Below are 130,505 nucleotides of genomic sequence, written 5' to 3' on the forward strand. Positions count from 1 at the left end.
TACGTATAAATGTTCACACACACAGTCGTAGCACTATATTATTAAAAAATTATTCGCGAAAATAAATTCGGAGTCACATTTCTCGAATTTTCAAACATTATTTTAACATCATCGAGACTTCTCGCGTTTTTTAACGATGCTTTAATTAAAAATTATTCAATAATTAACAGCGTTAGATGTACTTCGTTTAATATGCGATGCTTACATATACACTTATACACATATATAACACTTTCCAACAGTAATAGACATACTGGCGCACATATGCATTTAATTTCTATAGCGAAAAAACACACATATACGTGTATACGCGAAATAAATTGAATATTTGTCATATATTGTTCTTACATCTTCCAATACTCGAAGAAGACTAATAATAAATTTGAAAACAATTACGCAGTGTACACGACGAATACCGAATCATCTTCCGAACGAACACAAAGATTAATATGTTTACAAGTTTGAAGACGAGATTTTTAATAGAATAAAAACGACAAAATTTCAGTGTAAGCACCGACGGAGGTGTTGAGTTATGTATACACATAAAAACATAAGATAAATAATGATCGAGAAACCGTTCTTTCAACAAGCTAAGCTTACCCTCTAATTCACCCTATTCTTTCTCAGTCGTCTTCTGACTTTCAACGAGACGTGTTTAACGCGAAATTAATTTAATATTTTTCTCTAATATCGTTTTCACTTTTCTTGGTGCTGGAAAAAAACATACAATGCACACTTATTGTAAAATCATTAATATTCAATATTTTCGTACAGGTTAACCAGAAACTTAAAATCTTCGTGTGACATCTTTATCGAACGATCGATTAATTCGATCGTTCGATATTTTTTTATTATTAAATAATAATTTTTATTATTAAAATTATCGAAGCAGTTTTTCCTATCTAAAAAGATAATTACATTTTTTTGTTATATTTAACATTGATTCTTTCTGATAAAATCTGATAAACTCTTTTAATATGTGTTCTGTCTTCAGAAATGATTTACAGCAAATATTGTACTATAATCTTTAGTATGTTTCAGCTTTTTAGATGTTTTATTTAATTTTGGTTTATGCATCGTCATCCTAAGGATATGAGACCTATTGTACATCCATCAATGAAAATTTGAAGTAAGTAAATATTTGTATACAATAATTCGACAAAACTTTCAGTGTGGTTTTCAATTATAATAATGATATAATATTAAGGGTTCATTCTGGTTTATACGCCGAAAAAAAGGCTATTTTCACGATTGATTTTTTTAGGCTTTGTTGGATACATATACATATGAAAGTTGTTGGGTATGATAAATACACTCTAGAAGTAGGAGAAAAAAATTTTTTTTATTGTTTTTAACATTTTTTGACATTCAAAATGGCTGACAAACGTGAACCCTTCAGAAGTAGGTATGCTGTTGACGGGCATCGAAATTTGAGAACGGGTGATCTAAAACAAAAAAATTGAACGATTTTAAATTCAGTATGACAATGGCTATCAAGTATGCTAAAACTATCAATTTTTATGAAAACAAAACAAAATGACGGCCATTTTCAAAAAAAAAAATCGTTGATTTTTTCGCACTTTTTTGTAGAAAAAAAATAGTAAAATTTAATATTTTGACTTGGTTATAGCATTCGAGATAGCCATTCATGTTTAGAGTATGTGGTTAAAATTTCAGAAGGATCGGTTAAGTAGTTTCGGAGATATTATGCCCGCCAACCGAAAAAACGTTGTTTCGAGAAAAACGCGTTTAAAGTTTCTTTTAACAAATTTTTAAAAAGTCTGACTTTACCTTATTCTGCGATGCCTGCACCATACAGTATGCCTTCTGCTTCTTCAAAATACTCATTTTTTTCCACTCTAGCCTTTTTTCGTTGTGTCCTGGCCTCTATCAAAGCTTCTCCGCTCAAACGATTGGCTGAGCGCACGCGCGTGTTGTCGCGGTTACTAGCGTAATTGACTGCGATAGGGCCAAGTTTTATCACCAAAACGTGCATTATTTTCAGTATTGGATCAAAACCTTCGTTGAATTTACAAGCTGCTAATTTACAAGCTATTTCAACAATTTTTTTACCATTAAATAGGTGTTTAGGCACCATAGCCCAAACGCATTTGTTGAAGCACTCATTATTATTTTGAGTGTGGCCACCTAAACATCTTTCAAGTAATTCTGTTTTTGTCAGGTCAACATCAACCTTTTGTTTTTTGCTGCTATGTTCATGCAGAGACATTTCCACTTACACCATCGCAGATGGTTTGTCTCCTCTATCTGTAATATCTCTATGTGTTTGGTTCGCAAAATAATATACTTAAACTGCTCGGATCGTTCTAAAATTTTTGTATGATAATTCTACATATGTCTACTTTCGATAAATGCAAAAAAAAATTGATTTTCTCAAAATGATAAACCAGAATGAACCCTTAATAGTATTGTTTTTTTTCTGTTTTAGATTGCAATCGTGCGTGAAGCAATGTACGGAAGTGTTGTATCGTTTAAATATAATTCAAATTACGGATGAAGATCACGTTCGTTCATTAATTCAATTCGTTTGTGTTACACGATTGTATTAGAAATTTTTCATATTAAATTGACTGCGAACAAAGCAGTAATTGTATTAGAGTTTGTATTAGAGACAGTGCATCAGTGAAAATTTAAAATAAAGTGTGTATTTTTTTGCACTTGCATTGACTGCGTGCAAAAGCAGTCATTGAATTAGTTGTAGAATCAGTGATCGGGCGTATAATAAATTAAAATTAAACGCGAATTAGAGTCAATGTTGTTCATTGTATAATAAAATTTCGGTTTTGCAATAAGAAACTCATCTATAGTTTCTTATTTTCGTTTATACCGCGTTATTAGATTCAAGCGAGATGCATCACTATGATGCCATTGAGCTTCATCTTATTGAAATGCATTGTAAGTATTCATATTTATTTATACTTTATTTGATTTTATTTTACATTATTTTGGATCATAGAAAACTTATCGTTATGTTTTATTGAAGTGAAAACTTCTTTAGAATAGGGAGTGATTTGAAAAATTGAAACACGGTCCGTCAGACAACGGAGCGGTAGGCGGCTCTGTAACGACCTTTAGTAAGAAGAGAAAAAGAGACAAACATATAGGATCCAGCCTACGAGAGAATGAGATAGAATATAGCTGTACAGTATTTCCTATTCTCGGTCTCCTATTTATGCTATGCTTCGTAGTTATCGCTCCTGGTTGTATATGTGTGTGTTTGTGTACGCTGCATACTACGAAGAGTGGCACATATTATTTCGATACTAAATGTTTGTGTAGATAGGAGCGATAGAAGGGTAGAAGAATAAACAGAGATAAGAACGTAGGTATGCGACAATAAATAGGGTACAAACGAACCGACAGTCGAAATAAAGAAAGAAGGTGCGTGGTCTGTTTTTTTTTTTTCACCAAACGTGTCATTTCTTTTCTATTTAAAAAAGTTTCTATTTTATTGAAAAATTAATAATTAATTCTTTATTTCGCAAATATAATTAATAATTATGAAATATATATAATAGAATATAATAATTGTATTGTCAGCAATAATTTACAAAAAAAAAAAAAAATGATTACAAGATACATCAGAGAAAAAGAATTAGACAACACTGTAAAATATTTTTCTTATATTCTTATAAATATCTAAAGACGTGTTTTTTAATTATAATGTTTACGTATTTAGGAAATTTACACTAATTTTTCAATAAAATAGAAACATCTTTAAATAGAAGAAACTGGATACGTAATAACAAAAAATAAACAATAGGTATATTTTTATTTTATTTCCAGTAAACATACATTAATGTATATTATTTCTGAAATATAGAAAAAAAATTATAATTAAAAAAATTAAAAAACAAATTAAGAAAAAAATATTTTTTTTTGTAAATTAAATAAATTATAAAAAATAAAACAACGTAAATGAATAATAGATTTTAAATTCGTTGTATTTCAAAACTCGATGAAACGAAAAAAATACGACAACAATTGTTCCCTTCTTTTCACAGTATCTTAAGGTATTAGTTACAACAACAAAAAGTACTTATGTGTGTAAACCCATAATAAAGATATCTCAAATTCACAGAAAATATGAAAAGCGTGAAAGAAAAAATTCATCTACCATAGTTTCCAAAAAAGATATATTATATCTACTTATTTACTTAGATTAGGACGGCGTATCTTTCAGTCGACAGACATTCTACAATTTTTTTTTTCTATTTATGGCTATCGAATTCAGCATTCCATCTTGATGCATAGAATTTTGAAAATTTTAGTTTTAGTCAGCTATCTACACCCCAAGGTCGGTTCTCTTTCATAAGAACAGAATTCTAAAAAATAGGAAAGGTCCGTTGAAATTTGATCTATATATATATATAATCTTTATTATCGATGCGATAATATTTATGTTTATAGTTTTGTAAAGACATGAGGTGTTTTTATCGCTCCTTCCCACTTTTCAAATCCTTTTGTTAAGGATACCTTATTCTGTCCATTAAAAAATTACAAAATACATCAGAGAAAAAAAATTAGACAACACTGTAGAATACATTAGAAGCAGATGACAAACTTCATTCAAAAGCAAGTAAATTACTGTCACATTTTTATTTTGCTTCAGCATAAAACATATTTGATTCATAAAGACAAAATATATGTCTATTAAATTTGATTTTTATATGTTTTTATAAAAAATATACAAAGATTTGTTTTGACCCAGGAATACAAAAAAATTTTATTATTAATTATAATATTTACGTTAATTTTTTAATCAAATAACATTTTTAACAGGCTGAACACCCAGCGTGAGTCGGTGGAGCTGACCACGGGAAAATTTGAGACTCGTTGTGTAGACAGTTCGATAAGCTGAAAGAGCGATACGATTCAATGCGTTCTTTAGATTTTTCGTTGTTCAGATCTTTATTTAGACAAGAGTATTTAGAGAAAATAAATTTGTAGTTTAAAGAATAAAGACGAGATATGTTATAAATAATATAGGTCTAGAGAGAGAGAGAGAGAAGTGTGGCAGATTATGTAGTTTAAAAAGCATTTTTGGAAAAGATCTCAATTAGATCTCTCGTTGCATTTGTACCAGAACCTTCGTTTAGTCCAGCAGTATTTTCCATATGTTTTTCGTAACGTCTTTATTTCGTGATTCCTAAAATGTTAGTTAGACAGCGCAAAAATTTAGATGAAAATGAGAAATCGAAAACCATCCTAACAAATAAAATTTTATACATGAGTTTCACAAAAAGGATATTTTATATTTACTTAGTTTACGACAAATTATATTTCCCTCAATAGACATCCTACGATTTTGGTGTCTATCTATGACTATCGCATTCAGTATTCTATTTTTATTGCATGTATTTGGAAAAGTGAAGTTTTTATTGGCTATTCCATCCACTAATCATACCGGTGTCTTTTGTTATATATGGTAATAATTTTAAAATAAATAAATACTACAATTATCTTACTGTTGAGACTGTGCATTCGTCTCATGCTCTTAAAACTTAATTTTTTGAAGGTTTTACTTCTAACACGTGTGATCTGCACACATGTTTTTTTTTTTATGTTGCGGATAAGACGATGGATCTTCGATGGATTTTTGATGGATAATCATTGGATCTTCTTTAATACCAAATCGAGGAACTCCCTGATCGTCAAACTATAATACTTGCTGCAAAGTAGGAGTGTTTTGGAGCCATCGCAGAACTTCTAATGCTAACTGTTCATGTTTCACATATGTGATATAAAAGTTGGTAACGAGTGAGTATAAAAATGTAAAGTCTCTCCGGTGCTCAATCATGCCGAGAATGAAAGGTCCTAATCAGCACGAGTTACTGGTTGTAATTATTTCAATGAATTATTGACGAGCACATGAGTGTACTTCCTTTTTTGGAATAACACATGTAAACTGTATATTCTATTGTATATTTTATTAGTTCTGGATAGGTCTTCTTGTTTCATTGGTTAAATTCAGTGCAATTAATTAACAGTGCAATTGATGAAAACACTTTCTTTTACTCTTCGTGTATGCGTTGAAATCGAGCATTAATTAATTTGACTTCGTCCAGAAAAGCATCTAATATTGTCTTACATGTATTGCTTCGTATCTAGTTATACATATAAAAGAGATACAGTTAGTATAGATTTAGTTTTAAGTTCTTCCCATATTAACAACTATCCTTATGCTAATGGTTTTATTTTTAAATTGACTTCATTCTGAAAACATTATAGTTATAGTTTTCAAGCAAAAATATAGTAAGCCAAAAAGTGTGCAAGTTTAAGTTGTCTATTCTCTTCAACATTTTCAATGATAATACGTGATGTGTTTCCCATTAAAAGAATTTTTCCAACCGAATGAGATAATTATTTTTCTCTTTTATTTTTCGTTAACATGAACGTAGAAACATTATTTATTGTTGAAATAAATTCATGGGGGAATAAATAAATACATAAATAAATAGATAAATGGAGATAAAACACGTTTAATATTTTCTCGAAGTATAAAAAGGGTGATGAAAAAACCAGAACTAACTTGTAAAATATTATCGTTCGATAAAGTTGTTGGACGATGAAAAACAGAAAGAAGAAAAGAGAAGAGAAGAGAAAAGAAAAATATGAATAACTCAATAAATACTCTAAATCCAAAGGAAAAAGAATAATGATGAAAGCATCGATAATTGACAATAATATTGACCTTCTTTTAACATATCTCTTACTCTCTCTTTCTCCCTCTCTTTTTCTCTTTCTCTTTCTGTTTTGTGACTATTAACGAAATGTAAACAGCTCGTTCGTACCGACTTTCGTGTTTTTACACTTTACAAGATATATAGTTGGACATATTAAAGTGAACACGATTGCGATTTACACAAATCCTATATGTCCACTTTGAATAATAAATTTAATTTGACTGTGCATTTTTTTCGTTATTGTAATGGCATATACATAATCGAATAAGTTAATCATAAAAGTTTCCATAAATGAACGCGTGCCTGTAGCAATACACAATTTCAATATAGATATGTTTTATTCATAACTATAAAGAAATATCATAGTTTTTTTATCAAAATGCATATATACACACAAGACGATGTAAAAAATGCGACGTAATATTTTTTTAGGCAAAGAAAAAGTTATTTGTGAAAATTCGTTCATTTTTTTGTTTGTTTGTTTGCTTGATTTTTTTCTTCTTTTTCGTGAAAATAAAATAAATTATTTTTATGTGCATTTTGACGAGAGTTCAGTTAGGATTTCTTCACAGAGCTGTTACGCGAAATACGTTATAGCTACGTTCTTTTCCCCTGCTTTTTTTTCTTTTTGCTTTATTTTTTTTTTTTTTCTTTCCAAACGCTACGTTCAATTTTGAGATGCCGGGTTAGCGTTTATCGCTAAAACACGCCGATCCTCTCATCGATCAATCACGTTCTCATCACTTTGATGCGTTCTCGTTCCCTTTCCACTTTAGGCTAACGCGTCGAAGGACAAATAGCAATTTGCGGAAATCAGAGACGGTGTGATGCTTTAAAAATGAAATTTTTCTCGACGAAGGGTGCGTTATAAAGGGAGTATTGAAATATCGTTTGAAAGTGTGCATGATCAATATGTATTATATACGCGCACACACAAGTACAAGTCTATCTCATTTGAAAAACTTCTTTTCGTATCATCGATTATGTAAAATGATGTTTAATAAGAATTCAATACGTTTACTTTGAATATTGAAAATCTAATAGAATTCCAGATTTTATATTCACAATATGTATGTGAATATGTGTGTATGTATTTGTATATATTATATTTATATATGTGTGTGTAAATACCGAAAATACATAATAGGATTTTCTAATTTTCTATAGCTATGCAAGTGCATACTTTTTATTGAAAATTAACGAACACAGAGAAAATGAATATTTCATACTTTCCTTAATATTTTCATCATAAATTACTGTTCCTTCCTTTGTCGAAATATCTAAAAGAATTAGTTACAACGAAAAATTCCTGAAAATAGATTTTCACAGAAAGGATATATATATTATATTTACTTAGTTTACAGCCGGCCAACTCAGAATCGTTAGGAGGACTCATTTTCAGTTGATTCATACATAATTAGTTACGTAAATTCAATTCATTAGACAAATTCAGCTTGTTAGTATAAATCAGTGGTTACTATTAGTAAGAAAAAAAGAAAATTAGGACAGATAACAATACAGGGACCACTCTAATCTGCTGTATAACGAATATTAAACTATATTTTCAATTCATTACAATTGAAATGTATCTTTTTCTGGATCAACTCCTTCCACCCTTACAACGTAGAAGTGGAAAAAGATAACATTTCTTTTTCAAGCAGAGTGTGAAAAAGTGTACACGAGAGTGTGTGCACAGTAAAGCAGTGAGAACCAGCCCACGATCGTAAACCGAACATTACGTATAATTATGGGTAAATGTTATTAATGCTATTACGTAAGTTTAATCTTCCAAACGGTCCATCATTCGCTAATTGATTGTTAACGGTATAGATTTGTTGTTACGTATTAACTATGGATCATTATAAATCGTTTAGAACGTTTCAATTAATTTTTTTGTGTTTATTTAATTGAGCTTTTTCTTAATCGTGTATTATGCTGGATTAATTCATGTTGAAAAATTTCAAACTCGGACTCAGTTATGCACATATAATCATACGATTTTCACATCCTGTGATATACTTTTATAAACTTTTACATCCTATAATTGAATAATAAAATAAAATTTGGATTATTACCAACAAACTCGTGTTTCAATTATAATTCGTAATAGAATAATGTAATACGATGTTAAGAATTTTTCAAAAAATCAAACAAATCTAATTATATGATGAATCTGACAAACTCGATTTTACAAAGAGACATCCCTTTTCGCTCGTCTTAAAATACGAAATATTTCAAGATAGTATCAGTCCCTTTGTGAAATTCTTACGACATAGATGAAATTCTCAAACGGGATCCCATGAAAAAGTGTAATAAAAGAAAAGAGAGAAGAAGAGAGAAATAAATAAAGATAGAAATAGAAATAAGGAAAAGGAATTCAAATGAGACAAATACCTAAATGTGTTGCATTGTTACAGTGTCTCATTAAAGTAACACATCTTAAATTCATTTCGTAACATTTTAATTTAAACAAATCAAATATTAAAATAAAAAATCTCAACCATTAAATTTCTAGTTAATTATCCGTTTATCTTAATCATCTGTTTGAGTTTTCTTTAAAAATAATACCTGAAAAAAAGAAAATACATAAAATTAGAGAAATAAAGAGGCAAATTTTGTTTAAAGAAAATTTCTTATCGAAGATCGAAGTTTAGCTTCGTCAAGCATGCTATCTTTGTTAGGATCTAATCTCTTTTTTTACACGTTACCCTCTTGGACAGCTTGCCAAGCTTAACCCGAAGCAAAGAGAAACCCTTTAAATGGCATCGATTATTCCAATCGGTAAGATATGCAAATGATCGTCGTCTCTCTCTTTCTCTCTCTCTTTCTACTTTTCCCCCGTATCTTTCACTATTGCCACATGTCACGCGCGACCAACATTTACGTCTCTCTCTCTCTCTCTCTCTCTCTCTCTTTCTTTTTCCTTTTCGCTATCTCCATATTTCTCTTTCTACGATAATCTCACGCAAGGCGTAACGCAGTCACTGTCGCGTGATTTACGTTTTCTAACGAAGATATACACTACGAATTAACAGAATCAACGTTTTTTAACTTACCAATTTAATTTCCATCTCTTTCTCCTTCTTTCTTTTTCTTGTACTAACTGGAATAGCAGATTGATCTTTTGGAAAAGAAAATAAAGAGAAAGAGAGAGAGAGAGAGAGTGAGTAAGAGGAAAAGGAAAAGAAGAAAATTAGCTTTAAAACACGTACATGAAACTTCCTTTAACAAATTCTTCAAATATGTCTCTCTCTCTCTCTCTTTTTCTTTATTTCTTTCTCTTATAGTATTTTCAAGACACCATTATATGTACACACACATACATTTATATTGAATCTTTTCTCCTCCCTTTTTCCCTCTTTATAAACACACACACGTGTTGTAAGTATATGGTATAATACCTACAATAGTGCGAAACTGCCGAGGGCAATCGAAATATCACGAACAGCTGCGAATCCCTTCTTCCGACCACGAGAAATGCCATAAAATCGTACGTGAACAAAACTATATAGCGTGACATCGTAAAATGTAGCTGTGAACAGAATTGTCTCTCTGTTTTCCCAACCTGCAATCTTTCTCTCTTTCTCACACTCTTTCCTTCATTGTTTCTGCATTGTTCGTTTTCTAATCAAACTTCAAATCATTTTAACAATAATTACATTTAACATGAAAAAAGTATACACGAGTAATTGGGAAAAATTTGTTAAAATTACATTTTCCACGGTTTAATATAAATGAAATAAAATTGGAAGAAAATTGAAAGCAAAAAATAAAAAATATATAGACGAATATAACAGTCGAAATAAGTGGTAGGTATAATAAAAAAAGAAAGAAAAAAAGAAGAGAAGAGAAGTGGGTGTCCCGGAAAAAGTGCATTTTTAGTTATAATGAAAAAAGAGAGAAAATAAAAATAGGGAAAGGGTTATATAAGGCTCGATCGATTAAAAAGGTTGGTTGGCTGATTGTGATGTGGTGTGGGAGTAAACGTAATCGGAAGACGAGTTAAACGCTCGCACCATTACTCGCATCGTATCGCATCGGGGGCTTCACGTTAACGCCACAGGTATATGATGGTATAGAAGGTTACCGGCACCTAAAAGGTCTTTGTTCTCTCCGCGGTTGGGGCTTTTACATGCTTCCACGTGCGGATCCATGAAATAATAGGATGGCCCTACTAATACCACTGACGACTACACAACTATGACAACGACGTAGACGTAAACGTAGACGTAAACGTAGACGTAAACGTAGCACATCTATCTTTACGTCTTTACAGTTCTATAGTCCTTGTTGAGTTCATCGTATATGTGATATATTAGGTATGTGTGTATTAGTACGTAAATACATTGTGCAGGTAAACGCATCCCTTCTATCGACACTTTCAGTTCCGGTCGAGCAAAGCTAGGTGTAGTAGGGTGCTTACCACCCCTTACAGCTTATACTACTCGTGAGTTTAATTATTCATATAGTAATTTCGTGCCATTGTCAGGGCTCTAATGGTCGTTGGCTTTTAATAAAGGTACTTCTATCCTCCTACTCTATCTATCTACCTTCCCTACCTACCCCCCTTCTGGATTTTCATTGTCACCTTCTCTACTCTTCTTCTTCCTTTATTCGTTTTACTCTTTCTTGGCTCATCTTTTGTTTTAGATTGGTAAGTCTCTTTTTTTTTATTTTAAGATCATTTTGCGATTTTGTTATAAAGAATAATTATAATTTATACGTATAACGTAACTTTCAAATACCCTTAAACCAGTATTTTAATAATCATTTCCTGTAAATTTAAAATAGGGGAAACTCTGGTGGGTACTTGGATTCTAAAAGTGGATTGTTAATTATTTAGGTTCCTTAGCTAAGATTCTACCATTTAAGCTTATTTAATCTTACTTACATTACTTAGTTAATAATTTTAAGGATTCCTTATCAGCTATTCGCTTCGTTATTTTATACTCTATAAAATTAAACGATTAAGGAAATAAAATGAATCGTTGGAGAATTATTAAAAGATTTTTATGGGTTGTAACAATTGTGAAATAAAAATCATCAAGGCTAAATCTTTCGATGCATCGAATTGAATTTAGTTCGAATTCTATCTAAATTTCATGAGAATCGTAAGGCGTTATGTACACGTATAGAAAGATTGAAACTACTCGAGATTTTACGATCACGCGACTCAACCTAGAAGTCGGGTGGTGGTGGTTTCCTAGTGACACCGGCAATTTATTTCAGCATCGAAAGACGCAAAACCTCTGGCCGGTTTAACGGATAACGATTATGGCTGGCGCGTTTTTCCGTTTCGGTAGCGATTTACGAGCGTACCTTGTCGAACCTTAGTAAGAAAGAGAGAGAGAAAGATAAAAAGAGAGAAAATGATAGAGAAGAAGAAGAAGAAGAAGAAGAAAAAGAGACGAAACGAGATTATAGGAGAACTTGGATTTTCTACGTCGGGGATATTTTTATCGTTCTCGAACTGTCGACGCTTTTGATGTTGAATGGAAAATGGTCGATCCCTAGAAATGTTTCTCTATATGAAACGCTCGATATGTTCTTTAGGAAGTGAGACTTATCGCACAATAAAATATACCCTATTAACTATCCTAACAGTAGGACGTTCCCTTCTAACATCGTTGATATATTATATTCCACGGAACGAATGTAAATGGTATATTCATAGTAAATATTTCCGTATATATTGTAATTTCATTCATAAAATTTTCGTAATATAAATATTTTAAAATGATAGGTGTAAGTTGTTGTCGAGAAAATTGGAAAGATTTTATAGTAGATAGGTTAATGCGTATCGTATGTATGCGAAGAAAAGAAATATAAGAAGTAGAAAAATATTATAATTATCATTGACGGAAAATAAGTTGAAAAAAATAAATAATTATTCGAACGAATTTAATATCGTATTAATAATTGATATATATATGGGCCGCGTATTTTGAAAGTGGCCCATCTCCATTTTAAAAACAAATCGAATTAGCTACCGTAATAGTTACATTTTTGCATGATCTTTTCATTCTGAAGTAATTTGTTACAAATATATTTAAAATCATGAAGATATTGTAACAAGAAAATTTACCGATCAACAGAATGATGAAAAGTTTATTTTGCAAGTGGCTTATCTCCATTCGTCATTTATTATTTTCCGGTTGCACATGGTTATTGTACAACTTTATGTTATGTAACAATAAAGCATTTGATTTTGCATATATCCCAAGTAAATACGATGATACTTTATTATTGTTAGTAAGTTAACGCAATAGTTGAGAGAGCTCGCACTTCCACGTATTACTCGAACGACGTACAGATGAAGAATAAAAAAGAACGAAGGGAAGACAAAAGGGACCCAAGACAAAAGAATGCCCAACCAAGCCAGAAGGGCGCCCCCACATCATTACCCTGTTGATAAGTTATGCACGGACCGCATATCGCCGTGTGCACCGGCACACCCATTACCGGCAATTATAAATAAAATGAAACAAAAAGATTTTGTAGTAACGAAATTATTATAAGACTCAATTTTTAAAAGGGTAAAGAATTCTGAGGAAGAATCAATAAACTGGTTAAAAATATGTTTGATGCGTTTTTTTAGAAATAAACCATATAAAATTTTCTATAAGACATCAATGAATGAGAATGATAATATAAAAGTCCTGAATTTATTACCACGTCGGGGAAGATAAAAAAAGTTCGAAAATATTCTATTGACAACACTATATAAAATGTCAGACAAATTACAACAGCAAAATTCAAGGAAATAATTGACCTATTACGATATATATCATCACAACATCATGATTTCTTCAAATCCCTTTCACACACACAAAATGTAGATGTGTAGTAAATTGCTTTGTAGGTTAGTTTGTAATTTTGTACATTATGTAGTTAAAAAATGTTTTCTACGTTATGTAGTTAAATTATGTTTCTAAAATGTTTAAAAAAGATATATAAAATAAATTGAGTCTTGTTTTTTTCAATTTGAAGCATATTAAATTGTGTTGAATGGAGTTAGGTCTCTTCGAAATATTATAATAAATGAAATTGTTAATTTTAACAATGGATTAACTCCATTCTTGGTTAGAAAACGCATATTATTCACTTAATAATTGCCACTATTTTAATAAGAAATATGAATTTAAAGCCTTTAGATACACTAAGCAGTATAACTCGTTAGTATCTTGTACGTATATTTTTCATTACATTGAAACACAAACCCTTCAATATCTCGATTCGAACATAAATAGAGGTAGGCCACTATCAAAATAGGCGACTCATGTAATTAAACTTTTTAGGTGAAACTAATCTTACATTTATTTCATTATTTTTCCATATAACATATTGTATATAATCTTCTCCAGTGAATACACACGCATACACGCGGCAAAATGTTGATACTTATCTAATATTTTTCGTTCTTTACCATCACACGAAGAAGTCTAACGATGTAAATAAATTCGCAGTACACGCACAACACCGAATAAACTTTCAAACAAAGATAAAGATAAACGTATTTATAAGTTCGAAGACGAAATTCTTAATAGAATAAAAATAAAACATTTTGGATTATAGACACTGACTGAGGAGAAGTAAAAGGTATGTTGACAGACAAAATATTAAATGATCGAAATACCGTTCTTTTGATTATTTCAAAATTACCTTGCCTTTCTCTTCGCAATTCTTATTCTTCTCTCTTCTGACGAAATGTATTCAGATCTTTAACCAATTTGCATACTACACATTTCTCTATATTGTTTAACTATTTATTTACCCTTAGGAAAATATTTTATATTACCGTTTTAATGATGCTTTAATAAAAAATATTTCAATATTTATTACCACTAAAAGTCTTTTTTCTTATATATTAGGTTTAATAAAAGGATGATTATCTTATTAACAAAATCTTAACCTATGCGTACTTTATTGTTATAATAGTAACAACCCCTCATAATGTTTACAGATTTATAGTTATTGTTATGACACGCTACCTTCTCCATACTTACTATTACCAGTTATACTAGTGATTCACGCGCAGTAGCCCAACTGCTAGGCTAGTTAGAAAAAATGCAAGTATTTCGAGTAAATGGCAAATAATATCATTTTTTAGCAGTTAAGACAAGTAATCATTAAAACAAAATTCTAGTGGTTTCCATAAAAAGAGGCAACTAATCAAGGCTACATGTAATATATCGATTTCCAAAAACTTATTAGATTATGTTCAAAGATTGTTAACGTGACTTAACGAATCCGCAGAGTCTAATAAACTCAAAAAACGTTAAAAAAATAAAATGTTTGAATAAATTATGACAATGAGACAAATGACAAGTAGACTACAGGTCCATGCTAAAAAATCTATGGGTCATTTGACCCACTGGGAAACCTATTTGGAAAGATGCAGGAGCATAAAATAATAACATTCAGCATTATGCCGTCACTTGTAAGCTGTCTAACTAAGTGCAGGTGAGAATTCTAAAGCATAGGTAGAGGGGATCCTTTTTGTCATATATTTTTGTACGGCATTCTTACCACCGATAGATACATCGAAAATAATGAGAAAACACGTAGTGCCGTACACATAGTGCGCCATAAAGTCGGAAAAATTTTTGATTTTCCAGCGATTTTCTGGGTAAATTTGGTACTATCATTTTGTATGGCGTCGGTTCCATACAATTTCAATACCTCTTCTAATTTATTATTCTGCAACGCCGTATATAAAACATGCGACAAGGAAGAAAAATCGAGGGTTGCAACCTCCCCCTCTTTAGTGGTCCTGGTGGGTGATTTGACACAACATAAAATTAATTTATTGTGAAAGTATTTTATGCATAGATATTCCTTATATATATACAACTATATATATATATATATATAGTTGTATATATATATAGTTGTATATATATATATATATATATATATATATATATAAGAATCCTTATATATATAATTCTTCTGTGTGTGTGTTTGTTCCTAAATTCCTCCGAAACGGATGGACCGATTTTAATGAAATTTTTTGTGTGTCTTCAGGTGGATTCGAAAATGGTTTAGATTTGCAATTCGGTTCAATTTAAATTGTTTATTTATATATTTCTTATTTATAAATTGTTATACAACAAGTTTATAGGTTGAAGTTAGTCGATATTCGAGTTATAGAGAATATTCGGGTCGATAATCGAAGTTTTCACATTCAAGAAAATATTTTGTAATTTCGTGTTATTATTGTGTTACAAAAAATCGTGTGCTAATTGAAATATTACATTAAAATCTAATTAGTGTTTGAAGAGTTTTGAAATGTGGACAAAAAACTATACATTTTGCAAATTTAGTGCGGAATTGAAGTGAGTATTTTATATAATTTTCTTTCAAATTTACACGTACGTTGATTAACAACCACCCTAACCTACAAATTTATTTGTGTAGCTAATTGATTTCATAACAAATTTTTTCAATTGTTTTTATTTAAATTAATCCTTTTTTGGAGATATTAAATAAAAAAGAAAGCAAAAAAATAAAAGTACACATTTTTTATCTAAAATTTGGTACAGTAAATCTTTTCAGTCCTTTTACTTAATTAAAATTTCATCTTTAATAAATTACTTATATTCGTTATGTACTATTTTACAGTATTTTTTTTTTTTTTTTTTTTACAGAAAAATGCCACATCTTCGTGGAAGAGCAAGAAATATTGGTCGACGTACTCGAAACGCACAATTGGTCCATGATCGTCAATTGAATAGAACAGTTGAAGAACACTCGACAGATAATGTAAATTTAAGATATCAAGTTGCATGTACACGTGCAACTGAAAATTCAGAGCAACGCAATCAACGTCTTCGTGCTAATACATTAAGACAACGAAAGGCACGTCAACGGGCGACCAACGCACACACAGAATGTAACCAACGGCAAATGCAAGATAATCGAGCATTGACACGAGCATCACTTCACTCATAGCATACATATACTCACACGCTATCGATTGGTCGTATTGTGATAAATGTACATGTAATGACGTTAGATATTGTAATTTTATTTTTTAATAAAAATTTTCATCAAAACAGACCAGATTGCTACAGCTTATTCAAAAAAGTTCGAAATTTTCGAATTAAAGACGTGTGTACAGGACAACGTCTGTCGAGTCCGCTAGTATATATATATATACAAATATCAATACAATAATAAATTTTACTCTTAGCTAATCTATAGATATGTAAATGAGCACTTATACACTTCGCATTCTAATCTCTTGATCCGGTCACCGACTCGTTCAGCGTCGAAATTCCATTTCGTCCACTTGTGTTGAAGGCGTCCTTAACACTTGGACGTGTACGTCCACTTGATATGTGGACAAAGTACGGTCTTAGATTTGCTTAAATAGGCTCCCCGTTTCTTCTTACTTTCCCAGTTTCTGTTTAGACGCGAAGAATAAAAGAACTCTCTTCCAAGTGTTCACTATAAATCTTTCACACACTTACAAACGGAGGCAATTAGTATTTTTAAAATAATTTAACTATTTCTGTTATTTTTTTGTTTTTTCAAGTAATCATGGGACAAATTACGACTGTTATTGCTTTAATAGCAATATTAATTATATTATTGTACGTAATTAAATATTTAATAGAAAAATTTCGTGAAATAAATATGGTGAAGAATTGTCCAGGCCCTAAGGCTTATCCAATAATAGGAAATCTGAATATGATTCTTGGTGATTCGAACGGTAAATTTTTATTTAATATTTATAATATCTACATTTATGCGATCGCTATTAAATAAATTTTTGTTAGATATATCACGTAAATTAATAGAATCGTTTGCAAAATATACTTCGCCATGGAGATTCTGGATAGGCCCACAATTAGTCCTAGCATTTGATGAACCTAAAGATTTGAAGGTAAGATTCATAAGATTTAATGACACTTTTTACAACTCGCTTAGATATGTTTAATTTTTGTTTATTATTTGTATATTATATTTTTGTCATGATATGTTTATTTTATTTAGATTATATTAAACAAAGATTCTGAATTTGAGAAAAGCCAGTTATATGACTTTTTGAAACCTTATATCGGTAATGGGTTGCTTACTGCTCCAGGTAAACTATACTTTAAGGTTTCCCTTTTCTTTTATTACTAAATATTTAAGAAAAAAGAACATTATAATATTAAAGTAAAAAATTATCTCTTATTTAAAGTGTCAATATGGGATAATCATCGTAACATCATAAATTCAACATTTAACCACCAAATGTTTCCAATTTATACGGACGTAATTGTAAAACATTCAATCAGACTAAATGAGATTTTAGAAACTAATAATGGAAGAAATATAGATATTTTGCATTATGTTCATCTGTGTACGTTAGACATAATATATGGTGAGACATGAAAATTCTAAAAAGTTTCAAAAATATGTATTGACATATTTAAATTTATGAAAAATTAATTTTTTTTGTACTGACAGATGCTCTATTGGAAAATGATTTCAATTTACAAAATAATCCGAAAAACAAACTTCAGAAATATATTACTGAGTAATAAAAAACAGAATATTTACATACTTGTAATATTAGGTTGTTCTGAAAGTCGTTTTGTTTTTTGCTGACGCAATAATTGCATTTGTTGATGCAAACCGACAAATAGTAACACATGAGATCGATGAGTGGTTAAATTTATCAAATTCAACTATTTATGACCACTTGAAAGGTTTAGGTTTAACCACGAAGAAAAAAATTATCTTCATTTTTACAAAAAAAAAAACGAAACGACTATACGAACCACCTAATATAACGTAATCTTAATTTATTTTTATTTACTTTGAGATTTTTATTCTTTATCTAGAGCGATGGATTTAATTATGCAACGGATTATGAAAATTTGGCTACATCCCAATGTTATCTTTAACAATTTATCTATAGGAAAGAGATTAAAATATAATATATCATATCTTGATAATATCACAAACGAGGTAAATATAAAAAGATCATACTTATTTTAAATTGTCTTTTTTCTTTATCAATATTTCATAGCTAAAACAAAATAAAATCTCACTCATATGCATAACTTTCATCCGTCAAGATCATTAAAAAAAAAGGAAATCAATAGAAGAAGGTAAAATTCTTCGAAAATCAAAAGAACTAAATGAAGGTAAGAATAACAAATTTATAAAACATTGTATTGTTAAAAAATTTATTGAAAGTAAGCTTTTATAACAATACTAAGCAATATATTATATATTTCTGATAATAAAGAAGATAACAGATATTCACTTCTCGATATACTATTTAAATCATTTTACGTGAAAGGGGAAATTACCCAGCAATACATGCGAGATGAGATAAATACAATGCTTATAACAGTAAGTATAGTCTATTTAAGATTGACGATAATTGCTTATTATTAATTAAAAACAAATAAAAAATAATTTATATTACTTTATAGGGAAGTGAAACTACAGCTATTACAATGTCTTTTTTATTTTTAATGCTGGCCTCCTTTCCAGACATTCAAGTAAGCACATATAGAAAATTTAAACATTATCTTATATTTAATCATTATCTTTTAAAAATCAAATGTATTTTTAAATAAGACTTGGATGATAAATTTGACTTTCCTGATTGCAGAATCGAGCATACGAAGAGTTGTACGATATGTACGGCTCAAGCGATCCGAAAGATGTTCCTATTAAATACAAAGATATTACTGAAATGGAATATTTGGATCGAGTAATAAAAGAAACCTGTCGTTTATTTCCTCCAGCTCCATTTGTTGGTCGAACAGCATCTACCGATATAAAAGGTATTTTTACATATAATCAAATATTTTTTATATATACATATTTTTTTCCATTGACATTATCTTTTTATGGAAGAATAATATATAATTATTTATCGTATCAAGTGAACGAGAATCTGGTAATACCGAGAAATAGCTCTTTGATATTTTCTATATTTACACTTCATCGTAAGGAAAAATATTGGACAGAGCCATTAAGATTTAACCCGGATCGTTTTTTGGAAAAAAATTATGATTCGAAGTGTTTTTTACCATTTGGCTCTGGCAAAAGAAGCTGCATAGGTAATAATACATTTTTATGCATTCTAGAAATAATATTCTAATAAGAAGATTATCCAAGTATATGTTTATATTGGTTTATTATTATGTTTTTTAGGGAAAAAATTTGCCATGTTCCAAATTAAAACAATAACTGCTAATATATTAAGAAAATTTATTGTTACAATAGATCATCCAGTATCAGTTAAAGATGTTAATCTGAAATTCACCGTAACTTTGAATCCAAGGGAACCTATATATTTAAGATTTTACAAAAGATGATATTAATCATAACTGTCAATACTATGTTCTCCATAGAACAATTATAATAATTAACTGAACAAATATAAAAAAAATTTTAAATACTATAAATTTTTCCAGTTTTTACTTAGAATATCGATATTCATAATATCTATTATAAAAGATGGAATATCAAAAACAGGCTGAAAAATAAACACATAAAATAAAAAGAAAATCATGTGTGCAGATCACACATCTTAGCAGTGAAACCTTCAAAAATCTAAGTTTTGATAGAATCAGACGAATGCACAGTTTCAAGAGTAAGATAATTTGTAGGATTTATTTATTAAAATATCATTACCATATATATACCAAAGGGCACCGGTTTGATCTCTGGGTGGAATAGTTGATAAAAACTACACTTTTCTTTGAACAAATTTTTTGAATTTGTTCAAGCTATAAAAATGGAATGCTGAATGCGAATATAATTCGTCGTAAAATAAGTAAATATAAAATATCCTTTTTGTGAAACTCATGTATAATATTTTATTTGTTAGTATAGTTTCCGATTTCTCATTTTCATCTAAATTTTTGCGCTGTTTTACAAACATTTTAGGAATGACGAAATAAAGATGTTACGAAAAACATATGGAAAATACTGCTGAACTAAACGTTCAAGTACTAAAGGTTCTAGTTCGAATGCAATGAGAGTTCTAATAGAGATCTTTTCGAGAAATGCTTTTTCAACTACATAATGTGCCACATTTCTCTCTCTCTCTCTCTCTCTCTAGAGACCCTTATTATTTATAACATATTTCGTTTTTATTCTTTGAACCACAAACTTATCTTCTCTAAATACTCTCGTCTAAATAAAGATCTGAACAACAAAAATATAAAGAACGCATTAAATCGTATCGTTCTATCAACTTATCGAACTGTGTACACTACAAGTCTTAAATTTGAACCACATGGTAAACTCCACCGATTCACGCTTGGCGTTCAGTGTATTAAAATGTTTTTATTTGATTAGAAAATTAGTAAATAAGTTTCCTAAATATGCAAATATTATAATTAATAACATAATTTTCTTATATATATAAAAATCAAACTGAATAGACATATTTTGATCTTTATGAATCAAATATATTTGATGAAGAAGCAAAATAAAAATCTGCCAATAATTTACTTGCTTTGTCAGCTGCTTTTAAATTCCTTGAAAATGAGCGTTTTAACGTTAAATTCTTAAAAAACTTTAACTAAATTATGATAAAACATGTGTGCAGATCTTGTTCTGCTTTCTTTTTATATGGGTTTTTTTTCGCATCGTTTTCTAGCCTCTTGTCATTTGTCTCATTATCATAATTTATTCCAACATTTTATCTTTTTAACGCTTTTTGAGCTTATTAGACTCTGCGGATTCGTTAAGTCACGTTAACAATCTTTGAACATAATCTAATGAGTTTTTGGAAATCGATATATTACATGTAGCTTTGATTAGTTGCCTCTTTTTATGGAAACCACTAGAATTTTGTTTTAATGATTACTTGTCTTAACTGCTAAAAAATGATATTATTTGCCATTTACTCGAAATACTTGCATTTTTTCTAACTAGCCTCGCAGTTGGGCTACTGCGCGTGAATCACTAGTATAACTGGTAATAGTTAGTGTGGAAAAGGTAGTGTGTCATAACAATAACTATAAATCTGTAAACATTATGAGGGGTTGTTACTATTATAACAATAAAGTATGCATAGGTTAAGATTTTGTTACTAAGATAATCATCCTTTTATTAAACCTAATATATAAGAAAAAAGACTTTTAACGGTAATAAATATTGAGATATTTTTAAAGTGAAAACTTCTTTAGAATAGGGAGTGATTTGAAAAAAATGCAACACGGTCGGTCAGGAAACGGAGCGGTAGGCGGCTAGGCAACGGCTACGATATTTAGTAAGAAGAGAAATAGAGACAATATAGACATATACAGTATTTTTCCTATTTTCGGTCTCCTCTTTATGCTATGCTTCGTAGTTATCGCTCCTGGTTATATATGTGTGGGTTTGTATGCGACTGCATACTACGAAGCGTGAACACATATTATTTCGATACTCAAAATGTTTGTGTAGGTAGGAGCAATAGAAAGAAGGGTAGAAGAATAAACAGAGATAAGCACGTAGGTATGCGACAAAAGTATAAGGTCCAAACGAACCGACGGTCGAAATAAAGAAAGAAGGTGCGTGGTCTGTTTTTATTTTACCAAAAACGTCGTATTTCTTTTCTATTTAAAAATGTTTCTATTTTATTGAAAAATTAATATTAAATTCTTTATTTCGCAAATATTGTAATTGACAATTACGAAATATATAGAATATATAATAATTGTATTGTCTGAAATATTTTATAAAAAAAAATTGATTACTACATACATCAGAGAAAAAGAATTAGACAACCCTGTAGAATACATTCGGAGCAGCTGACAAATTCCATTCAAAAGCAAGTAAATTACTGTCACATTTTTATTTTTCGTCTTCATAAAACATATTTGATTCATAAAGACAAAATATATGTCTATTAAATTTGATTTTTATATGTTTTTATAAAAAATATACAAAGATTTGTTTTGACCCAGGAATATAAAAAAATTTTATTATTAATTATAATATTTACGTTATAAAAAAATTTACGTTAATTTTTTAATCAAATAAAAACATTTTTAACAGGCTGAACACCCTGCGTGAGCCGGTGGAGCTTACCACGGGGCTGAAATTTGAGACTCGTAGTGTACACAGTTCGATAAGCTCAGAGAGCGATACGATTCAATGCATTTTTTAGATTTTTCGTTGTTCAGATCTTTATTTAGACGAGAGTATTTAGAAAGATTAGTTTGTGGTCCAAAAAATAAAATATGTTGTAAATAATAAGGTTCTCGATGTGTGGCAGGCTGTAGTGTTGAAAAAACATTTCTAGAGAATATCTTTATCAGATCTCTTATTACATTTTACCAGTACCTTTGTTCAATCCAGCAGTATTTTCCATATGTTTTTCGTAACGTCTTTATTTCTTCTATCCTAAAATGTTTGTTAGACAGCATATGAATTTAGATGAAAACGTGAAATTGAAAAGCATACTAACCAAAATAATTTTATACCTGAGTTTCAAAAAAAGGATTATTTATATTTACTTAGTTTCCGACGAATTATATTTCCTTTGATAAACATCCTACCATTTTGGTGATATAACTATCGCACTCAGCATTCCATTTTTATTGTTTGAATTTGGGAAAGTGTAATTTTTATCAGCTATTCCACCCAGAGACCATACCAGTGACCTTTATTATATATGGTAATAATATTATAATAAATAAATCTTACAATTATCTTACTCTTGAAACTGTGCATTCCTCTGATTCTCTCGAAACTTGGACTTTTGAAGGTTTCATTTCTAACACGTGTGATCTGCACACATGTTTTTTTTAACATATGTCGTTTATTTACCAATGGTAAAGTTTTAAAACGCCATAATTTGATTTTATAACTTATGTAAGGTATATATTTGGATATTAGAAATTGAAAAATTGAACAAATAACAAGTAAGTAACATAAGTACTGTAAATCTAAAGAAAAAAATTTATTAATTTTTATTTATTATTTTTTAATTACACAAAAGTAAATTATTTATTAATAAAATGTAATATTACAATAAGTATGCTTACGCAACGATCACACCTCTCTCGCAGCAAATGAAACGAATTTAAGACAGAGAATGACTGACCAAATAAACGAAATTTTATTTTTTTCATTGCTAAGCAACGAGGTTTAAGATTTCTGCGAGTGTATTGGACATGTAAAAAAAAATCATTTCCGAGTATACATATAAGACAGCAGTAAACAGCCAAAAATTCTCCGAGCGCACTTTTACGTCCATAGTCTATATCGATGGTTTGCGTCGGACGCAAGGCCACACCAATATTTTTCACTGGACGCACATTTGCGCCCGTAGCAGTCAAAGGGTTAAGAAAGATCTAGATATTATTTATATCGTCTACATAAGAAAAATCTAGATGTTAGTTTTATCGTCTACAATAGAAGCAAAACTTTACGGAAATTTATTTTATTGAAATTTCTGATTAGGAAAGAACATTCGAACGTCTTTGTGCACTTTTTCAGAAGAAAATTAAAGATAACAGAAAAATTCATAAAATAAATACCAACACATATATATATAAAGAGAGAAAAAAGAGAGAAAAAAAGAAAAAGAACGTTTTGTGAGCTGATTATTTTGTCTGAGAGATAGAGATAAACTCCTGAGGGATCAAGGGATGAAAACAATTTCCTTGCGGGTTCTCCTTCAAGGGACGAAAACAATCCCAAGGAAGTACTTTTGTTACTCCCGTGTGTTTCCATTATGGTTCATTTCGTTCTTTTCCATTCCTTTCCTTTCCTTTTTTCCTTTTTTTCCTTTTTTTCCTTTTATTTTACCTGTGTTATACATATCTCTTTTCTCATTTTATTTTCGTCGAAGTCTAATAACACAGAGGAAACTTATAAAGCATTTAGCAAATTCAAAGATAATTTATAGAAACAATCCAACACGGTGTCGCAAGCTGTTACTATCGTAAAATTCCTTTTCCTGGCAGTCCAGTGTCACTAAGAAAAAGAGAATAGAATTCTCTCTTGCAATACTGTAGAAAAGAAAATTTGAATAGTAGTAGTAGCCAGGTGCTACTAGAAGAAAGCTGACGATTCGTTAAACTAAAATAGAATAAAAATAAAATTACGAGAGAGAAAGAGAGATAGAAATTATTATGAATAGAAAAAATAAAAAAAAAATAGTAAAAAAAAGAATTGAAATATAGTATCTCATATAAGGAATTGAAATTAATAATCCTAAAGACTAAGAATGTGTGAGTGAAATAATCTTAAGAGTCTCTCGATTTTCGTGGATCTTGATCGTTGAGAATCGATCCGTACGGTTTAACCCCTTCCTTGGAAAGCTTTAGCAATGGATAGTCGTCTCTATCTGAATACTAATCAAGGAAGGAGAGAACAGCATCGAATCGACGTTTACGTCTGCTCACCGAGAATTGTTCCTGATCCTTCCTCTTGCCATTTTAGTTTGAAGCACCTAAATCGTGCTTCTCTTCTATTCTATTCTATGAGCAAAGAAGGACAGACATACACTGTGCTAGACAGAGATGAACGAAGGAAGAGTGGTGAAGAGAAGTGAGAAGAGAAGGACGATGAATGTACGTTCTATCGATGGCACGATAGGTATGGGAATCAATTAATGGTTGCCCCTGAACGACAAGAACCAAAGTAAGATAGACAGATAAAGACAGAGAGAGAAAGAAGGGAAGGAGGAATCTTCAAGTAAGAGATAGATAAAATAGAAAGATCCAGTAAGTACGTTTACGAGAACATCGGAAGACCGCAAGAAGCTCCTCTTCACCCAAACTAAGCAAACGCGTTACCTTCAATGCATATGCATCGACCACTTCCGGATGACCTAGTCGCATTAATTCTAATTGGATTTGCCATGATATGCGGAAACGCTTTTAGAAGCTAGTCTCTTCCTATTCAGGATAAAAACGTTTTATTCTTGTTCTCACCCTAAAAAAGACTTCTACGAAATTCATCTAATTCTCTTCTTCTTCATCTTCTTCTTCTTCTTCTTCTTCTTCTTCTTCTTCTTCTTCTTCTTCTATCATATCTTGAATTAGAGATTGTCAAGCTTTATCATTGGACTATAGTAAGGATTATAATTTTAATTTACCTTCTCACTCACATTTATCGCGAGCTAGGCGTTAAGCTAAATCTCTGTCTACTTTTTTGCCTTTTCGCATAAGTTTCAGATCCGAGTACGCTTACGCGACCAACGGACAAGGGAAGGCTTTTAACCGGCGGTAAAGCAATTACGTTTAATAAAGCTTGCAAAATTGAACTCTCCCTTCTCATCCAGAAAACGGTTTTACGTTGACTATTCACCCTGTTGTGTCCACTATCGTTATCTATTTCACACCTTCTCAATTTCATTTACGATTAAGCGTATTATAATCTAGAATTTCATAGTTGAAATAGATTTATGTAAATATTAGATAATAATGGATATCGATGTTTAATATTGATCTAACATTTACATTTTAAATAGATGAAAATCAAATTTTAGTTTTTGTTGTTTCAAAAGAAAAAAGATATCTAGTAGCGGATAATAATCTTGGTTTCATTCGTAACAATAGCAGAAAAGGTAGTAAAATAATAGAATGATTCAACTAAAAATTCCATCTATCGTGAATTCGATAACAATGATAGTCATACCTAAACATAAATTCACAAAAAAGAAAAAAGACCAATTCAACTTTTCGACATCGATTATTCCAAACATTTTTCGTTTCCTTTTTTTCTTTCCTTTGTATTTTTTTTCTTTTTTTGCTTTCATTCCAGGCCTTTACTATTTTTTATTAGCTTTTCCTTTTTTATCTTTCTATCTCTTACATAACTTCTTCCTCCAATATTATTTCGAGATCCCCCTTAAAAGCACTTTCGTTTCAAGGTACACCTCCTGTTTTGTAGGAGGAAATTTATGGTATTGACACTGGCGTTAGCATTAATAGATACCACAAAGGAGGATGGGTAGTATACATATCTCTCCTTTTCCACAGTTTACCCTCTTATTTAGTTATGCGTACAAACAGTAAACCAATATACTTATACAATTTCTCATACATTTACTAGCTTGATGTTTGATATCATTGCAAAAATTTAGTGATATAGCTAATTTGTAAAAAAAGAAATGAATACCTTTAGGATAATTAAATTAAAATTAATTTATCAAAATAATTTATTAGTAGTATTATTTACATTTTTGTTTATTTTTTGTTTTATCAAAGAAATAGTATTTTGTCTTTTAAATTGTTCTATTAAGAAAAAATTTGCTTTTTATTTTTAACATGTTCCTTGGTAAACTGCATTCGATTGAATGTCATTACAACGTGTATGTAATATATGTATACTGTTTCTTTACTATGAAATTTATTTTAGTTGTATTTGTAAATATTTAAAAAAATATAAAATTTTATTAAAACACGTTTGTGTGAATTGCTTACAGTACAAATTTTAAACGACAAATATTTGTAAATTTTCGTGACTGATTTTTAGTCGACCGGTTAAAAGCTAAAATAAACGAAAATTCTTTTTTTAATATACCAACCAATTTATAACCGCTAGCAATGTAAAGAATAACAACCAACTACGTAAAAGAAATATTTTAAAAAGTCATTCGACTTGATAATATTTGATTTAACAACGAAAATTTGTCGGTATATTTAATTTCTACGTAAAATCAATGACTTGAAACTTTTTGCTTAGTAGTAGTATCGCGTGTAAAACATCGCATTAAATAAAAAATACTGTTGTATAAAATTAAACTATTATAATATATCTTGTAATCACCGTACTAGAAAGAAAGTTGGAAAATTTCCATCCTATGTTCTTCTTGTTCCTTAAGACGATAAAAAACGAATACTATATTTGAATCTTTACGTTGTAAAGAATAGTTAAACATGGTCTACTTCAGGTCTAAGTACAAGAAAAGGGCAGTCTATTTACTCTTGGCTAAAAACTCTTAGTCGTTACTTACAGAACTACCTCTTATTGCATTATGTTATATCAAATGTGAGTCATTAAATGAAAGTTCTGTTCCGTTCTACCCTAAGAGTCATTAGATGAAACGTTAGTGAGGATAATTAAAGAAGTAGGAACACACAACGGTTAAAAACGTAGCGAAGTAGTTTGAACATTGTGTAGAAGGACTAAATCACGATAGGGAAAGAGAGAATTCTTTTTAAAAGAATTTTTTATTTAATGAAGTCTCTTTTTATATTTTTTTTTCCTTTTTTTTTCTTTCTCTTCTCAGCCTCAGATATCCGTCGTCGTCCTCAAAAATCCAAGATCAATTCTCACTTCTATTAATACTTTTTAAGAGTTTTATATCGATGAAGCAAAAAAAAAGAAAAAAGAGAAATCAGAAAATCCAAAAAAGTAAAAAAAAAAAAATAAGAAGTTAAAAATAAAAAAAGAATATTTAAGCAGATTTAATAATCGTTCGTACTCGGAGAATGAGGTAGAGAAAAGTGAAAAAGATAGAAAGAGATGATGAAGAAGACGCTTCAGTCTGAAAGAACTCATTGAGCCGACCATAATGAACTCGGAATGAAAGACGGATTCGGAAGTCGGGTCAGCACCCAACTATCTACCCCCGACTACTATGTCGATGAGAACGATGACGACGGAAATGACGGTGTTCTAGAAATCCGAACGATTGGAAACTACTTGAGAAGTATTGTCAAACGATTGAGAAAGATGAAGAAAGTACTCCCTGATAATATCGTATATTCTGAAATGAAAATCCTTTTAAATTAAAATCATTCGGTATTGCACATTCTTTTTGGTTTTTTTTTTTTGTTCTTTTTTTATTTTTTCAATTATATTAAATAATCGTAGTAATTTATTCTAGTTTAATTGCACAAAATTAAGTCCAATAATATTCCAGGAATTCATTCAATGATTTTATTTAATAGAATATCTTATGATGACCTTTGAATTATTTGACGTGTTAGCTTAAAAAATATGCAGTATAATCTTATTAACCTTCCAACAATTTGGCTAACGCTTGTAGGCAACTAGTATTAGGACCTTAGATGTGTTAAGGTTTATTCTCGATAAAATTGTTTTATTCTTAACTGTTTTTTTCTTTTCTTATATCTTATTGAGCACGCGTAACGATGTCGTAAAAATAAAAAAAAAGTTTCGAACTACTAGGCGGATTATCCAGCAAGTTTAAATTTTTTTTTCTTTGAACGATCGAAAAATCGGTTGCGTTTATAAGATACTTTCTTTTTTTTTTCTCCTGACGTGGCAAAATCGACGGACAAACCTCCCTTACGAGATACTCGCTTTAAGGATAAAAGGTAGTAGGAAAGAAAAAGAGAGAGAGAGAGAGAAAGAAAAAAAGTAGGAAATGGTTTTACGAGTAAGTTTCGCGAGCTCGTTCGATTTTATGAAATCGAGGATCGTTACTGGGTACCTAGAGTTTGCTGAGAAAAGGTACAAAATACTTGAAAAACCTTTTTCTGTTGACTTGTGAAAAAAAGAACCGATGACCAAAATGCGAAAAAGTAAATTGAAGAAAAGTAAGAAGATCAAGCAGGTACCAAGATATCTTACTTGGAATAAGGCTTGAAGAAAAGTGTAAGTATGGTGAAATAGAAGACTGTTGAAAGAAAGAGGAAGGGAAAGAAGGAAGGGCAGGTTTTGTAGTAGTAACAGCTACTACGGTACTTTACTAGGGTCTACGTGAACCGAATAAATGTCGATGTAGAAAATATGCTTCTTACAAATAGAGAACCTTTCGTTGGCCTTCCAAGAGATGTTAGGATCTTTATTTCATGTTCTTATAGCCTTTTCTCACTTCTTCTTATTTCTTCTTACTACTTCCTCTTCCTTTTCTTTTCTTTTTCTTCTATTTCGTCTATCCATCTTTAGTATTTTTCTTTACTCGAGTACAAACAATATCACGAACGATCCTCACGCTCCAAATAACTGATCGAATGTGTGAAAAAAAAAAAGAAAAGTCTATCTCTCATCTAACAGTCTCATACAATTTTCAAATACAAGATTTACGAGAATGTTTGTACAAGATGAAGAACAATTCGACGAGTGAATAATAAAATCCTACGTCTCAGCGATGTAGGATAAAAAAAAAAGAAACTATAAAATATTTCTCATATCACTTGTGTTTGGTCTGTAAGTAATTTTCCAGTAGAAGAATATTTATTAATCGATCTTTATATAATTATTATTCAGATTAAATTATACTTTTCATTTCGATAAAATTACAAACAAAATTTCAATAATATTTGGGTTTTATACGTAGTGGACGTCTTCAATTTTCATAAATATCTAGCCAATGAGATCTTCTTCGGAAGATCGGATATGATACCCTGAGCAAAGAGAAGTCAAGAGCAGACTTCTAAGAAAGAGGAATACAGGAAGACGTTTACGGTATCAAAGTCACTTGGGAGCAGTCCTACGAAATGGAACAAAAGTTGAAGATGCCTTTCTCGCCTGCGTATACGATTTTCTTATTCTTTCGTTTCTATGATACCTGCCACTGACACTTTACTTTAACCCCCATAAAGAAACTATTTTAGATTCTTTCCTCGATCCATTATTATGCGTATATGCGTACAAGACGCATTTAAATATTAGCTGAACAAGCTTATACGAATGTATATATATTATCATACATTCGTATGATTTAGTATGAATTAAATTATAATGTATTAATAAATCATGTATTATTAAATTATTTATATGTTTATTTTTACAAAAATTTATATAAAATCGTAACAAATATGTTTTTATAAATATATATAAATAGAAGAAAAGATAAAAAGAATTTAGCAACGTGACACATACGACAAGAATGCAAAAACCGTATACGAAATAAAGGTGAAAAAGATGGGGGATGGTAGAAGGGATAGAAAAAAATTTAAAGAAAAAAAAAGAATTAACAGAAGAAATCTTGCACGTGGCAGATAGAATAAGTGAGAGAGAAAAAGGGGGTGAGATGGGGGGAAGGAAAAAGAAGTAGACGCTTTTACATCGATGCAGAGCACGTGCAATGAAGGAGGAATCTGTTCGTACACGGGCACACCCTAGGTGGGATGCGTGCTTTCGTGAACAATCTATTCTTCTCTCTTTCTTTTCTTCTTCGAACATTCCCCCAAGTATTGAGAAAGGAACGCTTTAAAGCAACGCGTCCCTACGACAAGCAAAGAAAATATATATATATATATATATATATATATATCTTGAATCTGTCTACTTTTTCCAAAGAAACTATTTTCATATACATGGTACTATATATATATATATATATATATATATATATATATATATATATATAGATATATAGAGAAAAAAATAAAAAACTGCGATGCGAAGGATCTTCCTATTAAAATTAAGAGCTCATATTTGGTGAGAATTTTTTTAAGATGTCTAGCAACCCATTTTTCCGTGGCACTTGTAAAAAAAAAAAAAATAATTGATTTTTTTGACCCACCCTAATGTATATGTATATAATATACATCCATTTTAGTAAATCCTTATTAGCAAATTATGTTCTCTATGAAAGTTCATTTTACATAGAGTAAAATTAAATGAACCAAAATTTTATTGGATTATTATTATTGATTTTTATTTAAATGTAATATATATTTCAAAATATCTGTAATTTTAGTTTTACTTGTTACATACATCCATTTTAGTAAATCCTTATTAGCAAATTATGTTCTCTATGAAAGTTCATTTTACATAGAGTAAAATTAAATGAACCAAAATTTTATTGGATTATTATTATTGATTTTTATTTAAATGTAATATATATTTCAAAATATCTGTAATTTTAGTTTTACTTGTTTAGTGATCCAATTAATGTAATTTTACTTCACATACTTACATAAATATATACATAAATAATTTTGATAGGTAAATTTTATATTTTGAGTTAAAAGAAAATTCTTTAAAAATACAATGATGACTAGAGAAAACATGGTAGAGATAAAATTTTCATTTTACATAGAGTAAGATTATGTTAATCAAATTTAATAAAATTATTATTTTTGTGATTTTTATTTAAATATAATATATTCAAAGATATATGTAACGTTTTGGTTTTACATTTTTATTGGTCTAATTAATTTAATTTTCATTCACATACATATATACGGATATAAATATTTTTGTTAGATTATTTTGGCATTTTGAGTTAAAAGGAAAATTCTTTAAAAATACAATGTTTAGTAGAGAAAACGTGTGGTAGAGAAAAAAAGAATAGAAGTGAGAGGAAATAAACGAGCAAGGAGAATCGTAAATTAAAAGTGTGATGCGCTTAGAGTTTGGTCTATCCGTCTTCTCAGAAGGCGCCATTATTTAGGTACTCTTTCTTTCAGTATGTTCTCTGTCCTTTCTTTCCCGTCCACTTGATAAGTCTTCGAAATGTAAAAAACGAGGGCAAACGGGATAAAAGAAGAAGATAGAGAAATAGTAAGAGAAGGAAGAGAAAAAGAGAGAGACCGGAAATGTTCGAAAGGAAAACGAGAGCTACATGTTTTACAGATAGTTGCCCTTCTTTTTCTACTTCTTTCTCTCTCTTTCAACCCTTTTCTATTTCTTTCTCGTTCCACATTATTATTATTTTTCTTTTAAATGAATTACTTTCTTGTCATATAAATTTCTATACACAACTAAAATAAAATCCAAAATATTCACTGAACAAAAATTAATTGTTATTCTTTAATTGATATTAAATATTTTAATATCTAAAAATTAATCTTAAATATTTCTAAAAGCAAGGATTGTTGTTAATAAAAAAAAAACAAATCCTTCCTTTTCTATCTATACTACTACTACTTTACCTTTTTTTTCTCGTTTACGTCAAGCTGCCAACTTTCCACCCTCCTTTTCTTCACAATTCCTCGACATTTATCATTCACGCTCGTTTGTACTCATAAAAAGAATCGTTAACACCTAGAACAGATTTATTGTTGTTATTGTTGCTATTGTTTTTGTTGCTATTGCAGTTATTACTCGTTTCATATTCCTCTTCGCAAAAAAATAATCACCTAACCCCGATTGCTCTCCATCTACCCATCATTTCCCTCTTTAACATTTTTCTTTCATTTTTTCTTTGCATTTTAGTGTTTTAGTTTTCACGTTTCCAAGCGTGATCGAGTAAACCGTGCATAACCTTCCGGCATAAATGACTACATCCATGAAAAATACGGGAAATGTTCCGGGTCCCAGGATTCAACCAAGTCTCTCTAACAACAACCGCTTCTTGTTATCTCGTTTGCAACAACACTTCTCGAGTATTTGTACGAGCTGGATGAAATGATTAAAAAAAAGGACAAAGTGTTTGCTTAGCAAGTATACAACGATGTCACACTGATATTATCTCTACTTACATTTTTCACTTCTCTTCCATTTCAAATCGTCTGTTCTTGTTCTTCTTCTTCTTTCTTCGTTCCTTCCTTCCTTCCTTCCTCTTATTATCTTTTTCTTTTTTCTTCTTTATTTCTGTCGTACTTTTGAAACAATACACGATGTGTACAATTTTAGCGACAAGTAGTAGAAAAACTTTTTAATAGCATAGTCGTGAGAGTGAAAATTTCAAAAGCGACAAGATAAAAGATATCTACTCATTTTGCGACAAAAATACAAATTGCAAATAAGATCTTATACTGTCGTACTAAATTAAACCACTTGGCGAATTTGATTTTCACTCAAATATATAGAATACATCTAAGAGATTTGTTGTATAATAATCAATAATACTTTTCGGTGTATTTCTTTTCTCTTCTTCTTTTTTCTTTTCTTTCTTTTTTGGCATGGGAAATTTTAAATACACACAGCTGCCGTGGGGGTTTTTACAGAGTGAAAATGGATCAAGCTAAGGTAAACTTTGAATTTAATTTCCTTTAAAATTCTTTTCTTTATCGACACTACACTTCTTTTTTTTATTTAGATTTAAATAAAACGTAACAAAGATTAATTTTAATTCGATAAAAAATGAAACTCGGGTAATCGAATCCATGAAATACTTTTTTTTTAATTTTTCTTTTATATTGTATATTATTTTTCTTTTTCTATTTTTTAACATCGTTCACCAGACTATCATCGATCACGGGTATAAATTCTATCAGCTGTAGACGTCCACCTACTTATAAATATTTCACGTTACTTTTATACAGCTTATTATACTTTTATATCGCAGCGTACGAATCACTATTCCCGCAAAAATTTTTTTTAACAAACTCGTTCGCTCGATTTTTAACCCATACGCTTTGATCGTGTTTTTGTTATCACAAAAAAAAAAAACAGAAAAAACCCAAGTATCTATAATTGATGTAAAACTGTCTGTAAGAGTAAACTATGAAATATAACTAACCTCATTTGAATCAGCTTTAAACAAAGTTAACGAGACACATAATTTATAGGAATTCGAAATAATAAAATCTTTGATTCTTGGGACTGCAGGATAAATTGATATTAATAAAAAAAAATTGAAACCTAGGATAATAAAGACTCGTAGCTAAAATCGAACTTTTAATTTGTCTCTTCTTTTCGTAACAACAATGGTCTTCCTTCTTTCGTCGCGTTTTAATGTCCATGAGACACGCAATTGCGGAACAATCGATTTATTACTGTGAATTATGAGTGAATTAAGATTCCTATCAATAAGAAAATGAATGAGATAAGTTTTTCTTTTTCCTTTAAAAAATGAATTGTTTATTTATTAACAATTATTCTTTCTAGATTTTATTTTTATTTTTATTTTTATTTTTATTTTTATTTTTATTTTTGTTTTTCTGCGTTCCTTACAACGGTAAATAAATTATTCTGTAAAAAAGAAAAAGTATCCTCATTACTCAAGCCCATTCAAAACTCAAGATTTTAAGGCACAAAATATAAACCACCAAAGAGACTAAAGTAATGTACCTCTTTCAAACATTGCTTGAATAAGAGAGAGAGAGAGAGAGAGAGAGAGAGAGAAAAGGAGAGAGAGAACAACAAAAGCCAGAAAGTCTTGAATGAAGTCTTCGTCGCAGAATTGCATATTATGCTAAACAGAAACGCATGAAATTCTAGCACAACAGGATAAATTGACTTACGCAAATACCACGTTACAATAACTCTATGATAATTCACCAAGCGCATTGTTGATAGACTGCAAACAAGAAAATTCCACGTTGGAGGAAACTTAAATTTATCCACATTTAAACAACTGTATATATGCATGTAGTAATTATTCGGATATTTTTGTTCTTATATCAAAATTCATCTTGTGATTTACAATATCGATGAAAATTTTTATCTGATTTTTACGAGATACATTCATTTTTACGAATTTAATTTAATTTAAAATAAAATAAAAAAATAGACCATATTGAAACAAACAAAAATATAAATTCATATCCAGAAAGAATACTAATTGAAATAAATTTTTGTGAAAAAAAAATAAGAATAAGAAGAAATTTAACGATTATCCAGCTTTTAATTTATTTATTTTTTTTTAACATAAAATAAAAGCATATTCCCAATAAAGGATGTTTTCATATTCTGTTTATAACTCGTCATTAAATTGCATACCCATGGCTAATTTCGATACGCTTGATAGATATGATAAAGTAAAGAAAGGGTTGGGGTAGATGTTTCGATTTTAGAAATTGTCTAGGTTGATCTGGATCGGTCGTTCCATGAAACGAGTGTCTCTAACAAACGGTAAGGGTCAACGTTCATAGAACCGATTAATGTACCAAGACGAACGCTACATGTCCCTTATCTCTTACCCCGAATGTAGTTTTCTTCTCTTGAACATTAAAATAAACTTTAACCCTGATAACAAGATTTTTTGGATTTTAGACTTTATTTATAATTTGGAATTTAGAAAATCCAATCTTATTAATGTAAACAAATTAAAGAATCATCGAAGTATTTTTTATATAATCGAATTATATAATTACATCATACATGTGTGTTTTAATTTTAATTAATAATTTATAAAAAAAATATTAACCTAATACTTATATGTGTGTTTTTAATTAATACGATGCTTGAGTGCCATATATTTATTTTGTATAATGCACAAAAAATTTGTATAATTTTTTAAAATTAATATTTAATAAAAGACATAACAATCTGATTGAATTATTTGAAAATGAGAGAGATGGAATTTAGAAAGTAATTGGATTTCTTTCATAGGAAAAAAATAATAGACACTTTTTAGTTCCTCCATTCGCATAACTGTCGACTCGATAAAACGTCTCACAAGTAGCCCTAACAATTCCACTCGCTCCCCTCTTTCTCGCTCTTTTGCTCTTTCTCAAGTTCGCGTTAAGTCACTTATACCGTACGTGCGAACATGACTTTCTTACGACTTAGTTCGTCGATTTAAAGTCACAGATAAGTACACTTCGGTAAGAAACTTATGCCGTGAATTCTGAAGAAAGTTGCTAGGTATGTGTGTTGTTTGCTCCCGAAAACTGGGTCGTTGTATACGATTGACGAAAATCTTGAAAATTGTAGATACTCGAGACTTCCGATCATTGCTCAGTCAACTAAAATATATTTTTATAATCTTATAAGATTCAAAAAAAAGAAAATCATGTGTGCAGATCACACGTGTTAGAAGTGAAACCTTCAAAAAATCTAAATTTCTAGAGAATCAGACGAATGCACAGTTTCAAGAGTAAGATAATTATAAGATTTATTTATTATAATATTATTACCATATATAATAAAGGTCACTGATATGGTCTCTGGGTGGAATAGCTGATAAAAACTACACTTTTCCAAATTCAAACAATAAAAATGGAATGCTGAATGCGATAGTTATAAATAGACACCAAAATCGTAGAATGTTTATCAAAGAAAATATAATTCGTAACTCGAAACTAAGTAAATATAAATTATCCTTTTTGTAAAACTCAGGTATAAAATTTTATTTGTTAGGATATTTTTCGATTTCTCGTTTAAATGTACATTTTTGCTCTGTCTAACAAACATTTTAGGAATGATGAAATAAAGACGTTACGAAAAACATATGGAAAATACTGCTGGACTAAACGAAGGTTCTGGTACAAATGCAACGAGAGATCTAATTGAGATCTTTTCGAAAAATGCTTTTAAACTACATAATCTGCCACACTTCTTTCTCTCTCTCTCTCTCTAGACCTATATTATTTATAACATATCTCGTCTTTATTCTTTAAACTACAAATTTATTTTCTCTAAATACTCTTGTCTAAATAAAGATCTGAACAACGAAAAATCTAAAGAACGCATTGAATCGTATCGCTCTTTCAGCTTATCGAACTGTGTACACAACGAGTCTCGTTACACAACGTTAGGACCCGTAGTAAATTCCCCCAATTCACGCTCGGCGTTCAGCCTGTTAAAAATGTTTTTATTTGATTAAAAAATTAACGTAAATTTCTTTATAGCGTAAATATTATAATAATTAATAGAATTTTTTTATTCCCAGGTTAGTACATGTTTTTGGATATTTTTTATAAAAACATATAAAAATCAAATTTAATAGACATATTTTGTCTTTGTGAATCAAATATATTTTATGCTGAAGCAAAATAAAAATGTGACAGTAATTTACTTGCTTTTGAATAGAATTTGTAAACTGCTCCTAATGTATTCTACAATGTTATATAATTCTTTTTCTTTTATGTATCTTGTAATCATTCTTTTTTGTAAAATATTTCAGACAATACAATTATTATATATTCTATGTATTTCATAATTATTTATTATAATATTTAAATAAACTTTACTTCTATCTCAGCTTTCTTGTTTCTTAATTCTTATTGACTTCTCTACCCGATTTTAGAATTTTATATTTCGACATCTCATATTGAATAATCCGGTTTTTTATTTTTTTCTACATTTTATTTTTTAGCTTTCTCTTTCATATAGATCTTTTATTTACATTGCATTCCTGCCTCGTGTCGATTGTCTCATCATTATAGTTTACACACAAAGTAAATCTTATTAATACCTATTGAATTTATTAACCCCTGCCGACGTCACATTAACACTCTTTGGAAATAATCTAATGATAATTGAGAAATCACTTTATGACTTGTAGCCTCGTGTAATTAACCTTTTTTATCTGAACTACTAAAATTTTGTTTTAATGGTTATTTGTATTAACTTCTAAAAAAGATTTTATTTGCCGAACTGTTTGCCCGAACTATTTACGTTTAGTCTGACTATCCTCCCAGTTAAACTACTGTGACTAGTTTCTCTGGTATATCAGCGAAAGTTATTATGGAAAATGTGGTGTGACATGACATTAATAAAACATCTGTAAAAATTATACAGGAGTGTTACTATTATAAAGATAAAGTCTACATCATTTTTTAATTTTTCAATAAAATAATGACCATTCTATTGAACATCGTATATAAAAAAAACACACACACGTTTAATGATATTAAATATTGACAAATTGTTTATTGAAGCATCGTTGAAACATTGAACATAGAATATTCTATTAAGGGTAAACAAAAAGATAAGCGATAAAGAAAAATGTGTAATACATAAATCGGAAACACATCTGAATACTTTTCGTCAGAAGAGAGAAGAATGAGAATTGCGAAGAGGAAGATGAGAATATGTGGCAATAATCAAAAGAACGAAATCTCGATCATTTAATATTTTGTTCACCTATCCCTTTTTTACATATTTATTATTTATATACATATTTTTTGTTACAGTTTCATTTTTATTATATTAGGAATTTCGTCTTTAAACTTATAGCAACACATTGATCTCGCTTGAGTTATCTTCAAGCGACGGGTGATGTACGAACGATATTATATAAGTTTTCGATTAGAAATTTCGATCGTACGCTTATCTAATTAATGTTAATTTCTATTCGAATTAGTTTTCAGAGTTCGAGCGTCTATCCCGTAGAGAGTTTCGAGGGGCTAAAACGTTCACGCCTTTCACCACTCGTATCCCTATTACATGCGCTCTGCTAGGCCCATGTAGTGAGAATATACGTGCGCTATTCTTACATTAGTCGCGTACGACGATCGAGTCGGTGACCGATCAAGAGACTAGAATGTGAAGTTTATAAGTACTCATCTACACATCTATAGATTAGCTAAAAGTAAGATTCATTATTGCATATATATATACGTGTAGGATTGGGTTTAGTGTAGAGGTGCAAGATTAGCGTACACTCAGTTTAAACCTGCTGATAAAATATATGCATTTAAAAAAGGTATTTAAAAAGATACAATAAAAGCTTCACAATCTTATAATAACAACCGATATAAGCAACTGAACTTTTTTAACTGAATTACGACGAAGAACGACTGATGACGACTGGCGACTGGCGACTACTCATGATGACTCAATATCCGCTCCTTCATATCCATCCGCACGTTATTCTCGAATTTTCCAAAACGTCCGGTCTGATGCAATAAACAAAGCATCGGTATCGTTCGAGAACCTTCCAGACTAACACAGTCTTACACAACTTAACAACTTACAAAAACAGGCCACACACCTTCTTTCTTTATTTCGGTCGTCAGTTCGTTTGTACCTTATTCTTTTGTCGCCTACCTACACACTTATTTCTGTTTATTCTTCTACCTTTCTATCGCTCCTACCTACAAACAGGTTTAGTATCGAAATTATTTTATATGAGTCCACGCTTCGTAGTATGCAGTTGCACACAAACACACACATATACAACCAGGAGCGATAACTACGAAGCAAAGCATAAAGAGGAGACCGAGAATAGGAAAAACTATATAGCTATATTCTGTCTCATTCTCTCGCAGGCTTAATCCTATATGTTTGTCTCTTTTTCTCTTCTTACTTAGAATCGTGGCCGCTGCATCGAATCGCTGCATCGCTGCCGTGTTTCATTTTTTCAAATCACCCCCATTCTAAAAGAAGTTTTTACTTTAAAAGTTGATCTCTTAAAAATTTCATTTCATTGGAAGCATACAAATCATCATCATACAAATTGCAACATCAATATTATTTCAAAAAAGATCGAATTATGAGAGAATACAATATTTTTACATATTTCGAATGTCGCTTAAAAAGTTTTCTAACAAATTGCAACATCTTCGATAAAACTATCGCATCCCATAAGTTAAAGAAAAAACACCTTAAGAAAAATTTCTATTCGTGTAAAGTCGTGGTAAAGAATAAAGAAGATCTATGAACATACAAGAAAAGATACATAGGAAAACTCGTAAGTCTAGTGAGAAACGTTAGTCTCGAGTCGACTTTCGCGTCGTTGCACTCGCTTGAATTCGCATAGTCAGACTGAATAACGGAAAAGGGGAGGGTTAGTTGTTATGGTAGTGGTGGTTCAGAAAAAGGGTGTTGTATCGAGATCCTCGCATATCGAAGACGATGGGATCACACTTCCAAAGTCATTTGGAAGTTGGAATAAAGGATGGGGTTCAGGTATGGAGAGAAAGGTTTGTAAGGTGTATAAAGATACGGGAGAAGAGAGAAAAGTGGAGGGGGAGGGGGAGGGACGATTGAAAGAATGCAAACGTGCATGCTGAGGTAGATCAGCGAAAAGAGAAGGAAACGTTAGGGGGGGAAAAAGGAGAAACATTTGGTATATCCTAGTGACAGTGTTTTCCTCTTGGATGTAAATCGTAGTAGAAATTTCAAATGAAAGAAAAAGGAAGAAAAATAAATGGAGAGAAAGAGAGAAAAAGAGTAAAAGAGAGGGAGAAAGAGAGATAAGAAGAGACAGTGTAGAAGTGGATGGAGGATAAAGAGGAAAAAAAGAGTAAAAAATGAAAAAGATAGAAGGAGAGTTATAAAAGCAAGAAAAGAGGGTTGAGTGGGGAGGGTAGATTTGGAAGGAGAAGGAAGTACTCGACTAGGAAGCATTGCTCGGTGACGCTTTTCGAGGTGGTTTCTGTCGCACGAACGAAATTGCGGCTGTTTATCTGAGCCAACCGACAGAAATTCCATTTCTTCTCGTGCCGGCATACCGACTCTTCGTGGCATGCACGCAAACCTTACACATAGACTCGAATACGTTTCTCAACGTTTCTATAGTTGTATAGAGGATAAGAGAGAAAGAGAGAAAGAGAGAGAGAGAAAGAGAGAAAAGAATATATAGTTTATTGTGTGTGGATGTGTGTGTGTATCTCGAGTAGTCGCGTTCGAGTCGTTGGCACTCTTATTTATTTCGTTTCATTGCATACAACTAGCGATTCTCACACCGAACTAAATTATGTCCCTCACTATATATATGTATACATGTATGTGTATATGTGTAAACGTATGTATGCATTTAGGTAGTTCGTTAACAATACATGAACACACATTAGATTCGAAATAGAGTTTGCATGTTACCTGTCAATAAATACGACGTCGATTTTAAAGTGGTAGCGTTTTATATCTGACATGTAACGGACACTTTTCCATGTCCTCTTTCTTTTTTCTCTTTCTCTTTCTTTTTTAGCAATGGACTCGGAAGAAAAAATATCATTTATATATATATATATATATAATAATATATATCTATATATGTATATATAGATATGAAGTATTAGCGTAAAATGTGTTACTCTTTTAAATGACGCGTTCCATTTTATTATAGTTAGATCAAAATTTATAGGACGGTTATATTTCTTTTCGTAACTAACTTTTCCTGGGTTTATATGTATCAAGCGTGCGGATTTAAAAATGGATACCAGGGGTATGGTATAAAGTTGCCTCGAATATTTCTGGTCTATATTATCTTGTTGTTTTTTGCTTTGCATTTTTATATGTTTGTTTAGCTTTTTATATTTTTATTTTTTTGTTTCATTTCGTTTTGTTTTGTTTGACTTTCCACCTCGTGTATTAAGCGATCCCAGATAATTTAGATTTATGACCATCCGTAAAGATACGTTTCCATAAAGCTTGTGTTATCAGTAAGAATAAAATACCTATACGAATATCCTATTCGTTAGTATTGCAAACATAAATATCTAGAATATTTTTTATTTTCATTGGCAGATTAACTAATAAGTTTAGTTTTTCATAAAAGAATACAGAAAATGGTTGTTTTCATTAATATTAATATCAACTGATCATATCGTGTCCATTGCTTTTGCAACGTTTCTTGCAAAATCTGAAAAAAATATAGTGTTAAAACCATTTTCCGAAGTATTTAAAATTCTCATGAAAAGTTGATTACTTTGAAACTTGAGGAAAAGGAAAAGTTCACTAACTGAACATTTGTTCGTTCCTTCGTTCTCGTTCGTTCACGTCCGTTTGTTCGTTAGTTAGTCAAGTTCTTCTTTTGCCCTTTGCGTTCATTAACCGACAAGAAACTTCAAAATCCTCTACGATCTTCCTTCCTTTCTCTTTTGCACCGAAAAAAACGTATTCGCTGACTCAATCGTTACTTACCTCCTATTCTCGATTCTATTCTTTTCCGCAATAATCATAAAACGATTATTTCATTTGGTTCTATTTATTTTTCTATCTTTTGGATTACTTTCTTTATTTTCTTCTCATATTCTCTTTTCTATTATTTCTTTAATTACCTTTCTCGTTTTACGTGTTGAAAATAATTACAGCATTCAAAACAAAACAGTCATGTATTGTTAAAACTTGTTGTTTTATATGGAAAATCTTTTTGCAAAAATAACTATTGTTCAATTCTATTCTTATGACTCATCATTGTTAAGGATGGAAGAAAGCTAGTTGTTACTCGAAACGAATACACCAAGGACAAGAATATTGTTCAACAATAATTGTTTTCCACTTGATGAGTTTTTAACTAGAAATCTTCGTATTATTGTTTAACCCTTCGTTGTTCATGAATTCATTGGTCTTGAATAAAATACATTATGAAAATTCATCGTATAATATTTGTGTGAAATATTTTTTGATAAATTTTACATAGAAATGAAAAAACTTAATGCACGAGAAAATTCATTATTTTATTAAACCATGCTAACTATTTTTTGGCTTTAGATAACTTAATATTTTTTTAAATTACTAAAACTTTGTTAAAAAAAAAACTTAGCATAATGTAAAATGAACATTATTCTATTAAAATATCAAGTAACAGAGTTTTGCGAGACATTGACTCGGAGAATGATTGTAATCATGTTCCTGTCATATTTTCTAAGGGAAAGAAACTTTTGACAACTTTTTCCACTCGTCAGATTTCTAATACGGGACCATCTCTTTTCCAAGGAGGCATCTTGTCCGTTCAGTTGTCGCTTCATTATTCACCCGCATTCTTAGAAAGGAGATTACAACGAGTGTCTTCGAAGGAATCTATCTATAAAAAGAACCATCAGCAATATTCGACTGAAGTATTCTTTGATCGATTCTTTTTGTACTAGAAATATCAAAATTACTAAAGCTTTCAAATTTAAAGTCTTAAAATGTCTCCATTACAGCACAAAAAATTATTATTTTGTAATCACAACGGTGTCCCGATGTTCGATACGAAGATTCACTTAAATAGAGATTGACTTCTCAATTATATTTAAGTTAAAAAATTATTTTTAACTTATTTTTAAATTATTTTTAATAATTATTTGCCGGTCAACATTTTCAGTAGTTATTTTTTATGACAGTATTCGTTTAGATATCCGATACGAGAAAAATTGGATATTGATAGACAGATATAATCTATAGATAGATCCGATAGACAGATTGACTTTTTAAATTTGATAAGTGATTGTTAACGTTGTTGGGCCAAACTTGTAACTAACTTAGGAACGTAGAATATTCTATCTCAAGCAGAGTGATTAACTTAAGATGTAAAGTAATACCACTGATCCTTGAGTTGGGTCGATGCGATTACCCCTATCGTAGTAACCGGAAGGCGGCTTCGGCTCTAACCCAATTAAATCGTTGCAAGCGTAATTCGTGTAGAATAGGCATCACACCTTACAACGAGAACAGTTTAGCTAAGTGACGACATTAATTGCTACTTGGAAATATATGTGCGATCGCTACACTCTAATTCACATTCCTAAATACCTAATGATCAACATTATACAAAAAAAAATTACCAAATAGTTGGGTTAATGATTAATTCGATATATTTTAACCCTTATCGATCATCAGGTTTTCATATTGATTATTCTCACTTAGTTATAAGTAGTTATATTATTAATTAATAAAATCGTAGATAGGCAAAATATATAATAGTTTTATCGCAGGAATGAGTGTGATAGGAATTCATAAATAAATAAATGTACACAAATTTACAACTTGCCTCGACATAACAATTCTCAAGAAATTGAGAAAAAATCCTAGACAAGAGAATACTTTATTTCAAATGAAAATTACACAATTATATAGTGATTTGAAGATAGATTAAATAGAGAAGGAAATAACTCAAATATGTTGCTAGGTACCTTTTTTCGCATGCTTGAGATCTTTCTTACCTTCGCTAATTGACTCCAAATAAACGTGGCCAAAACGACACGTGGTCAGTAAACGCGGTCAGAGCAATTCCTGATCTTAGCAGCGGCAAAAGCCGACTCGTGGTCAGGAAAAGGGCCTAACTCTTAGAATAAAGCTACATGAAGGGTGGCTGTACAGATTTCTTACCAAGGGTTAAATAGCACTAACACCACCATCATCAAATATAAAAATAAAAAGATTAAGTAAACTAATGAAAATAAATTGTTATCTCAAAACGTATATTCTTTTTCATATTGTTTAATAATTAATTATTTAAATAATCCCAAGAATAGAGTGAAAAAGATATTAAATTTTTATATTCATATAGAAGATTTTATATAAGTCCGAATTAAAAACAATATTTCTTTATATTCTAATTAATCATCACTTTGTATTTTAATTAATCAAAATAAAACGATTAAGTAAATTAATGAAAATAAATTGTTATCTCAAAACGTATATTCTTTTTCATATTGTTTAGTAATTAATTATTAAATATTCCCAAGAATAAAGTAATAATGTATTAAATTATTACATTCAAATAGATCTTATATAAGTTAAAATTGAAAATAATATTACTTTGTATTTTAATTAATCATTGCATATAAAAATGAAAGGATTTAGGAAAGTAATGATAATAAATTGCTAATTCAAGATATACACATAAACCAATATTATTTCATAATGTTAGATATTTATTAAATATCGAGAAAAGAACAACCAAAAAAGTAACTTAAGATGAAGTTATCGAAAAAGCTCGAAAAGAAGACGTTAAATCGGATAAAACGAAGTTATACTATTCGTCGTCGTTACGTTAAAAGAGAAGATCTCGTTTGTCAGCTTTTCAAATAGTATTTCTTTGTCTCGTTCGTAAAAGAGTGAGTATGACAAAGAGAGAAAGGGAAAGAGAGAAAGAAAAAGAAAGATCACGTTGGTAAGCCTGCTTGCTTCCTTGCTTGCTTGCTTGCTTGCTTGCCTTTCCAGAAAAGTCCAACGTTTTTACGGGGAAGTAAAAGTGGAGCGGAAGAATGCAGTAGCTGAAGGAAGAAGAAGAAGAAGAAGAAGAAGAAAAAGAAGAAGAAGATGAAGAAGAAGAAGAAGTTAGGTGCACCGAGTAACGGGAGAATGCATTTACCCTGGCGAGCCGATGAAAGGTCGAGCGAACTGCCCAGTGAAAGAGTAGAAGAAAAGGGATGAGGAAAAGAGAATAAAAACAGTCAGATCGAAGGGCATTAAGAAGAATTCCAAGAAAATAGCGTAAAGAATTCTCCATCGTGTACACCTATGAATCTACATATGTGTGTGTGTGCATGTGTATATCTATATAATACGTGTGTGAACACGTCCAAGTATATGTATATGTGTATCACTGTCCTCGAAAAAAAAAGTAACGTTAGATCGGGGTCGAAAGGAATACGAAGAAAATATTGCATTTTCTTGCAATGCGGAAAAAATACTTACGCGTTATTCATCGAAAAGAAGAATTTCTTTTCTTTTTGTTGTTTGTTTTGTTGTGTGTTTCTTCTCTTTTTGTAATTTCAAAGTCGACGAGAAAGTTTTCTACAGTCGGTTAAAAATGCATTTGGTTTTTCTATTTCTTAATTTTTTGTTTTCTTTTGTTTTCTTTCTTTACTTTTCTTTTTTCTTTTTTCACTTTAGACAAATTAGAGGGAAGTTTGTGGTCAGAAAAAGAAGAACGGAATGGAAATACGAGAATCATTTAGTTTGTTTTTTTTTAGTTTTGTTTTAGGATAAATGTTGAGATGTACAGAAGAATTTCATTCGAAAAATTAATTAATGACTAGGAAAAAAAAAGGGAATTTCGGGAAGAAAAGAAATAAAACAATATTTCTTTGGATGTTCTTTCGTATTTTTTTAACTTCGTTTTCAGGATAATAATGAAATGTAATAAAGTCTATGCGAAATCAGGATTTAGGCATAAAAATTAATCAGAAAAAGAAAGAAAGAGAGAGAGAGAGAGAGATAAAGAGAGAGAAAGAACTTTTTGTCAGTCTTCCAATGATTAAAGGAAATACAACGAAAAAGCAAATGAAAATAGAAATAAAAGTAAATGTTACCTAGATTTTCCTCGTACATCCCTGCTCTATTTTTGTATATAAAAAATGTCATTCGAAATCAGAATTTAGGTATAAGAATTAATGAACAAAAGAGAGAGAAAGAAAGAGATAGAACTTTTTGTCAGTCTAGCAGTGATTAAAGGGAATACAGGGAAGAAACAAATGAAAATAGAAATAAAAGTAAATGTTACCTAAGTATTTCCTCGTATGTTTCTCACACCACTTTTCGATGTAAAAAATGTCATTCGAATTCAGTATCGATTTACGTATAAGAATTAATGATTAAGAGAAAGAGAGATTTTGTTATAAGTTCAACAAAGATTAAAGGAAAATTCAATGAAGAATCAAAGGAAACTTCAATGAAGAATCAAAAGAAACTTCAATGAAGATTAAAAGTAAAACGTTACCTATGTGTTCTTCTTCATTCTTTCTTCGTTACTTCATTTTTGACTGTAAAAAGAAAAAAGGAAACAAAAAATCCATCTCATTCTCTAAATCAGATCGTAGGCATGGAGTTTGTAACAAAAAAGAAGAAGTAAAAAGAGATATAGAGTTAAAGTGAATTAAAAAGAAAAAAAAGAAAGAATTATCTTTCGTGCACTCTTGTTCCTTCTATCTGTAAAAATTTTCGAATCTTAATTGCAGAGGAATGGTGTTTAATGGCGTGAAATATTGGTTAGAAAAAGATGCTGACTCTTGTCGCAACCGAGAAAGCTTTTAATCCGTTGGTGGAGGAACTTGTGTGAAAAAATGCTGACCCACTGATTTCACTGCCAATCCGTTAGAGAAACGCGCAAGAGAAGAACGGCGCTTTTTGAAAATAGTTTAACGTGAGAATAGAAGAGAATAGAAAGAAAGAAAGAATAGAAAGAAAGTAGAAAAAGATGATAAAAGAGAAAAAGTGACAGACAGTGAGACAGATAAAATACGAGATAGAGAGAGAGAGAGAGGGAGAGAGAAAAAAGGGGAGAAGGAAAAGCGCGGGATATGCGCGTCAGGGCCGTAACTTGGGGTTGGTATTTAGTGGGGCGCAGGCGTCGGAAAATAGGAAAGGATCCCCTCAGTCTTCGAGCGAACCCGATACGCGCGGCTTCGCTTCATTTCGTTTCGCTTTCCATGTGGAGTATCGAAAAATCCATTACTCGACTACTAACTTTCTTTCTCACGCGTATCTTCCCCCTCCCACTCCTCCTTCCTCATAACAAAATCGTATTACAATAGATAAACTAGACTTCTTCTAATAATAATCTATGTACATTTAATACACGTATTCCTAATACCTAATAATAAAAAACAAAAATTAAAAAAAAAAACAAATAAAAAGCATACTTAGGCATAATTTTTGTTTTTCAATTTCATCAATAATTATTATTTTATTTTGTAAATATAAATCGTTGTTTTCTTCTTCTTTTTCTTCTTCTTCTTCCTAGATTTTATCTCTTCTTTATTCCAAACTACTTTTATTATTTATCATTTATATATTTGTTTTTTTTTTTTTTTTATTAAGAGAAATCATTTTTTTAATCATCCTTTTTTTAAAATAAAGAATCTTACTTTATTTATTATAACTTGTCTTATGTGTTACACGTTATATTAGTATCTTTTTAAATTTCTAATTGTAATTTTGTACTTTACTCGAATTTTAATTTGGTTTTAATTTTTTTTTCTTTTATTTTTTAAGTAAAGAAATTAGGAGATACTGTCAAGTAGTAGTAAATTTTCTGTCTCAGTATGACCTGACCGAACCGTGCTTAGTAACAAATACACTGTAATTAACTCTTTCGATAATAGATTAATCATTACGTAGCGAAATTCGGTTGAGTAATTTCAAGTGCGTCGGTAATATTCGCTGACGCGTGTTAAATAATTAACGTGAACTCTCTCTCTCTCTCTCTCTCTCTCTCTCTTTATTTCTTTCTCTCTCTGTTTCTCTCTCTATCTCTCTCTCTCTCTATCTCTCTCTTTCTCTCTCACTCTTTCACTTTCTCGCTCACTCGTATGAATATATTTTGAAATATTGTGATAATAGTTTAACCAAATTAGATCGTGCTTTTATTATTATTATTATTATTATTATTATTATTATTATCATCATCATTATTATCATTATATGTAAAGAATAAAAAAAATTAAAGCGTTTTACTTTATATTTGACAAAATTTAAACGAAAACTTCAAACATGAAGAAAAACAAATTGTAATCTGAAGAAGAAGAAGAAGAACAGTAACAAGGAACAATTTTGGGAAGAAATCATTGATACAATAGAAAAGGAAGCATTTGTACGAAGGTAAGCAATCAAGTATACTCCATAAACGAGTACGTACTTAAAATTTATAAAAAAAAGAAAAAAAGAAAAAAAACTTTCTTTATACTTGAGTTACTTTTATTCATCTTCTGAGATCTCACTTGAAACGAAAGGAAAAAAAATGAAAAGACAAGAAAGAAAGAAAGAAAGAAAGAGAAAAAAGAAAAATAAACTTGAGAGGTTTAGTTAAACCACTTTTCGTGTACTCGACACTTTTTATTATAATTCTTAAGAACGATCGATAACCTACCCTTATTGGTGTGTAATAACTCGAAGTATGGTTGGGGTAAAAAAAAATGACAAAAAGAAAGGAAAAAAAAGGAAGAAGAAAGTTTAGCATTTAAGAGTCCAAAAATTTTTTTTAGATTAATTTTAGTAATTTATAATATTTTATAGGTCAACAGAGCTACGTGTTTGAAAAGTTAACAAAAATTTTATTTCGTGTAAAAATGTATTCTTACTTTTTTAGGTAAACATTTAATTTAATATCTTCATTTTTTATTTTTTTTTTTTGACATTTAGAAGTTAAATTTTATTAAAGATGATTATAATATAATTGAATTGTATAAACAAATTAAATTAAAAAATAATTTAAATGTTTCTTACAATTATTATTAAAGTTTTCAAAATGGTGTGATAAATTAGGATGTTTGGTAATTTGAAAAGATCGAAAATCCTGTCGTCACAATAAAAGTAGTTCGAAAGCATCAAAAGAAACTTCAGTTCTTTAAGTAGAAAGAGAAGGAAAGAGAGAGATAGAGAAAAAGAGAGAGAGAGGAGAGAAGAGAGAGAAAGATATAGGAGGATTGGACTTCGACGTTAGAAGTTGAGTTATGGCTTTTTCATTCTCCCCTTTTAAAAGACGTTTAGAATCCTCTCTGGCACGTAAGGGCACACAGGATTGGTTGCTCAGGCACTGTGTGGCCAAGAAGAAAAATGAAGTGTTCGAGTATACCTAAATGGAATGAGAAATAGAAGCAGAAAAAGGGAAAGAAAGAGAGAGAGCGAAAGATGGGAAATTATTGATCTCTAAAAAGCAAATACGGGTTCGAAAAGGATGGAGATTCTTCACGGCGTGACGTGAAAAGCAAAATGAAAGAACCCCCGTGACAAATTTCTTTGAAACGAGTCACGAGCCTCGTACAAGAACCGCAAGTACAATTACTAACACAAATACGAGTTACAACCACGGGAGTTAAACGTATGCAGATTTATTACTGCTAGTGAAAAAAAAAAACAGAATAAAAAAAAAAAAAAGAAAAAAAAAAGAAAGAAAAAAAGAACTTAGGTAGTTATGCTTGCCTCAGGTTGCTGGAAGCTATCAAAAACGTTCTTACTTTCGTGGATAAAGACGTCAAGATATACAAACACCCATATACAGCGACATTTATATCGTGTCAGGTAAAAACTGTCTTTGTATTTTAATGTAAAAATGTTTTCTTTTTCTTTTTTTTTTTCATATTTTATATACGACCACCTCCAAATTATTTAAAACATTTTTCTGGTCGACGTCATTTACTCACGTCATAATTTTGTTAACTTGCATAAATTTTGTCCAAAAATTCATCGATTTTTCCAACTATTAGTCGATCAAAGTTCTTATGTATCTTTGAAATTAAAATTTCTAAATAAAAAAACGTTTGAACGAATTTTGCACAATCCTTACCAATACCGTGAACTTAATTTAATTACTTCACGATATATCACCTTTCAAATCTACTCCAATATTATTGACTTATTAGTAGTACGACCAGAGATATAAGATTATAAAGTAATTTACCGAATAAAATACGAGGAAACTTTTTCCCTAAGTCTGGGATATATCGGAATGATGTGGGTACGTTGTAAAATCGAGGATTAACGTGGGAATTTTATTTTTTTAACGACTTTCAGTAGTACGATACGTGCCACGGGACACTCGAGAACTAAGAAAAAAAATATCTTTCTAGTAACAACGTTACTACCACTGTAACACCTTTACCTTTACTGCAAATGTAACTGCAACTACAACTGCTGTTGCAAATGCAACGAACGCGATGCTTTCGCGAAAAATAATAGGGAATCCAATTACGTATGAGCCAGTGGCACATTTTCGTAGAAAATAATGTCGAAAGTACCTACCTCGTTACACTAACGAAAGGATTAGGGGGTCGAAAGGTGGAAAAGGAGGAGAGGAGTTGGGGAGGGGGCTTACTGAAAAAGTAGGAGAAAAAGAGAGTGCAATCAAGAACTTTACTTGTAGATTTTTAATCGTCATAGTAATCAACGAGTTAACTGCCGTAGAAATCGTAACGAGTTTCGCGTAGTCCAAACGGGGTAAAAGAAAGCTTACTACTGTTCGACTCGATTTTCCCTACCATCTTGTCTCTTCTTTCTCCTTCTTTTCCTCCTCCTTCTCTTCTCCTCCTCCTCCTCCTCCTCTTTCTTCTCATCCTACGACTACTACTACTACTACTATTACTTTCACGTCTAATTATCTCGACTTACTGCTGCACTTTTAATTAGACATTCATTGTACATTTCCGGTCATAAAGTTTAGTCCTGCGTTACGTTTATTGTAACTAAATGAATACTACTACTACTACTTATCGTTCTAGCAATTCACGACTAGATTAGTTATATTTCATTAGGCTTTTTCTTTTTTTCTTTCCTTTTTTTTCTTCCCTCTCTCTCTGTCTCTCTTTCTTTCTTTATTCAGTAAGGTTAAGCAACAAATAATGCAAAGTTAATTTGTAAAGCTCCTTATTATGTTTTTATTACAAAATTTTAATTTTTTTTCTATGCACTTCGATAAATATAATATAATTCACGATAATTTTATCTCAATAAAAATTTAATAATATTTTATATTTAAATAATCTAACGTCTAAAAAAATATTTCGTTGAACTTACAATACTTGTCAGTATTTTATATTTAAATAAATAAATTTTTATTTATTTAAATTTTCCTTTTTTTGCCATCCCAATATGTTTTTTTCTTTTTTTTTCTTTTTTTTACTTTTTTTTTTATTTTTATTCGTATAGAAATATATTTCTTCAGAAAACATAATTTGTGTTATTTTGTTAACAATATAATCGCTTACCTTAAATATCGACACAATTTCATGTTTCCGTTATAAATTACATAACGATCGATTCCCACCTCTCTCTCTCTCTCTCTCTCTCTCTCGCCCATAACCATTCTACATTACTCGACAAAGAAAAAAGACTCCACGAAAATATAAATGATTTGACCCGAAAGTGTCGTTCGATTTAATAACCGTCGGACGTTCACTACGTGACTAGATTTCTCTAACACAGAAATTCTCTACTATAGAGGGGGAGGAGAGGGTAGGGGGCAATACCAATGGCCTCGAAAGCTCTCATTTTGAAACAATTTTTTTTTCTTTTTTATACAAAAAGAATGTCTAACTTTTATAAGTCTCTTTCTTTCTTACTTTCTTTCTTTATTCCTTTTTCTCTTTTTCTTCTTTTCGTTTTTTGCTCTATCACCAAATCTTGTTAAAAAGTCGTTGATAAAACTTTCTTAAACAAATTCATTGAATTCGAGAGAGAGAGAAAGAGAGAGAGAGAGAAAGAGAGAAAAAAAAGTAAATCGTCCGAGAAGGAATAAATATTTTTAATATCTATGAATTTTCGTCTCATTTGAATTTACAAACAGGAAAGAGATAGGAGGAAGAAACTATTACTCGGTGCATATGTATAATATATATTACACCCACAGATATATATATATATATATATCCTCATGTAAGTAACGTGCGGAAACATTCGTCAACATGCAAATGCAAATGCAACGTGTGCAAATTTCACGTACAATGTTACGTGAAATCACTTGACGACATTTACATGAGAAATATTCTATTTGAGATATCGTTCAACTTTTAGATAAGAGTGGAATTTACAGGGTGTTTCGTATAACATATATACATATATATATATATATATATATTTCTTTTAGTCTATCAACGATAACAATCAAATTATTTAAATGGTTTGTATTAAATAATTCATCCTGTATATGCTCATGTTATTTGAACAATGATGCCAAGTTTTATGTAACGAACAAAGATAAAAAATTAAAAAAAAGAATATAATGGAAATCAGTGTCTTGTTGAGTATAAAAGCGGGACAAAACTAAAGGTAAAATTAAATGGTGTTTCTAAACCCTTCATGTATCTTCCCCATCGTCAATTTCCGTTGGATATTCTTTCGCTCATTCACTGATTCGTTCATTCGTTCGTTCATTCGTTCATTTGTTAGTTCGTTCGTTCATTCGCTCATTCATTCGTTCATTCATTCGTTTCTTCGTTTGAGTAACGAACATTCAACAACTATCATCGACCGAGTAATCCCTTCTAGCGCTATCGTTCGTTCCGTCACGGAAACGAGAGACGCAAAGTAAACAGCTTAATTCTCTCTCTGTCCATCTTCCTTGGAATTTAATTACAACGTTGAATTCCCTTTCTACCGCATACAATTGCTATTTTCATCATTTAAAAGGCAACTATTTTTCAATACTATTCTAACAATTCTAGAAATTAATTATACTTAACTGTACAGATAAAAATTGTTTGACATTATTGATTATTTTTTTGTTAACTATATATAATATTATTGTAAACTAAATAAAATTTTGACATTATTGTTTAAACTTACTTTTTCATTAAATAATAATATTAAAAATATTTTTAAATATTCGTCTTGAGAAAATTATTTTTTCTTCTTCTTTTTTCAAAAGAGTGTACTTCTCGATATAAATTATAAATAAAAATTCTTAACCTATTAACCGGGCGTAACGTATAAATACGTCAAACGTATTTTACGTATTTTATATATAAATAAAATAAAAAATATATATTTCGAGGTAAATGCATAAATTAAATATATCATCCAACCTGAAATATTATTTTGTTTTCAACTAATTTTCCGACATCGTACATAATGTGTTAATTTTATTTAAAAAAAAATAAAACAAAAGAAAACCATAAAATACATAAGTGAAGTAATATAGTGATGAACCCAAAAGAAGAAAAAAAAAATAAAGAAAAAAAAAGAAACAGTTACACAACGGAAAAGAAGGTAAAATTCCGGTCACATCTGCGTCGACTTACAGAATCCTTGAATTTTGGGATCGCTAGCAGTTTTCTCCGCGAATACGAATACGAGGAAAACTCGGAAAATCGGAGTTCCGAAAGAAAAGAAAAGAAAAGAAAAGAAGAAGAAAAAATAAGGAAGGAAAAGAAAAGAAGAAGAAAAAATAAGGAAGGAAAAGAAAAGGGAAAGAAAAAAAAAGTTTGGGAAACAAAACATGGAAGGTCTACGGAAATCTTGTGGATCTTGCTCGCATTACTTTTTCTCTCTTCGAAATGGGCAGTCGGTGGTTGGAGGGAGGGTAGGAGACGGGGAGGGGGTTTAGAACGTGGCGACCACTGTTAGAGGAGAACTCGACCATGGAAAATTTGAATAAAACTCCGGACGAAAGTTAGAGAGAGAGAGAGAGAAAGTGTCTTTTTTTTCTTTCTTTTTTCTTACTTTCTTCTTCTTCTTCTTCTCAGTCGTCTATTTTCCCCCTCAACCCCTCGGCAAGACCCTCACATTACCCTTTCTTTCCTTTTCTCTTTCTTACTTCAACCCACCCTCTCTGACGCAAAAGAAATGCAAGTTTTTCAACGGGAAAGTCGTAAAGAGTCGCGACCGTGTTAGGGAAAAATCGCACACACTCGACTTTTCGACGTCGTCTCGACATCTGCTTTCCGAATTGCGTTTTCCTTTATTCAGCTCTATGTTTCCGTAGGGTTAATTCAATGAATATTCAAACAAAATTTTCGATTTTTTTTCTCTCGATAGAATTTAGAAAGAAAGATTATTATTATTATTTGAAAGATATTTCTCATTAATGCAAATTTATTCGTAATATCTCAATAGGTCGTTAGAATCAGGTTTGAATAACGTATCATTAAGATAAGAAACTGATGAATCAGTGATATAATTCGTTGATATTTAATGTATGTTCTTTTAATTGATCTTTGATAAAAGGAAGGAAACGAAAGAGAAATAGATAGATAGAGAGAGACAGAGTAAAGAGAATAACCAAAGCTTCAACATTTCCTTCCATCCATTTTCTCAAGTTGTTGAGAATCCACCTCAAGTATGCGTGCCGCAGTCCCCAGCAGCAAGTTGCTATACTAACTTGTCGTTTCCGACCAAGGAGAAGGAATCCTCTTCTCATTTGTCCAATAACCCACGAACTGGAATATTCCATTTTCTCGAGTTTCGCACTTCTCTTGAGAACCGCGAACCAACCAACCAACCACCCAGCCAACCAGCTAGCTTGCTTACTAGCTTGCTTGCTTGCTAGATAGCTAGATAACTAGATACCTGCTAATCCAAAGAACTAAATTCTATATCTATCTATATATCTTTCTATCTATCTATCTATCTAACTAACCTAGTTGAACCAAGCCAGAAGGAGAAATTTCTTTTCGAAAAGAAAATAAGGATATATCCTTGATCGTAGATAGAACGCAGATAGATCGTATACCACATACGGTATCCTCCAGGGCTATCTTCTACAGTCACTCACTGACCGACACCCCAAAACCACTGGGAGAACTATGTCCCATCTATAACACTCTTCGATTTAAGAAAGAAATTCAGGATTCGATTACTTTTCCAAAAGATTTTCAATATTTGTGGACGCTTAATAAACTCGGAGAATTTCTTTCTTTCTTTAAAATATTCTTTTTTTTTTTTTATCACTTGATAACTATCATTCGGTATTCAATTTTCAGTTTTCTCTATTAAATTAGGTATCTATTGGTTGGTATTTAATTTTTATTCTTTGTTTGTTGTAACTGTATAACCTATGACTGGTATCAGGTTAATCGTATTTTTTTACTTTTTTTTGACAACACATATTATATTTTAATACATAAACACACAATACATATTTGATTTTAATGTGGTTTTAATAAAGTTTTAAAATGAAATATATATAGAAACATTTTGCATTATAAATTTTTATAACACACAACTGATTGTGGTCACAAGTTCGTGTTCAATTGATCTGGTACTTACCAAGTTTTCAACTTCTATCGTGAGCGATCGGTAAATTATTAAAAAAGTAATTGAATGTTGTTGACTTGAACCCGATGTTGTTTCTTAATAACATAAACTTTTTTCTAGTCTTTTTCTTTCTGTTCTTAGAGCTTACCGATAATAACGATAATAGATTTGCATAATAAAACGTTGATACGTCACTACTCACAAAAGACGTTATCACCCTTCAGATCTTAAATATTTTAGATATGCGGAACAAATGGCAAGTGCCATACGTTAAGTATTATATTTATCTACGGAACTTTTCCAATCCCTTAGGAAAGGAATACAAAATCGGAGATTCTTATCGGTTACTCTAACGATTAGCATAAATACGTTTTACGTATTGATCGTGTACTATAATATATTATACTTTATGTCAAGTTAAAAAACATAAATTTTATTATTTTTATATTATATAGTAAAAATAAATTAACATTTATTGATTGACGAGAGAAACTGATCATCCTAAAGAAACAAGATACCCAACCATGATACACCCTAGTAGTAGTAGTAGATGTAAATCTATCAAAGTCTGACGAAACTTGGTACATAGAATTTACTCAAAGTCTGAACGTCGATTCTAGGACGCTTACCTTATTACAGGTACTGGATCAATGTCCTGCTAACTCAGCAAACCAATCCTATAGCAAATACCTCAGTGGTCCATTACGAAACGGGTCGTTGATTCTCGTAAAAGAAAATAAACCCAACTAGGGTTTTAGACCTATCCCTACTTTTACGACAAAAGATCCTACTTCTTTTATCTTATCCAATTAATTTATTTTTTCACATTCCCTGGAGGAATCGCAAGAATGTTATTTTGAATTCATCGAAAATAATTTTTCCTAAATTAAAGATTTTATCTGTTTGATAAGATTTAATCATTTTCTGTGATATTTATTTTGCATCAAATTTCTATTTCACGTTTATCTGACGCACAACTACCCTCAAAGAATGGTAAATCTCGTAAATAGATTTAATAAATTTAACTGGGTCATCAATGATATATTTTAAATTCGTGTTCGTAATGTATATTTCTCTTATCGCTACAAACCATCCGAAATCAGTTCAATAAATACTTGATAATCTCACTAATATTTTCAGATAAAAATAACTCACACACGCACACATACACATACACATACAAATACACACACAATATTACACTTTTTGCTTCGATCTATCATCGTAATTGCCAAAAACCTTTTAGGAATTATAAAGTAAAATGTATAAAATAAGAGAAAGAAAGAGACAGAGATACATATATAGATATATTCACTTGGAATTGTGTGAAATCGTGTGAAATCGTGGTAGAACGCGATCGTGATCGTAAGAGCTGATCAACTTGGTAGAATCTATGCGAGAAAGAAAGAGAGAAAGAGAGAGAGAGAAAGAGAAAGATAGACAGCAAATGGAAAGTTTCCGAGTAGAACTTTGTGTTCCACAGAGGAAGTTAACCAGGACGATCATTAGCATAGCTGGGGATGAGTTTCGGTTAATTCCGTGGTTAGCACCCAGTGCCACCTCGTTACGGCCACCCTCCAAAGTGCTTCCCCATTTTCGGTGAGTCCCCGAGGACTTTGCGTACTTTTACTCGCTGCGTATCGTCCTATGTGGCAACTTAAATGGAACCAACTCGATATACATGTATGTGTGCGTGTATTACTCTTATTCGTGTATTTATCTATGTATGTATTCATGTATGTACATATGTACTTATATATTAACCAACCATTACCTTCAACTTTACACATGGACCATTTACTTTTTCACCTTCGCTTAACATATATTTTATTTCTTTTATTTTCTGCTAAGTTCTATTTTACTTTCTTCTTTCTTTTCTTTCTTTCTTTATTGTTAGAATTCATTACCTTGTATTTTGAAATTTTACAAATAACAGTACTTGTAAATTATTATCAAACATTGTAGATGAAAATTTTACTTGGTTTGAAAATAACCGTATAGTTGTGTATATTATAAGTAAATGACAGGTAGATATACTGATGTACAACTGGGAATAGATCGTACTGTAAGCTTAGTCGAAGTTATATATAAGTATCACTTTGCTAGAATACGTATATGCGGGCATCAAGTAAACGTCAATAGTTCCATTAATAGATAACCGTATAAAGACAAATATCTATCAGTGTGCAAAGCGAATTTTACGACCAAAAATAGGAAATATTTGCATTTACCTATTATTTCGTTTTAAAACAAGTTTGCCAATTATTTTTCTACATTTTAAATTCATTTTTTTTCTGTATTCTTCAACATTCAAATTCTCTTCATTGAAATAAATCTGTAAAAAAAAAAAAAACATTGAAATGGTTTAAAAAAAAATAATCTACCTATCTAATTTGTTTGGATTTAGCTTTTTATGTTAAGTAAGTCAAAAGTAATTGGACGATACTCAAATAGGATATTTAACTAACAAGAAAAATATTTTTTGGTTAGTTGATATGGTCTAGGAAAATAAATTAAAATTTTAACAGATGTTACATCGAAAAGCGAACACGTACGTACTACATGCTCACATATAATCTACGATGTTTCCAATTACAGTTGGTCAGAATTTCGTTAACAAGTCGGAGCATATTTCGGACATCTGTTCGCCGGAAGGATCTCTATGACGTCGAGTTGAACTTATTAGAAATTTTACTTGTATCTAGATAACCAATGAAATTGGCAACAAATATACATACCGTGTCATAGCTTTTTTACAAAATACACGCATATCTTTTTGTAATCGATTTATAATACTGCATACACAGTCAGTATGTCATTCTTTAACGAAAGATTTATTTACATTCTAATTCATATTATTATTTGATACAAAATATCACGATTAATTATAATAATATTAATTACTTGTAAAAAAGGCTAATTTCATATTTTTCAATTTCAAATTACAACGAATATTCGTGGAATACCTTAAATATGAAAATCGCAATTTTAATTAACTTAAACATTCTCTTAAGTATAAATATTAGAATTATTAATTGTAATATTACGGTAAAAAAAATTTATTTTAAATATTAAAATTACTGTACACAAACCCCGAGATACTTTCGGTCAAGTTATTACACAATTTTATAATTTGATAATCTAATTTAATCGATTCAATTGTATACTTTAGAGTTGCAAAATACTAATGAAATTCGCATTGTGATATTTTCCGATGATAATTAATTAGACTGGTCATTAGTAATTTAAGATTCGTAGGAAATCCTGAAAGTAAACGAGTTGTATCCGTTAGTCCATACGAATGGAACTTGTCTATCGATTTATCCATCTTGATAATGGATATCGAGTCAGGATACAAAGCGTTCGATGACCGGTCGTGGTACACGTTACGTCAAAATAGGAGTGTGAGTATCATACTATTGAACAGAGAGAATAAGAGAGAAAGGGGAGGGGTGAGAGTGACAGAAGGGAGAGGGATAGAAAATAGTGTACACCGATACGACCGCTAACCGAGCGAATGATCGGTTGCCCCTGATCGATCGTGATGCATCATGCCCGTTCTCGTTCGTTTTCCATTTGCTGCTTTTAAAATCGTCGTGCTTTCGAATAATTCGCTCGTCGTGTATAAAAGCTTTCACTGAACGCCATTTTTCTAAAAACCTTAGCTCCGATTCGATCACAAACCCCAACCCTCCAAGCCTCCACATACCCTCCCCCCTCCCTAGCCAATCCCGATTCCCCCACAAAAAAAAAAAAATAAAAAAAGGGAAGAAAAAAAATAAATTCGGGTATATATTTTATTTTTATTTGTCTTTTTATTTTTTGACAGTTTTGATAAAACTCGTTTTCATTTCCATAATAATTTTTTTTTGTTCCCTCGTAAACAAAACAAAACAAAACAAATCAAAACAAAAAGAAAAACAAAAAAAAAACAGAAAAAAATATGACCGAATAATTTCGGAGAAGTGATATTCGTCTGACGATTGCACTTTTTGACACGATTGTACGGATATTAAAAACGGGGAAATTATTATTCCACGGGTGGGTTATGTAAATGTAAATATCTGTTTACTTCCTAGGGGAAAACACTAATGCAACGATGTAATATCGGAGTTTGGTTACCGTTCGATAGAAAACTTTCTAACGCGGATTATCGAAGTAGATTTAAATTGCAATCTTTATTGTGTGTCGGAGTTTAAAATACTGTATTTCTTCTTCTTCTTTTTTCTTCTTTTCTTTTTTTTTTTTTTTTATTAAGCTATTCCATACAGTCAGCGAGTTAGTACCTAAGTTCTAACATGGAAGATACTTTGAAATAGGTACTTTGAACGTAAATCTTCTTTTACATTACCGTAGTAAAACTCGAAAGTAGTATGATAACCAAATGCAAATGATTGGTAATGTACAATAACATTTAGAGTTTCAGTTTGCCAAATGTAACTTTGTCTTGTTTTTTTTACATATAATCGCATTTTGTATGGACACGTTTTGAAATTAAAGTAGTCAGTTCATTTTCATTCTCTCGTTAAAAATCCTTTCTCCAAATATTATTTTTATTATTTTGTTCTTCTTTTTTTGTTTCTTTGTCTTTTATTTTTGTTTGTGCAATAGAATATTGTTTCAAAAATATATATGTATATATAAATGTATAAAAATATAAGGATCCTTTTACTCGTTAATTAAAAATTGTACGTTGAAAAAGATTAGATTACATTTTCTTGTTCTTTTCGAGATGATTTAAGAAAATATTTATATCCTACACACGCGTTTACGTTTTCCTCTTATAAAATGTAATTTGGCGAAATGGTTGGTCGTAGTTGCTCGTTATCGAAGCAAGCTGTTGCACTACGGTTTAAGAGCTGTGATTCGAGTCGTACGGTAAACTCACTACACAATAATGTTCATTTTTATGTTTGCTGTATTATTATCTTGCGGTTAACAAGTAGTGCAGCATTGTATAGTATACTACCAGGAACTAAAAAAAGTATATCATATTATTAGGACTGGTAAAAAATGTCACCTTGCATTTATAAGTTTTCTTTTTTTTCATCATTATATTTTTCTCGTAACGCGTAGAAAGAAATATTACAGTTTTTATTATCTTGCGGTTAACAAGTAGTATTTTACTTTGATATAGTAAGATAATAATAAAAAAATAATATCTCGTGTACTTTAAACTGCTGAATGTTAGTTTACATGTTTTTAAACTATTAGATTTTATTGAATAATAAATAGAAACAACAAATTAGAAAATAGTATAATAAATATATAACATTATTTTAATCTAAATTTTATTGAAAATCGTAAAATATTCACAGACATTTAATAATTCCGCACTAAAATCATAAAAAATGCAACATTGGTTTGTTCGGTTTTGCAAAGAAAGAATTCAGGACAGTTCTCTTGAGCATAAAAAGAAAGAATAAGAGAAGCTGACAGAAAAGTAGAGTCGAGTCGAACTCAAAAGACGTTGTCGATGATGTTTGAAGGGGGAACATACGATCGCGTTTACACACGCTGGGAGAAAAGTATATCCGACAAATCGTGACACCTGTTCCCAATGGAAAAACCCTTTTTCTAACATCCTTTATAAACATATTTTTCTTGTTTTTCCTTTTGGCTCAAAATGTACATTTGTTAACTTAATTTATAATTGACAATATTTCTCGTTATAAGATACACACACGAAAGAAATTATGTTTAAATATGACAATCCACAATTATAAACGTGTATTCGTCATTGTACAATTAATGATATTTAAAATACATTTTTTATAGAATTTCCTGTAAAATTTGCATTTGACTATAAGTTTCATTGTCACTTCGTGTCTACTTAAAATGGTACACGTGACAAGGAACGTATTTATCAAATATTGTAATATTATTTTATATTTTTTTGCATACAAAAAATACATCATGTTCAAATTTATTTAAACAAAAACAATTGAATACAAAATATAAAAACGCCATGTATTATATCACGTCATTCACGTTTTTATTGAGCAACAATAGGTTGGACGTTAGAAAATAGCACGTGTTTGAAATTATTGATGAAACGGTAGATATTTGGTAAAATAGAACATTGAAAAATCGTGGAACAAAATGTCGACACGACGTTCAAAATGTTGACATACGATATTTCGATAGCAACCGCTAAACTCTTCCTGGTTTCAAACCGTAAGCCATAAGTTACGCGAACTAACTGCTCATACACGAGCTCATGTTTTAGCGCTTTCAAGTTTTATGCATCCTACCGGACTGTTTCTCGATGGAGGCGAGAGATTTACGATCTTGTTTTCTATCCTTCTCTCTCTCTCTCGTTCTTTCTCTCCCTCTTTCTCTCTTTCTAACTCGTCTCTTTCGTTTCCATATTTCGCGTTATTACAAGCTCATACTTTTAAATCGAAGTGCCAACGCGAGTAATGTTAAGTGTCAAAAGTTAAAAACAATATTTTGTCTCAAAGATAAATTTATTTCCAGTCGAACGAAACACACGTGTGCACACACACACACACACACACACACACACACATATGCTCAAATGACCCAAATTCTTCGACGATACGCCAATATTTGTTACACTAAAGAATAAATGAAATAAAATAAAAAAAGACAAAAACCTATATAGGTTCCTAGAGTATCCATTATAAACATTTGTCAATGTTTTTTTTAGGACACTAAGCTCGAGTTACAACTTGTCGATTTATCTTTATGATCTAAGCGAATATTACACTAGCAGACCCAACTAACAATTCTCTTTTTCTATTTTTTTTTTTGTTATTTTTCTATTTTTTTGTTTTAGTTTTAGTTTTAGTTTTGTTTTTGTTTTTTCTTTCTTTTGGATTCACGTTACAACGATTCATAATGCCTCAATTTTTGCTTTGGACATTTTTACGATATTCAATTTTCGCGCAGGATTAAAAATATCGAAGAGAGGAGCGATCAATGATACGTTTCGTTAAGAATTACTATACCATCAGCCCGTTATGTATATTAAAAAAAACATGAACTCTAAATGTACCTTAATTGGATTTTTCGCATAATTTTTCAACTTTGTCAAATTAATCGTCTTTGTTTAATATTTTTAATTTTCTTTTTTTTTACTTTTTTAACAAATGGCAATTCATCTTCTAATATTCGCAATTAATTTTTTAATCAAAGTTTCCATCATCATCAAAGATTTTTCTTTCGTTTTTTTTTGTCATTATTCAAAGACACACACACACACACACAGGCTTTTAAACAATTTATTGCATTAGATGATTAAATATTAACACATTCCGTGCTAAGCCCTTTTTACCTGATTTGTCATTCAGGTCATTTAATTTTGCTTCAACAAAATCAACCATTACATGTAATTATTAATTATTGTAAATATATAACAATTAAACAAACTTATGTGTTTTGTTCTATACTGCATTTTGTATAATGCATCAATATTTTAATAGGAATATTTTTGTACAGAATTAAATTTATTATAAACATATATTTTCAGCGCATTAAAGAAATATTTCTAATGGTAAATGTACCACCGGTGATATACGTAGCACGAAACGTGTTAAATATTCGATTTCGAAGTGAGAATATAGTCGGAATAAATATGTTGTTTCGTACTTAATGTTGTAATATTTAATATAGTAACGGAATATTTTCGGATTATTAAAAATAAGTATTAAATATTATTTTTTATCACAACGAATGGAACGAATTTGGAGCTCATTTTATCTGTTTCTTTTTTTTTCTTTGTCTATATTGTCTTCATCGACGTAAATTTGTATTTATAACATCAAAGAGTTAGGAATATATATTTAAATGGGAACCCTTTTGATGAAAAGGGTTTAAATCACGTCGCGGAATATTTCGATTTTAATTAAACGTTGCATTTGTGAACGAACCCAAGGCCGATAGTTAACAGGCAGCGAGCGTTCTAATCGCTTAATGCGCCGAGCACGACACGTTTACGCGCATTTTTATGCGTCCATTAAAGGTCTCGCCAGTTTCCGTTGTTTCGACTATCGCGCGCAATATTTTATCGTGGAAAACTGTGCCAAAGCTGGCCAACCAGCTTCGTTGTGGTACGGTGCGGTGCTGGCCTTTTGCAAAAGAAAGAAATAAAAATGAAAAAAGAAAGAAATAAAACAAGGAAGAAAAAAAAATAGTACAATAAATCCATTCACTTACGGGCTTTTAACGTTGCATAAAGTATGTTCCTATGAACTAACACGCACACACACGCAGACAGACATACACGTTTATACATTTAGACAACAGACACGTGTGTGACATTTAATTTGAAATTATCGATCTTAACAATTCATAGATCTAACTTTTTCTTTGTTTTCTTAAACAAAAATAAAGTATATAATAAAGTTAAAAGCATTAGAAGGATTAAAATTTATTTGAACTCGACTTGAGATATAAATTTCATGAACGATAACGATCATTGTAATGTTAATAATACCTAAGTTCTAACACTTTCTCTCACTCTCTCTCTCTCTCTCTCTACCTCTCTCTCTTTCTCTGTTAGTAAAAGGATAACGATAATGATAACGGTTACGATAACGTAGACCGAGATAAATTTCGACGCGGTTTTGTGCACATACATTCAGTCGAGAAAGTACGCCTTAAAGGGAATTACCGATACCGTATCTAGATCCTCCTGAGAACTCTCAGGAACATGGTTATCGTTCAACGATCGTTAGAAGACGAGAAGATAAAAATTTGTCTTACTTTTTTTCTTCTTTTTTTCGGACAACTTAACTTTTATCGTTGTAAAGTCATTTCAATTTTTTCTCTTTCTTTCTTTCTTCTTACTGTGCCTTAGTAGTAGATTTCATACAACTTCATTAATTTAGATTAGAAGCTTAATAGATATTTGGATACTCGAATTAAATACTCGAATAAATGACAAATATTTAAAATATTTTTTATGTTAAATTATGTTATTATACATTTAACTCTTTGCCTACATTTGACGTATCAGTACGTCATGCATTTGTTTGGGCAAAGACGCACATGACGTTCTGATACGTCATTGTAACTGAGTGAGACGAGATTTAAAAAGTTCATCTGGTTTATTTCAAATTAATGTGCGTAATTTTTATATTATTATAATTAATTACTATAATATTTAATATTATTTAAGTTATTAGAATATTTCAAAGTAATTTTCAAATAAATGTGTAACCCCTAAAGGGTTAAGATAAAGATAAATCAAAAGAATATTTTTAATTGGAAATCGATGAAGGATAAAAGGGTTGAACAAAAATATGGAAAAAGAAAACAAAAAATCAAGTTAAATTAAGAAAGTTAGTTAAAGTGAAATATATTCATGTTGAATTTCGTTTATTTCTTATCGTTAGATCGTGACCATGTAACGTTCCATGTCACGACATTGTGTCACTGGTATCGACCTACTTTTAAGCGAAACCCGAACCAACGGGTCATTTAACATGTTGCATTACGTATGACAGGATTACAAGACACACAAGAGGTCGGTTATTAATTCGATGTATGCATATACGTGTGCATGAAAGCATCATGTATGTATGTATATGTGTATATATTTTGGACGTCCGTGACGAAGCTTTCTCTCTCTCCCTCTCCCTCTCTCTCTCCCTAATTCTCTCTACGGATATGATATCAATAGTTCGACCAAACAAACGTTTAACACAATATTAATGTAAAACGTTATAATAAATGCAGTTATATATTCAAAGATGTAATGTCAAATTTTCTAGCACGAAAGTTAATACTTTAACATATATACATAGGATATATGGAAATATACAGGTAGACGTGTTGATAAATCTGAGAAGAGAAGAGGGCAAGAAAGTTGGTACTGTATCACGTTATGTAAGATTCTTAAGAATTTATAAATGTGTTAGATTTGTAGTAAGATTTACTGATCGATCTAATCACTACTACTAGAATACATCAGCTTTGTGACCCAAATGATCTAGTTTCTTCGAATCTCTCGATTGAGGTCGAACACTTGGATTTCACATGATCTATAATGCAACGCTTTTTCCAAATTAATCGGAATACGAAAGAATAAATTATCAAAAAGTAATAATAGTATATATATATACATACGTATATATACATTAGTAACAACAAGAGTAAGAATTTTTATATATTTGTTTTTTCTTTTAAATCAAATTAACGTATTTCATGATTGCAAGATTTAATTCGAATAGGTTTATCTAAAAGTTTTTACAGATTGAATGTATGGGGAATTAAACATAAATAATGAATTAATAATTCCAACGTATGTTAGTTTATTAAATAATAGTTTCACTGATATCAGTTGGCGTTGCATAAATTCATTTTAAACCGTTAGAACTTTACGAAGACGTTTATCCAACCGCTTCATCGACCACTAGCCGATTACTCAGCTTTTCAGAGGAAACCATTGGTTATAGACCGCAATCCGATTAATCAAATTTACGGTTTTTACCCGTGTCGTTTTCTGTTAAAAAAGAAAGAAAAAATAAGCAAAAAAAGGAAAAAAATAAAAACCAAAACCACACAATGTTTATTTTACAATTTACTCATCAAAATATTTCATTTTATATTTTCATTTTGATCTTATACGAAAAAGATTACATATATATATATATATATATATATATATATATATATATATATATATATATATATATATTATATTTTACATATATATATATATATTTGTTTTAATCTAATCACGAAAACGTATAACAATTTAGAAGAAGTTTCTTGTTTATCCTGAACTAGCGTAATCCTAACAACTCTCTTGTAACACGTAGGTACCTATAACAAAGCCGACCACAAAGGCAGACGTCGAGTTTGGTATTACTGGTTCTAAATCCTGTCGATCCTATCGTGTATCTTTCGTGTATCTTCCGTAAACGAGATTTCTCCGATGTATCCTTCGTTATATCGTTTCTCAAACGATATTTTCCTACCCCTCTTCTCTTTCACCCACTAAACCCCCGCTCCTCCCATCACTTATATCCATTGTTCTTCAATTTTATTCTCCAATTTAATATCGAAACGAAAATCTGTATCTTATTCCTTTATATCTTTTCTTCAATGTGTGATAAGGTTGAAGTGAGAGGTGGGGTGGGTTTGGGTGGGCAAATTTTCATTTCTTTTTCCAATTTTTATGAAGAAATACATTTTCTTTCTTTTTTCTTACACCTTTAACTGCTCCTCCCTCTCTCCTTCACTCGTTCGGTCATTCTCTTTTTCAATATAGTAACATATATACATATACACACATATATATACAGGAGTTCAGAAAGTTTGTCGTTATAAGTCGAGAAAGAAAAGTGGATTGATTTCTTGTATAGGGAAAAGTAGGAAAAAAAAGAGAGAGAGAAAGAAAAAAAAATGGTATGAGATCGAGACGTGACCAAGCTGTTCTCGATAGGGATAATTTGTCAAAGAACAAAACCCTGAAGGAAAGAGTCCTTCTTCCTTAGCGGAATTTTCAACGAAAAGTATATATATATAGTATAGTAGTAAGAATTCTTAAGAGAGAGATGGTTCTTCTGAGAGGAGGACTTTAAGAAATGCCTTGCAATCGTAAATCCTAACGATTCGATCGACGAAATCTTTTTCTATCTTTTCGTTTTCTTTTTTTTTTCCTTTTTTTTCTTCTTTTATTTCCTCTTTTTTATTTTTCCAATTTTTTTTTCTTTCTTTCTTACTTCTTTAAAGAGAACTGAGTGAGACTTGGAAATCGAGATTCGAGGAGACACACGACGAAAAGAGGTTAAAGAAGTAAGCTCGTAGTAAGTAAGTATTCTTATCTATGAGGATAAAGAGAGAGAGAGAGGAGAGAGAGAGGAGAGAGAGAAAGGAAAGTAGAAGGAGGAAAGTGGGGGTTGACGGGGAATGGGTTGAGAAAGCTATGTCGTCTTAGTTGATAAAAAAACGATCTAATTCGATTGGACTTCTATCTTCTTTTAAAGTAGACATTCTAGGTAAGGAAGATAAATCAGTGGATGTATGTGAAATTTAAATGATTTTTTTATATGTTAGAGAAATATTTATTTTCTTTTTTTTTTTTAAGGTAATACCTTGGTTACTTCATTTCTTTTTTTTTCTCTGATGGTTTCTATCATTCGTTTAAAATTTTTAAGATATATTTATTTATTTATAAAATGTCCCAACATGTTCATTTAATTTTCATCTTTTCAATATTCTCGTGCCAGTTTGGTTAAATGCACTCGCATAATTTTTTCTTACTGGAATTATTAAGAATATTTCAAAAAAATACTTACAAAATTATATCGATAAAAGATACTACATAAAAACAAAGAGGAAATTTGTATTAAAATTAATTTGACTAATATTAGAGAGAAGGAAAACAAAATTGGTATATTTGATTGTTAATTGATTAACAAAAATAATACAATTTGATTATTTTTGATTTATTAAAAAAGCTCTAGACATTTTGTATCAGACAAATTAACTTTCTTTTTATGATTATCATAAATATTCATCAAATATGTACTTACGAACATTTTTCATGTTTCATGATAATACATTTTGCGAAGAAAAGTAAAAAAAGAATATCGAAAAAGTATCATCATAGTCACGAACGCTTAACGCTATGAATGGAAGGGTGCGAATATTACTTTTCCACCCTCAACTTCCAACATATTTTCCTTCGTATCCCGTTGTCCTCGTAAAATCTAGGGAAACATATTGTACTTGACTTTTTTTCTTCTTCTTCTGCTTTTCTTCTTCTTCTTCCTTTTCTTCTTTTTCTTCTTCTTTATCTTCTTCTTTTTCTTCTTCTTTTTCTTCTTCTCTTTCTTCTATTCTCCCATTTTCCCCTATCTTCCCTTTTCTTAAACTGGTCGTCTTACAGACGCTGATGTGGCAGGAGCCTTGAAATTCCGCCTCTTCGTTCTCGTCTTTCATTCCCTGGTCGATCTGTCGAAACGCAATCTCAGGAATTCTGCTTCTCGTGTTTGACATCGATAGGAAGGTACACATGTCCCTCTTCGTCCTACTCGTTGAGAGAATACCACAAGGAAAAGGGGGAATCTGAGAAATGAGAAGGAAGGGTACAACTATCCTGAGAGGAGTATATATATATTGATAGACCACTACAATACCCTTTAATGAGTTCAAGTTTATCTCTACTATATGATAGTAATACCATATTTTTATAATTAATATAGAACAATAATTGGCCAATTATTTTCATCAAAAATTTAACTATAATTAACCATTTGCACTTGTGGCATTTTTATTTCGGACGAATCAATAACAACTCGAGACTATTTTCAACATATTTTATAAATTTCTTACAGATATCTTGAAATGATTTTACACAAAATTTAACTTTTAAAACTTGCATATATATTTTAACATTTTATATATCTTTATACTTCAAAAAAAGAACATTTGTTAAACATTGAACATTAACATTACTATAACCTCCACGTGCTGGATTTAGAACTTTTCATCCCTTCTACATTTCTTTCATAAATAAGTAATACTTCTGTTTTTTTTCATCTAATTGCAAGTAAAAAAAAATTTTGACTCAATTCTTCACAAATCTTTTTAAAACTTTATACCCCTCTGCATAATAGGTTCTAAACATTTTTACCCTCTACATGCTAGTAGAGTCAATACTTTTCAGTTCTTCTATATATAAAATACTTTTATTTATATTCCATGTGTGTAATTGTTATGTCGTACATTACCCTCTAATTATAATCTATAATCCAGATAATCGAGAACGAAATAACAGATACAATTCTATTACCTTAATAATGTTACATACATTTTTTTAATGATTTAAAATCTATCAATACATGCATGGATGTATACACGCATGAATTACTTTTTAATATTCATCAAACTGTAATTAATAAACATATTTTTATATCCCTGAATTCCCTTTTCATTTAATCCAATTTCGTATAACAAAATATAGATTTTTGTGTTTAAAAGAAAATAATATTTCCTCTACAACAGGTCTCGACTAATAATGCAAACGAATTTGTAACAAAAACTTCCTAATTCCTTTTTCATTATTAGCATGAAATAAAATGACGATATCCGGTCAATTAATTTCTGTATTCTTAAAAAAAAAACATAGAAAAAAGCCCCAAAAAAAGTAGAAAACGATAGCAAAATGTGTTGTGTGGCAATAGTAATGTTCACCAAAAAAGAAATCGACAAAAAAAAGACCGGTCAGCGATTCGACGATTCGAATGACATTTCCGACAATTTGAAAGTCGTCGAGTTTTCTCACTCTTTCGTGTCCTCCCCCTCCTTCTCCCACTCTCTTTCCCTTCTCTTTATTTCTGTCACTATTTTATTTACCATGAGTACTTTACCTTCGAATCTCGTACAACAACAACAACTATTTCTCTCTCATTCAGTTTCTTTTTCCAATTATTTGGAGAAGGAACCTAAAGAAGAAAATGAAGGGTAAGGGGTGGTAGAGGGGAATTAAGAGATGGAAAAGTAACTTCGAGTAATAAAAAAAAACTTTTAGCGAGGCGAATAAAAAAGTTTTCTTTCAATTCGGTATAAAAATCTAACAACCACAACAAACCATGGGATGGATAATGAAACGATGCGTTTTTTCGAACGCGTGCAATCCACGACCCAGCCAATCGTTTATATCGATCTATTTGCTTTCCAACGATTCTTTCGAACACTCTACGCAGAAATAATAAAAGTGATTTTGTATATTTATATTGTAGATAGAACGATGGTTTTTAATAATAAAAATATCAAATTTATTAATAACATAAATTAAATATTTTGAATTTATATCGAATATATTTGAAATAATATTATCGAAGTGTTATTTTCTATCTTTTATTATTTTTTATTATACAATTGTAAAAATTAAATTGATAATTTGATAATTTTAACAAATAATTATATTATATGAACTTCGATAAATAGTAATTCATATTGCGTTTATCACGAGACAGAAAGTACGTATACGCGTTCATTAATTTTTGGAAATAATCGAATTTTTTCGACTTTAATTCACGATTATTTCAAGTTGGATCTCATAAAAAAAAGATATATATATATACAGGATGAAATAAAAAGATAAAGAGAGAGAGAGAGAAATAGGGAAGAAGAAAACGATATGGCGTTCACAATGCTCACAATCTATCGCGAATTCTATTTTTCTCCTCGTACTAAAAAGTGTTCGAGTTTGTTCGAGTGAGAGATACGAGTGGTACGAATACATGTACACATATATCCATATATATATATACATACATAGTTATCCAATAAAGATAAAAATCGTAGTGATCGCAATTTTTGTTGCATCGAATCGGAACATACGAACGAGAATTCGATCATTAAACCGAACAAATCGAAATGACTGGAACGATAGTACGGATACGCTAGCAAAATTACAAAATCGGATGGTTCTGTTCGACCATTAAATCTTTTCTATATTAATCTCGATATTATTATTAAAAGAAATATACGATCGGATAAATTTAATAAGCTGACAACAAATGAAATAAAAATCATTTTTACAATTTTAATCGCACTCTCCTTCTTTCTCGCTCATCTCGTTTAATGTAAAAAAAAAAAAAAAAAAATTGTGTAGAGATAAATCGAAACGTAAAGTTTTTTAATTACTTTTATAATTTTTATAAATTAATTTGTTACTCATAATAAAAATATTAGGTCTAAATTCTTTTTCTTTTTTTATGTGCAAACAATAATTAACTTGCAATAAATTTTTTTATTTATATTAATATTATAATTATTATCGTTATGATTAGCAAATTCTCGTTTGATCACTAAAGTCAAGCAACATTGGACACGATTTGGCCTTGGATTGAATGACCGCTTGGTAAAATCGAATTATCCTTATCTAATTTAACATATAATAAAATAAATTGAATTAATGGGCTTAAAATAAACACGTTTATATAACTACGTTAGATAAATAATTCTCGACAAATTACTAGTAATCAAACAATCCAGGTATCGTTAGTAAAATGGATGAGTTACTCGTCCGAAGAAACAAAACATAAAATCCAAGCGGTAAAACCACGTGTGTCCATTTTCAATTATATTGAATAAGTATGAAAAGGTATTATTAGTAGAAAAATAAGTCTCGAATCGTAAAATTAAAAAGTAAAAAACACGAAGACAATTAAAATCAAATAAACATAATTATTATAATAAAAATAGTTAATACTTTATTCTTAACAATGTACAGACAATTCAGAAATTTGCGAAAGAGAGAGAGAGAGAGGAATTTAATGGAATAATTAATTACGAATAACGAGTAGTAGGATAGAGAAGTGTCGAAGGCTAAACTAAAGTGTCAGGAGAGAGGATAATTGACACGCGACGCATAGAAACAGCCCGTTAACCCTAAGTTCGACTACGCAACGATACACGCCAGGTTCACCATTGGTCCATCTAGCAATCCAGTTGCTGCTCCGTTTCCATTGTCTATGCGGGAACATCAACTAATGTTTACCCTTGCTTAACCATACTATACTACCTAGACTGCAATTACTTCATTTGACGTAGTATCTCCACATCCATATCCTTCAGACACATATACACACGCACACATGTATATGCACAATAGCATACGAGTTGGTCCCTGGAGGGCTTCGTACCCTAACGGCGTTCACTCTGTCTGGCAATATCGTTTATATGCGCCGTAAGAGACGAACTCGTGCATATATCCATATCCATATGCATGTATGAGTGTATGTAAGAGAATAAGGACTAAGGAGTAAGCAAGACAGAGAAAGAAAGAGAATTGATGAAGGGTCATAGGGAAAGAGGATTAACCTGAACAATGGACATTCTGTTAATTACAATCATAATAACTAATAGCATAAAAGAAGATGAGAATAAAAGGGACCATTAGATTTCTAACATCCCTTTACCTTCAAGTATCAACCAAGAGTGTCCGTTATATCATTGAGTTGTACTACTTATCAATCCAATTCAATGCTATTGCCATATCGAAATATACTAATATTATGGTTTGAAGATTTTAATCATGTCGAAAAGTACACAAATTATTGGTTAAGTTCTAAAACTTTACCAAACAGTTATTTGTCAAAGTTAAACACGATATCGGATTGATATGATATGCAACAGTCTTTTTCAGAGTTTAGATTAACGATTATTAAACTTGTCAATTTAAATGATTTTGATATTACCACTCATTTTGGAACATACCATACATACATATAGATATTTTATACATAAACTCCCTTTTGGTTGTTTATTTAAGGAAGAAAAGGGTGATGGTAAAAGAAGAATAAGGCATCGTGCTTTGGATACTCAAAAGTTTTCCCTTAGAAAGTTTTCTTTTTTTTTTCTTTCCCTAAAGGCTCACGTCGTTTCGTGCCTGATAAGCCCGATCAAATCTTCAAATACTTTTCAAACTTCCTTTGAACTTCTTTTAAACTGCACCACGTACTTAACTTTCGAGAGAAGAAGAAGAAGAAGAAGAAGAAGAAGAAGAAGAAAGAGGAAAGAAACGGGGGAGAAAAAAAAGAACACGTTTGAAGCATAATTAAATTACGCTTCGAGGGGTGACTTTTTTCAAGTGGTAAAAAAAAAAAATGGAAGAAAAAAATGTCCCGACCAATTTTTGTTCTCCTTATTGTGAAATCGTGCAGTGAATAATATTATATATGAAAGATTTTCTTTCGATCTTTTCAAAATGTATATCTCTTAAATTAAAAAACAAACGTACGAACATAAAATACGTATTTTTGCAAAGGGATTACAAACAAATTACTCGTAACTATTGCTAATCGTAAATATACGCAAAATACGTTTTAAACGGAAAAATTGAAAAGTCTTTAATTAAACTCGTATAAATTGGAAACTTAAGTTAAAGGGGATTGAAAACAAAACGAAACGATTTAAAATCCGATTTGCGAAATAAAACGAACAAGAAAAGAGAAATCAAAGAGAAAAAGATAGAAACGTAAACAAAAGAAGTATGCGATTAAGTGAGAGAGAGAAAGAGAGAGATAGAATGAGAAATGAAGAGAAAGATGTCAAGGGATCGCCGTAGGGCGTGAACAAGCATCCTCTTTCATTATGACGTCCCCAATAAATCCGAGCCCTCAGCGGGGGAGAGGGTTTGCCATCCTGTCGACGTTCGTTGGCTGACATCGACAGCTCATTACATCGTCAAGGAGACCGCTAGCTCACTCACTCGCATACTCACGATCCCGTGATATACATAATTCAAGTATTCCCGCGTGTGGCTTCCCCATCACGCGAAGACGTTTCCTACAAGGGCTTCCCCCTATCTCTCTCTCTCTTTTTTTTCTTCTTCTTTTTTTCTCCCGACAACAACGACGACGACGACGATGACGACGACGACTTGACCTCAGCTTCTTCACGTCAGGCTTTAACGAAATACCATAAAAAATGAATTTACATTTATGGGAAAATAATTCGGTTTTTTTTTATCTTCATTTATCTTTTTCCTTTTTTCGAAGGAATTCTTTTGAAAGGAACATTTAATAACGATGAGAGAGTAGAATTTTAATAACTTTTATGATATTTGACGATTCGATCATGTGTACGTGTTATCAATCCTTTGCACTCGAGGCCTTTTTTGATCGGACGAATCAACAATTCGAGTCGATGTAAAAATTTACTAATTTTGTACAGCTATCTTACAATTGATTTCAATATATGAATTAACGTTTACAATTTTTATATTTTAACATATCATATACATATATTTTTATATTATAATCAAATAAGTATATATATCAAAAATATCAATATATATCAAAAAAGAACATTTGTTAAAACATTAAACTCTCTATTGTTGTTTCGTGTGTGATATTTTATAAAACAATTTCACAGATGAATCTCTCCATTATACGAAATTGCAGTTCATTCTATGACCTGTTAATAATTATATAATATTATTATATTTAATAATAACATATATATATTAATAATATATATAATTACTAAAATGTAACAGAACTTTTATCATAAAATATATAACAGTTCATAACAGATGTTTTGTTTTTATTAATGTTAGAAAAATGAAATATTAGTTATTAGAAGAAAGAGTCGTCCTAGATTTTCGTGGTACGTGTCATCTTGAATATCTACTACTACTTACTTCTATTCTTATTTCTTCTTTCTCTCTCTCTCTCTCTCTCTCTCACACACACACACTTTCTTTCACTTTCTTTCACTCTCTTTTTCTTTTTAAAGGAAGAAAAATCTCTCCATATGTTACCAAGCCTGGTAAGGTGACGGAACGATACCAGCTCTGTGTAAGATATTATATTGCCTTCCTAACAATGGCGTTCACGGTATCAGAAGCGGCAAGAACGTATTACCGTTAATATATCGACGCTCACAGGGATCGATAATTTCGCAAGACTCGACATTAAATCACGTTTTTTTCTCTCTCTCTCTCTCTCTCTCTCTCTCCCTTTTTCACCCTTTCCTTTTCTCTCTTTCTTTTCATACTCGTTAACTGGCACTTCTTTTGTAATATATTTTTATTATTACTTATAATAAAATTTTTTTTTCCTCCCTACTTTTTGCACAAATTATTTGCCATAAATGGTATTTTTTTTTTTTTTTTAATTTTAATTGGTTACGATTCAAATTTTTTGTCTTCATACTTGAACGTCGAATTATTTATACTATATTTATATATATGTATATGTACATGTGTGAATCTGTTGATATTCAGAATTTGCATTCGAAATAAATTTTCATTTTAGTTTAACGTCCTACTCTATATTCATTTAAACTCGTATTTGTTATCACCGAGATTCTCTGAGAATATAGATTTATGATAAAAATAAGTTTTTAATAATAACGATTATTTTCTAAAATAGATTTTTTAAATTTTCTTAGAAAGATTTACTTTGTTTTTTTTATTAATCATTCTTATTAATTGGTAACAGAAAATATACTGTAGTATGAGAATAATTTTAATAGATCATTACAAATTAGATTATACCAGAGATAGAAAGAGAGAGAGAATAAAAAAAAAGACAAATTGAATGAATATTTCATAAGGACGTTGAAAATTTAAAGAGACCTTTTTATGTTCGTACTTAAAATTTTACAACGCATCACGTTGTATTTGTCATAATCAAGAAAAAAGATATTATCTTTATAATTCTCGAAAATATTCCCAATTTTTTTTCTCCTAGATAAAGATTATGATACCAAACTCGTTTTTAGGCAAAAAAAAATAATAAAATAAAGCTTACAATTAGGGTAAAAAAAAAGAACGAGAAAAAAAGAAAGGAAATAATGAAAATAAATCAAGAATCATATGTGTGAGAAAACTACCACCAATTACGTTATTAATGAGAATTGAAATTATCCTTTAATGTTCTTTTTGTTTTACTCTTTCTCTCTTGCACATGAAACTAACACATCTACACACCCACATACTTACCTTCGTATAATTTCATTGTACTGTCATTGAATATGTTCGTCTTCGCATATAAAATATGAAACGGTGAGAAGAAGGAAATATAATTCAAATGATTGGGCGCGCGCTTGATCCAAGATTAATTCGTCGCAATTTACGCCTCGGTCACCCAACGCATCCACCCATCTAACCCCCTTCCCTCCCTTTACACAGACACACACGTACAGAGAAACTACCCTACGGAAAGCCTTCCACGAATATACCATTCATATATATATATATACACAGGACACACACACAAACACACATTCATGCAACCGCAAATCAATGTTAATCCTTTCCCACCGACATGAATATTCGTACTTCGAAACGATTTGCAAGCACGATTGTAAATCGACCTCCACTCTGCTAGACTTGCATGGTATTGCATTGCATTGCATTGCATTGCAACGCATTGCATCGCATCGAACGATATAGAAAAATTATGGAAATGACGTAGTGTTTAGAATGTCTACCAATTATAATCCTCTGAACTTATGTACTACAAATATATACGTTTGTTGTATATTGATGTATACGTATATGTATGTGGGTGTGTGAGTATGTATGTATATATATAAATATAATATCGATAAGTTTACTGGATATTACACAGTACATATTCACATAAATTTTAAATAGGTCAAAGATAAGTACTCGATATTTTCAAATGCGTTTGCAAGAGTACAGAAATATTTACGAAAGTAAAGATGTATGAGTATGTGTATTTTGTTTGTTTGTATATGTGTGTGTATTGTGTTCGTGTGTGTGTGTGTGTGTGGGTGAAAGAGAGAGAAAGTGAACAAATCGATCGAAACGAAAATTTAGATTCTTGATTCATCGACGAAGAGAACAAATTGCGCTCTTGGGAACGTAATTGGTAGTAACCAATTTATCGTACTTAATTGAAATTCGAAACTAACCAACAACTAATCTCTTATCTTTTTTACTATTGTCATATCTTTCAAATTATGTCTATTAATTTTTTATTATAATAGGAAAATAGGATGACGGTAAAACTTGTTCATTTGTCCATTTACTTATTTGCACATTTACTCATTTGCTCATTTGTTCATTTGTTCACTTACTCCTTTATTGATTGCTCATTACTAATTACTCAAAGATACTGGTTTCTTTTTTTGATTTTTAAAAAACTAAATGGAACAAATTAGATACATAAATTATAATAATTTATTATATATTATTTCGCAATAGGTTTATAAAACTAATGAAACCTTTATAAAAGGGAAATGAAAGAAGGTATTCTTGATGCGTTGTCAACGTAATCTTTACTACAGAAAAAAAGAAGAAGAAGGAAAATGAACCTATTATCGTATTCCGTGGGTGGTTGAATAGACCTTTTATAATCCAAGCAAAGAAGATTCGGGAAGAGAGATTAAGAAGATATCTGACAATAAGGAAATTGCGTACCATCCTACCGAACTTTTATCCACATAATACATCGTCTAAGAATATTACGTTTAATCCTTAGTATTTTCTTTTGTCGTAAAAAAAAAAAAGAAAAAAGAAAATAAAATAATAAACGTTTACGATATGTTCTTGCATAATGATAAAAGAAATAAAGAGAGAGAAAGAGAAAAAACGAAAATGGAAAATTTTCCTAGAACTTATTAATAATTTTTTTTTTTTTTTTATGAAGTCAGTATTAAACATGAATAAAAGAAAAAAGCATAATATAAGAGAAATAAAATCGATAATAACCTTAATTTACTCGATCAAGGTAATAGTATAGAAACAAAAGAATAGAAAGAGAGAAAAAATAGGAAAAAAAAGAAATCAATTATATTTGATTCCAAAATAATAAATCGAGAAATGATTTTTCGCGTACGATGAAACTATTTATTTTCATTCTTTTTTTTCTTTTAACACAAACTGTATCCTTCGACCAAGTTTCTATCCTACACCCCTTTATCCTCGTTCTCCGAGTCTTCATTTTTCTTCGAATATGTTTTTTTGTCTTTTTCTTCCCCGACTTCTCGTCGCGAGAAAAAGTTTTTTTCCTCGTACGGAAAGTTCTGTAAGTGTGAAAAAGAAAGAAAAAAAGTGAGAGAGAGAAATAATAAAATTGAGAATTCGTTCATCGATCGAAATGACAGAAAAAGACGAAATGAACGAGGAGAGGAGAGAAGAGAGAAGAAGATGAAGAAGAAGGGAAGAGAGGAAAAGTTAATAATTCGCGAGAGAACATCGAAGGGGATAGGATAAATGCAAATCGTAAAGCACGATGCGACGGTGTGACGTTGCATGAATATTCGCGAGCTCGCCGCAGGCACGATTTACGATCCGTCACGGATAAGATCCGTATCTTCCGGATGTGTACGAAATATACTATGCATATATATATATGTATATACCTATTCTCTTTTTTGCTATGAACATTTTGAAGAAAATTATTTCGACGAAATATTTTATCTTAAACAATTACTAGAATAATTTCATTATATTATTCGAATTTTTTCTAATTTAATTTAAAATATTCAAATGATTTCTTACATTTCATTTCATTTTCAATGTTTATACTAATAAACTAATTAGGTATAAAAAGAAAAAATAAAGTGTTCTATAAAGTAAGTTTTCCACTTATATAAAGATAAATTATAGTAAGAAATAATAAAATTATAAGTAAGATATTCTAAACGTAATACCTGATTTGCTATTGGTCGAGGATTCATTTAAGAAATAACAAAAGTTTAATGATAATTGGCATTGCTGTGAAAAATAAACTTCATTCTAATATAATAATAATTACACTCAATATACAATTTTTCGAATTTTCAATATATTATTAAAAGAATTATCATTAAGAAAAATCCTGATCGTCATATTTGCAACATTAACGATATGAAAATACCCTAATATAAAATACTCAAGATAATTATTCCTACAAGTGATTCAACAGTTTCAATAATGGACCATGGAAATTTTAGAAAGATAGAATCATTTGTTCTATTATTAAACTATTAAATATTATTATTAATCGAGTGATTAATTCAATGATAGCTATAAACGTTTAGAGAACAAGTACATTTTCAAAAATGATGCTCGTTTTTAATCATAATGATGAAATTAGCCTAACAAGTATTGCACAGTTTAAATCGAGAATAGTCGAGAAACGAGGAGACGATTGTACGAAGTTCGCAAACTGCATACTTTTGTAGAAGAGAGAAAGGGAGAGTGAGTGAGTGAATGAATGAATAAGAGAAAGACAGAGAAACAGAAAGAGAGAGAGAAGGAGAAAGAGATAACAACAATACGAACACTGGGAACATAACGAGACGATGATTATGCGCTCCGTACGTTCTGCGACAAATCGTCGCTAATGCGAGACAATTTGCATTAGCAATTACTCGATAGGACGAGTAGTATGTAACTGCATCCGTTTAGTTATGCAGACTCTGCAAAATTAGGATAATAAAGAAGAATGTGTACATATATATATATACAATTAGCTTTGTTATGCGATCCGCCAGGAATTCTATTATTCCGAAGAGGAATTTCATGATTCACCGATTGAGAAGTCTCACCTAGTAAAATTAACCCTCTATTCGAAGGATTACAATCATTTTCCATAAATCCATAAGATGAGAAGGAAAAAAATGTATCCTCTGTTATGAGTCCCATTGGCATAGAAATGAAATGAAATTCTATATCATTTAAAAAATATTCTTTTTTATTTTTTTTTGTGTTTATTACATGGAACAATTATATGTATAAGATTAATAAACAACCCACGAAATATTTACATTGTTAAATATTTATTTATATTATAATAATAATAGAGAATAAGTAATATTTTTTAAATAATAAACTCGTAGTTAGCTGTACAGATTATGAAAAAAGATAATGAAAACTTTGAAACATATGGTATGACGAGGATGTAATATAACATATTTGTTTTTATTATAGTTTCGAATTATCAATCTTACTTACAGATTTTAATTTACGAATGTATCCAATAATTAACAACATACTATTAATTTCAGTAAAATTTGAAATTTAACATTTCAAAAATTTATGTTTGATTATATGTGTATTAATTTATTTAAAAAATTGACAATGATTACTCTAAATTATAGAATTGAGTATAAATAAATTAATGAAATGATGAAGCTCTTAATAATATGATATATATATATATATATATATATATATATATATATATATATATATATATATATATATGTATATATATTTATCATATATACATATATATACACATATACATATATCGATCTCTCATAAATAATTTAACATAGTCAAACAAACGTTATTCTCGTGACCATGTGCAAACATCTATTTCAAACATCATTTCGAAAGGTAAATGTTTTATAGAATAAATTATGAAGATTTTCATCTGATTACCCATACGCAAATCGAATAATGACAAACTATAGAAGACGTGAATTTGACCGAATTGATTTATCATTATTGATACATATACATCAGTTATCTTTTGTGGTTATCGTTTAATCCGGAAACATATACAAATTATGATTATAATTCTTCCACTATATTATATTTTTTCTATTACAGAAAACTTCACATAAATATCCTCGTTGATTATGGAAAGTTGAACGAAAATGGTGTTGAGCGTGTTGCTGCCTCTACTACTTGTAACAACTTTAATTTATCTCATACATACTACTGGTAAGTATAATTACAATAATAATTACACTAAAGCGAATGAAACTTAATTAAAAATCATATTTAACTCGTTCAATCGTTTTAGAATACACCATAAAAGCTTCTATATGGTAATATAGAATACAAAAAACAATTTTCAAAACGAAACCTTTATAAAAAATAAACACATAATTTGTTTAGACCATAAAATTGAAATTTTATTTCTATTTACCAATCAAATAAGAATAATAGTATAATTAAATTTAATTCGAAGATTAATTACATACGACGAAGAAAACAAAAACTAGAATTCATCAATAACGTAAGAAAAAGTGAAAGAAATATGTAAAGCATTTCTTGTGTGTTACTCGAAGAAAGTATAGGTAACCTAGGTAGACTAGGAGAATAGAGGGAATAGTTCGACTATCTTCATCCAGAGGAAACATCGACCACGGCGTAGAACTTTCTCAATTAGTGGCCCAGCCTGATCGACCAAGAGCTCATTCGTATTCACGATGAAGCCACGATTGTAGCCACGATTGTAGCCCAGAACAGGACGATAACTCTCTGTTTCCTCCTTTACTTTATTTTCTATCTCTTTCTTACTCTTACTAACCCTTTCTATATATCCCCGTTTATCCCCCCCTTCTACCCTTTCAATCCCTTTTTATCCTTTTCTATATTTTCTCTTTATTTTCTATATAGGTTACTATCAAAATATTTTCTATCCACTACTCTCATTAGTTCTCGTTTTATTTAACATTTTCTCTCTTCCTCCCCCTCTCTTTATCTCTCTCTCTCTTTTTCTTGTTTCATTCATCTCGTTTTCTTTTACCATCTCTCTTTTTCTTTTCTATTTCTCTCCGTTTGTATCGTTTTCTATGATTTTAGTTTTCTTCATTTTTTTGACCTATCAGAGTTTTATTTAACATTTTCTCTCTCTCCTCTCTCTCCCTCTTTTTCTTGTTTCATTTATCCTTTCCTTTCTTCTTTCTCTTTTTTTTTCTCTTTTTCTTTCAATATTTTTTTTTTTTTTTTTTTTTTGATATATGTATCCTTTTCTATGATTAGAGTTTTTTCTTTTTTTATCTTTTTTGGTCTATAGGAGATAGACCCCATCACTCAGAAGGACGACAGAAGATAGACGACGATTGAAGTTACATCCTCGCGAAAATAATTAGGGTCGCTGCTTTTAATTACTCGTCCGTTCGTTTCCATCCATCTACCATTTCCTTCTCTATTTCTCTATTTCTCTATTTCTCTATTTCTGTAGTAAAGAACCGAACGAGGTAACCCGTCTTTCTCGACTCTATGCAGGACCATTCTCGATCTGGTCTAACGGACGTGCTTTAAAGCACCAAGCTTTCATCTCTCTCTCTCTCTCTCTCTCTCTTGCTCTCTCTTCTCTTTCTCCCTCTATTTCCCATAGTATCCAATACCAAGCTAAGAATAATATCGGGAATCGAAGTCAAGCGTGAATCCGAGTATCAACGTCGGAGAAATGAACGTTTAAAAAAATTACTATTATTACTATTTCTTTCCTTTACCCACCATCACCATCACCATCGCCATCACCATCACTGTCCTTTCTTTTTTTTTTATCTCTTTCATCTATTTTTTTTTCTTCTTCGTAAAAATAAAGAGAGAGAGGAAGAGATAGACAGAAGGAAGGAAATCGTTACGTTGAAATGAATTTAAAAAAAAAAAGAATAAATCAAATAAAATAAAATAAAATAAAATTTTTATAAGCGGTGAAAAATACGGGAAGGAAAAAAAAATAATTTGTAAAGAATTTTTCTACAAGATTCTCTATTCTACCAAGGATCCTTACCTTTTACTCTCTTCAACAACCCCCATAAGTCTCACGTTTAATACTGAATTTTTTTCATCTCTCGATTTCATTCGTTGTCGCCACCTCTTTAAATAGTTTCCTTTTTCTCTTTAACTCTCTCTTTCTCACTCCTCTCCCCTTCACCATTTCTCTCTCTTTCTCTTTCCTATTTTTTACCTTTTTATTCATTGAAATGCATCGGAAAACGCGATTGAAATACCGGTTGTTTCTACTTGAATAAATTTCAACTGAAAGTAAGAAGAATGAGAGATCTTTCAATGTAAAAAGAAAAAAGGAGAGAAAGAGAGAGAAAGAAAGACGAAACGGACAACTTTCTTTTTTATTTGCTTTTTCCGCCTCTCTCTCTCTCTCTCTTTCCCTTTCTCGTTTTCACTCTCTTTCCCATCCCCCTTATTTCACTCATTGTCTTTCTCTCTCTCTTATTTTCTTTACTAAAACTCGATTCGTTTCCTTTACGTTAGATCTCCTCCGTTGAGTTTTTTTTTTGTTTTTCAATCTATTTTCTTTCTTCTTCTTCTTCTTTTTTTTTTTCTTGCAATCGAGCGAAGAAAAGGCGTTAGGTCGAGAACCAAATAAAAACCCCATCGTACAGATAAAAGGATTCCGAGGAAAATCAAAAGCAACATCTTTATTATCTTTCTATTTTTTCTTTTTTTCTTTCCCTCACACTATTCTGTCAGTCTTATTACGAATGAAATTAAGGAAAATACGATTCGATTCGTTGTTCAGATTAATTTGTAAAAACGAATAATAAGTACGAAATATATTGAAAAAGTTTAAACGAAAGTAAAGAAAAACGGAGATACATCGTGTTAAATTTCATCGTTAACGATCCAACTAGATTTTTCTTTTCTCTCTCTCTCTCTCTCTCTCTCTTTCTTTTTTTATCTTTTTGTTTCTCATTCTGTAACGTCTATGTAAGAAAGAAACTCGCTCGAAACTTTTCTCTCGGTTCGAACATTACAGCAAAATTCTTTTCTATCGTTTCCAACACCCCACTCCACCCCACTCCACCTCTCACCCCCTGTATTTACCTACCTACCTACACTGTATTCCTGTTCTACATTTTTATTGTTTCTATACTAAAAGAACTTTTTCTGTATAAGATAAGGGTAACATTCTCGTATAAGAATCACCCACTACCAAACATTGTTGATTACAATCCCGATGTAATTGTATTCTCACCTAACCGTAAAAGTAAATATTATATTATTATTTTTACTATTACGTTTAGAAATGATTACGAATTGTTAGTGTATTCTCTGTACAAACAATAAAATAACTCTAATATAAAGCTCTATATTAGCATTGCTCTATCTTAATACATTGATCTAACTTCCTGCTGACTAATTAGTTCTACAAACTTTGTTACGATGCGAATCGTAACTAACAATAAGAACGTTCTATCACTATAACACTAATTAATAATTAGAAATTGTTTTCTTAATTGAATTCTATTCGATTTAATGAAATCAAATCTGTAGCAACTCGATAATTATTTTATAACATAAAAATCATATTTTATTTCTTTTCTTTTTTTTTCTTATTATTAAAAAAAAAATTTATTAAATTATTAAATTTCGACAAAGTTAATGCAGTAAATTGTTCGATTCAATGATTCAAAAGTTCGATTTTACTAGTGAAGAGAGGAAGAGAGTGCGCATTTCAATGTTCATAGCTATTCTCTAGCTTCTTATTAGGAAGGAAAACATACAGGAGAGTGAGAGTATATATGTGTGTATATATGTATATACGTATGTACATATATGTATATGTGTATGTATGCACAGCAGCACTTTCCACTTCTCTTTAAGAGGCCACGACGGCGAGCTCGTTTGCATCGTTATTGACTACTTCGAAGAACCGTTGCGAGCGGATCTCCTACTTTTGCCAATCCCCCCTTACCCTCTCTACCCCTTTCCTCATTCCTACGTACCTCATTGTCAAACGTGTGCACTCGTGCTTACCTCAGGACCTGGGATACCATACTACTAGTGTAGTAGTTCTATTCCTAGCACATTGTCCTCCTACCATATTATATTTACCCACCATCTTACACTTGCTGAACTAAAAGTTTTTACATTATTCTTTTTTTTCAATTAATTAATTAATTAGTTGACTAATTTTATTTTTTTCCAAACTTTGTTATCTAATTTTTTATTCATTTTAAAACATACGAACCATGAAACTTTATCCCCCCACGCCAACCCCAAAAAATATACGAGTTGGTTAAAAGTAATAGCAAGTTATTTTGTAAAAAAATTAATTATAACTTTTTCCGACAACTTTTTAAATTAATTATTATTTTTCTTTTTTTCTGTTATTTTTTAACATCGCAAAATCTCTCGTTCGTCCTAGAAAATTTTTTTTGTCCGATTTCGTAAAACTTATCTCGTGAAATTTTTTATCTGATGCTAGTAGAGCTTTTGGTACATTGTAATAAATTTCTTTTTATTTCTTTCTTCGTGTTTTTTTTTTTGTAGTAAATTTTATCTGTTCTCTTTTTTGTTTTTTATCATTTATGTTGTATTTACATGAAAAAATAAATTTGATTAATATTATATTGTATATAAACAATAACATCGAGCTCCTCTTATCGTACCTTTAAATGAATTTTCATCGATATAGGATTTACATAATTTGTATCTCTTTTGTATCGTAATTAGATAATACTTTATCAAAAAGCTTTCTCCATTCATCCATACCAATATCATCGTATATCCACATTGAGCATCAGACCGCGATAACTTGTACGAGGAAAGAGTTCGACACGGATTACATCTCTCTTTCTCTTTCTCTTTTTTTTTCTCACACAACCTATCATGAAATGCATGCATCCATGCAATTTCATAAATCCTTTCGCACGTTTTTCTGACGAGCTTCCATCACACTGATTACTATCGTCACACGTATACACTTGAATCGATGAACAACGTATTTGTAGAGACAAAATATTGAAAAATGAATGTAATGAAAATTTCGAAGTAACGTTTTAATATATACACGGTAAAAATATATTTCTTTTCTTTATATTCATTTCTATTAGCTTTTATTTATCCGAACGTTTCTTTCTATTTTTATTATCAACACATTGTAATCATTTTTATTATTTTGTAGCTTATTTAAAGTATTTGACATTTATATTAATTATATTACTTTATTTGAATTTTTATCGATCTAGTACGACGTAGTATTTATATTTTATGATCATTTTGTAACTCGCAGTGCTTAATGTTTACTTTAATTATCGTTTTATTCGAATTTTTATCTATCGAGTACGATCTCGTATTTTTATTTGTATTTTACTATAATTCGTAATATTTTACATTTAAATTAATTATTATTTTATTCGAATTCTTATTGATCAATGCTAATTTGGTATTATCATTCGTATCATTTTGTAATTTGTATTATTTTATATTTATTAATATAAACAACATATACATATATATTGTCGAGTTTAAATATACTTATTATTAGATCGATTATAAATGAAAAAGAAAATATAAGTTATTAGAATGACACATAATAATATAACAAACAAGTGGCAGAGTGAAGCCACAAATGTACTGCGAATTGACATTAAAGCATTCGGAATGTGAGAGCAAAGCACGATTAGGCAGTGACAGCTAAACGATAATTTCGCGCAATGGTTCGACGGATCACTAAATGAACCAACAGGTTCAAAACCGATACAATATCCTCTATATTTTCGAATGAACCGTCAAACGAATCACCACCACTACATTGCATCGACCTCGATTGATTTGAGTTTTGTATATGTGAGAACCGAGCTATTACCATATACAATTATTCCTTATATATATATGTAAATATATGTGCATATGTATATGCCTGTATGTGCATTTATTGAGAAAATTTTACCATGTATTCGTCTTCGCATACATAATATATTTGTAGGTGTATGTATGTTAATGTGCATGTATATTTCTATATCATATGTAGAGATAAAGAAGTGTATCTGTTTGTTGTGTATTTGCGTATATTCGATGATCGATTTGATAGTAACATAGCGAGTCAAAGCTTTCTCTTCTATATAGAGATATATTTCTAGAGTTACCCTTTATCCCTTTTAGTCAAAGCTCTTTCATCCATTGATCGTTTGTTCGTTTTAACTCCTCAGAGCTTAACCGATAGGAGAATTCTTAATAATATATGTTGTCTATGATTTCTGTCAACTATATAACCTGCATTTGATCCTTTTGATACTAAACAAAGATCAAGAATAATCCAAATGACAAAATTCAATTAATATATTATGAAGTCCTTTTTGAAATATTTTAAATTCATTATCAATTTATTCCTCGTGAAATATAATAATTTAAGCTTCATTATCAGCTTTAGTCATCGTTAAATAAATTTTACTCATTATCAATTTATAATCCTCTTTAATTATTATTATTTTTACTCGCAATCAGATTGTTTTAAATAAGGTATATGAACAAAATACTAATAATAATGAAAAAAATGATTTATGTTGTAGCTGAGTAAGATGAAAAATATGAACAATTTTATATTATAAATAAATTTTTTGAAAAAAGAAAGAGATAGAGAGAAATAAAATAAGAATGAAAAAATTAATTATATTAGTCTTTATCTAAAATTTCGAATTTCAAATGAAAAGTTTAAAAAGAAATAGTAGAAAATAGGTTGGTTTACGAGCGGTTAAAACAGAGACACTCGTTTTCCTTAATCGAACAAAGCGTATCCTGTAGAATGAGTTAAGAGATAATTAAGGTGATTCGCGACACTCGTTTCCTTCGTAATGGCATCGTCCAAGCAGTGAACTAAGTTTTCGCGAAGGAAGCATCTGGAGACTTGTTCTCTTCCAATTTCATTCTAATCGACTTTGAGATCGAGATAGAGCAAAGCTACGGATAGGATTTGTAAGAGAAAGATAAAAATAGAAAGGATAGGTAGTGAGATCTTTTCCCATGAAGTATTTCGTTAATGAGAGAAAATGACAAGAAAATATTTGCTAGATAGAAAAATAAAACATTAAGCTTATATATATATATATATATATATATAAAATTAGATTTAACTAAGATTAATTAAAAATATCTTCTTTTGAAAATATCATTCTAATTTAATTCGAAAGAACTTGTACTTAAGACAATCGTTTATAATAATTATTTCAATTTAATTTTCTTTTATATTTTACAAGTTTACAGTTTTATTCTTATTGTCATTATGATTAAGTAAATTTTATTTTATTCGTTTAAAAATAATACATAAGAAATATTAAATTTATTTTTAATTTTTTTGACAAAATGTCAATTTTTTTATTATCTTTAAGAATATTTATTATCTACGTACTTTTTTTTATAAGAATTATAAAAACTTAACAATTTAACTCGAAATATGATATCCAACAAATTGGTTTATGAATATTTTGTGGTAGAAACCCATAGATAATAGACTTATCAAAATGTGAATATAAATGTAAGAAGAAATATAAGTATCGATAGGGATAACCAATGGAATTACATCGTTGCTTTAGAAAGAAAAATATCTTGTATGATAAGAATTCAGATCAGATCTCAAGAGACGTAACCCATATAAATATAAAGGTATATTTTTGTCTTTTATTTTTTAACAGACCGAGATATAAGTTATTTAAATGTTTTTCTATAAAAAAAAAATTAAAAAAAAAAACGCATGAATTAAGATTTCCTCCCATTGAAATATATTTATTCTCATTAATTTTCAGAGTTTAATAAAATGATGATGAAAAAAAAAGAAAGAAAAACCCGTATAGGTAAGAGATTTAATAAGGGTTAGACTAAAGGGATTTAATTAGGAGAAAATTCGTAAAAGATTTCATCTAAGGGTCTTGAAAAGGGTTTTGTCGGGTCTTAGCCAAATAGCGCATATAGTCCGTTGGTAGTCCGAGTTAATTCCCTCCCACTAACTCTCCACTGCCTCCCTCCACACTCATACCCACCCATCCAACCTTACCCCACCTGACTAACAACATCGAGAGATAACGTTTCTCTGAGTCGGGGGATTGAATTAAACAGTGTAAGAGTAAGTGAATGGGTGAGTGAGAATGAGTGAGATAGTAAATGTTGTCCAGAACAGCCTGCACAAGCTAGGCATACCAACGATGCAAAAAGATAGACAGAGAAATAGACAGAGAAATAGAGAGAGAGAGAGAGAGAGAGAGAGAAAAGGGGAAAATGGAAATGTTAAGAGAACCAGAATTTTAAAGTATCCGCTTTAATAGCTAATGCAATTTAAGGAAAATCTCGTCAAACAAGATGGCAGTTTCTCGCGTTACCAGTAGACACTGTGGTGGTTTAGAGAAACATATAGCAAACCTACCACAGCCATGAAAGGGGCCCAGAATCTGAAATTCTGCTAGCCACCAACGCCACTGTGGCTAACGTCTCTTCCGTTTGCATAGTTAAAGGAATAGCTCGTGTAATTACCGAAGTCCTGGTTTACTGCTAATTACCATCCCTGTTTGTGTTATTATTTTATTCGATTAGTTTGTATATATAATTTTTACTTTTTTCCTTTTTTTTCTTTTGTTACTTCTTTCTAAGAAATTAATTATTTTATCATAATATGTATCACATTGTATTTCAAGAAATTTTTGTCTACTTCGTATTGATTTGTTTCTTTTTCTTTTTTTTTTTCGATATTTCATTCACTCCTTTGACACATATTTTCATAATTCTTTTTCATCCGTTCATCCAAATGGCAGAGATCTTGTCAAAGAAAGGAAAGAAAAGACTTAGTGATTCCATTATCGATATATATCCACTAGAAAAAGATCTTTCAAACAGAAAAGTAATAATATAATATAAATATATTGGTAATAATAATATAAAAATAATAATATAAATAATATAATGTAATAATATAAAATAAATATATATATATATATATATATATATATATATATATATATCGTATCGTTCGTTTGCATAAAATATCAAAAAAAAAGTAAAATAACCTTTTTTTTTTCTCGTTTCCGGTCAACAAATACATACAAAGAAAATTTCTTTCCCCTATTATTTCCTCGTGGTGTGTTAATGTGACATTTACAATAAATTTTATCATACACCCACAATATATTTACATAAAATTAGTTTAATGTTAATCAAACACGAGAAAATACCTAGAATACGTTTAAATACATAGACAATATTTTCCCAGTGCTATTTTTCTTCATGAATTTGTATCTATAATTTATATTAAATAAATTATAAAATAATTAAATCAATATTACACATGTTAGAGTTAAATTTCGTTCAAATTCATGTTTAAATAACTAGTTATTTAAAATGATTATAATATTTACATATACGTGTAGAGCTGTTTCGCGTCGAGGGCGTCGTTATCTCTCTGGCCTAGTATAAACTCTCCATTACCCCCCGAGAAACTCCCTAGAACTTTCCAAGAAACTCGAGGTATAATTAATGGGCTCTCACATTGATCGACGACTTTGGAATAGCAAATCCCAAAAGGCAAAACGCATCTATAGATCCATTAAATTGCTTACCTACTCACATGCTCGCATACACACACGCGCACACATACACGTATGCATACACCCATACAAATTTCGTTCGACCCGAATCGTTCAAATAAAATGTCAAATCTGATAGTAATTGGATAAACGTCAAATAACTAATAGGACAAAAAAATAAATTACAAATAAATTCCACGAAGGAGGAAGATGTAAAGTGAGAAGAGGAAGGGGGATGGGGATTAGGGACAATATAAAATATAGCAAAGACAAGAAAATCGTTAGAAAGTAGGTAGGAAGCTTAGTTTAAATGTCAAATGCTGTAAGGCAAAGCAAATAAATCCAAACTCGAGAAAGTTTTCGACCCAAACAACAAGCCGACGAACTTTACCAATATACCGCAGGAGTAAAGTTTTAGCGGTGAACGTTTATGTCTCCTTCTCTCTCTTCCTCTCTCTCTTTCTTTCTCTTTCTAACAAACCATTTCATTCCACGTTTTGTCCTCAGACGACGACAGTCGGGAGAACATTCGAGAGAAATGCTTGAAATGAGTTTACCTGGTACTTTTTGTTTTTTTTTTACTTTTTTCTTTTTTCATTTCGACCATGTAACAAGTCTCCACTTAACTCTTAGTGTACATAATCCCGTAGCAAACGTGTTAACTTCTCCTACTACCATAAACGTTATAATATATAACCTTGAATGTGGAAAAATGTATTTTAAAGTTTAATATGGCTTGAATTAAATGTTAACTTTCAAGGACTGCACATGAACGGTGTAATTGGGAAACGTAAAAATTGTATCATGGTTTGTTTGTTAGATGCAGTAAATACTATAACCACCACCACCACCACTACCACTACCACTACGGTAGAAAATGGAAAAAATGATGATGATGATGGTACGAAGGATGTTATCAGACGTGGTGAACGCGTGACAGATATCCTTGCACAAAATGGTGGTACTGCTGTACTTCCTTGCATGTTTACTCATCCTGGTATAGTAAGTAAATCATTTTATTTATATTTAAAAAATAAACACAATTCTAAATGGAATAAATAGAATTGTGATCAACGTCGAAATTTATATTTAATATGTTTGACAAATATTTAAATTTTTTTATTATTTATTTTTATATTTTAATCATCAAGGAAAAACATCGCGTTGATGTTAATATAATTTGAAATTACAATTAAATAAATTTGTTTTTAAAAATCACTAAAATTATTATTATTATTATTATTATTATTATTATTATTATTATTATTATTATTATTATTATTATTATTATTATTATTATTATTATTGTTATTCAAACTTCCTATTGGTAGGGGAATAAAATATACCAACAGTATCCTCTGCTTATCATAAAAGACGACTAATAGGGGTTGAGTATTGGCTTGACAACCTAAACTCGTAAAAAGTCACTTGTTGAGAAAACTTCGGGAAGAATAACTGTGCTGATTCTTCGATTCAAACTTTTTGAAAAGAAATTCAATTCCTTCTCTGGGATATAAATTTTATTGGATATATAAATTATTTTTAAATTTGAAAAAATAATCATATTATTATTTGCAATCATAAGAAATAATTTTTCATCATTTTTAAATGAAATTATACACATGTGTAATTGTAGTCTTATGAAAAAACATAGATTAAACAATTAAAAAGAATCAAATAAGTTTACAGTAATTTATACACACAGAATTAGAAAAATTTTTTTTCAAATCATACAACGAAAGAAACTAAAATTTTTATGCACGTACACGCATGTATCCATAAGGCTACAAATTCTTAACTAATAAAACAGACTTAACATTCTAACACTTATATGTTAGAAGAGTGATAAAAATTTCTTTAAAAAAAAGAGAAAATCAATTAATTACATAAATACAAAAATATACAACAAATCCTATCACACATAATAAAATAACACATAATATTACATAATAAAATTGATATAACACTCGAAACACTTAAAATGTATGCACAGAAAAAAAATAAATTCTTCCAAATCAAATTCTTGAAATAACGCGAATGTAAGTGTGCTCAAATGTGCACAATATTTACAAAAAAAAAAAAAAAAAAACAAACGAAAGAGAGAGAGAAAGAGAAAGAGTAAAAAGATAGACATTCGTTCACAGTAAACGTAAATAAATAATCGAACTGGCCTACTGGTGTATTCAAGCCAAAGGCTAGTTCTCATGAGAAAGAAGTGTAGGGTCGAGAAATCGCAAGAGTTGGAAAAGCACCTTCCGCGAATATATTACATGCAACGAACCTTGGCAAGATGAAAGGGAACTCGCTTAAGAGAGAGAGAGAGAGAGAGGAAAAAGTGGGAAGGGGGAATAGCAAAAAGCAACGTCTTTCGTATAGAAGTACGTCTAGGAGGGCATCCACCCTCACCCGGACGTAATTTCTCTGCATTAATGTTGCAAGTGTCAAGTTGGCTCTCGTCGAAAAACTATGCCACAAGAGTAAACTCCAGTTCGGCTAAACTACAAGCTCTTGTTCTTCAGCTTCTCTTTATCCAAAGAAAGAGATAGGGTAAGAAAATTGTTTGCTAGTATTACATATTATCAAAGCAATATTAATAAAAGTATTATATTATGTCTACCGGAAACTTCTGTCCGTTTTTAGAATAAAACAAAAGTAATAAATTTTCATATCTCTTGAATTGACTAATATTTATTGAGTAATATAATTATCATCATTATTTATAACTTCTTCCCACAGGGTAATGACAATTTGTATATTGCACTTTTAAAAAATGTCTTATCCCTAGACACGTAAAATTGAACAGGTGTTTGTCAGAACGGACAGAACTTTACGGTAGACCTAAAGTTGTCTGTGAAATAATACGAGCCTACGCCTCGTAGTATGCAGTCGCATACAAACACACAGATATACAACGCTTAGTAGCTAGAAATGGGAATTACAAAACACCACACAAAGAGAAGATCCAGAATTGTTAAAACTGTCTAATATATTCTATCTCATTCTCTCACATGCTCAATCCTATAAGTGTATTATGTTCATCTTTTTTTCTCTTTTTAGTGACTTAGCGTTTCGTCATTTTTTCTTTTCATCGTTTCATTCATTTCGTTTTTAAATCACCCCGATTCTAAAGAAGTTTTCACTTCAAAAAATATACTTCATTTAATGGAATGAATATTGAAAAATAATTCAATAGGAATGAAATTGAAATGGAATGTTTTTGTAAAAGGGTTGTTCATCTCATTGTAATGCACTCAATCGTGCTTTACGATTCCTTCCGGAGTTTAAAAGCAAGCCACGGGAGGCAAGGAAACAAGGAAGCGAGGAAGCTAGCAAACAAACCATGGGAAACGCGTTCTACTCCCTCTCTCTCTCTCTCTCTCTCTCTCTCTCTCTCTTTCTTCTTATTTGATCCTTCTTCCTTCCACCTCGCATGGAAATAAGTTCGTCGTTGGACGGTGGCCGTTGGCTTTTGCTTCTCTTTGAAGCGGTCAATTTCAGACCGGTGTGCTTCGTTCGACGCCGCGGGGGAAATTGCACGAGAGAATTGCATTTCCTTTGTCCTTTTAAGCTCTCTTGAACGTTAGTATATATATATATCTCTCTCTATCTCTATCTCACTCTCTCTCTCTCTCTCTATATATATATATATATATATATATATGTGTGTGTGTGTGTGTGTGTATATATGTGTGTCTTGCGTCATGAGTAGCTTTGATCCTCTGTTGGTGACCATTACAACTAGACAGGAAGGATACGTGGAATTGATTTCCACTTTGCAACATTTCCAACGAAGAATATGTTTACTTGTTGACGATTAATAATTCAGATATTACTGATCGCCGTTTGCATAAATACTCATTTTATTATTTAATGTTATTCTTTTTTATCAACGTTTCTTTTATTTTTAATCGACATTTGTATTTACATTAGATATTATATATTTTTTACGTGTCATAGAGTTAAACGAAAATTCTTGAGATTTAAAATTCGAGACTTCGTAAACTAATGTTTGTTTGTAAAATATCTAAAAACATTAAAAATCTCATACAAATGGGAGGATGAATACGTTATATTTTACAGAGTTTAATATTTGTTTAATAATTTTGTATATATGTATAACGAATGCTAACTTTTTACTGAAATAAATAAATCAGAGGGTCAGTGAATAATTAAAATATAAAACTAAAAGAATTTAATAAACAAAAACGCGGCAGATTAAAAAAAAGAAAAAACGAGGATAAATTTGAAGGAAGAAGTAGTAGGTAATATCGAATAGAAATTATTTTCGAAAGATCGATTGAGATGTTTCATCGAGGGTAACAAAGAAAACAGTTTAATGCACACCCACCTCCTCCCACCCGATGCTTCCTTTCTTACTCATTCTCCTCTCTTCCGGAATTTCCCCGTTCCGTACTGCTTTGGAACGCACGTGCATCTGACAGGAGTTAATTACACCACGAGATAGAAAGAGAGAGAGAAAAAGAAAAATAGAGAAGAAGAAGAAGAGGAAGAGGAAGAGGAAGAAGAAGAAGAAAAGAGAACGGGAAAGGAATTATCGTGACAATGCGACGACCACCTTCCGTTGAACCGAAGATTCGAATTGGCCGAAAAGATTTTTCCCCTGAATTCTCTATCTATCTATCTATCTATCTATCTATCTATCTATCTATCTATCTATCTATCTATCTATCTATCTATCTATCTATCTATCTATCTATCTATCTATTTTTTTATCTATCGATTTATTTCCTTTTTTTACTTATCTCTTTTACTTTTTTCATTTCTTTCTTTCTATTTTTGTTTTCTCTCTTTGAGAACTCGCCAAGCTCCAAATAAACGCACGGCGTATCGGATTACGGTCGAACACGTCGAGAAGGAAAAGGAGATTAAATGTTTGTACGACCCAATTCCTGTGCGAAGCTCAGCACTCGTTGGCTAATCGTGCGATTTGTCTCTAGTCCTTTCGTCGATCGCCACTTTCTTATCAAAGAAAACCCCTATCTTCAGTTTTTATAATTGAAATTAGTTCTAAAGTGTATGAAAATTAATACACGTGGCAAGGAACATATAGTACAACAGTATTTTTGTTTACTATTATATAATACTATAAAATTAACATTTATTTACTGTATCACAAATGTTCAGAACAAAAAATTTATCAAAAGAAAAATCCCCTTGTATCGAAAAAAAATTGCCATCTTTAATTACATAAAATTAAATTCCAGCGAGTACTAAAATTGATACAAGTGACAAGAAACGTATAGTACAATAGTATTTTTCTTTTACTATTATAATACCTTTTTTTTTTTTACACAATTATTAAGAAACACAAAAATTGTGGAGAAAAATTTATATGTACCATTACTTGTTTTTTTTCTATTCTAAAACTGTCACATACATATGATGGTCGGATTTTCTAAACAAAACCAGAACGTCATAAATGTGATGTTGCTCAGAGCGTATATTTGAAAAATACATAGATCTGTATTCTACATATTTAAATATCGATTTTTTTCTATTTTTATTTTAATTTTTGTTATTTCGAGTCTTCACATTGATAACCAGTTTCAATAGAATGAAATTCTATCATATTTTAATTACAATATATTTTAATTTAGATCCCATTGAAATATTTTAGTATTTAAATATTTACCATGAAATTATATTTACATTTTTTCTATCTTTTTCTGTATAAATATATATATATTTATTTTTTCTTTTCTTCTTTTTACATTTTTCGTTTCTCTCGGGTCAAACTTTAAAATACGAGATAATTTATTTCACAGTCGTGTCTTCTCACTAAAACTTGGTTCATCCATTAGAAATAAGAGAAACAGGGTCGAATGGTAAGATGCAAGGAAAGATCATCGACTCGAAAGATGAAAATAAAGTTTAACAGCACTCTTCGTGCTGTGGAAATCTATCAATTCAATTTTGAAACCCCCAATATGTATAAAATATATATATATGAATTCTCAAAAACTCCGATTCAAAAGTTAAACATTAGAATGGTTTTTACAGTACGCACCATATTTACTACACGTTCTAAAAATATATAGTGTACCATACTCCACAAAAAATTTCAACCTATTTACATTCCCGAAGCATACGAGCGAAAAATTCGCTATCGATATTTTATCGAACTTCGTCGAACATGAAACCCCCTCAAAAGAAAAAAGAAAATATATATAAAACAATATATTTTTAATATTTGTCAAAAACGTTGTAAAATAAATAAAAAAATTTAACAAATTCACTCAAATTTACTACACAAATTATTTAATATAATAATTTAATATAATATATTTAATAATAATTCACGAAATGAATAAATATATTAATAATAATCTTTCGAATAGAAACTTATCGTGAAATTTATTCCACTATTAATATTATTAAGATATTTTATAATTAGAATGTTAAATTATTACACAAATGTGTGTTCCGATTGAATGTAAAAAAAAGAAGATATTAATTATTTTTATCGAAGAGTTTATTTTTTCCTCCCCATTATAAATGAAAATACAACCCCCTAATGGTTATTGATCATGATTATTGGATCGTTCGATTTAACCATTCGTTTCTTTTCCTTTTTTTCCTGTTTTCTTTTTCTTTTTTTTTTTTGTGTCGATGACAGATCGTCGACAGTTGTCTTGATGGGCTCGTTCGAACGAGAGGGTAAACGTTCGTCGGGAGTGGTAAATGGAACCTTTACCGAAACAATAGGCAAAGAAACGAGCTTACGGAAATAGCCCACTTAACAATCCCTCCGCAATATATACACGGTTACTGACATTAATGGCTAAGACTTTTCTTACTGACAATGATTTTCTCCGTTGTATTTTAATGTCATTGTCTTTTTACTACCCCCTCATTTAGTATTATAATTCATTTCTAGTTTTATTCCCTTTAATTAAATGCTTTATATATATATATACTAGTTGTGTTGTAATTTTAATCAACATCAATTATTGTATTTCATTCGAAATTGTATAATTAAAAGAGTTACCAGTCTGGAAATTGCAATAGAAAAATTTAATTCGTGATTCGAGTTGGGTGGAGAGAGAAGGGTAACACATTGGAATGCCTTTGAATCATTTTTTGATCTTATTTCATTTCGTTTAAGGGGGGATATACATTTTGAAAAAAAAAAATCGATTTTTTTTTATTGCATTTTCTAAAAGTATATCATTTCGAAAGTATTCTGTCAAAATTTTATAAAGATGTGACCTTTATTTATGGAGATATTGTAGACGAAAGAAATAATACGTAATTCTTTCTTTAATTTATCTCCTGTTGAAACGCGTTTTTCTCGAAACTATGTTTTCAAAGTCGGTGAGTAAGAAATCTCACAAACGGCTTAACCGATTGCTTTCAAATTTTAATCAGTTATTAAAAGTATAATAGAGAACAGATTGAACGATAGGTTTTTTATTTTTAATTAATATTTTTTTTTTAACCGATAAATAGGCGTTTTTTTGGTGAAAAAACAGTACTTTTTTTCAAAAGTGCGCCATTTTGTTAAAAATTAATATTTTGGAAAAGTCGATCGTTCAATCTGTTAAGACACATCTATACAAGGTATTTGCATTGATTTTGTTTATTTCAGATGATCCAATAAAGAGATTCTTTACTCACTGCAAACTATCTTTTTTTTTTGGACACCACGCAGATTGGTTATAACTCGGTTGTGTCTAAATATTTTTACATAAAAAAATTACTGTATTATCTTCAAACATGTATATTTTGAACTAAAGATTATTCGTCAAAAAATATAAAGCCAGTTTTCCAAAAAAAAATCGTAAAAAAAGCGTTTTTTTCGGGCCTCTAAAGGTATATCCCCTCTTAATTACTCTGACGCAAAATTTGACAATAAGATTGTGGTGTAGAAGTTGCAATAAAAAAATTTTATTCGAGATTTAGACGGAACACGTTGGATTAACGGTCTTGAATAATTTTATGGTTGAATTTTGTTTTATTTTATTAAATCTTAGTCATTTCAATCCAAGTTAATATTGACTTGAACAAAATTTGTTATAATTTACACTTAATTTTATATTTAAAAAAAATTACTGCGATGTAAAACTACATTGAAAAGAAAAAAAAACAAGAAGAAAATTTAAATGATATTTAATTCTCTTAAATCAAAATATCAAATTATTTAAAAAGAAGATTAAACATTAATAAGCGTCAAATCTTCTTAACAATAATACAATAAACGCGATGTTGTCACTCGTTATAAATTATCAGCCCAATAAATATTCATTATAAGCTAGAAAACATTTAATAGAGGTAACGTTTAACGATTAAAACGATTAAATTGAATTTAATCTTCCTTGAATATATGTTTCATGAATCATTAATCTCGATAGTTTTGGATCGATCGAATCTCGAGTGTAAATTCAATTTTATCAAATAGCTCACGTTTCTCTTGCTTTCGACATTCCTAACTGATACATTTATATCTAATTGTAAGTATATACATCTTTCTATGTATATGTGTATATATGTACATGTGTTTGTTGTATGTTTGTATATATCGATTTGAGCAAGGTGCAACGATGTTTTCCTCAGATCTACACTTGACTCCTTCTGTGATTAATTCAACAGTAATATAAGCAACACACACCTACATAAATACATATATTAGGATCAACACTAATACATGGATATATGTATCAAACCAATGGCGAATAGGACTTCCATGATACGGCATATCCAACGTGTCGAAGCCGGAATGGCATTCTCGTTTGATGAGACTAATACCAGCAGCTAACTACGATCCAACCTATATCCGTTTATAATTTGCTGTTAGAAACGCGTCTATGTCATCTGTTCATTCCAATAAATCTTTCGAAAACTAACATTCTTCTAACTTATCATTAAAAAAAAAAAACTATTCTATTACGATATCATTTCTATCTGATTAAACAATTATTGTCATTTCAAATATAATACTTCGAAACCTAACAATTATATTACGATATATTTTTAATCCGATTAAACTACATGTGTCATTTCAAATATTGCAAAATGATCTAATTCCAAAAGCTTCTAAAACAAAAGATATAATTATATATATATATATAATTATATTTACAAACGTAATACCTATAATTTTACATAAATTATAATTAAAAATTAAAATAAACCTGTATAAATTATTATTTTATGCATCACTTTATTAATGATCGGAAAATTATTTTATGATACACATACACATATACACAGAGATTAGGAAAAATTAACAATAAAAATAATCAAAGTCTTGAATAATAAATTATAAATATAAATAATAATAAATAAATATAATTAATAATAAATTTCTCAGATTATTTTTAGAAATTTTTTAACGCAATAAAAATTTCTATCAAAATAGATTTATGATTTTGCTTGTTAGTATTTTTTTCTTTTTAAATTAAAAAATTTTCTAATTATTTATCTATAATGCTACTACTATTATTATTAATAATAATAATAACAATAATAATAATAATAATTTGTTAAGATATAAAAGCAATTATTCACACTGAAAGATATTGTAGGATCTATAGGGGGAGGATATAGTGGTGGTGGTCGACGAATCGGTCGGATGGAAATTACAAGGAGAATAACGCCTACTTTACAACTAGCAGTTACACTAGAGAGTGCTTCGTGGTTTTACACAGGCATAGATAGGGAAAACCTGCTCTTGGCTAAGCAATTTACGTCGAGAGAAACTGTTCAGGAAATTAATCTTCGACGATTAAACCGTGAAAATCGTTTAATACGTTTCGTTCGAATCTATTGCTACATAACTTCGAATTTCATAGGTGAACATATTAAGACACTACATATACTCTAACTTGGCATATATCATTCCCATAGCTATATTTTAAACATTATAATAAACTTCAATGTAATTCCATATCAAGTGAATTTGGGAATTTAGAACTAGAAATTTAACCGAAATATGATATAAATTATACATATTCATATATATAAATAAATATGTATATCTTTATATATAAAAATTCATTGTCACATTGTTGATTTGCAATAAACTTTGAAACTACTGAATCAATCTTAATGAAATTTTTTTTATTTTGTATAATTTTTTTCAACTTAGTATATAAGATAGTTTTTATTGCGATTATTTTTATTCTTTATTGCTAATTTAAGGATATATTAATTAGAGATTATCTAGATATTTAGGTACTGAAAGTTTTCAATAGATGGCGCTGTATCATAATTCAATTATTTCGATATATTCACGTCGTACGTATTTTACAGGTTTACATATGACGTAACTAACCTTGCTTTTTATATTTTTTCGTGTATTATTATTTTATGTATTCTATTTTAATTATGATAGTATTTTGTGTGTTGTTATAATTTACTGAATAATTTAGAATTATATTAAATCAACATTTTATAACAAAGCCACAGCAACACGTGGCCGGAGCATCCTAGTAAAATTAGATTATAGATATTATATTATTCTCATTTATTATATTAATTTTAGACATTATATACTAAAATTTAGAATCCTAATAAAATTGTCCTTTAAATTGGTACAACACCGTTGATCGTGAAATAAAATAGTAAATTTGAAATAAAAATTCTGTTATTTCCTTGAGGTTTAAAGAATACAATTATATTGTTTACGAGAAATAACAATAAAATCGAAGAGAAAATGTTAATCCTGTTGGTGTCAATCGATTGAATGAAGTTAAATGCGGTTTCGTACCGAACGCGACGTTCGTTTGATAATCGAAGCCCTGACACATAACTAGCTGTCGTGTTACTCGTGTACTCGTAACTCGGTACTCATGTACTGTTCGCCTACTTGATCAGCTATGTCGAATTAACCAACGATCAGTGTACCTTTCGTAACATATCTATTCACGATTTCTAAATGTACACTTAAACAACAGGTCCATAAATTACCATAATACTCAAATTAGAACTCTCTGTATCCATGTATCAAATTTTAACATCTAATATTACCGCACAACCAGCTTAGATCACTCATTTTTGTATTTTTCAATTGAAATTTGATATTTAAATTTATTTTTTTATATGCATTTAAGTTTAAAATATTTGCGTTTATGTGTTGATAAATTTATTGAAATTTAATAATTATTTTTATATACATATATTTTATTTTTGTAAAAAAACTGATTATAATTTACGATAGCATAAAAAAAGTATATATGTAGTGTGGTATGTTAATATAAAAAATTTATGCATTTGTTAAACTTGCATTATAGCGGTTTAAAATAATTTTACGTTTAGTATCTTGTATGATAAAAATACGTTCCTATTTCTGGTCACGACAGAACATAGAATATGATAGGTGCAAAATTTCGATAAATTTTTCTAATATTTTGTCGACATAACATCGTAATTGTCAAGTGTGCGTAACTTAAGAAGAAGGAATAATAAAATGAACAAATATTTATGTTCATCGTAAATTATTAAACGATATAAGACGACATTTTTCTGCTTCGGTTCGATAAGTCGCATCGAACTTTACGTTTCAGTTCTCGTAAAATGGTTATAAAAGGGAAATATCCAAAGTCGATAAAGTTTACCATATCGATTGTCACGTGACGTTAAAAGAAATAAAAAAAAAAAATAGAAAGGAAGTTAACTGCAAGTAAGGATAGAATTAATCGTTCAAAAAGCTATTAAAAAAAAGTATCTTAACTAGGGGAAAAAAATAGGTAGGACTATAAATTTAAGGTGACTTTTCTTTTTTTTTAAGTATCGCAAGAAATAGAAATTTCAAAATAAAAACACATAAAAAAGATAGAGTAAAGAGTTGTAATGATCGAGTATAATATTTTATATATATATATATATGCACGTTGAACTTAATTAGAATATGCAAATGAATAAATGAGTATTGAAATAGAATTTTGTCATTGTACTAGTTGAAATATCGAGTTATATCAATATTACCAGGAGAAATCGTACTTTATTTGATATCCTATAATCGGGAGAAAAAAATATAACCAAGATAACTGAGAAAAAGGACAAGAAGAAAAAAGAAAAAATATATTTACCGTACAAACCATTGAAATTCGGCTTCACAATTAATTTAAAAAAAATTTAATCTAACAAACGAATGAAGGGAGGAAATGAAATAAAAATTTGTTGATCAAATTGGATAAATAACAAAATATATTTCTTTACAAATTGACGAATATTTTATTTCATTCGTTAATACACACATACGTGTGTGCGTGTTAATCGATACAAACATTTGTGAAAAATTTTTCAACGTGTGCTTGTCAAATCGAGCTTTTTGTTTTATTATATTCCCCCATTTCTCTGAGATTTTTCTTTTTTTTTTCTTGTTTTGGTTTTTTCATATACGAATAAAAGTGAGCAAAAGGGATCACGGTTTAATTCGAATTGACATGGTGGGAATTTGAAAATTGATTAACTCGGTTGCGACAATACCGAACCCGATTTGTTTCGTTGAATGATTGACAGTTTTATCATTTACCGGATGAGAATGACACGTTCAGCAAGTCACTACCAATCGGATTTTCCGTAATTAACGTCATACTCGAAGAATCAATACACCATCAACAGAGAACCGATACTTCTTTAATTAATCTCGATATAATTTTGAGGGATCTCTATCTATCGTTAGAATTTAACTTCCAAATCATTTTTCACAAATATTACAGACATTTAACCAACATTACCGTAATCGTCTCGGTAAAATTTTGACCCCCCAAAAAAAACGAAAACAAAAAGGATAAGAAGAAAGGAAAATAAATTGAAGTAGAGCTCTAATAAAAATTTTCCCACATACAAATATTTATTTTTACCTTTTATTTATCCCCATAACAATGCCTATTTATTTTCCATACTTTACCTATCCTATATTTTTACATTTTTTTTCTTCAAATATCTCTCTTTCTCTCTCTCTCTCTCTCTCTCTCTCTCTCTCTCTCTTTCTCTATCATTTTATTTTCGCAGAAAAAGCAACGTCAAAATATCCATACACATATACATAAGTAAGGTAAACGAAAGGATCATAAAAAATGGTCTATCGTAAACTCAAGTATTGAGCGACGATGTTTAGTATAGCTGTGAAAACTCACACACATACGCGTATACATATGTATATATACACATTTAAGCTAACCAACAACGAAGTAAGCCAGCATGATACCCAGCAATAGAAACTCGCATACGTGAAAAGCTGTAGATAATAGGTTCACATTCTAAGCAGACGTATACTTGTCGCTTAGCTTGCTTGCAAGCTGCAACGTCGAAAAGCACCAAAGAAGGCAATCAATATGCCAGTGACACCATGGACACGCAGAGAATCATACGAAGCATCGTCATCTTTTATTCATGGTGCGTGTCGTCCTCGCTTTTACTCCCACAACCAACCCCTTCAGACTCTCTCCACCCACTTCACCCCGCTCACCATTTTCACCTCAACCTGCTTCTTCTCGAACCAACACCACTACCACCACCACAATCACCCTTTTCACCATCATCTTTATCCTTCTTCTTCTTCTTATTCTTCATCCAATACTTTTTCATCTTTACCTCTATTTTTTTCTTTATTTTTTTTCTATTTCTTCTTTTTCTACTTTCTTTTTTATTGCATTCAATACTTAAAATCTGACATGTCTCCTTTATTTTCTTTTTTTGCTTTTTTGTCACTTTATTTTTCTATTTCTACGGAAAATGGAAATACCTGCCTTATGAAAAAAAGAAAACGGGTGAATAATATTTTGTCTCGTCGATTTGTCTGATCAAATTAATTAATCGAATGAAATTAACGATTGTGTAAGTGTGAAAATAACAGGTCGTATATCTCAATAGGGATTTATGAATTACAAGTTAACAACACATTGATGTTCAATAAAATGTTGAATTAGTCGAGTATTTATCTAGATTTGTTTTTATCAAAGAAACCTTCTGTTTTACACCGTAATTGTACCTTTAAAGGGTTTAAAATAGTCATGAATATTAGCCTTCTCTCTCTCTCTCTCTGTCTTTCTCTTTCTCTACCTTGATATCTCTCGGAGTACATTATTATCCAAACAAAGAGAGCGAGAGAGAGAGAGAGAGATTTCAGCTGAAATAATCACGTTACGTTGCACACAGGACAACAAGACAACTTACTACCGATTAAACACAAACATCATTTCACCAAATCTCTGTGTTTTTGTTAATCTGTTTAGTTAGTATTTACAGATTTATACATTGTTAGTATATATATAATAATTATACACAAATTACCAACGAATTTAATGAAAGTGCAATGTTTGTTTTGTACCTTTTTCTTTCTTTTTTTCAATTTTTTTTTCTTATTATTTTTTCATAACTCATTTCAGCAAGAGTTACATTAGTACAAATTTTTCATACCGGCCACAACAATTTGAGGAATAATCAACAGCATGCAGTTTATTTCTACAATACACACATACACATATGTAGAGATTTTATAAACGATTTATGCCCAGGTATTTTTATTTTCTTTTTTTTTATTTTTTTATTTTTTCAGATCCTTTTACAAGTATACCAACCATATGAGCTATCCATACTGACCTAAATAATTTGAAGGATAAACAATAACGTCGAGTTAACTGACGGTTTATAAACGGTTTATACTGTAACTCATACACATTGGTTTTATGTATATGGGCAGGTGCATAGACGATGTTGCAATAATTAAAGGGACGACTATGGTAACAGGAGGCGTTTGCAAATAGCCGTCCATTTCAGATGCAATAAATTTCTGAACTAGTCATAGTGTTCGTACATAGTGTCGTTACGAATGTTCTCTAACGAGAAATCGAATGTTTCTATCTCTCTCTCTCCTTCTCTCTTTCTCTCCCTCTTTCTCTCTCTCTCGTATTCTGGCTTACGTTAGTCGATTATATCGGACTAGCAACGAGATTTCAACAGAAAAATAAAAAAAAAATCAAACAAGATCCACTGAACTGAAATGGATAGTTTTTTTTGTTTTAATTTTTATTTTTTTCCTTCTCTTTCGATTCAAAAAGTTGAAAATACAAAGAAAGTTTTATTTTATTTATTTTCATACTGTAACAATGAAAAAGTTTACACTTGGTTCAAATGTATGGTTTAATGAGAAGATTGATGATATTATAAAAATATAATAATTGATTTAAGTAATTAAAATAGGGGCAAATTTATATAGCAAGAGACATTTTTAAGTAGTATTAAGAAAGGATACTCTTATATGGTCAGACAGTTTTAATTAACGTTTGCAGAGACATATAACTTAAATAGGGATAATTGATCATTGTAAATAACTGGATGTGACTAAAAAAAAATTAAAAAAAAATGAAAAAACAATTCAAAGCTTTTTTTATCAAAGTTACTATAAGCTGAGTTTAATTTTCAATCTCTTCGGTCAAACGTTCCTTGTAAAGCTAACGAAGTAAAAGAAGAAAGTTCAATTATATTTTCCTTTTTTTTAAGGTCAGAAACTTATTTTCTCTTTTATATTCATCGTTTTTAATGAAAAATGGTTTATTATGTACTGATTTGAATAATACGGAACGAAATAAGCGTACCGTTTTATACGATGTTTATAATAATATGCGAAAAAATAAAGATTTCATCGATTTAAAAGGAAAGTAGATAAAAAAGAATGGGAAAAGAAAAGAAAGGAAGAAAGAAAAAAGAAAGGGAAAAATTCTTATTACTTTTTTCTTCCTTCTCTTTTTTTTTTTTTTTTTGTAATTCATACTTTTTTCTCTTATGAGAAAAGAAAAAAAGAAAAGAAAAGAAAACAGAGAAAAAAAGAAACACATAAAGTAAAAGTTCATTTTGTAAAAGAAAAAGCAATATCGGCTATAGTATAGCAATTATGGTAATCTAAATTATCGCGTACTCTAGGTGGATTAAACCATTGAATTTTCAAGCTCGTCTTGGGCTTTGTTTCTCCTACGAACTCGACTTTATCGAACGTTGATAAATAGAATTTACTGGACCGAGTTAGTGATTCGATTTATAACGAGTAAAGCGAATGAAAAGCGACTTTGTGGTTACTTTATCCTTTCTCTCTCAGGTTAACACTCACGATACATTTGTACGTTGAACAATTACGAGATCCGATAGTTATTCGCAATTTGTCGAATAAATTGGCCTAGTGATTTACCGGGTTCGCTTGTAGAGTTCGAATTAATGAATACCAAAATATGAAAAAAAAGTAAAGAAGCCAGTTAAAAACTAAATTCAATACATATATGTAACATAATTTTTCTGAATTTTAGGTAACATGGATAAGAAGGAAGGATAAACAACTTTTAACATTAGGGAGAATCACGTATTCCATAGACACGAGATTTATCGTCTTACCCGATAAACCTAATTGGAATTTATGGATTAAGAATGTTAAACACGAGGACGGTGGTATCTACGAGTGCCACGTGAGATAATTTCTTAGTTATTTATATCTTTGTACTTAGAATGCGAATGTATAATGATAACGGGTACATAATATAAATCAGTTTCGAGAAGGAGAGTGCCTTAATATAGGCAACCATTTGTACGAAAACGTGTTTCTTTGCACATAATTGTACAAACACCTGTGTATGTACAAATATATTGCTTATATCAAGGAACATTCGTCCGTAATACGAATATAAAGGGTTGCCTACCGTAAGGAACGTTTATAATTGTTACTTTTTTCAAAATTGACAAATATGAAAATTGATTGAGCTTATAAAATGAAATTCTTTGTCTAGTATTCTAAAAAAGAATAATACAAGATAATCGATCAAATATAATCGGTATAGGGAAATATACAAATGATATTTTAGTAACTGTTTGAGGAAGTTATCTTCTAATAAATAATATAGTTTGAAATATTTCTACGGTTGACCTAACTCGTCTGTAATGTCATTTATTCATGAGTAGTAAATCCAGTCCTAAAGAGACGACTTCGTACCAACAGAATATATTCCTATAGTCTGATCCACGAACACAATACGTTTATATTAATCGCATAAGATAGCATGCCAATGGCAATGGTGATGAATTGTACGGTCGACAGTAGTAAAGGTTTATCTTGGACAAACAGTAGCTATGACCAGTCACGATCGGACAGCAGTAGTGATAGTATAATACTAATACGGTGTGAGAGAATAGAATAGTGACGAACTACGACCGGACAATAACTACATACTATACTTACTCGGAAACTACGATAATAGGATAACCTATTCTAAATCTCATTCTATCCGAGCTTCGACAGAAATGTTAACATATTAAAAATTTTATGATTAAGATTAATCCCTCGCTAGAAAATACAAAATTAATCCATGATCTTTAAATAATTTCAAAAAGTAATTAATACTAGTTTTTGTATATCTAAAAATTAAAAGCATCGCTCGTAAGTTTTGAGTAACCATAATTTTTGAATGATTTCAAATAGTAATTAATACTAATTTTTGTATATCTAGAAATTAGAAGCCTCGTTCATAAGTTTTGATTAATCACAATCTTTGAGTAATTTCAAAAAGTTATTAATACTTTTTGAAAGTATTTTTGTAAGTAACTTTTAAACAAATGTTTGTAAAAATATGTGAAATAATTTTAAAATTTCTTTTTTCTGAATAAATTTTGAGTAAACCTGTTACGAATAAATTATAAAAATAATCATATTATTTTGTATTAAATTAAAGATACAAACGGAACCAATGAAACAACGATTGATTCGTTTAAACATTACCGAAGCTTACTCCGTCATACCTGGAAGTCCAGATCTACATATAAAACAGGGCTCGAACTTACGTTTGGAATGTCGATTGATGGCATCTGCTGAAACACCTAGTTACATATTCTGGTATCGTGATGATCGTATGATCAATTATGATAACGAGCCTGGAGTTAAAGTCGAGGCTACGAAAAATGGTTCAATTCTTCTAGTAGACAAAGTTAGATTATCCCATGGTGCTAATTATACTTGTTCGCCGAGCAATGCAAAGCCAAGTTACATCAGGATACACGTTATCGAAGGTCAGTCCAATACAATTAGTAAATAATATTTTTTTTATGATAAAAATAATTTTATCTAAAAAATGCCAGATTATTGAACATTTTTTAATTGGTAAATAAAATTTATAATAAATATAATAAGAAATAAAAAAAAACAACAACAAACAATATTTTTATTAACGTAATTCGGACATAATTTTATGAAAAGTTATTGTTTAAAAAATATCACGTAAAAAATATCGATCCATTATTCTTTATCGTATAGATTATATACGTTTATACCTGTGAGAATAAAAGAAATTGAAAACAGGAGTCCATCGAAATGGAAAGATAATGGAAGAACTCGGCATAGTGCATACAAACGAGAAGTGGAATCGACCGCGACTCGTGGCTCAAGATATCAATTTATATCTGTCTTTCAGTAAGAAGAAGAAAACACAGTCGACGAGTTTAATCCACTTTTGATAGTAGATCGAACGTGATTGTGAAAAAGTTAATGGAACATTGAGCTCTTCGTGCTAGGTTGTTCAATAATAACGAAAATAAAATATTCTAAATTTATTGAAATAACATACAATATGATATAAATAAAATTATTTATATTTTATATTACGTTATTTGTAACATAAATATAATACAAAATTAACATTGTTTTTATTCACAATTATTTTAAATTAATATCTTGAATTCAAAATGTCTCAAAAGGGAGATAAATTTATTTTGTATGAATATCCGAAACAAAAAACAAAAAGATTTTTCTTAAGGATTTAAACTAATACAAATAGTCGTAAATTTTTAAACGAATATTTGAAATTAATATTTGTTTGTTTATTTCGTTGTTTACAGAAGAAGAAAATCCAGCAGCCATGTACGGTGGTAGCGAGAGAAGAAATTCAACGTCGAATACGAGGAACAACGTTTGGTCCATTTATATTCTCCTTTTATTTTCTGTAGGAGCTTTCGAGTTAGTCTTTCGGAAAAATTCCTTATCAACTACGTGACTGTCAATTTAAATAAATCTAGGTATATACATAGGATCGTTGTAAGTTTTACCAAACATTAATAATAATAGTAACAATCATCATCATCGTAATAATATCATTTATTCTCATCGATTAAATATAATAATTTAAATTTGAATCACATTCGGCAATTTAATAATCGATAAAATTTAAAAAGAAAATTGAAATCTAAAGTTAAAATAAAAATTCTTATAGAGAAATCTAATACGATTCGAAAGCTCCTACAACTTTAACAAAGCAACTATTCTACATAGTAATTTAACAAACTTTGCAAATTCACTGTGAAGTTTTTAATTCACTCGACGAACACATCAAAGGTATCATCGAAACATAGACTTAACGACGATAATGATAAATATAAAGTAATCATTTATTTCGTTCAATATAATTAATAACTTTTGTTAGTAACTAAATTAAAACTCGGACAAATGGTAAGCCAATAGAAATATTTTATTCGATTTGAAAGCTCTTGCACAAATCAATTTATTGGAATTCAAATTTTACAAAATTTTCGATAAAGTTAAATCAAATGACATATCAAAGGGTACGTTGATTAAAAAAAGGAAAAAAATAATTATTTGTATCAAAATTCAATCGTTTACCAATACGTAGAACCAACAAAAATATATCTTGTACAATTTAAATTTTAATTTAAGAAATTTTTATGAAAAAAATATAATTCATATACAAAAAGAAACAAAAAAGAAAGAGGATAGATCGTTTTGAAGAAAGATGCAAATATTACGAATATTAGAAATGAAACAAATTCCTATTGAAATGATATAGAAAATCTTCTAATATAACCAATTAATTTACAAAAGCATTCTAAAACATAAGTCAAACTTGGTAAATTATCTACAAAGTTAACTCGAAGGACACGTTTCGAATTTCACTGAAGTATCGCTTCCTTGGATGTAACTAATACAATATCAAAAACTTCCAGCGTGGCATTATTAGGTGGAAACTTGGTACTTTAATACTAAAGTTACTACCACTAGTGGTATAACTTTTGACACGCGTTACAATTCGCCTTGGACTATATTAAACTTCTCGTAAATTTTTGTCTTCCCTACGAACGAAACAATGAAAACGGGAAATGATACGTCGACGTATATACAACGAGAGAGACACCTATTGTTTTTAAAAGCTTTAAAATTCGTAATAGAAAGCTCTGGTAAAATAATTTTTTTTTATTTTTTTTTTTTAATTTTTATCATCATCATCATCATTATTATTATTATTATTATTATTATTATTATTATTATTATTATTATTATTATTATTATTATTATTATTATTATTATTACTATTATTAATATTTCATTTCTTTTTTTTCTCTCATTTTTAATTTTGTCGTCTTTTCCTTTTTATTTTTTGCTTTTTGCCTTTTTTTTTTGTTCTTTATTTACGTGACATACTACCATTTCTTTTCATGCGCGTCTAATACAAAACTATTGTATAATACATTACTTTATGCCAGAACAGTCACGCGCTTCGTAGCACGATTTTTCGCAGTTAGCTGGGCACTTTATTAAATTCCACGCTACCGGACGACGTCTTGAATGCGTTTTAATTAATCCACTAATTGAAGGTATACGCGACAGAAACGAATCGTAATTTTCTACCTCATTGAAAGTCTTCGTTCATATACCTTAAATCCTGAATCATAAATATATCATCGATATAATGTAATTTTAACCACTTATTTATTCGTTAAAAAATAAAATAAACAACAAAATATGTACTTCGCATGGAAAAAGAAAAAAAAGAAAAAAAAATATAACCATTGTTCTTCCGACAGAGATGCACGACCATTTTTAAGGCACAAACAACAAGAAGAAAAAAATTATGACTATGTGTCCTCCTATGTGTAAATGAATGTGTTCACTGATGTTATTCATGTATATAAAAAATATATTACACACACACGCACACATTTTCTCTCTCTCTCTCTCTCTCTCTCTCTCTCATTTTCTCTTTTTATCACATATAAAAATTAATATAAAAATATTCGTATAATTATTCATTACAATAGGACGTAATTTAAAAAGGTAAGTGTTATTAAAATAATTTTTTTGTGAAGGGAATAGACGTTGGGGGAGGGGTGGGGGTAGAAAGGAGGAAATATCACGATAACGTGCACATAAAAGATTATACCATTGGGGAAAATCGAAAATGCAGAGAATTCGTTTTATACTGAGCCTGTCATAATCCTTTCATAATAAGGATTAGCTTGAACACACCGAAGACGATTACGATCAGGCTCGGCGACGATGCTCGATTATTGCGAACATTGCGGAAAACGTATCCAGCGTATCAGGGTCAACATTTAATCCTATTTACCTTCGCAGATTAATCCCTCGGTCTACACGTGAAATTAATTCTCAGCAAACAATTTCGTATAGTCATCTATATATACATATATTTATATATGTATCGTGTTTTACCACTTTTCAAAATAAATTTTAGTAATCGCTCCCTTATCTCTCCTTTTTGCTATATATCCATCGCGAAGTTTGATTTTTTTGTTATTTTTTATTTTCATTTGTTTCAATTAATCACCGTAAAATTATATTTCACGATTCACAAAGCCATTACGTTTGGTTTATCATTCGAATTATGCGAAATACTTAGGAAATATTTTGATACCCTATAAAAAAAGATTGTACGTTTAATAATGTTGACTATTAGTTGTCATCGTTTGTGGTTGTTGTTATTACTTTGTTTCCTATTGAACAACGATATAAATTTATTTTCTTCTTTAAATTGAAAATGGAAATTTAACTACGGTAAAGGGTTAGTTTGTTAATCGTCTACAATACTAATTTGAATTGGTATACGTTTGCAAATAACCCACAGTACACGTTTATATTGATTCGTACTTTTGAATTATCCACAGTACAAATTTGTATTGGTATACATTAGTTAATAATTCACCACGGCACAAATTTCAAATCGTTAACAATGTTTTTTTCTTTTTATATTCATTTTGGATTAACAATTAGATTGATAAGTTACAAAAATATCTTTTGTTAGAACGATAGGTTTCGATGAAAACAAATATTTTTGATTGCATACAAAAATAAAAAGAAAAATAGAAAAATACAATCAGAAAATCAGAGAATACGCAACAAAAAGGTTCGTTGTTCCATTGGTAGAAAAAATTTGATTTACCAGTACCTTTCAGAATTCTAGGATCATTACCAGGGATATCATGATTTCGGTGATATTACATAATATTACAAAGGGGAAAAGACATTCGACATATCTGACGAGGTACAAAGAAAGATCTTTCCGAAAAACTCGTGACCTACATAAATCAGAGTCCTTCGTTGATACAAATTCTCACCATCTCCCATGAGATAGAAAAAGAGAAATGGAATGACAAGAGAGGAATATCAAAAAAAAAGGAAAAAAGATAGTCAAATATTATCAATTTATTCGATATTTCTAGACTTTCTGTAATATATTTTTTTTTTATGATTTTTCCTTTCAATTATATCAAAAGTTTAAAAGAAAGTATTTTTCTCATGGTATTAAAAATAATGATGATCAAGATCAAACGAAAAAGAAAAATAGAAAGAAAGAAGTAAAGGGTCAAACGTTGTAAAAAAAAAAAATTTATTTTAATTAATATTTCTAAAGTTATCTATTCTAGTTAAATTTCTTTTAACTAATATCGTTTTAAATTAAAACGATATTAGATCAAATTATCTCATTTTATACGTTTCTTTTATAATTACACAAAAAGAAATGATTATCTTAAAGATAATATCGAAATAGATAATAATAATAACGAAAATGGAGACCCGCTTTTTTTTTCTTTTCTTTTTTTTTCATGCTCGCTGAAACGAATGCAAAAAAAAGCATTATTTTTTTCGGAATACAAAGCTCAAGTTACTCGGTGTACCGCTTAAAAATGAGGTCGGTCCTACAATATGGAGCCAAATAAAAAAAAAAAAAAAAAAAGAAAAAGAAGAAAGAAAGAAAAAAAAGATGACAAAGAGAAAGATAGAGATGAAAAAGGGAAATACGAAAGATCTGCACGGTGCTTGGAAATACACCACCACGTGGCATTGTTAGCCGAACATTGGATTACTTTCTCTAACGCCGCTTGATAGCAAAGCCATTGTTTTATCCTGAGACAATATAGATACATATATATGTATATATGTGTGTGTGTATGTTGTACGTTTATATATATGTGAGATAGGTATCATGCTCACAGCTCGTTTTTTGTTAGGAGTTTCGAAAATATACAGATGGTACTCGTTAAATGCAATATCATTCGATATTGAACAAATAAAAAATAAACATTATAAATAAATATATATTAATAATAAAATATAACGTAACTATAAAATAAACGATAACAGTCAAAACAATTATCCATAAAATAATTTATTAATAATTATTTTAAAATATTAATTTTGTTAGTTGAGTTTTGAAAGGTAATTCAATTATTTAATTTACAATTTTTCATATCTTTTGTTAGATTCTGATTTATTATTTAGAATGTTTTCTGTTAAACTTAAACTATAGAAAATAAAAATAGTTGAAGTATATTTATTATTACAAATTATTTTGAAAGAGAGAATGAATTTGAAAATCATGCAAAATTAATACGAGATTATTAATTTTACGAGATACCGAAAAGCGTTTTATTCGAGGATAAAACTATTAAGTATTTCAAAATACATAATCGAGATATTTTCTCATGAAAATTCTTAATCAAAAATTATCTTTGAAAATAGAACTTTATCAAGAGAAAGAAAGAGAGAGAGAGAAAGAAAGTGGTCTTCTTTTTCTTTTTTCTTTTTCTTTTTTTTTTTATTTTTAAATTCTTTCTTTTAATTTATATACGATGAAAATGGTTGCTCAGTTATATACGTATTTCAACTTAAAGCTTTTACCTTCTGGAAATTCCTACAAATTAAATTAACAAGATTAATAGGAGAACCACTCGTTGAAGAAATTAAATATCCGAGGAAACGAGCTAGTTTAACTTCTTAACATTTCATTCGTATTAACAAGTAAATCTTTCGATTCTTATTCGTCACGTATCAAATTAAAAGAATACAAAATTTTTTTTAATTGCAAAAAAAAAGAAAAAAGAATATTGTATATATATTCGACAGAATTTTATTTTCATACGAATTTCATATGATTACAAAAACATTTTTCTAACGATAATTATAATAGAAAACTACTTAATTGTAATTACATATTCAATTTTTAATATTTATTTTCTTAATATTTAAATTCATGAAAATGTTTAATTGCTATTTAAAATAAATTAAACTTCTTTACATTATAAATGTATCACAGTAAAACTCTATTTAATAGGAAGGTCAAGTTAAACTAGAGATAGTTAAGCTAACATGAAGTAATAAACGAACTGAGTCAAAGCATGTGTACGTTTTCGAACAAATTGAAACTAATAGCAACACAAAATTCACATTCTCTTTCTCTCTCTCTCTTTTACACACTCACACACACACACATACACATTATCTCTCTATCTCTGTCTTCCTTCAATGTTTAATCCAATTTTCTTCCTGGACCAAATATTGTACAGCTTGAGAAGAAGAGTATCACTACTTAAATTACTTTTTGTTTTGTTTCTTATTCTATTTTTTTGTATTTTTCTTTTCGGATTGTACAAGAAACATAGTAAACTAATAAAAAAAATTTCATCCAATTCATGAAATTGAATAAACTTTACACTTTAAATCATCATACTCCAATTGAATTTTAATAATTTTCTATTCAATTAGTTTCTATATAATATCCAAGTTTTTAATAATTTATATTTCAATAAATTACTACAGCATTTTTTATAATTTAAACAAAAATTTTGTATCATTGCATAATTTAACAAATAAAACAACATTAATATTTTAATAATAAAAATTCTGACAATACTTATTTGACATATTCAAAATTTTTTAAAGATGGAAATAATGTAAGAAATCGTAAAAGATCAAAAATGTATTCTTTTTTTTCTGAAAAAAAAACAAGGTCAATTGTCAACTTATTTTTGTATACCCCCCACCCTCGAATAAATGAAAATACATTACACACATCTATACATGTGTGTGTGCATACACAGATATAAAAAAAATCAATTGAAGAACAATTTGAAGATTTTTGAAGATTTCTCGAGGGCAAATGAAAGTTTTGTTCGGTCGTGTCGAATTTAAAGGAATCAACGAAGGGGAATGTTACTTCCTACGGGAATGAATTCTCAAGACACAACGTATCGTGAAAAGAGAAGAGAAAAGAAAAGGAAGTAAAAAAGAAAATAAAGAAGTGGTCGTTATTATCTTTTCCTTTCGCGATGTCACTATAATTAGGCAGACGACCATCAATCCTCAAAACGAAAAGAAAAAGCCAGACAAATGTGCTTTCAATTTTCTTCTTTTTATTGCGCAACCCTTTTTCCTCCCATTCCTTTTCACAATTGCACAATGTATGGTCCTAATTAACCCCTTCAACTGTGTGAAATTAAATAAAAAACAATATCTTGTTAATTTACTTTTCTTCATGTAAAAATTATATACGAATAATACACGAAGAATACTAATGTGTTAAGAATTATATACAAAGTATTTATAAAAAATCAATATGCTAAAAATTATATATGAACCGTTTATTTTGAAAGTGGTGTAAGTCCATTTTCTCTTGTTTTGAGAAAATTAAAGGTTAACATATCTGTTAATTAAAAAATTTAGGTAAATTATATGAAGTCCAGTAATGTTTTTACTGATTTATCAATATGTCATTTTGTTATATAAATATGTTTTAGGCTGAATTTAACTAAACTCATGTATATTTACGGGCTGCAAATAAACTTACACCGCTTTAGAAATGAAACAGTTGTAAAAATCGTTTAATATCAATTTTCGACATATAAATATATATATATATATATATATATATATAATTAATTCGACATTTCTAATTGGAAACAGCTATATGATGTAATCACAAGTCAACTACTGATACTATTAAGTTATGTTCACAAAATGTTAAAGAGTATTCCAAGCTGTCTTATATATATGTATTTGACGTCTACTTGTCATTAATGCCATTTACAGAAATCTATATATTTGTCCATACATAATATATATTACTACTATATTTAATATATAGGATGAGTTCACGTAACGTCGGACGGCACCTAGCATCAGCCACTCATATATCTCAAAAATAATAATGTGAACGATTTAAAAACGGATGAAACATGTGGTACAGGATCATATGATCCAGTTTACCAGTGACGCTCAAGGCAACATCAGGAGCGATCGATTTCTGTTTTCGGCAGGAAAACACTGTATAGCGTAATATTCAGGTAAGTGTTACAGTCACATTTTTATGTTTATAAATATATTTTTTAATATATAAATAATTTTTAAATATATTTATATTATAAATATATTTTGAGTTTGTAAATAATAATACACCATAACAAATGCAGTATAAGATTCTTTGCTAATGATATCAATATCAATCTTATTTTTTATATTATTTCATTCATGTTTATTTCTTTTTTTATATGTCTTTTCGTATTTACAATATAATTATAATATATTTTATGTAATAACATAATAACATTTAATAAAAATACCTGGTATAAATACTTAGCTAATTATTTGATTGAACTTATGATAATCATTACATCATTTCAATCTGTAAGTAATAATACACCATGACATGTACAGTATAAGATTCTTTGCTAATTGTACGATCCGAAACGATCATAGACAACTAGATGTATTCAAAATGCGCGCCACCGATTCTATCGAATTATACGTCATACTCCTAGCGAGTATAAAAGCGCTAACGTTAGCTACCCCCACCTATCGCATCCCCACCACATGCGCCCTGCTGGGACTGTTCAAAGAGATACTCGTCCTATTTTATCACTGGACGCCTACGACAAGACATCTTCAACTCAAGGACCATAGAAAGCAACAAGAAACAACAAAGGACTATAGAGATTCACAAAGAGCAACGAGGCAACACCCCAACCTTTACGGTTGTGATCATTATAAGCGAAGCGGACAAGAGGTGAGACATGTGTTCAATCTTAGAAAGAACGCCATTCATTCTTATATTCTACATATCAACCAGGATTTTATGCCGCAAGGCTTTTCCCTGATGAGCCAATAAAACATTGCACCTTTGACTGGCTCAAATACGTATTTTATTTCACATTTTAATCCAACCCTTTATCCTCCTCATCATAGCACGTCATAATCGCTAGAAGACTCCATATTGGAGAAATCTGTGATATAAATTGAATCATCTAATAATCTATAAATTGAATCATCTAATGATATAAATGTTAATCTTATTTTTTTTTGTTATCTCATTCATACTACCTAATTGTCATATTTACAAAATTATTATTAGGAGAATTCACGTAACCCCAGACTGTTCCTCGTGCCAGATACTTATATATTTCAAAGCATAATTATTTGAACGATTTAAAAACGGATGAAACATGTGGTACAGGATCATACGATCCAGTTTACCAGTGACGCTCAAGGCAACATCAGGAGCGGTCGATTTCAGTTTTTTGCAGGAAAACACTGTATAGCGTAATATTCAGGTAAATGTTAAAGCTTTATTTCTGTGTTTAAGTCTTTATGGTATTTGTTCATTTATAAAGAGCTCCATTATTGTTCGTTATATATGAATTTTATGTTGATTTTCAAAACGGATTAGGTATAGATCACGTAGTGTTGATATTATCCTGTCCCCTAATACCAAACAAAAATAGTCCCTTAACGCTGTACAGTGAAACCTACATTCAAAATAGCAAAAGAAAAAAAAAGACATATATTTATATACATAATGAGTCACAGGATTATTCTATATATCATTACTGACAAAGTTTATAAACAATAATTGATACACAATGTTTTCAAATTCATATACACAGTAAATCTATTTTAAAATTATTTACTTATTTAACGAATAAATTGAGATCAATTTTATTACTTTCAAAAGAATATTTTATTCTAAAAGAAATATATTATTTCAGATGAATGATAAAAAAAAGAAATAAGGTATATTATATCATTTGTAACTAGTACGTCTAATATAATTAATCTAATAAAATTCGGTAACGAATATTCGTAAATCAATATTATTTGTAATGCCTAGTAACTATTTATATGATATATACTGAAGAAAAAAATCATAAATAAACTTTGACAATGATCATAAAAGTTTCAAAATATGTTTCAAACAAACTAACAAGAAAATAATAAAACTTTTCTTTAAATTCCTCCCATTTTAAATTGAGCGATGTTCCAAAGTTTAAAAAAAAAATAACTATTTTATTATATACATATATACATATATATATATATATATATATATATATATATATATATATATATATATATATCATTTTTCCAATCGGTAAATATCATTTCTTGAATTTTACAATTTTTTCAAAAAATAAATAGATGAAAAAAAAAATATATATATATATATACTAGGGGTGCCCCGGCCACGAGTTGCTGTGGCTAATAAATATATAGATAGATCTGAATCTACGCACATAACATTTGTCTTCTTTTTTCTCTTTTTTCTTAATATCGAACCAACTGCGCATGAGCGGTAACATAAGATTACCACTTACTTCACATCATATAATTTTACATTGTCTGAATATAGGCACATAACATTTGTCTTTTTTTTCTCTTTTTCTTAATATCCTTTTAAACGAAAAATAATTATGGTAGGTCACCCTTATCACTCAGGGGTATAAGAAATATAAGAAAAACTATTCTCATACCTACCGAATATACACAAAAAATTTCATATAAATTGGTCAAGTCGTTTCGGAGAATAAGAATAACAAACACTGTGAAAGGGGAATTTTATAGAGATAAGATATATATTACTATTAGGTATAGAACTTTGCTCCTACATTTTTTTCTTTTAATTTGTTTTTTATTTCCAGACTGTTTAAGCAATATGAGACTGCAGCTTGGGTTACTCCCAATTGTTTTGCCAACTCCATTGGCAGCTATATCCGGGTCTTCATGGATCAAGCGCACTAATTCTTCATTTTCCCAATTTTTACATGGTCTTCTTGAAGTAGGTCTTTCTAAATTGAAATCACCACTCCTAAAGTATCTATACCACTTTTCACATGAAGATATGGATATAATACCATGGCTATAAGCTTGTGAGAGAATTCGGTGTGCCTCAGAAGCGAATTTTTTACTATTAAAATAATAAAGTAACACCTCCCGCAAATGACGAGTAGTAGGCTTATAATTTGACATTTCTAATTTGAAATAACTATATGATGTAAACACAAGTCAACTACTGATACTACCAAGTTATCTTCACAAAATGTTAAAGAGTATTGCAAGCTGTCTATAATGTATGTATTCGACGTCTACTTGTCGCTAATGCCATCTACAGAAAAGCTATATATTATATATATACATGTCTATACATAATATATATTACTATTACATTTAATATATAAGGGAAGTTCACGTAGCGTGACAATATCACTTAATTTATGCTCAATTTAATGTAAACTGTTTATGTGAATAAATAATATCCATATATAAACATATAATACATATATTCATATATGCACCTAAATCTGTTTTTACACAATAAATACATTCAAGTAAAATATGTTAAAATTCGTGTAAAAAATATATTCCATCTATTAAAAAATAGAAGATTGTGATTCCAGCTCTAAGAAATCAGCAGAAAAATAAAACAATAATCCACGAATTTCGGAAATTTTCTTCTTAGAATTTAAGTCAATCGTGTTAAATCAAAATCGTTTAAATAAAAGGTCATGTAATAACAGAATTAGATGTATACATATATAACATACAATATATAAATATATTAATATAGTAGGTATAAATCCTTAGGAAAATTTTATATCATAACGAACACGATAGATGATCAATGTTGTTTGATTTTCGTTGCAGCTGCGTTAAAGTAAATAGAAGTGAGAAACGAAATAGAAAAAAAAAGAATGAAAGCTTAAAAAAAGGAAGAGAGAGAGAGAGAGAGAAAGCAAACATGAAAAGCCGTGCCGCTGGCGGCTGTACATCGAATCGATCACGTGAAAATTCGATGATCCAATAAACGCGAATTCAACATAGTAAACATCCTTCCTATTATAACAGCTTATTTTTCCAAGAAAATATCGATAATCGATATAATCCTATGTAATGAATTGAAATATCGAGCATCTGTATGCTCGTAATTTGTCCTTAAAAAAAAAAAAAAAACAAGAAAGAAAGGATAACAATTATAAAAAAAAAGTACGGCATAATATAACAAAAATATTTTACACTCGCAAAGAAAAACTCAATGTCAAGAAATTCATAATAATCTATAAAATATATATATATAAATATACTAGGATACTGGTCACGCGTTGCTGTGATTTTGTTATAAAATGTTGATTTAATATAATTATAAACTATTTAGTAAATTATAACACAAAATAATACCACAATTAGAATTGAAGACATAAAATCATAGTACTCGAAAAAATATAAAAAATAAGGTGCAATGTAAATCTAAAGAAAGTCTGAAATAATTGAATTGTAATATAGCGCCATCTATTATAAACTTCCAGTACCTAAAGACCTAGATAATCTCTAAATAATAAATCCTTAAATTAGGAATAAAAAATAAAAATTAATCGGGATAAAAAATATCCTATTTACTAAGTTGACAAAAATTACTCAAAATAAAAAGAATTTTATTAAGATGGGTTCAGTAATTTCGAAGTTCATTGGAAACCAACAATGTGACACTGAATTTTTATATATACAGAAGATATATACATTATATATTTATATATAAATTAATATTCGTTTTACAAGAGATATTATTATTAAATATTTATATTAATAAATTATTATTTCTTAATAAGGGCAAAAGTAAAGGAAAAATAAACTTTGTATACTTGCATCAATTTTTATAATGGTTTCCGTATAATTTTTTCTTTTTCTTTTTCTCTTTCTCTCATCATATCTATCCATCTTTTAGAACAATAACGTGTTCGCGATATAAGTGCATGATCGTAGTACTTTACTATATATACAAGTAAACGCAGCATGATTCATGGATATCGGTTTCCGATATAAACGCTTGGTATATTCGTGCGAGTTAATTTCAAGTATCTTGGATGGCACCCTAGAAGATTGAAAATTCCCTTTCAAGGATATAACCATAACCTAGGTTCAGAATAAAGTACATCATGGAATTAATATAGATACCCATAAATCTTTAACTGGACTCTACATATTTTTACCTTATTTCTATTTTAATATTTAAAATAATAAGATCTTAAAAAATTACAAAATATTATTCCGTACACCGTATTTTGCTTGGATCGTAATAAATTTGAATTTTATAAAATTAAAAAAATATTTGTTTATAAACTATAGTAGATAATTTATATAATTTTTGTAATATTAAAGATTTACGTTCCAATTTGTTGTTCCATATAAAACAATATTGCTAATAAGAAATCAAAAATAAAATGTTAAATTTCCTAGTGACATGCATGGTACTTTAAATAAACCTAACATTGATACTCGTAGAAAGATAAAAAAAAATACAAGTTTCCTGTCTAAGGGCTATAAGCTTGCAGTGTTTGCGAATAGGTCGGCTAGAAAATAAAAAGAAATAGAAGGAGGAAGAGTAGTTCGTATCACAGTCATGACTACGATGAATAGAAGCTGAAAGCATTTACACTAAGCAACCAGAGATACCATAGAAAAAGAAGATCCCTCTGCGTCTACTACGATATGTTTGTGTGATACTTATTTGGATTTTGTTCAAATAAACGTGAAAAATATCGTCGTAGATTTTGTTGCTTTTTCGTTTTTTATTTATTTATATGTTTTTTTCTTTTTTTTTTTTTCGACAATTAAAATCAACGCGACAACGTTCTCAACAAAAGTTACGTCAACGAGAATTCTAAGCGTAATTCTATCTAGGAATATATAGTTTTTTTTTTTTTTTTTTTTTTTTAATATAAAAATGAATGAAGTAATTTTCGTTGGCTAATAAATTCAACGATTTAAAAAAAGAAAATAGAAAAAAGTATTCGAATCGAAGTTACCAGACTGAACTTTAGAAAATTTTAATCATCCTGTTAAAAGGTTTACCGTTCGAGCGAGAAAATTAGCCGAAAAAATATTAGCAGATTAACAGGAGATGATCATGGGAGAAGAATAATTGATGAAATTAGCGGATCGTTCCATTCATCTTCCTTTATGGACTATTGATATTAATTACATATAATCAAGAATTCGCGGAATTACGAGATAAGGTTGATGAGAGCACGAGCTTGAAGTATCGTTTGCATTAACCTAATTCCGATTTTACTGATTCAACGATAATTAGCGATATTACAAACGAAGGGGTATACACGGGTAGTTATTGGAATTTCCACTGATGAATTTCGACCATCGGATCATAGATTTATGTTAACTATTTTGTCATAGAAAGAGAGAGAAAGAGATAGAGATAGAACAAAGTATATTAAGTTTATCGAATTACTACAATATACCTAAATGATTCTAAGCAATTCAAATTCTATGCTATTCATTAAAACTAATTTTTATTTCATGTAATAAAATCAAAAGTCTATCAAATATTTTCAATTCTACAAAACATTGAACTGGAGATTCATACCGTTTGTAACAAATATTTTCAAATAATTTATTTTCTATAAAGTTATCGCACAACGGAAACTTTGATGATCAAACTTTAACATTAATAAAAGTTAACGCTTGAAATGATAGAATATTTAAGAAAGAAAAAACAATTTCATTAGAAAAATGAGCTTATTATTTATGCGGAAACATTAAACGTGAATTAGGAAAAGCTAAGAAGAGACTAATACATAATTTCATTCTACCCTCTCAGCAAATACTAATTCGCCGGAATTAGTCTCCCTAATTTAAGCGACTCCAGTCCTAACATAAATACAATTTAACTACCCTCCTTCCTGAAACTGAAATATCGAAGTTATACTCTGCATTTGTCGGAAGGCCGATGAATGAGAAGGAAACGAAAAAAAGGGAGTATGTGTGTGTGTGTGTGTGTGTGTGTATGTGTGAGAAAGAAAGAGAGAAAGAGAGGAAGATGAATAAAACGAAGGGGAGATATAAAAAGTAAAACTAGGACAGCCGAATCGGCTATAATCTTCTCAAAGAGTGAAATAGACAGAGACGGATAGACGGATAGATAAAAAAAAAGGAAGCAGCAGTCCCCTATAAGTTCCAATCGAAACTATATATCGGCGGACAACTGATTTCCCATGTGGTAGAAATCGTCTTTCTCCACGTCGGATTATTCGTGCTAATAATTCGACGCAAGATGACGTCAAACGAACGCAATAATACACGAGAAGAGTGTGTGGTGTAACGTTGATTAATAAACGAGACCATTAGTAAAAATAGTTAGTTCGTAGTCGTAGATTATTATAGGTAATACACAAAGGTAACATCAAATTTTTTAACAGGAATTTTGTCAATCCCGTTTCTCTTCCTTTTTTATTGAATTTCTTTTTTTTATCATTCTACATTACGCAAGTCGAAAATACTTCAATTGGGTTTGTCAAATGAGAATCTCAAAAAGCATGAAAAATTTCATCGTGCGTATAACAAAGGAGTAGAGGAGGAAACACCGCTCGATAAATAATACCCATGAAAGTATATAAAAGAGGATAAATAAAAAAAAATAAAAAAAAAAGAGACAAAAAAGATACAAAAAATAATTGAAAAAAGTCGTCGCTAGGAGGAAGAAGTTTTTACAACGAAGCGATTTAATTCTGCAATATTTTTTCACTCTCTCTCTCTCTCTCTCTCTCTCTTTCTCTCTCATAGTCGGCTCCTTGAATTTACTACATTGCGGTTTTGCGGTGAAAACCACGGGCTACGAGCTTTTTCAACTTTAAACTTTTCTCTTCTCGAGTTTGCACTTTCCGGGACGTTGAAAAACATCTTTTTTTTGTTTCTTTTTCTTTTTGGACAGGGTGAAAATCTTCAAAAGATACCTCTATGCCACCCACTTTCGTGACCACCTACCCTGGAATAATAAAACACAAAAACCCCCTGTAACATTACCTACTGCCGATATTCTTATTTTAGAGAATTTATATTTCTGTATTTCTACCCCCAACAACCAACCTCCTCGACGAACTATGAAAATATTCATCCTGCTCTCGTCCTTGGTCTTTCATTATATTCGTGAAGATACACATCCCTTTTCTTATAGTTGGACTACAAATAACCTAATGTGGTGTTGTAATTACAAAGAAAAATGCTAATTCTTGTCGGTAAGTATATATCTACATATGATAAAGCAGATTTCTAAGAATTTTATTGTTATTAAGGCATTTCTACGTTATCACAAAATTACTGTCGATAACATATTACCTATAGTTACCTTCCTTATCGACTACTTACATTTGATAATAATACAACCTACATTATTTAACGAGTTGTTTTTTTTTATTATCAATCAACGAAACTCAATACTAAAAGAAGTTTCCCAAGAGATGGAAGATTTATCGTAAATGGATTCCCCTGAGTAACTTTCAACTATTGTATCTCCGATCGATCAAAGTAAGCAAACTTCTTGCCAATTCCAACGTTCTTTTAAAATATGAGACCAAATAGAGTAAATAAAAAACACGAGAAGGTGTATGCATTTAATAGATAGTCTAGAAAAATGTAATGCGTCATCGCATCAGTAGGCCTTTCAAAGAACAAGATGAGTTTGCAACGCTACTGTTCTATTAGTCCGCACACAAACGGCAAACATTATTCTTTCGAGGCGTTACGTAAAAGCGAAGGACGGCGCTTAGCTAAAAATAGAAAACAGGCGTCGAGTTTAGATATATATATGTCTCTTTCACACGAACTATCTTGCGTTCTCTACCGTCCCAACCAGTCAGTCAACAGAAATCGCCTGTTCCATCTTACATTTCCCTTTTCCCTGTTTTTGCGGCGTACTCTAGAACAAGAGAGAACGAAATGCGCATAACTTCGAACAGCCCCACCAAAATGTCGTAAAGCAAAATCATCGAAACGAACGACTACCACGTTTCGTACTTCGCGTACGACCAAGGTCACTTGGTGCTTATTCCATTCGAATGATTACGCCTTTCTTTAACTCTTTTTCGTCTTCAAAAATGATATTACAGAGTCTTCTTCGCAGTACCTGTACGAGCAGAGGTTCTCAACTTATATAAATTAATCTAATTATAAAATAATTAAACGATAAAAAATAATTTTTCCAATTTTTTATATCATACGCTAGAATATTCTTCTTATTCTTTCTTTATCCGACAATGAACGAACTACTGCAACGATGATGCGCGTTATAGGACACCTAACAAAACAGATCGCGCCTCTACCACCAAGAGAAATCAATAACGAGAACTCGTCGATCGAGAACGAAAGGCGTCCAATTACGACGGAAGAAGTAATCGTCAATTGTTTTATTCATATTTAGATAGGAAATCAAGAAATCTACATAAATGATCTATACAATATTCTCTCTCCCCTTTTGTCTATTTAAAGTAGAATTAATCTACTAAAATAGATTAGAAACTAGTCGCTCTCTCCCTCAATTACGTAACAATCAAATAGAATAGTCATCGTTAGTTGAGAAACTGAACGCTAAACTACTTCCTATATTACTTAAAACGAACAATTATTAAAAATAACCGTTTAAAAATGTTGAAAACACGCCATTTTTCAAGCGTAGATGGCGTTACTGTTTGCCATGCTCCATTGCTAGCCTCCATTTGTCTACCCTCTAAAGTAGAGGAAAAATATCCTCGAAAAAGTAGTGACCTTGAGAACGATCTCCCCCTCTTATTCTCTCTTTATCTTTCCCTCTTTTTATCTGTAAGATCTTTGGTATAGATGGTAAGGCAGAATCAAAGGCATACTTCGAAGGCTTGGAACGCGGCGCTTATTACGAAGAAAGAGAAAAAAGATGGACAGAGAAAGACTGACAGAAAGAGAAAGAAAGAGAGATAAAGAAGAGTGTAAAAAGCCAACCGGCATAACTTTAACAACGGAGGACGCTGCTTCGTATTGTAAGATGCGGAAAGTGGGGAGGAAAAGGAGGAGAAGGCATCGTGTGAACATTGCGCATATGTGTGTAACACAGCACACAGTTGAAGAGAGTCTTGAGGTAGGGCAGTGGAAATTTCCACTGTGCTCGCTCCGAGACGACGGTCAATACTCTCTCCCTCTCTCTTCGAATTGCTTGCGGAGTATACGGCCGAGGGAGTACAGGATGTTTCAAATAAAACTAACTGTCTGGGTTGTCATTACCATTACACTTCACCCAAATTCATTATAACCATGTCATTAAGGAAGATTGGGGTTTTTGAACTATTGGGATACTTATAAACAAAAGGGTAGAAAACAATCTTCTTAAGCATCAATTAAAGCAGTATGAGAGTTTTATTAGTTTAACAATTGTCTTAAAATCTACAATTAAGGTCTTAAACATGAACATTAATGAGATACACAAAAACAAAATTCGGAAATTTGCGAAACAGGTGAACGTAGAAATAATTAGATATAGTTCTTTTGTTTTCTTTTTTTTTTCGAATATTCAAGGAAGAAAATGAAGGTTATTTGAAAGCGAATAACAATCGTTACGGATAAGAATTTAAGCGAGATCGACTTTCAAAGGAAAAAGTTGCTTGCTGCGCGTCCTTTCGTACATTTATCGAGCTACTTACCTTCGTCTGTATACCAGTTTATAAGTCTCTCTATGTATTTCTATATGTATAGTCGATTCTACTGTAGGAATTGTCAGAGACTCGACCTCAGCACCGTCTTGACGCGACTACATGAATCGAGGCCAGCCTCGAGATCGGTAAATTTAAAATGACCAACGAACGAGCTTTCTCACCGATCGAGATACCGAAACCGACGATGCTCGCGCCAATCCATGACCGACGTATAAAAACTTTTCTCTCCAATGATAGTCTCGCAATGTTATCTTAGCGAACTAACCCTTTTACGAGATGATCTTTGCGAGTAACGCCATCATCAATCTTTCTAACAGTTAATTGTTCATCTTGATTAAAATGGTGGATAGAAAACAATATGGCTGTTACTACATTTAACCTAACTTTTTATATTTTCATTGTAAACTTTACAATGATTTATAATTAAAAACATTATTTTATTTATTATTTGAGTCAGTACCAACGTAAATTATTATCTGAAATTAATTAGCATTAACAGTTTTTAGGTTAAGGGCAAACAAAATGTAAAGAAACTTTGCAAGTGGTAGCTATTGAAATAAAATGGCAGACGATCGAAGTCTTCAATAATTCCGCATTGAAATAGAAAGGAATTCATTGTCAAGCTTGAAGTAACCTGTACAAATGTGTAGATTTTCTCTTTCCACGAAAGAACAGCCTAACCCCTTACTTACGAAAGGGTCGCCGAGGGATTCATTCCTGACGACAAAGAAACGGCAGCTAGCCAGCGGTCACGTGACATGATTTGAATGCAGCGAGAATCTTTAAATAGCCCTCCGTCTATGTGCGAATACTTCGAGTTCTCTTCGTTCGTTCAGAGTTATCGCTGAAGAGAGAGTAATTCTACATGGAATGCACCGAGTCTTTCTTATTGTCAACGTAATTCTATTTACTATCATTCCTTGTAAAAAATTACACGAATTTGCACCAATCTTTTCCAAAATTCAAATGAAAGCGGAGTGTACTGCGGAGTGTACTGCGCAGTAAACAAGAAATACATAATAGACAGAAAGTCAACTGTGTGACCATATGTTTTCTTTTAAATTAAGCACATTTCAGGAACCAAAGATCAATTGATTGCAATTATTTATTTAGTATATGTATAATGCAAAATGAAAAATAAGTATTAAAAAGTAATATAAAGTAAATAAGTAAATAAATTAAAAATAAGCAAAACATTGGAATATTTGACGCGCCATCATATTTTTTTTAATTTGTTTTTCTTTTGTCTTAAATGAAAAAATATTCAAAACCCAATGAACAAATGGTATTACATCAAAACGATTAGCCAAGAATTTGAAATATATGACAAAATATTTACAGAGGTGAGGAGAAAAGTATGCAATACAACTAAAGAATTTTTTGTGAAACGATTGATTCTGAATGACTGTGAGTTAAACTCACATATCGTTACAATTGAAACTTGCAACGTTCTTCTTTCTTAAGAAGAAACTGTCTCTAATGTAAGCAACTTCTTCTCTTACGTCTTCGATCCTTCCTGGAATACATTCGATGCGCCAACCTATTACCGATCGCTTTTGCGAACTACGAAGCAATTTGAATAAATGGCGGGAAACTAAATCTCTTCTTTTCATTATTTCATTCAATAAATCATAAACAAATTATGACATATATGGTAAATAATTGATTCATCATTTAATTTAATATAATTATATTTTGATGAAATTATTTTTATATTTAATATAAATTAATTCAAATATAAATATGTATACACACACACACACATATGTGTGTTTAGATATTACAGAGGAATTTGAATGGAAAAGGTTAACCACCAAATAAGAACCCAATGAGTCTCGTCTTCTCTTCACATTTACGTCGTATGGATTAGAAAGTACTACATTCGATGGAAAGCAATCTCAAAGGAAGACGAAGTTCCAGTCCTCTCGTTCGAAATAAGAAAGAAACTCGTTCGCAGTCTCGCTACCAACGAGAAATCAAACTAACATACAACTTTTTACACACTCTTAACTCGGCAAATTCTTTTCCTTACTTCTAAGATTAAATTTTATCATGAAATAAGACGTAACTATTCCTTTTTTTTTACACTTAAACACACATAACATAAAAAAGAAAAGTAAAACATATAATTAAAATCACGAGTAATTTCTAAGCAGAACGAAAAGAAAAAAGTGAAATAATTTGAAGCACGAGTAAAGTGCGCCGCCATTTTGGAAACAAAAATGCTTGAGAGAAAAAACTCAAATTGTTATCTTAACGTTTTTGTTTTAATTTAAAATGAAGAAAAAAGGAAAGAGATGATTTAATTTAAATAAATTAACTTTATTATTACCGAGAAAAAATATGATGATAATGACGCGCGTGTAAATTCTACGTTTTTTTAAAAGACGTCATTATTATCATTGGTTGATTTCAAAGCTAAGAAAATAGTTTGGATACAAGTAGATATCATAAGAGTGGAATGGCACGTAAAAAGGTATATTTACGTATTTAAATACTTATTGTCAGATACTAAAAGATACGTGTTTAATCATTTAATGCATGTACGCGAGCAAGAGAAGGAGAAAAAAATAAAGGAAAAAAAGAGAGAGAATAAACCTAATCGTTTTTATAAAATTGAATATGTTTAAGATAAACTGTAAACATCTGGCTGCAAACATTGTGATATATTCGATTTGGTTTCTACAAATACATTTCATCATTGAAACCGACAAACACGTTTAGCGTTGATCTCACGTTTTATTAACTAAACAAATTTTATTTTTATTTTTTACCATGCAAACAAAAGATGAATTATTTAGGAGATGGAGTGGGAGTAGAAAAAAGAATAAAATATCATAAATTTGGTATTAAAAATAATTGAAAAGAATTTACCAAGGTAAAAAATTGGATAATTTTCCATAATTTTCGTAGTAACCCAGGGTCTTATTGTAAACGTGTTCGTACCTGAATTACGAGCGGGTCGTCCTCTCGTCGTCGTCAAGCAGAAGCTCCAAAGAGTCCAGAATACGAATCATCATCGTCCGTTTCCAGAACTGAAAGCGCGACCGCTTTATCGTTCGTCCGACCAACCAACCCAACCATCCCAACCAACCAACAAACCGACCACGACCGACCGAGTTCACTTCATACGTCCATCGTATTACTCCCTTCGCTCGGTAAAACAGAGTTTTCGACCAACGGACTCGTTCGAAGAGCTCGAAATCATCCACAGATGTCATCGAGTTTAATTACTCTTTCATTTCTATTGAAAAAAATTGTTCATTTATATCTTCAATTAGTTTATTAGATTGCAAAATTTATTTGTTACATCGATGTTTAATAACTTTATTTAAACGAAACAAACAAAGCCTGGGAAAATTTTAAATTAGAAAACACTCTAAGTATAATATAATACCTCGAAAGTTTGTGATGTAGTTTGGTTTTTTATTTTAATTCTTTTTATATTAATATTTATGGTTTCCCTCTTAATAAATGCGTGAAAAGGAATTTTAATATAAATTTAATGTAAGCGTGGAAAAATTGACAAAATTTGAATAGACAATCAAGCGAGATATTTAAAGGAAAACAAGACGCTTTGGATTCATTTTGTTTCTTATTTTTTATTCTTTTAAAAGATTAACAGTTACCTAAATTTTTACACTAAATATTGTACATATTAAAAATATAAATTTTATATAATATTAAATTTACTTATCAATATGATAAGTGAAATAGGAAGTGAAAGTAAAATATTATCTCAATTTG

The 130,505-nt window shown here is 30.0% G+C and overlaps 2 protein-coding genes and 2 long non-coding RNA genes across 9 annotated transcripts; 3 read left to right on the top strand and 1 right to left on the bottom strand.

Moving 5' to 3' along the window:
• The first annotated feature begins 17,152 nt into the window (after positions 1-17,152).
• Positions 17,153-20,118, top strand: LOC107064933 (cytochrome P450 4C1). The gene is made up of 12 exons (XM_015318132.2): positions 17,153-17,424; positions 17,492-17,598; positions 17,709-17,799; positions 17,899-18,081; positions 18,168-18,237; positions 18,545-18,671; positions 18,733-18,775; positions 18,955-19,061; positions 19,145-19,213; positions 19,327-19,501; positions 19,604-19,780; positions 19,875-20,118. Exons 1-12 carry the CDS (start codon positions 17,253-17,255, stop codon positions 20,036-20,038), a joined length of 1,485 nt encoding a protein of 494 aa, XP_015173618.2. The 5' UTR covers positions 17,153-17,252; the 3' UTR covers positions 20,039-20,118.
• An 11,563-nt stretch (positions 20,119-31,681) lies between these two features.
• Positions 31,682-32,997, bottom strand: LOC149033346 (uncharacterized). The gene is made up of 3 exons (XR_016179028.1): positions 32,678-32,997; positions 32,471-32,582; positions 31,682-32,044 (listed from the first exon to the last, which is right to left on the bottom strand). It is a non-coding gene; the product is annotated as an uncharacterized LOC149033346 (long non-coding RNA).
• A 14,177-nt stretch (positions 32,998-47,174) lies between these two features.
• On the top strand, positions 47,175-110,886 carry LOC107065057 (neuronal growth regulator 1). Of its 6 annotated transcripts, XM_089179806.1 has the most exons (8): positions 47,175-48,404; positions 49,285-49,623; positions 49,730-49,823; positions 80,497-80,610; positions 90,760-90,941; positions 106,205-106,360; positions 107,618-107,951; positions 108,777-110,886. In XM_089179806.1, the coding sequence occupies exons 4-8, from the start codon at positions 80,544-80,546 to the stop codon at positions 108,929-108,931; spliced, it is 894 nt and encodes a 297-aa protein (XP_089035932.1). In that variant the 5' UTR covers positions 47,175-48,404; positions 49,285-49,623; positions 49,730-49,823; positions 80,497-80,543; the 3' UTR covers positions 108,932-110,886. The 6 variants fall into 6 exon arrangements, with proteins under 6 accessions (XP_089035932.1, XP_015173854.1, XP_015173852.1 ...); XM_015318368.2 differs by lacking the exon at positions 49,285-49,623; XM_015318366.2 differs by lacking the exons at positions 49,285-49,623; positions 49,730-49,823.
• Positions 110,887-116,649: 5,763 nt separating this feature from the next.
• LOC107065058 (uncharacterized) lies at positions 116,650-119,224 on the top strand. Its single transcript, XR_001475555.2, has 3 exons — positions 116,650-117,025; positions 117,371-117,569; positions 118,935-119,224. It is a non-coding gene; the product is annotated as an uncharacterized LOC107065058 (long non-coding RNA).
• Positions 119,225-130,505: the final 11,281 nt, after the last annotated feature.

Source organism: Polistes dominula, unplaced genomic scaffold, assembly GCF_049000335.1.
Source record: "Polistes dominula isolate Pdom_NZ unplaced genomic scaffold, Pdom_raw_medaka contig_49, whole genome shotgun sequence".
In the NCBI taxonomy this organism is placed as follows: domain Eukaryota; kingdom Metazoa; phylum Arthropoda; class Insecta; order Hymenoptera; family Vespidae; genus Polistes; species Polistes dominula.

Excerpts from the sequence above, each read along its gene's own strand:
- LOC107064933 (XM_015318132.2), top strand. The coding sequence starts at position 17,253 with ATGGGACAAATTACGACTGTTATTGCTTTAATAGCAATATTAATTATA. Across the intron at positions 18,082-18,167 it reads TACGTTAGACATAATATATG|ATGCTCTATTGGAAAATGAT; the intron begins GTGAGACATGAA and ends TTGTACTGACAG. Across the intron at positions 19,062-19,144 it reads TAAATACAATGCTTATAACA|GGAAGTGAAACTACAGCTAT; the intron begins GTAAGTATAGTC and ends ATTACTTTATAG.
- LOC107065057 (XM_089179806.1), top strand. The coding sequence starts at position 80,544 with ATGGTGTTGAGCGTGTTGCTGCCTCTACTACTTGTAACAACTTTAATT. Across the intron at positions 80,611-90,759 it reads TTATCTCATACATACTACTG|ATGCAGTAAATACTATAACC; the intron begins GTAAGTATAATT and ends TTTGTTTGTTAG. Across the intron at positions 107,952-108,776 it reads CAGGATACACGTTATCGAAG|AAGAAGAAAATCCAGCAGCC; the intron begins GTCAGTCCAATA and ends CGTTGTTTACAG.